General features: G+C 38.3%; 1 protein-coding gene across 1 annotated transcript; it reads right to left on the bottom strand.

The window, feature by feature from the left end:
• Positions 1-46,408: 46,408 nt before the first annotated feature.
• PIP4K2A (phosphatidylinositol-5-phosphate 4-kinase type 2 alpha) lies at positions 46,409-125,476 on the bottom strand. Its single transcript, XM_058181162.1, has 10 exons — positions 124,998-125,476; positions 100,004-100,101; positions 92,174-92,270; positions 75,895-76,047; positions 66,442-66,588; positions 63,194-63,232; positions 60,852-60,965; positions 57,308-57,548; positions 54,040-54,143; positions 46,409-52,813 (listed from the first exon to the last, which is right to left on the bottom strand). The coding sequence occupies exons 1-10, from the start codon at positions 125,136-125,138 to the stop codon at positions 52,733-52,735; spliced, it is 1,215 nt and encodes a 404-aa protein (XP_058037145.1). The 5' UTR covers positions 125,139-125,476; the 3' UTR covers positions 46,409-52,732.
• Between the last annotated feature and the right edge of the window lie 18,703 nt (positions 125,477-144,179).

The following is a 144,179-nucleotide window of genomic DNA, read 5'->3' as shown; positions in this document are numbered from 1 at the left end:
TCTTGTGAGTTAGGTAGACTTGTGTCACTCTATGTGACATTTTCCATCTGTCCATTGCTGGCAGGGCTTAGAGGGGTGTCAAACTAGCGGAGTCACGTTGCCATCATGTGATGTATCACAACTTTTTCCCCTTTGCTAAAATGGGGGTGGTGTGGCCAGTATGTTATGCATCCGGCCTGCGGCCCAAGAGTTTGATACCCCTGGTTTAGAGCATATCACCACATCTATTTTATAAAGTGGGCCCAGTAGAAGGAATCATGATTAGTCAGTTGACTTCCAAGATAATTAGTGTGGGACAACAATGACAAAACTAAATGATTTTCCTGTAAAGGTGTAAAAAAATCCTCCATGCTTCTGATCGAGTGTCTTGGTGCTGGAAATATTAACATGTGGAATTTTTGTTACAGTTTCTTTTGAGCTGCCAGATTACTTGATGTTTTCTATAAACAAAGAATTGAACATGTGCTTCTGATTTGTATGTCCATTTAGGATACACTGGGGAAATTATAAATATCTCCACTGTCCCACCCTCCCTGCTCTCACTTTTCAAAGCAGGCAAGCCTGCAGACAGATTGCATTTCAAACTGAAGAACTCTTTTAAAAAAATCAGGGAAAAATAAGCCTCTTTCCTTTGGTTATTTGCGCCTGCAGAAAGAGGGGAAGGAGCTGTGGAAGGACCAGCAAACTACACACAATATGTGGGTGTGGGTATTGGTTGACTAACCATTTACAGCTTTATTCACAACTCCTCCACAGTTTCTAATGTTTCATAAATGACAGTAATGACTCAGAACTATTTTAGTTTCCAAGTTTGGATATCTGCTGGATTCAGTCACTCTTTTAGGCATATTAAAAAGGTTCAGCTCAATACTTCATCAATCTCATGTCCTTGAGATCTGCTGGACCCACTATCCCATAGCCCACAATAATAATAGGAAATATAATATGAAGGATACCCAGTAGGAATGAATTATTTATTGTCTCAGCTCTACTGGAGGCAAACAGCTTGACTGGAAGGGAGTGGAGGACAAAATGCAATTACATACTTCTATGATCATGGGTGGAATTCACCTGAAATGTAGATTTCTAGCCTTGTGGTCAGTCACTTGCAATTCCTCAACTATCAGTGGAGTAGTTCCAATGAAATCCATTACGGTGTTGTGACCCAGGTTCCCGGACTCGGACTCTTGGAGGAGGATGATTCAGAGAGTGAGGAGGAGGAGCTGGCAAGGCCTGCTTCCCCTGGGCCCTTTCCCTCCCTGGCACCGACCCAGGAGGAGGAGGAGGGGCTGGCAAGGCCTGATTCCTCCAGGCCTTCTTCTGATTTGGCAATGCCCCAACAATCTTGGCTCGATGCGAGACTGCGCAGATGTGACCGGCGCACGCAGCAGAGGAAGCTTTGGGACAGGCTCAGGGAATGATGAGTCACGGAGCGACACCCACAGGGTATAAAAGCAGGAGGCGGAGCTTCTTGGCTTTTTGTGTTGACAAAGCAGTGAATTTGTGCGGGCAAACTGTTTCATGGATGGAAGAATCTGTTCGTGAGTGACTCTTGCTTTATCTATAATTTTCTAGTTTTCTCCAGAGATTTTGGCAGGCGCGTGGGGAGACGTGGCCAGAACATCTCTGTGCCAGAAGGAATCCAGCCAAGTGTAAATAAACTTGAAGGAGGCCTTTGACTGACTTTTTGTTGGGAGTTTTGGGAGGGGGAAACAGAACATTTTGTCCAACACCCCGACTAAACCATCTTCCACCAAAGATGGACCAGCAGCAGGTACAGCAGCAGTTACAGCAGCTACAAGCGGCTACAGCAGCAAGTGGCTCACTTGGCAGGCCAACTTGCTGCCTGGAATGTGCCTGAAGCCCCCCCCCATCCTCCCACTCCTCCTCCTCGTCGCAAGTGCCCAATAACCATGCCAGATAAGTTTTCTGGGCAGCCTGAGATGTTCCCGACCTTCTTGGGACAGTGCCAGCTCTACATGGCTATGCAGCTGGAGGATTTCCCAGACGACTGGGCTAAGATGGCCTTCGTGATTAACCTTCTTTCCAGCTCGGCTGCCCGATGGGTCATGCCCCTCTTGCTCCAGGACAGCCCCCTGCTGGTGGACCACCAGCATTTTTGGCAGCACCTGCGCATCATGTATGAGGACCCCATTCAGACTCTGATGCCAACCAGGCGCCTTAAGGAACTCTGTCAAGGGAAGCTCCTCCTGCAGGAGTACTTTGCCGAATTTCATCTTTTGTGCCAGGACTCTGACTGGAATGACGCAGCGCTGGTGGACGCGTCCCAGGAGGGCCTCTCAGAGGAGCTGCAGGACGAACTGGCCCGGGTGGAGGTGCCGTGGACCCTCAATGACTTGGTGCCCCTTTGTCTCCGCCTCGACGCCCGTCTGCAACAGCAACCACCCCATCGCGCCCCTGGCACCCGCCGTCAATGTCTGCACCCCTGCTTCCTGCGCCACCAGTGCCCTGGGTCACCCCACGTTTTGTAATCGCTGCAGAGGAGCCCATGGAGTTGGGGGCAGCCAGACTTTGCCTGACAGCCCAGGAGCGGAACCAGAGGCGCCAAGGGGGATTGTGCCTGTACTACGGGGAGCCTGGCCACTTCGCTGCTTTTTGCCCCAGAAAGCGAAGTGGGGCACGCATGCTGGTCCCCGAATCACAGCGTGACCTATCGGGAAATGGAGCAGGCCCGACCTTGGGGAAACCCTAGGTCGGGCACATACCAAGCCCCCACTGGACATTGCAGAAGTAGACTCTGGGCCCCCTCGGCATCTGATTCTGGACACGTGGGTGTGGTTGGGAAACCGGTCAGACGGGCTCCAGGTGCATGCGCTGGTGGACTCAGGGGCCACAACAAACTTTATGGACCAGGCCTTTGTGACCCAGTTTGTGGTCCCCGTGATTCCAGTGGACCCTCCGATGTGGGTAGAGACAATTGATAGACGAGAACTGGTGGCCGGCCCCATTAAATTCGCCACCCAGCCTTTGCACCTGGCCATTGGGGACCATGAGGAGGCGATCCAGTTTTATGTCACGGTGGACCTTCATTTTCCCTTGGTCCTTGGGTTGGCCTGGCTTCGGACCCACGATCCTCAGGTGGCCTGTTTGTGGAACAACATCTCTTTCCCGAGTCTGTAGTACGTCGACCACATCCGCCACACCTGTGCCGGCCAGGACGTCCCCACCCCTGCCATCTCCTTGCCTCCTGAGCTGACGGACTTTGCCAATGTGTTCAGCGAGAAGGAGGTGGACCAATTACCCTCGCATCGGCCCTATGATTGCCTTGGGGACCTTCTGCCCAACACACCGCTGCCTGTGGGACACCTGTATTCCGTGTCGGAGCCCGAATTGGCTGCCCTCAGGGACTTCCTGGACAAAAACCTGGCCCAAGGGTTCATCCGGCCTTCGAAGTCCCCTCTCTCAGCCCCAGTCCTCTTCGTGAAGAAGAAGACGGGGGACTTGCACCTGTGCTGCGATTAGCACCGGCTAAACACCATTACAGTGCGGAATCGCTACCCCCAGCCGCTCATCCCAGAGCTGCTGGAGAGGTTGCGGGAGGCCACGATCTTCACCAAGCTCGATCTCCGGGGGGGCTACAACCTAGTGCAGATGCGAGAGGGAGACGAATGGAAGATGGCATTCAGCACGCGATACGGACACTACGAATACACTGTCATGCCGTTCAGGTTGACCAACGCACTTATGAATGACGTGTTCCGAGACATGTTGGATCGGTTCGTGGTGATCTACCTGAACGACATCCTGGTCTACTCCCGGTCCAGGGAAAGCCACCTTCGGCACGTCCGTCTGGTTCTGCAACATTTGCAGGAGCAACAACTCAATGCGAAGCTGGAGAAATGTGTCTTCTTCCGGACTTCCATAGAGTTCCTCGGGCATATCATCTTGCCCGAGGGTATAGCCATGGACCCGCGCAATGTAGAGGCTTTGTGTAGCTGGGAAACCCCTCGTCAAGTGAAGGATGTTCAGCGCCTGCTGGGTTTCGCCAACTACTACCAGACCTTCATCCCGGGCTTCGCCACAGTGATATTTATATTTATATTTTATATTTATATTTTATTAAATTTCTATACCGCCCTTCTCCCGAAGGACTCAGGGTGGTGTACAGCCAAAATAAAACACAGAATATGTACAATTAAAAGAATTTAAAATGAACTATTACTATGCGGCCGATAATTAAAACATTTAAAAATTTAAAATATTATTAAAACCCCAATTTAAAAGCAACTATTTATGCCAGTCCTGCTTGAATGAATAAATATGTTTTAAGCTCACGACGAAAGGTCCGAAGATCAGGCACTTGACGTAAGCCAGGGGGGAGTTCGTTCCAGAGTGTTGGTGCTCCCACAGAGAAGGCCCTACTCCTGGGGGCCGCCAGCCGACATTGTTTGGCGGACGGCACCCTGAGAAGGCCCTCTCTGTGAGAGCGTACGGGTCGGTGGGAGGCATAAGGTAGCAGCAGGCGGTCTCGTAAGTACCCAGGTCCTAAGCCATGGAGTGCTTTAAAGGTGGTAACCAGAATCTTGAAGCGCACCCGAAAGACTACAGGAAGCCAGTGCAGACTACGGAGCAGTGGTGTTACATGGGAGCCACAAACGGCTCCCATTACCACTCGCGCAGCTGCATTCTGGACCAACTGCAGCCTCCGGGTGCACCTCAAGGGCAGCCCCATGTAGAGAGCATTGCAATAATCCAGCCGAGACGTAACCAGAGCGTGAGTGACCGTGCATAAGGCATCCCGGTCAAGGAAGGGACGCAACTGGTGAACCAAGCGAACTTGGTAAAAGGCCCTCCTGGTGACGGCCGCCAGATGTTCATCAAAGGACAGCCAACCATCCAGGAGGACGCCCAAGTTGCGAACCACCTCCTTTGGGGCCACTAACTGCTTCAACAGTCAGCTGCGGATGCAGCTGACTGTACCGGGGTGCCGGCATCCACAGCCACTCCGTCTTGGAGGGATTGAGCTTGAGTCTGTTTCTCCCCATCCAGACCCGTACTGCTTCCAGGCACCGGGACAGCACTTCGACCGCTTCGTTGGGGTGGTCTGGGGTGGAAAAGTACAGCTGAGTATCATCAGCGTACAGATGATAACTCACCCCGAAACCACTGATGACCTCACCCAGCGGCTTCATATAGATGTTGAACAGGGTAGGCGAGAGAATCGACCCCTGCAGTACCCCACAAGTGAGGCACCTCGAGGACGACCTCTGCCTCCCTGTCAACACCGTCTGCGACCGGTCGGAGAGATAGGAGGAGAACCACCGATAAACGGTGCCTCCCACTCCCAACCCCTCCAACCGGCGCAGCAAGATACCATGGTCGATGGTATCAAAAGCCGCTGAGAGGTCTAATAGGACCAAGGCAGAGGAACAACCCCTGTCCCTGACCCTCCAGAGGTCATCCACCAACGCGACCAAAGCCGTCTCCGTGCTGTAACCAGGTCGGAAGCCGGACTGGAATGGGTCTAGATAGACAGCTTCCTCCAGGTGCCGGGGAAGCTGCCATGCAACCACACTCTCTACAACCTTCGCTAAAAAGCGAAGGTTGGAGACTGGACGATAATTACCCAAAATAGCTGGGTCCAGGGAAGGCTTCTTCAGGAGAGGTCTCACCACCGCCTCCTTCAAGCGGTGGGGAAAGCCCCTTCAACCAAAGAAGCATTTATAATCCCCTGGAGCCAGCCTCGTGTCACTTCCTGAGCAGCCAGTACTAACCAGGAAGGGCACAGGTCCAGTAAACACGTAGTTGCATTCAACCTCCCCAGCAACCTGTCCATGTCCTCGAGAGCCACAGACTCAAACTCATCCCAAATAACCTCAACAAGACGAGTCTCTGCCGCCTCGGCTGAATCATCGCAATCATGATCCAAGCCATCACGAAGCTGAACGATTTTATCGTGATGGCTCCATTTACCCAGCTCCTCAGGAAGAAGGTCCTGTTCCGGTGGGGTCCCCCACAGCAAGAAGCATTCACAGCCCTCAAGAAGGTGTGCAGGTGTGTCTGTCATCATCGCACCAACCGAAGACTGAAGGGGGTACAGAGAAGGTCATCAGTATCCTGGAACGGTATCTCCGTTGCTTCGTCAACCAACAGCAGGACAACTGGGCCGATTACCTGTCCCTGGTGGAGTTTGCCTTTAACAACTCCCAGCACACCTCCACCCAGATGACCCCATTCTTTGCCAACGTAGTGTACCATCTGCGGCTCTTCCCTCTGGCACCACCAGACTCTCCTGTTCCCTAAACGCAGACCTTCCTGATGGAATTGCATGTGGTCCAACAGTTGGTACGTCGGCAGCTGGATCAGGCGAAGGAGGACTACAAACGGTTCGCCAACCGCTCCTGACAGGCGATGCCCCCGCTGGCGGTCGGAGACCAGGTGTGGCTCTCCACCAAACACCTCCCGTCTGATCGCCCGGTAAAGAAGTTGGACCACCGATTCATTGGCCCGTTCCCCGTCAAGGTGGTCATCAACCCGGTAGCCTACTGGCTGATCCTGCCACGATCCATGCGGATCCACCCTGTCTTTCACCAGTCCCTTCTGGTCCCTGAGGTCACACCGCGTCCCCTTTGGTGCCCAACAGCGCCCGTCACTGTTGCCGAGGACAGGTCGGAGGAATACGAAGTTCACAGCATATGAGACTCCCGCTGGCTGAAGGGTCGTTTCCAATATTTGATCGCATGGAAGGGATACAGGACTGATTTCTCCTGGGTAGATGCCTCTGATGTTCATGCCCCTGACCTGGTGCAGGCCTTCCATAAGCAGAACCCAGCCTGACCACATCCCGACCGTCAGCCCCGGGGGAAGGGCCCTGCAGTGAGGGATAGTGTTGTGACCAGGTTCCCAGACTCGGACTCCTGGAGGAGGATGATTCAGAGAGTGAGGAGGAGGAGCTGGCGAGGCCTGCTTCCCCTGGGCCCTCTCCCTCCCTGGCACCGACCCAGGAGGAGGAGGAGGGGCTGGCAAGGCCTGATTCCCCCAGGCCTTCTTCTGATTTGGCAATGCCCCAAGAACAATCTTGGCCTGATGCGAGACTGTACAGACGTGACCGGCGCGCACAGCAGAGGAAGCTTTGGGACAGGCTCAGGGAATGATAAGTCACGGAGCGACACCCACAGGGGATAAAAGCAGGAGGCGGAGCTTCTTGGCTTTTTGTGTTGACAGAGCAGTGAATTTGCGTGGGCAAATTGTTTCATGGATGGAAGAATCTGTTCGTGAGTAACTCTTGCTTTATCTATAATTTTCTAGTTATCTCCAGAGATTTTGGCAGGCGCGTGAGGAGACGTGGCCAGAACATCTCTGTGCCAGAAGGAATCCAGCCAAGTGCAAATAAACTAGAAGGCGGCCTTTGACTGACTTTTTGTTGGGAGTGTTGGGAGGGGGAAACAGAACACACGATTTTCCTTTCCCCATTGTACCTCATCAGCTGTTCTCTCCTTTATGATCACACACCTCCTCCACCCACTGTGCTCCCTCACTCCCCTGATAGTTTATTTTAAGGGATCGTTTGCTGAATAATGGACACAAATATCTGCTGGGGCTTATCAAGGATGGAGGACTAAGAAAACCAACTTTCATTTTCCATTAAATTTCAAATATCTCTCTCCCCCCCCCAAGTTAGAATATTGCTCCGTTGTTGCCTCTCTCCCAAATTGCACTGCAAAAAGTAAAGAAATGAATGAATGAATGAATGAATGCTTACAAGTAACTGTCACCACAAAGTGACTACCTATGATGCCTTCTCTTTACAAGCCACATTTCCTTTTTCCAACTCCAGATTTTGTCCCAATTTTAGAAAAGATGGAGTGGAGAAATCAGAGAAAATACCAAGATTTTGGATAGTAAGAAACCTCACTAGTTGTTTCTGTATAGTCATCATTAGCACACTGTAGTTAAGACCATGGATCTTCTGTGCAATAGAAGACTGATGATAGTTCTGTTCTTTAAAACACAGGTGTAGTGTTCTTTAAAAAGGAAAGTCTAGTCCTATATATTCTGTGCCACAGATGCCAATGGGGAAGCCAAGTCTGTCCAATCTCTTCTGCATCCAAGCCAAAATAGCCATGGACACCTCATTAGGTCATGCTTGCAGCAGCTTTAAAATGCTGGTAGGAACTAGGAAGATCCCAGTAACTATAGCATCAATCACGTAGTGTATAAATGTGTTAGATTATTTTCATGGCCAAAATTTGCTGAAGAAGAGAAACACGGATTCTATATCCTGTCTCCCTCATGCACAGGCTGTGCTTTACAGTATATTTTGTATTCTGAAAACATCTGGTCATAAAACAGGTAAACAAGGGACACATTATGACAATAAATTGTCTAGTAGTTCTTTTCTCATCCAAGAATTAGATTCTGCTAAGAATGGTGTAGTAAAGAAAGGCTCCTAGTGGACTTTCTTTCAAATAAAGCTGGAAAGCTAAAACCGTCTTAATTTAGTGAACTGTCCTTCCTTTTTTTTTGCCTTTCTTCCACATGTAACCAGTTGAGGAAACAATCGTTAACAATTCTAAGAACAAAAATTTCTAACAGATACTGTCTTGATTTTCTCTGCCCAAAGAGGCTCTCAAAGTCCGACAAAATGTCCATGCATGAAAGGTGGTAACAGGAGAAAATGAGAGATTTCTAGGAGTGGGTGAACTATGACATGGCCTTGTGCCACAGGACTGTTATGGCAGCCATGAAGGCCATCCTGGGTCACCCTGAAACAGCCTGACTAAAGGGACATGGGTGAACTTGCAAGCTTGAAATTAATAATATACTGCTATAGAAATTACAGCAGATACAAATGGATTGAGCCAAAGGGAAAGGACCATGGCAATGCTAAAGGACAAAGAGACAGAGCAGCAAAGTACAAAATAGGAACCTTGAACATAATCATCTTGAGAAATAATCCAGAAGAAATTTTAGTAATAATGGAAAAATGAGAGATCAAAATAATTTAAGAGGTAAAGGGTATTAAGAAAGTTCACAAAGGATAGTTGTTTATTTACTGAGGAGGGGACACAACAAAGAATGGAATTGACTTTTTCATATATCCAGACCAGTAGTGGGATCCACTTACCTTTACTACTGGTTTGGAATTGGGAACGTGCCTGCGCAAGCTCACTTCACTCATATGTGGTGCTTCTGCACATGCACAGAACCTTCTGTGCAGAGCGTCTGTGATGACGTCTGGGTGGGTGGGCGAAGCCTCCCACTGCCGCCACTACCGGTTTGCCCAAACTTGGGCAAACCGGTAGAAACCCACCACTGATCCAGACATAGAAGAAAGTACACTAGGTATCAACAACTATTCTGACAAAATGATAACATTGAGATTATTTTTTTTATTTTTAAATTTTTTTCAACAAACAAAAAAGAAAATACATTATTACACCCTTGTGCTATACATAAAAGGAAGATTTGGGTCTTCGGATATATCCTCATGATTGCCAAAATCCACGTTCTCGAGGTACAGGTACTGAAGCGTCCAATTTTCCAAGCGCATAGTCCACAAATGGTTTCCAAGTCTTCCAGAAAATATCTTCTTTATACACACCACTTCTAATTTTAATATCACATGTCAGTTTATCATTTAAGGCTAATTTCCACATTTCAGAATTCCACTCTTCTATTCTAAAAATCACATCTAATTTCCAATATCTAGCTATTATAATTCTACCTATTATAATCATAATTCTAATCAATTCTTTTTCATATTTTGTTAATTCTATTTCCTTAATTACCAACAATAATATAGTTTCCACTCGCAATATTATTATTTTCCCCATCATTTCAAATATCATTTTCTCCAATTGTTGCCAAAACTTTTTAACCTTATCACATTTATACCACATATGTTCATAAATCCCCAATTCCATCTCACATCTCCAACATTTTTTACTAATTTTTTTATCCATTTGTGACAATTTTACTGGAGTTAAATACCATTTCCAAACAACTTTATAATTATGCTCTTTAATCCTTATAGATAAAGTTCTCATAATTCTACTATTCCAATTCACATTCCAATCTGACTCTGGTATTTCAATATTAAGATCTTTTTCCCAATTTGCCCTCATCACTCTTTGTAATTTTTCATCAAAGTTTATAATCTTATAAACCCTACTAACGAGTCCCTTTAGCCCAATTTCATCTTTCATAATCCGAGATACTAAATATTCAAATTCAGTTTCACATCTATTTATCAAATAGTTTTCCCTTAATTTTTTTATCCATTTTCTATCTGTATTTTTCAAACCAACTTAACCCTAATTTTTCAATAATTTCTTTATTCCTCCTTTCATTTTCCATAACTTTTATCCAATCTCTAATAATTTCTATATTTTCCTCTTTAATCACTTCATTACGTTTTATATTATTTTTAATCGCCAATTTCCAATTGTCTTCCCCAAAAAGATTATATCCGGAATTAAAATTTTAACAAATTTATTCCACATTTTACTTAATCCCTTTAACCAATAACTTCTAATTACACATTTTGAATTTGCTTTATCTAAAAACCACCTTGATCCAAATTTCTATATCCCTTAACTCTAAGTCTCTCCAATAGTTATCTTCACCTTTAAATATTTTTACCACTATCCGGATACCATACGCACAGTAATAATTAAATAATTTGGGGATTCCCAATCCACCTTCCTTTTGATTTTGATACCACATTTTCTTCACTAATCTAGGTCTCTTCCCACCATTACAAAATTTATCCAATTTTTTCTGATATCCTTCAATATCTTTCTCTGTCAGATTTAACGGAAGCATCTCGAATAAAAAGTTAAACTTGGGCAGCAACATCATCTTACACATTGCAATTCTACCGAACCAAGACAACTTTAACATTTTATATTTGTCTATCTTCTTCTCAATTTCATTAATCACCACATCATAATTAAGTTTTTTCAATTCTTTAACCTTGAGTGAAAGCACTATACCCAAATATTTCAATGTATTTTTAATCCTTATCCCAAATTGCTCTTGCATATTCTCGCACTCATTTCCATTACTATCCATCAATAATTCTGACTTTGACCAATTTACTTTCAGACCTGTCATTTCCTCAAATTCTTTCAAATGCTTATATATCTTTTTCAGGTCTTTCTCTACATTTTTCAAAATAATTAAAGTATCATCCGCATACAAATTTATCTTATACCCCTTATATCCTTCTAATTCTTCATCTTTTTCTATCATTTTTGTCAAAATTTCCATAGCCAATAAAAATAATGTTGGGGACAAGGGACATCCTTGTCTCGTACCTGCTTCTAATTTTATCTCTTCAGTTAATATTCCATTCACCTTCACTCTTGCACTGCTTTTTTGATACAATTTTGAAATAACATGTATAAACTTATTACCGAAGCCTAAAGCCTCCACAATTACTTTAATAGTTTCCCATTGTACGGAATCAAAAGCTTTAAAAATATCCAATGATATTATACCAATTTTACCGTTATGTTCAGCTACATCTATAATATTTAATACTCTTCTAACAATATCACTCATATATCTACCCTTCATGAAACCTACTTGGTTGTAACTTATATATCTATCTATAAATCTATTTAATCTATTACTTATAATAGCAGTAAATATCTTTGCATCCTGATTAATTAAAGAAATGGGCCGATAGGACTCAATCCTTTCTAAATCTTTATCTGGCTTAGGAATTAGGGATATCACCGTTCTATTCCATGACGAAGGTACTTCTCCACCATGTAATATTCCATTAAATAATTTTTGCAATCTTGGTATTATTAATTCTTTAAATTCTTTATAGAACTCAGCAGGTAATCCATCCTCACCTGGAGCTTTCCCTAATTTTATTTTTTGTATAACTCCATTAATCTCATCTTGTGTTATGTCTTCTTCCATCAATTCCTTATATGTTTGATCGATTTTCACCGCATATTTTTCTAAATAGCTTTGCAATTTTCCCCGATTAACTGATTTCTTTGAATATAGATTCTGAAAAAAATTTCTAACCACTTCACATTTCTCTAATTTTTTATAACATCTTATACCTCTGTCATCTATCAAAACTCCAATTTCTCTCTTCTCTCTTTTATTTTTCGCCATCTTTGCCAATAACTTAGAATTTCTGTTACTAAATTCAAAAAAATTCCTATTTAAATATCTCAAATTTCTTTTTACCAACTCTGTATCCTCTTCTATCATTTTATTTCTTAACATATTAAGCTCCTGAAGAATTTTTTTTTCTTTAGTAAGCAAAAATTGATTTTCCAATTCTTTAATCTGGTTTTTATCTCTTTCCATTTTAATTTTATAATTTTTATATTTCCTACTTGATAATTTAATACTCTCCCCTCTAAACACCGCTTTCATCGCGTCCCAAACAATTTCAAATTTAACCTCCCCGTTATCATTTAATCTCCAACTTTCCTCCAATTTTTTAAGTATCCATTTTTTATCCTTTTCATTTTTATACAATTTCTCCTCATATCTCCAATAGCTTCTTTTTTTCTCAAAATTAAAATCTAAATCCACCATAACTTCTGCATGATCAGAATCTTTAAAAATTCCCACATCTACCTTGTCCACATTATTCAACAAATCTTTAGAAAGAAAAATATAATCAATTCTAGAATATGTATTATATATCTTAGAGAAAAAAGTATATACTCTTTCAATTCCTTTGACCTCTCTCCACACATCCACCACGCCGTTTCGAAGCATCCACGTATTTAAAATCCCCATTTTATTTGCTCCTCCACAGCGGTTGGGGTTAGTACTGTCTATTTTATCTCTGATTAAATTAAAATCCCCAGCCACAATTACTTTCCCTACACTTTCCTTCTCCAAAATTTTTGTTATTTTTTCAAGAAATTCTCTTTGTTTTTCATTCGGTAAATATAAATTAACAAGTGTCACTTTTTCCTCATTAAGATTTCCAACAATTATTACATATCTTCCATCCTCATCCAAAATTACCTGATGTTTTTCAAAATACACCCTATCTGATATCAGTGTTGCAACTCCTCTGGCTTTTGAAGTTCCAAATGCTTTTTCATATATTTGCATACCTTTTATATACATTCTATTTGAATCTTCAGATTTCTGATGGGTTTCTTGTAGAAATAAAATATCTGGTAAATCTCTTTTAATCTTAAGTTCCAATCTTCTTCTTTTAATCTGATTCCCTGTACCCTTCACATTCCATGACATTATCTTTATAACTCCCATTCAAAATATAAATCTTTCAATCCTATCCCCGCATCTTCCTTTCTATTGGAGGGCAAGACCCCAAAGGGTTAAAGAGGAAAGAAATATCACTTGTGTTGGTTGAACAGAAGAAAAGTCGTGAGAATACAGTAGGAGAAGAAGCAGATAAGAGTCTTGGAAAATATGAAGTTGAATGCGGGAGAGAGCCATCATTATCTTTTTTTTTTAGTGATGAATTTAAATAGACAGCCCGAAAGAAGTGGCCCGGACATTGGCACGTCCCCTCTCCCCCATTCTCTTTATGGAGGCGAAATCGATGAGGATGTGGGGGAAGAAGATTGTTTGTATTTTGTTGTTTGTCTTGTTTTTTTTTTTTTTTGTTTTCTTGTTGTTTTTTATATGTTAAATGTTGGTTATGTGGGAGTTTGGTGTTGGGTTTTGGATAACATTGAGATTAAAGAGAGGAGAGCAAATGGAAACATGTATAATTATATGCCCATGCAATCATAACTAAACAAAAGAGCAAAAAGATGAGTTCTTCAACAAACTACAGAACAGATAGAGAAGTAAGAGACGAGTTATCGCAGTAGTTAGAGTGCAGTACTACAGGCTACTTCAGCTGACTGGTAGCTGCAGTTTGGCAGTTCAAATCTCACCAGACTCGAAGTTGACTCAGCCTTCCATCTTCCAAGGTGGGTAAAATGAGGACCCAGATTCTTGGGGGCAATGTGCTGGCTCTGTGAAACAGCTTAGAGGGGGCTGTAAAAGCACTATGAAGCAGTATATAAGTGTAAGTGCTACTGCTAGCTAAGTGGAAGTTAATAGTATGCTGTACGTAATGGGAGATTACAACAGTAGAGTGGGTAGTAACAGAAGAGGGAAGTTTATTAGTCCACATGCCACTAAAAATGGTGAAAGGAACAAGAATGGGCAGAGGATACTGAATTTATATAGCCAACACTATCTTTTTATCACTAAAGCATTTTTGAACACACAATGCTATACATAATATAAATGAAATTATACCACCATTAAAAGTCAACTTCGTTTCATGCTAATAAGAATAAAAAGATGATTCAGCAAAAGCAATCCCAAATGGACTAGGCTTCACCGACCATAAGAATGTAGAGTTAGCAGCAAGGCATGACAAATCTAACATTAACAGAAAAAGACCAAATAAAAACGAGGAATCAAGATAGCAACAAGCAGAAGAAGTAAAAGAACAGTTGAAACAAAAGGTGGAGGCAGCATTCAAACAACTATCAGCACATGTGGGAAATGTGGAAGACAAATGGAAAAATATATAGAACTACTCTGCTTAACTTTGCAGAAGAATTTTGCAGAGAAAAGAAGAGTAGGGGAAAAAATCAGAATGGGACCAAACACACTGCATGGAAGTGTGAAGAGGTTAAAGAAGAGATAAAGTTGAAAAAATAATTATACAAATGTTGGATTAAATCAGGGAAAGAAGACTATATAACCTACAGATTGCAATACAGAGATACCAACAATCAAAAAAGTAAAACTAGAATCCTGGGGTTATTCTGGAAAATCATTAGCGGATAATGAGAAAACAGCCTGCAGAACATTTTTCAAAATAGTCAAAAGTATAGGGAAAAGAGAGGAGAATTATAACCCTACAAAAATAATCAATGCCAAGGAAAGAAGACCACTTATAGCACCATCAGAAGTTATAGAAAGGTGGAAACATTTTTAAAAAGTCTTCAACCCTCTAGGAGAGTGTCACAAGGCAATTGGGCAAGACTACAAAATAACAGTGTTAGAACCAGAAATAATGATTGAAGAAGTAGCAAGAGTTGATAAAAGGCACCTGAGCACAAAGCACCAGGAATAGATGGGCTACCACCAAAAATAATTAAGCAGCAGGGGGAAGAACACAGAATCTTTAATGCTGCATGGACACAGCTAACAGTACCAACTGACTGGCAACAGGCAATAATAATTCCACTATGAAAAAACAAAGGGAGTGGACAAGAATGCACACCATATTGAGCATCTCACTTTTGAGCCATGTAGGGAAAATATATGCCAAGATAATAGAAACAAGAATAAGACTAGTTATAGAACCACAATTAACAGAAGAACAAATGGGTTTTAGAAAAAAATAGAAGCTGTAGAGATGCAATTTTTATGCTTGAGCAACTAACAGAAAAGCATATGGTTTAGAATAAGAATATCCATGTAGTTTTTATAGGCCAAGAAGAAAGCATTTGACAGACAGGAAAATACCATGGCAAACAATGGCCGAAGTAAACATCTTATTGGATTATATAAAACCTTATACAATGTTTGCAGAAGTGTTTAGAACATCAGAACTCTTCATTGTACCATACAATGAGTAAAACAGGGAGGTTATTATTACCACCATTATTTATCACCTAAATTGACACCAAAAGCAAAGCACTGAAGCCCCTAATATCAATGAATTATTCTTTGCTGACGATCAGGCACTGATATCACATAAAGCTAAGGAACTGCAACATACATCTTCTGTCCATGAACCAAGAATGCAAGATAAAGAATGTAGTATCAAAAAAGAGAAAACAGAAGTAAGGCAATTGGTAAAAAATAATAATACACTAAATATAGTAATAGAGAGGACAAGTATAAAGTAAGTATTAGATTCAAATATCTAGGAATGACATTCACTGAAGATGGGAAAATGGACAAATAGATTAACATATGATGCAGTTGGCTAACCAAGTATTGGGACAGCTAACTCTAGTTCTATAACACAAGACAGTACCAATCAGAAGAAGCATCTCACGCAAAGCATCTCATGCAAAGCATCTCCACCTTATGTTACCAGTCCAAACATGGACATTTGCAATAAAACATAGGAAAAAGTTAGTCACCATGGAAGTGAGATGTTTGAGGTAAGCTCCTAGAGTGACCCGAAGGGATAGAATTAAAAATGAAAACATAAGAAAAAGAATTGGAATAGAACCAATCTTACACTACATAAAAAACCAGCAAGTTAAGTGGTTTGCTAACCTGGAGAGAATGTCTTGGGATTCTATATCATACAAGGCAACAAAAAGAGAACAAGGCCAAAGAAAGTATACCTAGAAGTAGATGGCAAGGCAACATTGAAGACACACCAGAACAGCATCAAATGACAATGGTTGAGGCCTCCAGAAGTACAAGAACCAGAACTTTGTATTTCCCATGACACCCAAAGTGGTAAAAGAGGAAGTTAAAGAAGGAGGAGGAGAAGGATTCAGGGGATTACAATTCTGTAAAGAGTTTACAGATTATTAATATAGATCTTGTAAAAATGATATAGACAATCTTGAGTTGAGTTCAACTCTTGCTGGCTCATTTTGGAATTTTCTTGGAGCATTTTGGGGGATTGACATTGCTTGCTTGTAGGATACTATTTGATTTCCCAATCAGCCTTGGGAATCCCATATAATCTCCCATCTAAGTACTAACCAGGACTATCCTTGTTTAGTTTTGAAAAACTATCTGCTGAGGCCTCCTACAATCCCAGGTCAGCTCTACTCCTTTTGATAGTATCACTGCTACTCCCTCACAGCTTTGAAGACTTTTTCACAAATAAACTCAAAAAGCAGCAATCAAGCAATCAAAAATAAAATAAAATAAATAAAAATAAAAATTGTCCTCCATTTTTCTAAAATGCTGTGACATTCTGTTGTGTTCTCTACAACAGGCAAGGAGGGTATCCCAAGCTGTTATCAGTAAGAGTGGCTGCCTGCAATTCAATGAACCAAACTATTTTCTTCATTATGTTGAGCGTTTAATTTCAGATTGAGGTCATCTCAGGGCAGCACTAGAGAAGCAAGGTGAAGGAAGGAAAACCTCATTGATATTTTGTTATTTTTAAAAAACACTGCTCATTAATGTATCAGATTTTAGTTGAAATTCTTTATCTTGTTTTATTTTGGGAATCTATTTTATACTGCCCAGAATTGCAATATTTAGATTATGCAGCCATATAAATGAAATAAATAAAAAACCACCATTTCCTTCAAAGGATAATGCAAGAATAACGCTGGCCTGAATTGCTGTCTATCATGTGTTTTGGTAAACTAATCTGCTGTCCTATCTTATACAAAATACCATTCTAGCTTAATACATTCAGTTTAAAGGGTAAAAATCACAAGGAAGGGAGACTATAATTACCCAACAATAATTAATATATAAATACTATACATTAGAATCCTAAATACCAAATAACTTCACTGTATTTTTATTTAAATCAACTAAAATTATAATAATGATTTCTGAATTGGTATGCATGAATATGTAGGTCTTTATAGGTGCCATGAATGTTCTATAGAACTCTGACTTTGGGAAATACATATCTCCATTGATGTCCGAGCAACTAGTCTTGGTTTTTTTTTTTTTTATTTATTTATCAAACTTCTATACCGCCCTTCTCCTGAAGGACTCAGGGCGGTGTACAGCCTTCATTTAAAACAATTAATATACATATTAAAATAACAATTAAAAAACTTATTCAATAAAAGGCCAAATTAAAACCGTCGATTGACCATAAAAATACCCAATAAAATTATGGTTGTAGAATGTTACAGTGGAATTCACCAATATATGTTGCATGTCAATATTTTCATGCTGCCTGTGCCTCCATGGGCAAATTAGAATTCATTGTAGTGGATGAAAGACATGTGCCTGCTAGCTCTGGGGACCAGTCCACCTTTCATGCTACCATCCTACCCAAGGAATCAGTTTTGTAGAACTAGTTCCTGTTAATTACAAAACTGAGTCATTGCTGAAGTGAGCTATGTTTGCTTTTCAGTCTTGCCATTGCCCTATCTTCATTAATTTCTGCATCTGACCAGGATTAATATGAAAAAGCAGCACAGCCTTCTGAACTGTGAAATGCAAGCAAGACTGAAAATTAAAATATGCAAATCTAAAATGACATGCAAATCTCCTAGCTTAGGAACACAAAAGGCAGAGAGGGCAGTGCAATGGCTGAAAGGCTAGAAAAAGAAGAGAGTCTGTGCGGTTGCCCCATTATTTTGACAGGAGAGAATCAGGTTTCCTTGAAGAGATTTCTGAATATATATTCCTACTGCATGCCGTTTGATTTTGATAATGAATTCAGGAATTCAGTCATAATATCCTTCACCGTAGTGTTCGGGAGAGGTTTATTAGTTCTTAAAAATGCATTATGCCATGACAGTAGTGTGTCATTAAAATTGTCAGCTTTTGCAATAATGCCAACACTGGAAGCAGAATGGAATGTTTTTTCCCCAGATCTTCTCTGTCCTCTTGATCAGTATTAGCACAGCATGGGTGCTTATGCATATGTGTGAATGTGGCCATACCTACTTAGATATTTGCATGTATCTTTGGATGTCCACGCAAGTCTGTCTTATCCATCTGCCTCATATCTATTTATCTGCTCCCTCTTCCCTTTTATATATTCACAATCATACCAGAAATGCATTTGAGATGGAGAGACTATGAGATACTATAAGGAATAAGCAAAATTGGTCCAGCTTGCATATAAGCACTGACCAAATGGATATCAGATTGTCTCCCACAGGCCTCTCTTGCTCTATGTGTTTGTGAGATCCCTGAAGGAATGTCAGCCACAGCCAATTAAAACAAACAGCACTCATGTGAGGGGCAGATCAAAGCTAAAACTCCAAGGACAATAGAAGTGTTCCTTACAGGTGGCACAAGCAATTAATGGTCATTCCCTCTGAAAGAGAAGTGCTTTTCACACATATGTGCTGTTTGTCACTGACAAATTATTTGGGCAGAGACAGAGTCCCCAGAAATAAACAAAAAACATAATTGAGAACAGGCTGGCAGACAGTACTTTTTTGTTTTTAAAGACCCAACACAAAAAGAGTAGAATAGACAAATGGATGGATAGATGGACGGACGGATGGATGAATGGATGGATAGGAGGGAGGAAGGGAAGGAAGAGGGGGGAGAGGGAGGGAGGAAAAAGCAGAAGATTTCTTGTGATATTTTAGAAATGTAATGTAGATTCACAACTTGTGCTAGAGACTGAGAGCACCCTGGTAAATTTGCTAACAAAACCTTGATATCTTTAGGAGTTTGTTTGCATTATAGCATGCTGACAGGAAAGATGTATCTATACAGGCTTAGTTAAAAGCTGCACAACTGGGCTTTTTCGGTCACTGCTTTAAATCTTTCCCGGCCTTAATGCAAGGTCACATATACATGGCCATATTTTTTTAGAGTAATTATAACACTGTTGATGTTTTCCCAGTGTTATTAGCTACTGCCAGAAAAAGGTCAGGTCTGTTTATATGGGCAGGAGTTATTAACAGTAGTAGCTGAAGTAGAGAAGCATGTTTTTGCCAACTGAGTTCAGGGTAAAAGAACATCAGTCTTGATAACTTCACATACACAACCCGTGCCACTGATGTTTTGTGTAAACTTTCTGACAGCTTGATCCTACTTCTGATTTGGCAAACTAGTACTTAACATTTCAATTGACTTAACATTGGAAAGCAAAAGGATCTTAAAATACAATGGAGTTCCATGTTCCTGTTGTGGTCTGCCAGCAGCCTATGGACCTGGCAGAGACTCGGACAGTGAGGAGGCTGGGGAGGACAATGGGCCAGTCCTGGAGTTAGGGGAAGGCCCAGACGAGGGCTCTGCGTCGGAGGCAGAGATGGGGCCAGGGCTGTTTGAGAGTGATGCATGGACTCCGGAGCTTCCAGAGGCACACAGCAGAGAGGCAGAGGAACAGGAGGAGCCTGTTCCTAGTGCACGTATGAGAAGGCAAGAGCAGCTGAAGCAAAAAGGATGATTCAGGAATAAGGCCAGAAGATGATTGGCCACTCCCATAAGGCTTAAAAGAGTAGCAATGAGCCGTTGGGTTCTTTGTGCAAAAGCAACATTGAATCCATTGCTTCTTGTCAGCATTTCTTGAACTTTGTTGGGTTTTTGCCAAGAAAAGCCTTTGGCAGGTTGTCAAAGAAAACAAAAGTTGGTGATAAGGCCGAAGGACTGTTTATAAAGAATTTGTTTTGGACTAAGCTGAGAATGAATTAATTCTCAGCTGTTTTAATAAGATAAATTGCCTGCAGAAGTTGTGAATGCTCCAATACTAGAAATTTTTAAGAAAATGTTGGATAACCATCTGACTGAGATGGTGTAGAGTTTCCTGCCTGGGCAGGGGGTTGGACTAGAAGGCCTCCAAGGTCCCTTCCAACTCTGTTGTTATATTATATTATATTAAATTTGTTCAGGAGTGAATTGTGTTTGGTAATCACTACTTGGTCCTTGGTTATAACAATTCCTCCATGTCTCAAGTTTATTTAACAGAGTTACAACATTCTCAGAAGAACACTTTTCTGAGGTTCTTTCTACAATAGCTCCTATATTATATTATCTACAAATCTTACGTGTGTACACACACACACACACACACACACACACACACACGTAAGATATGTGGACAATACAATATAGGAGATAATATATTAAATTAGGATAAAACCGTAATAAAATCACTCTAATATTAGAATTGCAATGGGATAGATATTATAATTTGATAAGGAAGCTAACTATCTAATTACTTCTGATGTCATCCCAGGTATCTTGAAATTTCATGAGGGACATTCTTGAACTACCTTGTTTTCCCGAAAATAAGACCCAACCAGAAAATAAGTCCTAGCATGATTTTTCAGGATGCTTTTAATATAAGCCCTACCCCCAAAATAAGCCCTGTTTAAGATTGTCAGCCAGATGGATGCATTTAGTACTGTATTTCCCCCAAAATAAGACCTAACCAGAAAATAAGCCCTAATGCATCTTTTGGAGCAAACATTAATATAAGACCTGGTCTTATTTTTGGGGAAACATGGTATATGTGTTATAATTTGTTCCAGTGCACTACAGTGGCATTGCAGGCTCTCAGCCATTCCCGACTTGAAAATAGCTCTGCTAATTGTGGCATGGCCTGTCCTGATTCTATTCACGTGGCTCCATATTATTTGGGGCCATTGCATTACCGGAAGTGGTTTTGTTGGATCTATGTGATCTGTTTGGCCGTGGTTATTAAAAATCACCCATCTTAATCACCATTCTTTACCTCCTAGATTATAATACTGTGGTATGTTATTCTAAATTGGTTTCCTGGACTTAAGCCTGGTGAGAGGTAGAGTCTATTTTATGTATTGGAAAAATCACTAGAGTTGATGGCAGAGTATACTAATGATTGGGCCACTATATGCAATGTTTAGTTTGTGCTTCCAACCCTTTTCCATACTTTGGTTGTATTTGGGTTACGGCCAATGATGGGTTGCCCCTGGTTCACACTGGTTCTTTAGAACCAGTAGTAAAACTGGTGGGAGGCTCTGCCCACTGACCCAAACATCATCAAAACTCTTCTGTGCATGTGCAGAAGAGCACGCACATGCCAGGGAACGATGCAAACCGGTAGTAAAGGTAAGTAGAACTCACCCCTGGTTACTGCATAGCCTCCACTTCTCATAATATTGGCTTGGTGACCTCAGATCCTTAGTTATAATGCAGAGGTTCCCAATCTTTTTCGCCCGCGGCTCCCCGGAAATCCGACCTGCAACTGCGCATGCGCACCAGACGCGCCCGCGGCTCCCCCGGAAATCCGACCTGCAACTGCGCATGCGCACCAGACGCCCCAGAAATGGCGCATCAGCGCCGGACCCAGCGGGCGCAGATATTCCGCGGCGCCCCCATGACGATAGCGCGGCTCCCTGGGGAGCCGCGGCTCACAGTTTGGGAATCACTGGTTATAATGTATTCTGCTTCCTCACAATCCTTGGTTTGGTTAGCTATTACCATGTTGTTGGCAAATTTTTAGAATTGGTTTGTGGTAAATCTAATAAATTTCTAATCACATACTGATGGTTATCTTCCAGTATGCAGAGCACACATGCCATATATAGAGGATCTGTTGGCCTGTAAAAAGGCGTTTAGATACAGTGACTTAATCTGTGAATCAGGTAACTTTCTTTAGGTGTTTGTGCATGTTTTCACTATTGGAAATATTACCCCCACATTGTGGCCTGGTTTACATATGAAGCCAAGATATGATATCCTGAAACAAGCTTTATCGAACAGCCCATGACTGGCTCATTTATATCAGCTTTGCTGGCTGAGGAACTCTGGGAGTTGAAGTCCACAAACCTTAAAGTTACTAAGGTTGGAGACCCCTGATTTATACAACATAGTTAAGTCATAATCCATGGTTAGCCAGTGTTACACTTAGCCATAATATGGCCTGTTTGGCTTTGGCTTAGTGTGAGATTAACTTTATATGAAGCATCACTGAGAACAATTTAAAAGCAATATTGACTTGTGGTCTGTCTTGAATGCATTGCTTCAGATTAGGTAAGAGTTAGATTTAGGGCCTTATCAAGAAATTAAGAGTACTTGGCAAGTTATGATTTATCTGTGAAAACTCCTTGTTCTCTATATATCATATTAAACTATTGGAAGAATAGAAGAACTAATTAAATATAAAAAGTAGTGATGTGGTCTTTTTATTTCTATAATGGTATGCTAGGGCAGCTTTCTCTGAAATTTGTACTTCCAGGTTGTGTTGGCCTATCATTCCCATAATTCTGCTGCTAGTATCATCATGCGTTTAGATAGTAATTCTATTAATCTCCTATAAAACATACAGAATATGTATAGAACATGTTCACTGACAGCAACTTTAGCTGAAACCAATAGAGGGAGCTGTGCACAATAATTAGGAAAAAGAAAAGAAAAAAGAAATGTTGAAAAAACAGAAAAAAAAGTGTATTGGGATGAAAAAATAAATCTAATCTTTTCATACACATGCTCCTGATGTTAGTGAATGGGATATCATATTTTCCTCCCCTCTTTTCTGTTTTGAATTTAGTTTTTTTTATAAATGAATTCTAGATACTTTTATAAATTCATTTATAAAAAAAACCTAAATTATTGAAAACTAAATTATTGAAATTATTGAGTATTGAAAGTGGGCCAGCTCCAGAAGGGAGTTGGCTGTAGGCTTTGAAAATTTTCTAAATTGGAACAATATTGGTCTGTTACTCCATTTTGTCAAATATTATTCTATTTAACTGCTTAGGTAAGCTTCAACAGTTTCTTTGTACAAAACAGTCTTTGTTTTCAGTATTCCCCGTGAATTAGTTTTTGCAATATTGGATAAATTGGGCTCTGTGTGTACAAGTGTGTATATATGAGAATTTGAACATTTATGTTTTCTAAAAAAGTAGAATATAAGAGGTATAGTCAGATACTAAGACAGGTATGGTTCCTTAAAAAAGGGGGTTGCACCCATTAAATAAGCTCCCTCTTTGGGGAAACTACTAGGTTGAAAATAATCTTTATTTTATTTTATTTTTTTTAATTCAAAAAGTTTTTTTTTTTTAAATTCCCCCCCACTTTCCCCCCAACCCCCCTCCCTTTACTAATCCCTCCCCCCTCTCCCCTGACTTCCCGGAAGAAGCACAAGGTATAGTTAAAAATAAAACAAACATATGCTAAGAAAATTTCCCCCCAAAACTATTATACCAATTTTCCCTCTCTAGCTCTGACTTCCTCCTAACATAACGAAAATCCTTCAGGAGAAAAAAATAAAATTAAATTAACAATTAACAGTAACAAAATATATAAATCAATAGAACAAATTAATCCTAAAGTATTTAAAACCAACTAAAGCATAAAAATCCAATCCAATTCAAAGAATATCTCCCTTATAGCTTCTGTAACCATATAATTTTCCCCTCAGGTCTTTCTTACATAAACTCTTTCAAAAATATTCTATTTAAAATACAATACAACACCTTATAAGATTTCAATACCGAAAATTACAGTAGCTATTCAAATTTAGTCCTTCCTCGTCAAAATCCAGTATAAATCCAGTATAAATCCAAATACCTAGTTTTTTATGATAGATATAAAACATATAATCAACCCATTTCTTCCAGATCTTCCTCACATAGTGTCTTTCAGGGACAGCAATATTTTTGTCTGTTAATAATTCAAAACAACCTCGTTTCAAGGATAATACTTTTGTCTCTTGCCATTTTTTTTGATGCATTAATCTCTGTCTTTCCTTCATTACTCCTTTTGAAGTCAGTCACAATATTGCCTAATAGTTCCTTATGTCCAAAAATCCACAAATTACTACCATATATTCCATCAGTCCAAAGAGAAAATTCTTGAAAAGCATTAAGCCTGTAAATTTTTTCGTTTCGGGAGAGAGCCTCCTGTAACACAAATTCTAACATTTCATCCAAACTATTTAAAGGAAACTTCTTTATTTTTATTTTTATCTCTTTCTTGCAAGCAGTTTGTGGGTTTCAAAGCCTTACTGTGAGAAGAAGGAAAATGTGGTACAGGCAAAATATGTCTGGCTCAGATCCAAACTCCAGTAGCTTCTCTCACAAGAGTATTCATGAAATGGTTTGGATCAAGACAATATCCAGATTGATTGTTATCTAAAGAGAACATGGAGGCATGTAATGCCAAAGATAGGGTTGCATTTTTTTGCTCCTTCCTTTTGCATACCTGAGTGAGTTACCTTCTAATGCCAACATGTGAGGCTTCACCTTCTGACCTTGTAATTAAACAAAGCAATTTCAGAGATCTGAAAGAATGAGGGAAAAAGCAGATAGTTTTGGTCATCTTTGCGATCTTTTATTTTTATTTTTTATTTTTTTTTAAACTCTTTACTTGTGAGCCATCCAGAGTCATTGGTAGTTGGATAAACAAACAAACAATTTTCGATCAGCATCAGCCATTAGTTGTTTCATTCGGAAAGTCTTTTGAAATATACTGTACTATGATTAATATTGTTTTAACTTGATAGGCACCCATTCCAAAACAATGACACCAAAATGCTGAGATGCATGAATTCATGCTCCATCAATAAATGCATGAATACATTTGCACTCAAATATGTAAGAGGTTCTGAATAGATATTTTGTGTATGGCACTCATATTTAGCTGTAGTGTTTTATTCTCCGGTTCTGGTCTCAATTTTAAAACAATTGTCTTGATTTTAAAGTTATATTATTGTCATTTAATTGCATTCAATGTTATTACATGTTTTAATTGTGTTACTTTATAGGCAGAATGCTGCTTAGGAAAGAAATTTTTGTAGAGTAATTTATCATTCAAATTCAGCAAAAATCTATCTAGATTTGCTCAAAAATAACACCTAACGGTTCAGTAAGATCTGCTGCCAGCTACATTTGTAGTTTCAATAAGTAAAATTAATAGCGAAATATGCCAAATTGTTTTAAAAAATAGTTTTTATCTAATTAATTTGCTTAGGGCATAATTTTCAATTTTAAGGCATGCTAATGAAGAAACAAAAAAGAAGTTACCATCAAAATATTATGTGCAAAATCTTTTTCATATGGTAACTATCATATATAACTTATAAAGTTCAAGAAAAAAATGGCTTCATTTAAAGTTAACACAAGAAATGCATTACATTCTTAATAGAACTGGGAGATAAATTAACACTTCTTTTCTATCAAAAATGAGAAAGAATTTAATTAAGTTAAATAGGGAATGTTTCTTTGTTTCAAAGCAAAACAAGAAAAGACAGCAAAAGACAGCTTTTTGATTCAGAAAACTGAGATACCCAAACCCATATTGGGAAAAAAATCTATTAAGAGGTACAAAGGAAGAAATACACTTTAGCCAATTCTGTCAAAGCTGTGGCAGGAACCTTGTGATGTATGTGTAGAGGTAATATTCCACTTTGTGCTATAGTGTAGCAAAACCATTTAGGAAGCATCTATTCCTGAATATTACCTATGATAAATTAAAAGCCTTAATAACTCTGGTGGACCAAAGGAGGCAAAATCCATAAAATTCAATTATATAGCAAAATAACTTTAGACTGGCTACCACAAAGACAAATAGCTGGGACCATCATTTGTTGTCATATATTTTATTACAAATGTAATAGTTTGTAAATGTATATGCATTTGGAGAGCACCAGATTAGAGAATGGAATATACATATTGAATCCTGGGGATGCCAAAATGCCTGCAGGTACCTCTATCATTTCCACAGCTCTATGATTCTGATTTTGACCAATTTATGGCAGCCTAAAATTTTAGCTTGTCTACTTCTATGTTTGGGCCTTTGAGCTCAATGGGATTGATTCACTGTTAAGTATGGTAGGATCTCTTTTGTTGGCAGCACTTTTGAACCGTGATTTCAAAAAGTTAAGCAGGGTTAAAAGACCACTAGGAAATTTAAGATTAAAAAAGAATACTTTTAATAAAATTATTTTTATTTAAATAATTGTTTAGATCACCCCACTTATAAGTTGGGACTCTATAGGCTGCATTTGGAAGTAAAAAAAAAATCTAGAAAAAAAAAGTAGTAACACTCTTTGATATATTCCGTATGCCATAAAAATGTCAAGAGATGGTGACCAGGACTTTGAATTGTATTTGCATTGTTGGAAGTAAAATCTGATTCAGTTCCAAGCTGGGAGAAAGACACAGGAAATAAAATGGAGGCTGGAGGCTGATTGGAAAGAAGGTCCATTTATTGATGAACAAAACCACCAGGGTTTGCGGTTCTGGGTCAGCTGAACAAATGGTTGAATAATGGATGGATCTTTATAGGTTTCTGTGACTTTGAAGTTTGGACTGTTCTGAGGGTGGTGCAATGAAGGGGCTTGTGTTCTGAAAGGGTGTTGGGCAATTCCTATTGTGGCTAATGGCTTTCTTCCTGTGTTGGATCTTGGGTGAGTGGCTACTTTCTAATCCTACCATTCTGCCTTTGATATCTGTCAAACTTTGCTGCAAAGAGTTTCGAAATATCCTGCCTTGAATGTGCTTCTGCTGGTAGTATTTGCTTTGTTTATGAATAGAGCCATCTAGATAGTTGTCTTTCTCTTTCAATAAGCTCTTCATCTCTGGTATCTGCTGTGAGCTATTAAGAAAGTCTGGGAGCTGCTTTCTGCCTCTAAAAATATGTTTCTCCATTTTTCTTTTAGGGAAATATAATATTCTGCCTTTTTAAATATTTCCCAAAAGAGTTCATTCTACAGGGGTGGGGTGGGCTTCCCACAGCATACTATGATGAGTTCATCATGCAAACACTGCAACATTCTGAATCTGCTCTAACATGCAAGTGGACTTCTGATCTTCAGGAGAAGCTCCAGATACAGGGCTTTACAGTTACAGTATCTGCATGTGAATGGCTGAAGTTCATCCCAGTCCAGGAACAGGAGGATTTCTATGAAGTCACGTTGATTCTTTCTTGGGCTCAAAGGAAGCTTTCCTTTTAAATGCTTTAGGATTTAAGTAGAAATAGAATAGAATTTTTTATTGGCCAAGTGTGATTGGACACCCAAGGAATTTGTCTTGGTGCATATGCTTTCAGTGTACATAAAAGAAAAGATACCTTCATCAAGGTACAACACTTAAAATATTTAATGACAGTCACAGGGTACAAATTCAACACTTAATGATATAACACTTAATGATAGTCATAGGCTACAAATAAGCAATTAGGAATCAATCAATATCAGTATAAATCGTAAGGATACAAGCAACAAGATTACAGTCATAAGTGGAAGGAGATGGGTGATGGGGAAGATGAGAAGATTAATAGTAGTGCAGATTTAGTAAATAGTTTGACAGTGTTGAGGGAATTATTTGTTTAGCAGAGTGATGGCCTTCGGAGAAAAACTGTTCTTGTGTCTAGTTGATTTAAGTAGAAATTCTGTCTCACTGTATCTATGAACAAATTAACACTGAACTTTGTAGGATTTACTTGACAAGTACAGAGTTGCATAGCTTATTTTTCTTCCTAATTAATTCTGAAGTCCTAAAGTTGACATAAGCCAGACAATATAATGCACTGTACTACATCATGACAAGTAGTTTTTTTTAAATGGGATAGGTTTCAAAGAAGCATCGTGTTTCAGTATTGAGAAATCTGCTGTTCAGAGAGAAATGATGGTATGTGCAATTTTGGGAGTATTTCTGAATTGCATTTATGCTGGGTGGGGAGTGGGAGGGGAGGGACTTGGAGAAACGCTGCACATTGCTTGCATGAAAATAATCTGACAGATCTACATTACTTGGTATTCTAGCTACTCAGTGATTTTTTTGTGCTAGAAGAAAAAAGGAAAATACGTTATTTTTGTTTTACTGACTCTAAAAATACCTTGTTGGAATTCACAGTCAGTACTAAATTGGTAGTTTAACTTCCATCTCTCTCTCTTTTTTTTTTACTTTCCAGGCCAATAAATCATTACATTAATTGGTATATTTGATAAATATCTTTTAAGTCATAGATTTTATTCAATGAATTAAACACACTGATTTGTCTTCTTGCATGATATACAAGCAGAAATACAAGTCCAGGGGGATTACAGCCATGACTGCATGACTGAAACCTGCCCTTTTGAAAACACATTTTACAGTCACTGTAGCCATCTGGACCAGGGGTGAAATTCAGCTGGTTCTATCCGGCTCAAGTGAACTGGTAGTGGTGGCTGCGGGAGGCTCTGCCCACCCATGCAGACATCATGATGTCACTTTTTTTCAACAATTTTAAGCCTCTGTGCATGCACAGAAAGCTTTGCGCATGCGCAGATGCCGCCACACGCAAGCAAAGTGAGCGTGCACATGGCACACACACATCTGCAAACTGGTAGGGAAGGTAAGTGAATTTCACCCCTGCTCTGGACTCTTTCCTCAGACACCTTTGTATACAAATTACCTCTGTATGTGTTACAAATTCCATCCACAGCTGAGAAGGAATATTATAATTTGCAGTATGTCACAGATGAATCAATTCTTTAAAGTATAAATAAAATAAAGCAGATCTTCAAATATTACTAAAAGGGAGCATATTTTCAAATATTAAAAGCACTTCTAAGCTGCTAATATATCATAGAAATGTCTTAATGTAAACCAGAAAGTGAAGAAATAGTTTCTAACTGAGTTTGCACTATACTCTAAATCATAATCTGATTGGTTTTTATCTTAGTACCATATGTAAATTCAATTTTTGTGATTTGTATGAAATAATTTGTAATTCAACACAGTGTGGGAGTAGAGGTTCAATGGTTTATCCAACAAGCTATGTATAAAAACCATGGTTTATTGTTTGTAAATCTAGCCATTCTAATAAGTTATAAATCTGAAAATTATAGCTTTGTTTTCAAAATCTGGCACTGAATCTGGCCAAGGACCACTTAATAAATAAATTCATGGCTGAGTGGGGATGCACATATATATTTTATTTATTTATCACTCTCTGCCAAAATTTCATATGCATCTATCTTCTAATATGAGACATACTGTGTCTCTGAAAAATAATTCTAATTACAACTTCGCTTGGAACATTAAAATCATGAGGTATTTGGCATTTTTGTCATAATGCAAGCATCAATTCCTTTTCTCTTTTCTTTTCAGCACCAGCCTAATGCTTCTGAAAATTTATAATGAATTAAATATATTTAAGATTACCAGGTTCTCTTCTTTTAGTGTTAGGTCAATAAAGATATAGTGCTTTCAAATACGGCAAATCCATTTGGTATTAATACTAGCTACTTGGCAAACTTAGAAATAATTTATCTTTGGATCATCCTATTTTATGCACTTCTTTCACATTGGAAATTTTGTACCTGGGGTCTTAAAGGAGTATGGTCATTATCAATATATGTTTCTTTATTTGGAATGACTTTAGATACTTATTTGGATACAAGGTATATAGGGCAAGGATAAAGAGGGAAGTATTAAACCAGTCAATTTGTTACATTCTTGAATAGGAAAAAATACCGAATTGCAAGACAAGGGGGTATCAAAGGTCAGTCTAACTTCCTCTAAAATCAATACAAGTGCTATATTGATTCCTCTAATGGGAATTAAGATTGGCCCAAAATCATTAAAAACACTCTGAAAAGCAAGGAGATAATGTTGGTCAAAGCTGGCTGCAATATTAACCAGAACAAAGCAAGGATGATGGACATAAGTATTTCCTATACTACATAGGCATTTTTTATCCATTTGATTCACACCTGATCCCATTAATAAATGTAAAATAAAGATAAGTAAGAATAATGTTAATATTATTAGTATTAAAAGAAAACAGTTTCTCTATAGCCCTCTCTAATATTTTTATTGTTTTACAGTATGTTATGTCTTCCCTCTATAAGTACATAGAAAGATAAAATATCTTAATAAATTTAATGGTTGAAATTATGGAGAAATTTAATAAAGAATTTTCTAAAGACTCAGAGTAGTTTTAAACAGTAAACAGCAATGCTTACAATAAATATTGATTATTGATCTCAATTATATAAGCATCTAGATATTTAAATGTAAGGAGTTAGTCTTCTGAAGTGAATAAAAATTTGTCCATGGACAAGATGTACATATTTATCAACATTCTGATAAAGAGAACTTTGAAAAATAAAGCTAGCAATATTAGTCTCCTGAAAAGTTCATATACTGTTTTATTATTTTCCCTTCATTTGCTAGGAATGTTTTCAATTCTATATTCCAGAGCAGAGAAACAGTATTTATTTTGTTTATATCCCACCTTTATTATGTTCAAGGCAGTGAGAACATATCCACCAACCACCTATTTTCCCCATAGCAACCATCCTGTGAGGAGAATTGGAAGACTGACTGGACCAAATTGGTTTTCATGTCAGGGTATGTGTGTATACAAAAATATAATGGATATTTTACTATTCAGCTCAAGACTGAAATCTTTAATGTACAAAAACATTTCAATGTAATTTGCTGCAGCGTTTCTCTCTCTAATGTTATTCTCAGTTCTGGATGAAAAAGCCAAATAATCTTGTTATGCTTGTAATAATGACCATGCTAAATTATAGTTAATATTGATATTGGAAAATCAGGTTAGGTCAGTTAAGGTTAGTTGACCCTAAGGACAAAGATATAAGCTGTTGATTTCAAGAGATCTGAGATGATCTCCAGTTCTTGATACATAAATCATACCTAAATTCAGTCATAATTGGTCTGAACATTTTCCCGCATCGCAGCAAATCCATAAAGGAGCAGGAGAGGGTGAGAGCGCGCACCAAGTAAAGCGCGGATTCGGGGTTCCCTAGAGCAGGGGTCTCCAACCTTGGCAACTTTAAGCCTGGAAGACTTCAACTCCCAGAATTCCGCTGGGAGTTGAAGTCCTCCAAACTTAAAGTTGCCAAGGTTGGAGACCGCTGCCCTAGAGGCAGCCCGACCAGTTTCAGCAATCCCCTTCCTTACCCTCCCTCAAGGGACTCATCCGGCGACCAGGAGCCCCTCGGCCTGGACTCTCAGAGTCAGCGGTGGCTTTTCAGCCAAGGAAAGGAGCCATCCCCACCCCAGTTCTTTCTTCCTTTCACGTGCCATTGGAACACGTGGCGGCAACTCCCGTAGAGGTTGCTCCTTTGCTCCCAGCGGTCGCCAGCAGCCAGCCCAAAGCCTACAAAAGTGGCTTTGGGGGCGGGGAGGAGGATAATGCGTGCTTGGTAGGCCATCCCTCTGTTGCCCTCGTGCGGAACAGGAACGAAGGAAAGGGCGCGGCTAGATAGGCTTCGGGGAGTCGTGTTTGAAAATCCAGAAACGTCAAAGGGGGAAGGACAGTCGGTCAGCGGCGGTCTTGATATAAAATAGCCCTTTCCTGATATTTCTTTCCATTTGTGGTAAAATCATAAACACCCAAGCTGAACTGAGAGCTCAAAAAAAGTTTAGCATACTGAAAGATTTCTATGTACTTGTGGTAAAAATAAAGCTACCTTAAGCTGTACTGAATTGGCTGATAAGGGACATAGTTGTAGTTTTCTTGGCAATATTACAGTAGTGAAGAAATGTTATTTTCTCCCTCCCTCCCTCTCTCCCTCCCCTCCCTTTCTCTAATCATCTATCATCATCTATCTATTTATCGAAGCTATAAGGCCGTCCATCTCAACGGGTGACTGAGTGGCAAACAGAATTAAATTAAAATAAAAACAAATATAAATTACAGCAATTAAAATACATACTGGCTGAGCAACATTAACCCAAATCACTAGCACAACTAAAAATTGCTTTCTTTCAGCTATTTTTTTAAAAAGTTGCTTAATTATATAGCCGTGAGATGTCCTCTGAATGCTATCCAGATTTGACAGGCCAAACTTTCACAGAAGTTAGCCGAAATCAAGGAGCAGCTGCTAATGGCATAGTTATAAATTTTAATTAAAACTATGATAGTCGATGCTCTCTATTACCAAGATGCAAAACAAGTAATGGGCAATACTAAAAACTGATAATCCACAGGTAAAAATGGACAGAGGGGAAGAATCCCTCACTCTTGTCTTGCAATATGCCTATATGCTTATGTCCAACATACTTCAGAAACCTCAGAATGATTTTAGGAAGGATCTTGGCGAATTAGAATATGTCTAGAGCAGAATACACAAAATGATAAGAGAAAAACTATGGAGGAACATCAAGACTGCAAAAAAGACTTGATAAATTTATTTATTTATTTTATTTCATCAAGCATGTATTTTATGACAGATACAAGTGTAAATATGATTATAAATACATGTAAAGGATATGAATAAAATAAAACATTAGGACAGGGACGGTAGACACACTGTTGTTCTTATGCCCTTACAGACTTCTTAGGAATGGGGTGAGGTCTACAGTAGACAGTCTAAGGTTAAAGTTTTGGGGATTTGTGGAAGAAACCACAGTCAGGTAGTGCATTCCAGGTGTTGGCAACTCTGTTACTGAAGTCATATTTTCTGCAGTCTAGTTGGGATCGGTTTACCATGAGTAAACCATCTATTGTGTGTTTGTGTATTGTTTTGGTTGAAACTGAAGTATTCATTGGCTGGTAGGACATTGTTGCAGATGATTTTATGTATTTTGCTTAGGTCAGACAGAAGACTGCGAAGTTCTAAGTTGTCTAAGCTCAAAATTTCGAGTCTGGTGGCATAAAGTAAAGTAAAGTAAGGGGCGTGCATAAGAGCACAAGTGTGCCTTCTGTTCCTGTCCTATTGTTTCCTTTCATTATATCTAATTAATATAGTTATTACATACTTATTCTTATATATATGCTTATATATTTTATAGTTATTTCATCCTTATGCTTATATATACTGTGTGACAAAATAAATAAATAAATAAAATAAAGTATTTTGTTGTGAGCAGAGGAGTGGAGGACTCTTCTTGTGAAATATCTCTGGACCTGTTCAATTGTATTAATGTCCAATATGCAGTGTGAGTTCCAGACAGATGAGCTGTATTCAAGAATTGGTCTGGCAAAAGTTTTGTATGCCCTAGTTTGCCGTTCAATATTACTGGAGAAGAAGCTACACAAGATTAAGTTAACAACTCTTAATGCTTTTTTAGCAATGCTGTTACAGTGAGCTCTGGCACTGAAATCATTAGATCAAGTATCTGAAGGGCTGGCTTATAGAATTGCCCAGAATTATTCCACAAGATAAGACAAGTGTTAGTAGGTTAAATTTCAAGGAAATTGAAATTGGGGAAAAATATCCTAATAGTAAGAGCTCTGGAAAAGTGGATCAGACTCCAGTGAGATAGTGGAGTTTCGTTCACTGGAGAAGTCTAAACAGATGTTGGAAGGCCATCTCTTCTGGATGGTGTGATAGTAGACATCTGCTCTGGTGGGGAATTTGGTTCAATAATCTCTAAGATCCAAAGTTTATATTTAATAATTAAATCTTTCTACAATTCCCAGGATTCCCAATCACAGAACTTTTATCTGACTGGAATAATGCACTGTGTATGTTTCTTTTGTTAAGTGGTTATTGTAGTTTACAGAGGGCAACACACCATCTTCTTCTCGGTGTGGTGGTAGGATTCAGATCAGTCCCTTTAAGTCTGCAATATGGGTGTTAGCACATTTGCTGAACTACCTCCTAGTTTGGTTAGATGCTGAACTAACTATAGTAGTTGCATCAAAGAGCACTTTTTTGCTCTACATATATTATCAATTTAATTAAAGTCTTATTTAGGAAGAGTTACTTAAAATAGTGTTCAATCTGAACAACTTCAGTCCAATTCTATTATTAATATTAATATTATTATTATTACTACTACTACTTACCCAGATGTTCGGCCAGGTTGATGCACCGGTTTCTTCTCAGCTATAAAGCTCCCAGTTTATTTCACAACAATATTCAGTTAATTCAAAGAATAAATTTGAGATATTTGAAGCACCTGTATGCCCTGTTGTTAACACAACTTGTTAGAAAATGACTCCTACCTCCCCGGGGATATGTTCATCTGCAAGCAATGTCTCTTACTTGGCAGCTGTAATACTTAGATTTAGAGATTACAAGTGGTTTCCCTTAAAGCTCAGCTGATAATATTCAGGGATGATGAATATAAAGTAGAAAATAACCAGATGTGCAGGAAAAGTGTGTTCTATTTTTGGGCCTAGGTTCAGCTTTTAGTTTATTTAGTAATGACTAGATCCATCTGGAAGCAATGGAATGAATTACAGTAGAGAACTTCAATATGAAGACTTTGCACCAGTTCAGAATTAGTGCCAGATGTTTGATTGGACAATGTTAGTTGTTTTGGGGAACTTATTTTGTTTCTGGTGCATTGAAACCAATGCAATTACAATGAGATGTAATTCAATTGGCAAGGAAGTACAGTTCTGCCATCAGGAAAATGAGTTAGTCCCCACACATTGCCAGCTGTGCCCAGATACCTAATCCTTGATGTATGATTTTCTAAAGTATGTTTTACTTATTGCATCATGCTGATTACATGCTGAATTAATGCGTATTGTATTAAGTTTGGTGTAGGAAAAAATGTACAAAGCTAGAAAGTTTTCAGTTTTTTTTCACCTTGCATTTTAAAATCAAAGATTTTGTGCAAACTATGAGCTGTAAACTCTAAGTTCTTTTCAAACTTGGCAACTTTAAGATGTGTGAATTTCAGCATGCTGGCTGGAGAATTCTAGCAGTTGAAGTCCACACAACTTAAAGTTGCCAAGTTTAAAAAATACAGCTTTAAACCAAATAGGGTAAGCTTGCAGCACAATGCTTCTGGTGTTCTCTCCAATAGTTTTTTTTTTTTGAGGCACTACTTTGGAAGATGGGTGGATTTAAGAATGGGAAAGTCGGCAGTATTCTGATTTGCTGCCTGACTTGCCTCTTCCAAAGCAATGAATTTTTTCCTCTGTAGTCCTTAGCTAAGTCTGGTCATTTTCTTTTCTTTTCTTTTCTCTTGCTTTGTCTTATCCTATTTCTTCTTCACAGTAAATGTCCCGTTCAGTTTTGAGAGCATTATCCTGCTAATGGACAGACATCTAGTTCCTGCCCAAATGGTTTTGTAGTTATTATTTATTTATTAAATTTATACCCATGGTCATGTGATTAAAATTCTGGTGCTTGGCAACTGACATGAATTTACATTCATCATTCAGGTGTCTATGTTTATTAGAACAGCAATTCCCAACCTTTCCAGCTTGGCAGCTTGGCCTGTGTGTGTGCATGCAAGACGCTCCAAGCTATTTTATGCCCTCCACTTGTGTAAGTGAAGCTGCACGCATAGGCACTTGCCCATCTCTTCCTCAGACCAGTTTCGAAGAGGTGAAATACAATACATACAATTCACCCTTAGCATCTTTTATGTAAACTAAAGAAACTCACTCTCATTAATTTTTCCTCCAAGACTCTTCACTATCTTGGTAGACCTTCTTTGAACTTGTCCCAGTCTATGACATGCCTTTTCAACCGAGGTAACCAGAATGGACACAGTACCATATTGCAAGTGAAGCCTGATCAAGTCAGAGTAGAGAAGAATCAAAGTTATGCAAATCATTATTAAGTGATATATATCTTGCCTCTGAAATTGTAATGTACAGAGAGATTAAATTACATTACAAAGTCTTAGTTAGGCAACACAGTGCCTTTTCAAGCTTGTAAGGATAACTCTATATCAGTGATGGTGCATCTTTTTGGCACCGAATGCCCAAACTGGAACGTGTGTGCGTGCGCATACATGCGTGCGCGCCGGAGGATTGGAAACCCAAAGACCCGAAAAATGGCCTGAAAACAATCTGAAAATGGTGCAAAAAACAGCCTGATTTTTGGCCATTTTCCAGGCCATTTTCTGGTTCTCCGGCACTCACGAACACCAGCCGGCTGGCATGCAGAAACTAGAAGAGCAGCTGGCAATGGCGCATGTGCCACAAAGAGGGCTATGCATGCCACCTCTGGCACACGTGCCATAGCTCCGCCATCATGGCTCTATATCATAATCTGCTCTGCTGAACTCACTTTAGAGAGCAAGGCATTTCCTTGGAAATCGAGGACATTTATTACACACTGATGTAAGACAAATACGATTTCTTCTATTTTCAATGGATATAATTGCATTGATTTTGGTTGTGATTAAAAAAATTTGATGACAGAGTATATCTCTCAATATAGCCTCCTGTGTTCTTGACACTAGAGATTCTCTGTGACTGATCATAGTTTTCTAAAATATGCTTTGCTGGCTGGGGCATTCTGGAAGTTGAAGTCCTCCAGGCTTAAAATTGCCAAGGTTGGAGACCCCTGCTTTAAATTAATGTCTTTATGTTGACAAGGAAATAATAATCGGGCTTTGCTCCAGAACATGCTGTGATTCAGGTTATGGCTCCTTGCCAATGTTCTGTCAAAAATTACTTCCTACTCCTCTCCCAGAAGCGATTTGATCTCTTCAGAACTCATTTATTGTCAGTGTAAATGTGGGTGTACAATGTTTGATAAGAACCTGGCCTGTGGTCTTAATTCTGATCACAGACATCTTTCACATACTGACTTTACAGCTTTTTTCCCAAAATAAAAATCAATATGTCATTCTGGTTGTAAATCTCTTGCAATTCTTTTTTCTCCCAGAGTGTGTTTTAATTAAAGTCTTTCTTTTTTATTTCTCTATCTGGAATATTTCCAGAGCAGAAGAGGGGAATCTGTGGCCCAAACATATTTGGGGTTTGACAAAAGCACACCATCCAAATTCACATGCATTCCAAAATTGATCTCCTTCCAAACCAACAAACCCATATTTTCAGTTATTTCTTCAATGATGTCACTGCTGTGAAGCCACAAAGCCCTCTCAGAATTAAACATTTATTAATAGTACCATTTATTACGTAACAGCCATCTTAGAATAGCGGATTTTGTAATCTAGACAGTAATACCTTCTATTTATAATCCTTCTGTGCTTTTGCACTACTTCTTTCTATACTATTTATTTATTTATTTATTTATTTATTTATTTATTTATTTATTTATTTATTTATTTATTTATTTATTTTTCATATTTATATACCGCCCTATCTCCCTAAGGACTCAGGGCGGTTCACAGGCAGTTAAAATACATATAAATACAGATTAAAACGACGATTAAAAAACTTATTCTATAGCCAAATTATTAAAAACAGTATAAATAGTAAAAACCCATTAAAACCAGTAAATTTAAAATCTAATCCAGTCCCGCGCAGATGAATAAGTGTGTTTTAAGCTCGCGATGAAAGGTTCGGAGGTCCGGAAGTTGACGAAGTCCTGGAGGGAGTTCGTTCCAGAGGGTGGGAGCCCCCACAGAGAAGGCCCTTCCCCTGGGTGTCGCCAGACGGCACTGCCTAGCTGACGGCACCCTGAGGAGTCCCTCTCTGTGAGAGCGCGCGGGTCGGTGAGAGGTATTTGGTAGCAGTAGGCGGTCCCGTAAATAGCCCGGCCCTATGCCATGGAGCGCTTTAAAGATTGTCACCAACACCAATACTATCACAAAATATGGTAAGAAACATACCATTAAGGAGGCCCAGAGAAATTACCTATTGGTGGCTGACTAATGATGCTAAGAGTCCTTCATTAGAAGCATCCCTGTTATTTTCATCTACTAAAAAGGTTTATTGGCTTGAATAGTTTGGCAGAAAGTGGGGCAGAAAGAAATAAAACATGGTAGGAGAATAGAAATATAAAATCCAGCTGTTAAAATAAAAATGGTTTCCATCTTGGGTAAGGTCCTTTTTTATTCCTTAAATTGGTCCAGTAAAGTTTATCTTACTATATGGATTTACTTCCTGTGTATACACTTTGAAGGCTGAGGTGAGGCTATGATGCAAAATAGGTAATATATCATATATCAGATATGGCCAGATTCCCCTCTCTTTTTTTGCATGGCCAAAAAAAAGGGGGGAGTATAGAGGAAACCTCTTTTTGGCTTTACATTACAAAACTATCATTTTTAGCTTTTGATAACCAAAAAATGAGGAATACAGGTAGACCTCAGTCTGTACCCATATTCTAAAACTCTCAGAAGTGATGGGAAAAGGCATTTACTCATTAACCTGTAGTCTCAGCATTGATTCATGGGGCTGAAAAGCAGAGATTCACATTGCTGATGGAGGCAGGTGTTTGCGCTCATTTAAAATAACAATGTTTTGTGTTGTTGAACATTTCTGCTGTTTAATGCACGGATGCTGCATCACAGTACATTGCACATTGGATTTCTAAATGTGACAACACACATCACTAGGTCTCTTCCAACATGACTGAGAAGCAACAATATGCTATGCTGTCCTCCAGGCAAACGAGATCCAATGGTGGGCTCTGAGCAACACACAAGATTGACGTTATTATCTTGAAGCATGAACAAAATCCAAGGAGCAGAAAGATGTCCACATGTTCACAAACATGTTGACAATCTAACACGAGGTTAGGTTGATTGATCCATAATAGCTAGTGGCCAACTCGACCCAAAGTCAGTCTGTACGGTCAGACTGAGAGCATCTCACCATTCAGAGAATGATACTTCCCTTGTACAATAATTAGATTATTCCCATATTTCATTTTTTCTTTAAAATTAGGATATTTATTTCAAAAGAAGCAGCAAACTGTTGGAATACTTTCATCAAATTAACCTGCATGGATTTTAATTGATTAATTTTTTTATTGATTTGGAGGTTGTGTTTCATGACTGTTTTGTGTTTGTGCGTGCATATATGTAAACACACTGACACCCACAATGCTCTGCTAAATTGTTATAAATTTATAACCTCAGATGAAACATTAACGAGAGACTTAACATTTCAAAACAAAAATTACCAGCTTGATCTGAGTAACATCATTGCTTCTTACTCTTCTTTGCTCTTCTAAATTGTTATAACATTTCAGCTCATTTTGAACAAGAGGAACCTGATTACATATGTAAATATCTAATTTTAGGGTGGAACAATCAGAATTTGGAGGGAGAAAAAACAAGACATTCTCCCCTTCTCTCTACCTCCATTTTCTCCAAATTATTTTATTAAGTTCTTGCTCCCTGAAGCGTTTAAAGTTTTTCATAGGAGGGAAAGGCCAGCAAGGGGCTAATAAACAACTTTGTCAAGCATGCTTCCAGTGTTGTTTGTCCTTTCTCTGTACAATACTAAAAGGAGTTTTAAAATGAACATACGTGCAGTCTAACTTCGTACAACTATGATCTATTTTCTCAAACCCAACAGTGTTCTGACATTTTCCTAGAAGGAAAAAATAGCTTTAAAAATCCTGCAATCTTTTGGTTAGCTTTTTTTAAACATTTTTAAAAGACATTGTTAAGGTTGAAATTTTGAAATTTCAGGAATGTATCCTTAAATGTTTTATTTTGCGCTTGATATCAAATAAGAATGTAGAATTTCTGATAAGTTACCTGATTTTTTTTAACTATGACAAAGAATTGTATTTGCATTTTCAAGAGCTATTCCACTGAAATGAATTTGGAACCATTTGCACGTCAATACTTTAAAATGCTTTCTTGCCAGGAGAACTCATGTTAACAGCTGTGTTTTTTAACCCAAGTTTTGTTTATCTCCAGCACAGATTTTAAAACAACATTGTACACATTATAAAGTATTCCACGCCCAGAATCATGTAAATAGCTTGGCCCTGCTTCATTGGTTCAATGTTTGCATGATATTTTCCTATTTTCTACTGAAGACCTACTGTTGAATTCAACTCAATCCTTTTATCTGATTGATTACTTTTTTTTAAAAAGCCATTCATTTGCTGTAAAACCACCATTCTGCAATTAAGCAAAATGATTTGTATGTCCCTGTATCATCTTTGTTCAGATGCATGATTCAATTCAATAAAGAATCAAAGCAATGGTGAAATGCAGCCAGTTCTACCTGGTAGCGCCAGAGGTGGAAGGCTCCGCCCACCTGCCTGGACGTCATCACGTCCGTTTTTGACCTTCTGTGCATGCATGGAGGAGGTGCATGCACTCACATTTGTGAACCGGTAGTGAAGGTAAGTAGATTTCACCCCTGGATCAAAGTTTTGTTTTGTTACAAATAGAAGTCCAAGTAGCTAGAATGACTTTAAAAAAAGGGATTTATCACTTGAGCCTTAACAGCAGAGGCCATATTTCAGTAAAAAGAATACAGTAGGACTTCTCATATTACACACAACAATATAGCAAAGCTAAAAGGGATGTTTATGATTAGTAGAATAATGTTTTTCTGGAAAAATAGTATCATATATTGATTATGAAGTTCAAATAGCAATATAAGAAGCTTTTTTATAGCAAGCTATTGATGTGTATAGCCAAGTGTATGTCCAAGATGCAAGCACAGATGTTAATTCCCATCATTGTTTAATTTGAGAGGGCAGACATTGAATCTGAGACCTATACATTTTTACTATTTTTCTGGTTTTTTTCTTGCTTTTATGCCATATAGATAATAGGTGGGAAGCCAAGCAGCTTTAAAATCAAATCAATGGACAAATATAATAATTTTGACTCATTTGTTTAAAACCGGTTTTTCTTAATTTAGTTTTAAAACTCGCGTGGAGAACAGATTATGATTTAGGTCCTATTTATATAGAAATACTGGTAGTTTAAAAGTGTTCACAAACTTTTAAGTACACTATAGATGGAAGGTTTCTTCACCTGTAATGGCTTTTTCCTTCAACAGTCACCATAATTTCTATCATCACTGGGATCAACTATATCATCGTAATACAGGAAGATATGGCTTCTTGGTAAGTCATTGCTGACTGAAGACATTTCTGCAAACATGAAAATTAAAGGTAGACTGGTCTTTCAGAACGTCTCCTGAAAAAGATAAGATATTGCCCACAAGTACTATAAACATGACAGCTCTTCATAAGGGGGAGAAGCTTAAAATAGCTGTTGCAAAATCTCGTCGCAATATGGGTGTTTTGCAGCCAACTTACACTTAACATCTTATTATGGTAGCTTTTGTTGGAGAATTTTTCTTTCTCTTGCATGTTTTTAAGTTTCTTATTTTTAACTTTTAGATAAGTTTGTATTTGTTTTTAGTAAATCTATTAAAAATGTCAATAAATACATTATTAAAAAAGTTAACACATGAAGATGTAAAAACTTTTTTTCAAATAGATAAAAGATGGCGAGATCAGGGCCACATCTCAAGTAATGCATGCTCATTTTGTCTTAAACAATGAATTGGCTTGTCTTGCTTAGTACTTTCCACATATTCTTTGCCCATCCTGGATACTCTCCAGATGTATGGACTTCAGCTCCCAGAATCCTTAGCAATGACTGTCCTGGCTCTGAAATTCTAAGAATTTAAGGTTGTACAGCAGCATGGTGCCGAGGCTGGATAGGGCTCTTCATTGAGAATATCATTTCAAGAAATAGGTAGGATCCCTCTGAATCATTTGTAAGCAACAGTGGATGAACTAGGAACTAGAAACATTCACAGAGCAAGGATAGATTGTACTGTCTGGGTACCTCTGGTGGCTCAGACTGCTAAGACAGTCTGTTATTAACACAGCTGCTTGCAATTACTGCAGGTTCAAGTCCCACTAGGCCCAAGGTTGACTCAGCCTTCCATCCTTTATAAGATAGGTAAAATGAGGACCCAGATTGTTGGGGGCAATAAGTTGACTTTGTATATAATATACAAATGGATGAAGACTATTGCTTAACATAGTGTAAGCCGCCCTGAGTCTTCGGAGAAGGGCGGGATATAAATGCAAATAAAAAAAAAATCCAAATTATTTTACTTGCAAATAGTTAATGCTCGCATTCAGTCAGTCATGGTTTGCTTGTGTTTTGTGTATAATGGCTTTAGACATCAAGCCAGAAGCTTAATTAACCTTATAATAAATATACTAGACAACCTGTGATCCCTTTTGTCATAGTTTCAGAGACATTTCCTTACCAGATTCCTCAATGCCTCAATGGTGACAGAACTTTTTAAAGTACTTCCTTTGCTGGAAAAGCTGAAATATATTCAGAGATGCCTTGAAAATAGCCCAGGTTAAACTGTACAGCAAACAGCAGTACAGGAAGTGTTTTACATTTTTATTGTATTTTAGGATACTTATGTCACAAAATGTTTTATAAAAGTTGTGAAATTTCAATTCCATAATAGTCATGGCTTCCAGATTTTGTACACATTCTGTAAGTTAGCCCATCTGAGCTACTTCGATTCAATAACTGTTGTCCATTGATGTCGTTTTGCCCAATTAAATGTTAGTGAGAACTTTAGTAGTATGTATGTCTGTTTGTACGCATCACTGAGCCACAGCCCTTCTGTAATCACTGTGTTAATTTATATTGTAGTGTATATGTTCATATAAAGCTACTTTCGTTATCAATTTGATCAGTTAAAGTCGGTGATTGCTAAATCAACTATTTCAAAATATTTGTCAAAGATATGGTCAGATGAGACCCTTCAAGCTTGAGTTATCGGGAACTGTCAGTTCTTCCAATGAGCATTGGACCTTCCTTTAAAATAGCCTTAATCTACTCAATTGGGCAATTAGATTCTGCTTTATAATAAATTCTATTTAAAGGGGAATATTTTTCTCCCATATTCTGTGATTTATGAGAAAGTACTGGCTCCTAGAATGAAGGAGAGTTGCCTTTTAGCAATTCATAAGCTGAAAAGCGCAGCAATCTGTGGGCAATTTGTTGCAACTCTGACAGGATCTGTTTTATGTCATATCAGCCTGTTGGAGCATCTCACTTGTGTGGCAGAAACAAATATGTTACCAAACCAACTCTGCATTTCATAGGCTTCAGAACATGTATTTCCCAAGAAGAGATTGTAAATATTTTATTCCTCTAGGATTTAAAGGTTTAGGATTATACTATTTTAAACCTGCTTTTAATCGCCATTTTACTTTACTTCATGTATGAATGTTTGCTTTTAGTTTAGTTTATTTTGTTGTTGGTTGATTTAAGCATGAACACCTTGGAAATCATTTCCTGATAAATGCATAGAAAGAAATAACAGGTTCTTGGATTTAGATGTTATAGAAATTCAATAACTAAACACATACTGAAACTTTCTTGGCATCTATTAAGAAACCAAGCTATTTTTAGACTTTTCTTTGCCTTGGACTACTCCGCCAAAATTTCTTTCTAAATAAAAGAAACAAACAAAAAAGGAGTCCATGGAGTTTTCCTGTTTGCAATTCTTTTCTAGAGAAAAAACAGGGAATTGTAGCACAAGAACTGCTGAATCTTCCAGCACCATGGTCAAAAGCATGAATGTTATATAGTTAATAACATCTATTGAGCCTCATTCTTCATTGCTGTTCTGTTGCAGGTAGCTAACACTGGTGTTCAGAGTTATATTGCTACCAACCCTCAAAATTCCATCCAATCCTTAGATTCTCATTTAGAACTATTTTACCCATTTTGAAAGCCACGTAAGCTACTGCTAAATACCAGATTTATCCAGTACTGTATGCATTGTAGGAAATAGCATTTTCTTCTAAACTATTACTGATCTTTCTTGACTATTTAAAGACATTCTCAGATAATATATTTTTCTTAACCAAATGGAGAAAATGGTGTTTTAAAATCAATTCAAAGAAAATCATGAATGCAGAGGAACTACATTTTTTAAACTTAAACTTATGTTACTTAAACATAATTAAATTATAGGCATGTGGTAATTATAATGAATTTCTGACTTTTAAGTGGCAAATTCAGTCCCTTCATAACACGTGGGCTAATTTGAAAAGTCAGAGATAGAATACCTGATACTTTGGTCATAGTCATAGTGACAAAGTCTCAGTGCTCTGAGCTGCAGGTCTTTAGCTGCACCACACACACAAGAAGGGATCGATACTTGGAATGTAATTCATCAGTATTTTTTTTTAGATGACCATATAGCAGAATTATTGGCAAGTGTTTCCTGGAGTTACCCATATCACCTGGCTGCAAATCAAGAACATGTTAACTTCTATCATTTCTTGTTCTGATGATATTCCTGAGGAATATAGGAAAAGCAAAACAGTTTCTCCTATGGAGTCAGCAGCAACTATTAGGAAAATGCAAAGACTATAAATATGGGGACAACTTATTGACTAGTCATTGTAGAATGAAACCAGTACTAATGGAATTATTCTGTTCCATCCCCATTTTTCTTGGTCTGTTGTTCTTGATCTGTGAAATAAGCTTTAAATGAAGGAGGAAATATGAGAGACAAAGAAAAATGAATAAAAATAGGAGTAAAAAACCAAGCATCCAAGTGGGACTAACATTTTATGCAAATGTATGGCATTGTATGGCATCTTTTGGACTGTGATCCAAAAGAAAAATGGAATGAGTTACATGTGGGTTTTATATACAGATTTACTGTTAAGAGCCTTGATCAGGATTTCATTTTCTGCTTTGGGGCAGACTTTGGTTTTATACCATGTATTTAGAATGGAGACTGCTTTAGACATCTTATCAATACCCCTCTCTGATGTGTATATGTCAACTTGGGGAATTTTAATAATGTATTCCTAGTATTTTTTTAAACAACCTTTTTCAATCTAGCTGTACATATTTATTATGCTTTATAAGCTCATTTGAACCAACTCAGCTATTTTAACAGAATTGCATAGTGCAATTAAACCTTTATATCAGGGGTGAAATGCTCCTGGTTCGGATTGGCTCGGGTGAGTAGGTAGCGGAGATTGGGGCTGGTTTGCCGAACTGGGAGTACTGTCTGGCTGGCCACACCCCCAAACTGGTCCACGGCCCGCAGTCCTGCCATGCCTGCCTGCCTTCCACACTGCATTCCACGCTGCCTTCCTGGTGTCCAGCTTGTGAAGGCAGGCAAGCGGAAGCCCACATGGAAGGCAGCTAAGCACGGCAGGGCTGCGGGAAAGGAGCTAGCAGCTTACTTGCCCCCCCCTCAAGCAGAGGCTTCCCTGCTCAGCCCCAACAAGCTATGCAGCCATGGTGCCCGCACCAGCATCTGGAGAGAAGCAGAGAAGAAATGCCACTGCTTGAGGGGGAGGTGAGGGCAAGGAGAACGGCGAGACTCAGGGAATAGGTCAGGTGGAGCTGGCTGACTCAGGGCTGCTCAGTAGCTACCTCTGCTGCTGCCAGAAGTTTGGGTGGCGAGGCTTCAGATCGCTCCCTCCGTCCCTCAGACAAATGCACAAAAACAGGTTGGAGAGCTTTCTTGCTCATTTGCTCTCCAAGCCCCCCATGCACAGCCCATTTGAGGAAAGGGCACGCATGGCTGGGTGTGTTTGGCTGCAGGAAGAGGCACAGAGCAATGGGGTTGTTTTATTCGCCACAGTGGTACTTTGGGAGGTCAAGTGGACATTCATTATAGTTGTCAGCTGCAGACATCTGCCTGCCATGCACAGCCCTCCGGGATGAAGAGGAGGGCAAGAGAAGGCTCCAAAGTTTACTTGGGCACTTGAAATGGAAACTCAAAGTGTTGGGGGCTTCAGAAAGGCAGAATGTGCTTTGGTGCAGCTCCTGGCTTCTATGACATTCTGTGAAAGACAGAATGTGGAGCTCCTGGTTCTAATAGTGAGTAACGTGAGTGACGTCAAGTTGGCCACGCCCGCCCAGTCACATGAACATCAAGCCACACGCACCAAGCCACACCCACAGAACCGGTAGCAAAAAAAATTAGATTTCACCCCTACTTTATATGCACATTTTCATAATGATACATAATTCCATTTCCACAGAAAACTATTTCCCCTTCTTCATAGTAAGTTACCTTCAAGTTCCATTCTCCAACAAAGTGGAGGGCCTTAAAGATCTTCTCTCAATTTGCCATCATGAACTTTGAGTAGTCCTCACTTTCAAGTTGGCATAAATATTATGGTGTACCATAAAATACATTTAATATCAAAGCTTAGGAAAGATATTCCATCAACTGTAAATCAATGAGAATTTGAGCTATTATGGATTTGCTACATAAATGTCCGAAGGATACAAATACAAGGAGAGACAGGGTTTCCTAGCAAATCAAAAGTGCTTTATTTTATAAAGCCTTATTCATATCTAGAGTGTATTTTTTAGAGATAGGTGATACAATGTGAAACTTCCTCACCTCTCCAAACAGTTTAACAGATAATGAATGGCAAAGACAATTACAGACAGAAAAGGGTGCTGAACTTATTTCATTAAAACACACATGGTAATTGGCTATAATGGAATTGTTACTCTTTAATGTAACATGGTCTCCCAGAAATATTCTTGTAGTCTCATTAAACTTAGAAGCCATTATGTATTGTAAGAAATATAACATTCATATGATATTGGAGATCAGGAGTTTTCCATGTATGAAAGAAGGAATAAAAAATGAAGCCAGTTATCAACTTAATACAGAAAAATACAGAGATGTACACACACATTACAATACTATTTAACATCACCAGGAGGATCAAACGGTGGTACAATTTAGAACCAATCTGGATTCTAGAAGGAGACTAAATGGACATCTAGAGGCAGGCATACTGAGATCATAAGAAAAATCTAGGTATGCCTAATGTACAGTGGTATTCCTAGCATATTCTATTATCCAAATATATCTCATTCCTGTCTTCTAATAATCGTGCTACATTGAATAAATGTTAAAAGTAATAGTAAACCTGGCTCACATATTTTCACGGTTGCTAAAATAAAATATCCTAGGGTCTACCATTCAGTTAGATCTATTGTAGAACATATCACTCAAGTTTTAAATTTCAGATTCCTTTTCAGAATTGTTTGTTAAACTTAAAAATACATGGAATCAAGTCAGAATGATATATTCTCCTGTAAATGGCCCATCTGGTGAACTAAAAATTTGTGTCAATTATGTAATTAATAATACACATATCAATATATGGATTCCATGATGGTTGAATATTAATTAACAAAATGTTTTAAAAGAACTGTCTTAAGAGTCCCAATAAATTATGAACTTCAAACCCAGTAACCTTTATAACTTGAATCTAAATTTTAAAGAGTGGTGAGATTTGCAATGAGCTGTTTGATAGTAATGGTATATTAACATCTGCTAGCTTAGGTTTCTATATAAGGTATATTACTACAGCGAAAATAATTCTCTTTAATTGAACAAACTATGACCAAAAGCTCATCTTTGTAAATAGTCACCATTTGACAATTTGTAAATAGTAACATGTGAAACCAACCTAATTCACAATAAATCGGCCCATAAGAGAAAATAAAATAAATAGCAGACAACACTAAAAATGGAAGTGGTTGCTCTGTCACGGATAGACACGGCTCTCAATAAATCAGAATGCAGAAGCTTGAATTCAAACACACACATATTTTTCCATATTGTATTCAGAATAGGAAAGTGGACTGCAATTTATTGACTCATTAGACATCTCTAACATAATTGAAGGTTGCGCTTAAATTTGGATGGATATTGCCAGTGTCAATTCCAAGATTAGAGCTTAAACTGCAGTAGCCAATATGGGATGGAGTAATTTACTGGTTGAATCCACCCAAATATTAAGCCATAAAATATGTTTTACAAACATTAAAGTGGGTTCATAAAGTCAAACAATTACATTTTGTTTTAGCATAATGCATAAACCAAGTTTTTTGCAATCAGACAAAGGCAATATTAAAGCTGTCTACCAGGAGTCTGTTTAGATCCAAAGAAATATTGTAACCATGCTGTAGCACAAACTCTCTGTGGCAGCTCTTTAAAACAGCCATGCATTTTCCTGGGATCAAATGGCAGATACAGAATGATGCTACTTTCATTCTCCGAAGTACTTTTGCTGATTTCCAAATTACATAGGACACATTGTCCATTCTATCTACAGAATAATTATTGTTTAAAGAACACCAAGACTTATTCAAAAATAAATAAACACTGGGATTGTTAGCAAAAATAATTGAAATATTAAATGGGGACCTGCAGTTATGACTGATGAAGTTTAGAACAAAGAAACTGAGAGAGAAGAATACAGGTGAGAATAGAAAAACTATCAATAGTAATAGGCACTTAACATACTGAGTTATTTTGGGAGTGTCTAGTTAATAGTATCTCCAAAGAAGCGCTATTGCAATTTGCAGCCATGAGGTATTCAAGAGGATCTAATCTGAAACACTTTCAAACTAGGTCCTCTGACATTCCATATGATGTTTTGAGGATGGAGACTTCATTAAACAAAGAACTGAGTTGAAAATTAAATGAAACAGTATTCAATTAGAAAAACAAAGGATTAACCATTTTGGAATTCACCTGATGGACGACCCATAGTGTTAAACCATTAATTGGTTCAAACATACCTGAACATCTGTAAGAAATCATTAAGAAAATAGAGCTCAATCAAGAACAATAGGATTCCTGAAATAGGTTAACCAAACTAAGCAACGCAAAAGGAAAAAGGCTACATTTCTTTGTAACAACAATAGGGAAAAAGATAAGAAATCCATTATAGATGGCATTCTGAGTGAAAAACACACTGGAACTTGGAAGAAATTAGAAAAAGAAGGGTTAAGTGCCCTGGTTATAAAATGACAAAGCAATATAATAGATAAATATACCCAAATGTTTAAAAAAGAGAAAGAGATTGTGGCAAAAGCTAAAATATAAGCTCCCAAGAAACAATGTGACCTATGGCTATCAGCTTATAGGAACTATTGAGAATGTCATGCATTTAAAAAAGAGCAATAACCATGTTTATAGGTTATATACATATTTAAACCTTTAATATAGTTTTGCCAGTTATGAAGGACATTGTTTTATCTTACTGATAAAAGGAGATACTCAACTACAGAATTGGGGATAAGTATAATAATTAACCAGTCAGGTACAAATTGGCCTGGAGAAACGCTGGCTACATAACAAATGAAGCAGAACGAACATTCTTTTTTGGGGGGGAATGATGCTTTCACAAAATCAAGGGTGGAAAACTGAAAGACATACCATGTTTGTTATGGAGAGAGATAAGAAACAAAATGAAGGTAATATTTGGAAATATGAACTATGGTTCTTGGAGAACCATATTCTCTAAGAGCTGCATCACACTTTATGCGGCATATTAGGAGCTAGACTGTGAGTTGAGATCCAGTTGGGCATTCAGAATTCTTAAAGGATGAAATGGATACCTTAAACCTTGCAGATTCCCCTCGAAACTGCAAAATTGGACAAAAAAATGCAATTAAATAAAAGGATCCAATATTTTTGGCTCTACTTTTTGTACATTGACCTTAAGAAAATGTGCAGATCTTATTTTTGTATATTAATTTAAGAGGGAATATGAAAAGGAACTAGTAGTGGGAGCATTTGTCATTAGAGAACTACATCTATCATTTTAGTCTACACTGAAGCACAAAGCAGCATATAAACCCATAATGTCAGAGAGCCTTATTCGAGGAGCCTAGGATTATAAAAACTAATATAAATGAGAAAATACAATCTGTAATGCAATAAAAATTAGTTAAATTTATTAATAATCCTGAAAAGTCACCCATGGTAGTAGCATTTATGGTGACTGTCCACCCAATTACATTACATATCCAATTGAACCAGTAGAAATTCAGCTAAGAAGAGAGGTATCGCTTCATTTAGTGGCCATGTATCAATTGGGAAGTAGCTGGTCTATAAAACAGCAACAATATCTTCCCTGTGGAAATTTGGAGTTCATTTATAAAGAATAAAATGTTTAAAGGCATGAATGTTATAAAAACAAATTGGAGCCCAAGCAATATGTTCAAAGGATTTTCTAAAATAGATGTGATATTTAGGAATAATACATGTGTACATTCTATCCCTTCAAATCAATTATTAACCACTGTTCATTTTATCCTAACTCAAAACTTTTGCCATGTTATCTAAAATGAAGGATGCGATTTTGAATATCATGTGCATGAATGGATTATTAAAACCTAAAACAGCACTTTATATTTTGAAACATCAAATAAAACTAGAATTGCTAAGGAAATGCATATATTATTCAGATGTGCCACAGCTGTCATACATTAAAATATTGAAAGCAGAAGCATTATGCAACAAAAATCAACCAATCGTAGACATTTATATCAAAGGAAAAGAACAACATAGCTGGTGTGAAGCAAATATAAACTATGCCTCTTTCCTCATGCAGTTACTGATAGTTTATATGGCTTGTTGGGAAGTATCCCGAGCAGTGAGATGAGATAGCAGGATTTTTGTTGGTATTTTAAATTAAAAAAATGCTTTATGCCCAAATATACAATGAATCCTGGAGCAGTTGAATGTTGTCTACACTGGCAGATCCCAGTGATCTTCAAAGGATCAGCCAGGAATCTCTTCCAGGTGTCTTTACAGATTCTAGCAAGATATTCCAACACTTTTAGCATATATATTATGTACATTAATACAAGGTTCCCCCCAATTCTAATCAGCTCCTTATTTAATAAATTCCCATTGGATGGTTTGGAAGGCCTGTGTAATTTGCTTTTGCATCAACACACAAACGCACATCTAGCTTTGAAATGTCCTCAACTCTTTTCTAGACCAAATACAAGGTGTCAGGAGGAAGAATAAGATTAGTTATTTTAAAAAAAACTATCAATTTTTGAAGCATTATTATGGGGAAAAAAAGAAAACCTAGTGAGAGATATTTTAAAAAGGTAATAAGACCTTTAAAAAAAATAACCCCCAGTTATTAGCAGAGATGATATTGCTCCTGACCACACAAGATTGCAAGACCAGTTGTTATTTTACCAGAATTTTCTAGTTAACGTTACGTGAACTGAAATTGTAGCTGTACTGTCATTATATTAATAGAGAAGGCAATCTGGCACTCCAGGAATAAAATTATAAATTGCAGGGTGTTATTTCTTCTTAAAAATTGCCTATGAATGTCTACTTAAACAAAGAATTTTAAAAGGCACATTGTTTTTGCACAGGTCATACATACAGAATATAATTAAGCATCTCTAATTCTGTCCTTTTCAAAACCTCCAAAAATAAAAACCAGCAGATTGTAGGGAACAGCAGAGTTTTAGGCAATCATTTAAACAATATAATTTAGAGAGACACAAAGCTAAATTAATATAATTAAAATAGCATTTAAAATACTTCAAAACAGCCTGTCACTGTTGTAAAAAAAAGATTCTATCATAAGGGTGAATAAAATATATGCTCTGATACATTACTGCATGTTACAATTCAAGAAATTACTTTATCTGTCCTGCAAAGTAACTTTACATGTAAACTTCAGATTATCTAACAAACTCAAGAGCATCCCTGTTTTCCTTTCAATGTAAACAATAAAATATAGGGCTTAGAAAACAATATTTTAATAAAATATTTTAAAAACAGCACATGTAAGCATTTAATGTCTTCTTTTGATCTCTTACAGATGAGCACACCTTTCTACATCTTTGTTCATGTGGGAAAAATGCCATTATTGCCCCTCAAAATTAATTTTTCTAAAAAGCATATTTGATTTTCTTTATACTATACTCAGTTTCTATATGATAAACATACAATGAAAATCTCCATGTTACAAGACAATTAAACAGTCTATATTTTTCCCACCCTTATCCCTCAAAATGAGCTTTGCCCTTGGCAAATACACAGAATGATTATGGCATCAGAATTTAATAAAACAAGAGCCAAACTTCTGTGTTGCTGGAAGACTCTTTCCTGTTGCAATGGGCTTACTTAGTAATATAGGTTTAAAAAAACTGCCAAGAGGAAAAGCTTCCAGCAAATGGGGATTATTCTTAAGGAGTGCAAACATGCAGGGTTGTTAAGTGTAACATTCACAATAAGATCAGAGTCATAATTACCACCAATATTATCTTGCCTCTTTTAGTTCAAATTTTAAACTGATCCACAGTTTACAGCTTTGATTCCAATATTGTAGGTCCCAACATGCACATAGATTTTTCTTCCCTTTCCACAATATCTTTTTTCCATTCATTCTATTTCAGCTAATATCCACAGAGAGGTGTTGTTGCAATGCACATTGAGTAGGAGCTGATCTATTTTAGTTATTATTAGTTAGTTTATATCCATTTTTGCACACTCATACACACATACAATCTCACACACACATACATGTCAGAAATAGCTAAAACTATGCTGGGCATAATCAGGCAGCTGTAAAAGCAAATATTTCACCCCAGTAAGTCATCTTTGCCAGCAGATGTAAATGGGTGGGGTGGGGTGGGGTGGGGGCTGCCTTCTGCAAGATAGAACAAGTTCCTTTTAAAAGAAGCTTTCTTAAAGACCCCTTACACACTTGTAGCAATTTGCTGCTTCTTCCAGACCTTATACTGTCCAAAAGAGCATTAGGTTACGTTAAGATGTTGGCAATAAAGTCCAAGAACCGTTTTGAATACTGTTCAGGATTAACTGTTGAAATCTCTGCACCAGCCTGTAAAACCAGAAGATGATGATGATGAGACACAAATTAAAGTTAAAAGTTTAGGGTATCTTACATTTGTATTTCCCAATCTGGTGTTCATTTATGCTCAGCTATTCTAATTCCAGGTTAGGATAGGAGAAGATTGTCTAAATATACTTTCCTTTGTGCCCGAAGGCTCCACAATCTACCCAATTTTATTTTTCAGTCTATTTTTTTAAAAAATGAAAAATTAGTATGCATCTCAAACATACTCTTTATTGCAAAGAATGCTTTGAATGCCATGAACCTTAAGACATTCATTGAACATAAAAATAATAAGGAATAGCAAATAGCAAATAGTTGATTTGTTAGGAAGAGTGTTTATCCAGGGGAGAGGAAAGGTAGGTGGGGAGGGGAGGAGGGAAGGGAAGGGAGGGGAGAAGAGAGGAGAGATGAAGGGAGGACGCTGAGGTAGAACCTCCTAAGATACTCTTATTAGATAAATACCAGAGAAATTGAAAGAAGCAAACATTCATTCAAGATCTATCTATTGTAATCTGTTATCTTATTCTATTGTAATTGCACTTTTATGTGAATAAGTGTTGACTGTCATATAATAAGGCATACCATTTACAATATACTGACTTTTAAAAGTTTGATTTGGTACTGGATTACAAAAAGTATATTCTGGTGACCTGAAGAAGGCAGGATGAAAATAGTATCAATAAACTTTGTGGGGACTTAAATTACTTAATTTACCTTTTAATAAAACCCAAACCTCCACACTCTCCATATGGATCATAGCCCTCCCTTTGACAGAAGTTTGAGAGAAATCTTCAACAAGTTTTCAAAAGTTGGGGTGATTCTTGAACCAATGAAAACTGCATTCTCTATTCTGCAAGGAAGATTCTACTTTACAGGTTTTCAAACTATTTCCAGAAATTATTTAGGGTTTATAATAGCCTAGTTATAGGAGTCTCATTAGTAAAAGACAAAATCTCTTCAGAAGGAAATGTAATTTGAAAATGGTTCATTGTCACTCAATAACAAATTTCCAAAGTTAACTGAGCTATATTTGCATGACTGCTTTGTGAGACAAAGTGATAATTTCTCTCACATGTGATTTCTCCTCATTGTAGATAGGCCTTCAGATATAGAGAGCCAAGGGAATGTAAGCATCTTTATTTGAAAACCCTTTAATAGTCCAACCCCTGAAAATCCTTGACAGGACACTGTCGGAGTGGAGGCCTACTCACCCCATGTTTCACAGTTTTTGCAGCATGGGCAGCTTTCTTTTTGGCGTCGTAATGAGTAAGAATGTCAATAATAGCCATGAAGTATACCTCTTTTCTAGCTGCATCTGTGGGGAAGGGGGTGGGGAAGAGATGGGGAAATAAAATTAAACCGTACCTAGGGAGATTGTTAAATAAACAAATATAAATTGGGATAATTGCTTCAACAAATTCACACTTTGAATTTGAACCCACATAATCAGTCTGAACAAAAGTACCTCAAGTCTGACAATAGAGAGTATTGTAATGATATGTTAGTGGGTGGAGGGATGAGTTCAAATATAATACATTTTATTAAACCTCTTAAAATCAGCTGTACCTGGCTATAAAAGGCAGGTAGAAGTCAGCACTTTTTATTCTATTCTATTTATTTGATTTATATAGCCACACATCTCACATATGTGATTCTAGGTGGTATATAAGATTAAAATTTAACCTTAAACTGCAAGAAAATCTGTGCACATTCCACCAATAAATGTTTAGATTGCACTGGTTTGATAGAAGACAGCTAAGATAGGAGTTCCTAAAAATAAGAGAAGATAATCCTGACTGCAAAGTATACCAAGATGATAAGGTACCAGAAGGAAAAACCTGAGAAACATTTGGAGGGGTTAGGTATGTTTAGTCTGAAGAAAAGACTGCAGGGATATAGGACAGCTGTCTTCATCTATCTGAAGGGCTGTCATGTACAAGACGGAAGAATTGTTTAGAGCTGTTCCAGAAGAAGGAAAAGAAACAGTGGATTTTAATGTTAGCTGGATATCTGGAGGAATTTCCTAACATGAAAAGATGTTCAACATGGAGAAGACTATTCAGGATGTAGGGAACTCCCCTTGGCTAGAGATGCTTAAACAGAAGCTGGATGGCCATCTTTACAGATGCTGCAATAATGGATTCATACATTGGGTGGATGTTATTCTAGATAATTTTGTAGATCTAGCATGCATTTTGAACAATGTAACTCAATGAATTACTAATATCACATATATATTGTATCTTACAGAGCTGACATAAATAAAAATATGTATTTATGTGTTGATTTGAGCCAATGTTCTTCTCCAAGAAACAATCCCCTGATGCTTTCTTGGCAAGATTTTGGAAGTGACTTGCCCTTACTTGCTTTCTAGGGCTGAGAAAGACTGGGTGGCACTGCATTACTCTGGATATATGCCTAAAGTAGGACTAAAACTCACAATCTTCTGGTTTCTAATCTGGTGCCTTATCTACTACTCCAAACTGGCTCCTAAGTTAATGCATATATAATGGTTTCAATATTTGAAATGCTAAACACTATGGAGCCAACTTTTTTTAAAAAAAGGCAATTCTTCAAAGAGAGTTCTTTTGTTAATCAACTTCCTTTAAAAGATGGTTTGAAATTTTTTATTTTGTTAAAAATTATCACATTTATGAGGGCTTCAGTTCTGACCCATCTGCTAAAGAAAATGATTGGGACTGAAAGAAGTTGGAGCACACATCTACATGTTTAAGCAATGTCAAGGACTAAGAATGTGAAGATTGGGTTTACATATGATGTACCATACTTCTGACTCCTGTCTTAATTTGCAGTACTCTTTTGAATTCTACATTAATCTGTAATCATAATTGGAAGAAAGCTTCAACAAAGTTAAATAGATTGCTCCCAATTAGACTTACATGACTGTCACAAATACACTGACAATGGAACAAAGATTTAACGAAAAACAGAAAGATGCTATTTATTTTGCTTTAATATACCTCACTTGGATTAAATCTGCCAATTTTGAAATGCTATATGAACACAGATCAAGACAGCAACACAAACCCATTTACATTATTATTATTTAGAACAATTTTTTAAAAGAAAAAATTTCTAAAGAAAAGAAAATAGAAAAAATTGTTCTAAACAATGATAATAGAAATAGGTTTGTGTTAATATAGAATATGGAACTGAGCTTCTTTTCTGCTGAAAAGACTGAAAATTTTGGGAAATATGCCAAAGCAATGAGTTGTTTTTTTATTCTATCCTCCCACACTAATAGCTGTGGTTTATTTGACAATATTGAAAACAGTATTCTTTAGTAAATAAATTTTCTAAGTAAAATAAAAGTACTTCTTCTGGAGTACTAACTAAGCATTTCTTAACTTTTCCACTTCCTTTAGCTGCAGAAAATAATTCTATTTGCCTTCAAATATGGAGGTTTAGGATGGAATAACTAAATCACATTATTATGGTCATGAACTGTAGATTTTTCTTTTTCTTTTCTTTTATTGTGTTTTATAGTTTTATTATATTTATTATTTTATTGATTTGTCCAGTCAGTCAGATATTCAGACTGGATTTGGCATTTTTGTCCATCTATTGATGGATAGGCAGATGTGGATATTTGATGGTATTAGAGGTATTGTTGCAGAAAGTAAGCTATTCTGTATAAAGCTGCCTTTTGAAATTGACTGATGATGAATTTGTCAATGCTGATGGTGTTCAAGTGTTGCTCTACATCAGCAGTCCCCAACTTTTTTGACACCAGGGTCCGATTTTGTAGAAGACAATTTTTCCACGGACCAGTGAGGACAGTTTTGGTTTTGCTCACTCGTCCTCTGCACACCTCCATCTGTATGGTCCAGTCTGTAGTCCGGAGATTGGGGACCTTGTTCTTAGAAATTGCACCTAAGGTTCCAATTACTATTGATGCTATCTTTACTTTCTTTTGCCCCAGTGATTCTACTCTATTTGCAGATCTTTGCATTTTCTGATTTTCTTCAGTTTTTTTCTCTTCTCTTTTGTTTCATCCAGGTACCACCCCATTCACTACCCAGACTTTTTTGTCTTTCTTATTGATAATTGTTAAGTCTGGGATATTATGTGGCAAGTGCCTGTTTGTTTGAATTCTAAAGTTCCAAAGCACTTTAGCTGCTTTATTTTCTGTCTATAAATTTGTTATTATTATTATTATTTATACATTTTATTGTACTTTAATGTATTAATTCTGTTCTCACTTGGAGATACCCTGTGAGATAAGTATATATAATTGAAATATATAAATACAAAGCTAAATTGCTGTACTCTATGCTGCAGAATTTCCATAATTTTGTATACTATTAACTTAGTTTCAACTTAGTTAACTTAGTGTTTAACTACTAGGGTGAAGGAGAAACTCCATAAAGCATATTTTTGATCCATTTTTAAAACTCAGAGATTCCACAGGAACCTTAATGCCCTTCATCTCTAAGAATTTACAGCAAAGCCACTTACTTTCATGGCATTTTATACCATAAACATCAATGGTTGGATCAAATTCTCCTGGGGCTAAAGGCTGCAAACTGTTCAGTGTATTTCCTGGGCTATCTGGAGGTGTTCCAACTGGGTGAGTCCCATCACTTTCTCCTTCCTCTTCCTCATTCTCTTCACATTCTACTTCCTCTTGCTCGGCTCGTTCAACATCATGAATTCCAACCAGCAAGCTGTAATCCATGAGTTTTAATTGAGCAAGGAACTACATAGCAATAACAGGAAAAAAAGGAATCCATTATCGATCAGAAAACAATAACTTTACTACATTAAATGTTAGTTTGTACTAGCATAGATTTGTTCAAGTGAAAATTAAAAAGTGGGGTTTAATGAAAGACGCAAAAATTATTTCAAGAATGTAACGGGTAAAGTTAAAGCAGTTGAATATGATGTCTGCTCAGACCTGTAGGATTTCTGTTCCCACAATCCATAATTGGCAATGTTGATGTCTCCACCACAGGTAGTCCTCAAGATTATGTCCATAATGGATCTGCCCATTATGGTCGCATGTCACAATGATTGTTAGGTGAAATATCTCATCTAATGACCCACCATAAACGAATGCCTGGGCCATTAAGTAAAGAATCAGATGACTCAGGGGTGCAAGAGGCCCTTGGAAGCCTAGTACAGACACAGGTCCACATGCCCTGGCCCTCTCAAGGCCTCTTTCACCCCCTACCCTGTGCTCTACTCTCTTGGGTCTCCACAGGTCTTTTCACACTCCCATCAGGTCAGGTGGGCTTTAGGCCTAATTCCCTGACCAGGACCTGACCAGGACAAACACCCTCCTCCTCACTTATCCTTTGAAGAGTTCTGAGGCTTCCTGAATATTGGAATAGATTGCTTCTTTGTGTGACTTTGTGGTACAGTTCTGGAAGTGGCCAACATTTTGTCCCAGCTACAAAACTAAGTTCGGATCATTGCCATGCAGTCTGGAAACAAACGGCTTCATTTTGTTGTCTTAATGAGAGCTGCACAGTGCTGCAGAAGCTTTCTATAGCCTTCAGAAGCTTCTGTACAGTTCTCGTTAAGGCAACAAAATGAAACAGTTTGTCTGGGGGGATACAATTTTTTCACTGCCTACAAGTTGATAGGACAAAATGGCAGCTGCCTTTGGGTCACCTCTGCACAGCCCAGGGACATGTGGCCAGCCCTCTTTCCCCAACATGAGGTCTGGAGAGATCCAAAAGATAAGTGCAATGGGTGATAGGCCCAAGCACTGTGGAGTTATGGCAGGGTGGGATGGGGGACAGAGACAGAGGGCACAGCAGCATCCCTGTGGTCAGTTTTAATGATGAATAACCATAGAAGCACTGCAACCTTTGTAACTTTGAAATAAAGATTATGTAATTTGGGGATGTCTTTTGTAACTGAACATTCATTAAGTAATCTGTCATATCTGAAGAACTGCTGGTATACCAAGGCCCCATGTTTCAGTTCATTTTGGTAGCAGGTGCAAGTGAAGTAAATTGGATATGTGACAAACTCAATTCTTTGCTATAGCCCTAATCTGATTTTAATTCCTTCCCGTCCATATCAGCTACCTGTTAAAAGTACCAGCCACAGAAGGTCACAGGAAAAAATATCAGGCTTACTTGGGCCCTGAAAGTCAATCCTGAAAGAAAGACTGGAACAGTATCATATTTAGTTCCTCCCCTGCTTTCTAAGAGAAATGTTGATATACAAGCTATTTATACATTAAGGAAATGAAAGCATATTGATTAGTTAGAGCACATCAGAATGCAAACAGAAAACTAAATGAATAATCAGACAGCTCCAGAAAATGCATCTGCTCCCATAAAAAGAAACAACACTATGATTTTGAGATTTATTGCTCAACTCAGACTTCCCATAATTTCCAGCTTTCATCACAAATTGGCAAGGCATTATAGAAACTGAAGTCTAACACACCAGGACCATACCAGACTGAGGAAAATCTCTAAAAAATAAAATATATAGTCAGTGTGAAAAATAAAATGCATTTAAACTGAAATTTAATTGATGGGAAAAAACAATCTTTTGCAGGAGCAAAGTTACTAATCTATCTAATTCTCAGCAAACATTTTTTAAAAAAAATATGGTGAATCTAAAATAAATTATATGATGCATTCCTAACCTTTATCAACTTGAGAATCTAAACTTACAGTAATTGCTTACATACAAATATAATATTTCTATAGGGATTTTAAGGAATAGCAACAGTACTTAGACATACATACAGCTTCCCAGTGCTTTACAGCCCTCTCTAAGTGGTTTACAGAGTTAGCACATTGCCTCCAACAATCTGGGTCCTCATTTTACCGACCTCGGAAGGATGGAAGGCTGAGTCAACCTTGAGCTGCTCAGAATCGAACACCTGAAATGAATAGTGAGTTAGCCTGCAGGACATGGTGGCTCAGTGGCTAAGACACTGAGTTTGTCGATCGAAAGGTTGGCAGTTCAGCGGTTAGAATCCCTAATGCTGCGTAATGGGGTGAGTTCCCGTTACTTGTCCCAGCTCCTGCCAACCTAGCAGTTCAAAAGTACGTAAAAAATCAAGAAGAAAAATAGGAACCACCTTTGGTGGGAAGGTAACAGTGTTTCCTGTGCCTTTGGCATTTAATCATGCCGGCCACATGACCAAGGAGACGTCTTCGGATAGTGCTGGCTCTTCGGCTTTGAAACGGAGATGAGCACCGCCCCCTAGAGTTGGGAACAACTAGCACATATGTGCGAGGGGAACCTTTACCTTTACTACATTCTAACCACTGTGCCATCAAAGCTCTTGTATGCTTGAATGCTGCACTAATCACCAAAAGACTAATTATATGGCTGATCATTTAAGAACCCACTAGATTTAAACAGTGGAAAGACAATTTGATCCATATTTCACAGGCACATCACCAAATATTCATAGTGCAGATTAACAATCCAAAGTAAAATACCGGGAATATTCAGGTATTTAAGAATAGAGGCAGAGTTATTATTTCATAGCGATAACAGAACTTTACATCTTTTCATAAGGGAGGAATCATTTTATATTTCAGGGAACAAAGCAGGATTTAAACCAAAATGATCAATCTCAGTTTGAGATCTGAAGCTTTTGACCAAAGGCGGGGATTTACTGTTTATTACCAGCTTGTTTAAATCAATACGATGAATCCTAGACAGTGCAGACAGCAAAGGTCCTTCAGCTTCATTCCTGTCACTCACGGTCATGAGCGATGTGCCAACTTTTTGGTATCAATTCTGTCTTCCCTGATTCGTTGCATAGTTTTAATATTCATGAAAGGAGTCTGCCTTTTTCTTGTTTTCATTAACTCACAATATTGTGGCTGCTTTTAATGAACACCAGAGAGAGATGCTGTCCGCAAAGCAGGTCCAAAGCAATTTTTCAAGGAATATACATATATTGAATGTATCTTTACAGGAACATATTGAAATATTTCAGTTAACAGCCATATCAGTTAGGTGGTACAACTGTATAAGTGTTTCCGGCAAAGATAGTGCCTTTGTTTAGAATTCTTACCTCAACATCCTTTTTAAGCTTTTCAAGGAACATCTTTTTGTTGGCTTCATTAATGTAAATTTTTTGACCATCATTAATGAAGTCATTGTCTTTAAATGTTGGCAGTTCTTTGGCCTAAGACAAACAAATAAGCAAAAGTCATTTCAAAACAATGAAGGCCACAGAATAATGAAATGTCAATAACTAATCATGCAGACATCAAAATGCAAAATAACAGCCACCAGGGGGCATTATAGAGCCAGAGCACCAGACTATAGTGTACCTTTTTCAAACATAAGATAAAAAACAAATACATTAGCATATTATTTTCTTCTTTTGTTAACAGAGCCCTTGTGTGTTTTCATTTGCTTACATTACTAAGCTACAAAACATTATGATCTATAAAATCAATGTTTGATACATTTCTCTATTCATTAATTAAAACATAGCTGACAGTTTAAACATCAAATCATATTTTGCATGGCAGGAACTAGCAAAAAAATGTTCCAAATACATAACTCATAAAATATTCTGCAAGTAACAAACCAGGCAATCCTGTTCAGATGCTCTGCTAAAATGTGTGCTATCCCAGAAGTTCTGATCTGAGGCTTAAGTTGCCCACAATTTATCATGATAAGAAGATGCAACAAAGATTAATGAAAGATTCAAAGTGTGGAGTTGTTAAACTGATTTTATGCCTTGCTTAGGGATCATAAAATATGACCCCTAAGCAGGACAATATTATTTATTTTATAATTATTAATAAAATAATTGTATTATTTTCTTGTACATAGTTTTGTGGAAAAAAGCTGCACTGTAGGCAAAGAAAATTAAAAATAAGAGTGATATAATTATGAAAAAAAACATTAAGGGAATATTGTGAATGATAAATTACCATAAAATATTTCTTTTTGAATTATTTATGACATCTTATCAAAAGACGGCCACAATGCTAAACCCAACCTGACCAAACTACTGATTATGAAGAATCAATAACAAAAAGCTATTGTCATCAAAACTTTAATCTGAATTTTTACCTAAGAAAAGACTTGCACTTGATGGCCTAACTGCTTGTTCTAATTCTATGACTGCATTAAACATATTTTAATATATACTAGTGTACATTTCATGCAATACAAGAAGCAAAGTATAGGGGAAAAAGCTGTGGAAATATATCCTTTAAGTAAGAGCTAATATTTGGTACAACAGAAAAGATAAAAGGACCCAAGACGCAGCTGTATATATTGGAGCACAAGTCCCTCACTAGCAAGAAATTCAATCATCAATCATAAATAACTGTACACTATAACTATAGTCATCTATGTCACACTATAGAACTCCTAGGAGAGAAAGAGAACCACAAAATGCTCCAGATTACTCATTACTCATTTTACACTACTATAAAAATGACCTAAGCAAAATCAAAGCATTGGCTGTCAGAATCTGATGATTGTGGAAGCCTATCACTCTTCTCCAAACCAAGATGTGGGTTATGTTCAAATATATGTTTTGATAAAGTTAATATTATCACTGTCAAACTGTCACAATGAAAAGAAAACCCCCATTATGTTCAGAAGTAACTCAGTTAGTAATGATTACCCACAATCATTTGCACAATAGTCTGGACAGCCTCACAATAGGAAATTGATTTGGGGTTTCTATTTTAACAAGCAGGTGATCACTTTTGGATTCAGTTTAACTGGTTCTTCACAATACTCAACTCAGCCTTCTCCAAGGTATAGTCTAAGAACCACAATCCAGGTTATATTAGATGAGAATTCAAAAAATTGTGATCTGGAGGCAATCAGATTGAAGAAGACTATTCTAGGTCAATATAAATGAAGAATTCAGAAAATTTAAACTCTTGACAAGCATTACTATAAAAACGGGACCTCCTCATATTAAATTGAAATGTGTGTTTTTTAATCTATAGCTTCTGAATTCTAGTACTTTTGCCGAAACAATTGAGGCGTTTTATATCTATAAATAGTTTTAAGTATTTTTTTTTCCATTCTCAACATTTTCATGACTGCTTTCATTGACAATAGCTGGAATAATTTATTTACACTTCATTTTTCAGGAAGTTTCTAGTACGGCTTAGAAAAAAAAATTAAAGTTATAATCTCACAAAATACATAAGATTTGATTAAAGTAAAATCATACTGGATGCAGTCTGCCACCAAGAAAAAGCCTCACATGGGTTTGGTTTTAATTTGAGATCAGTGTGTCTTATACTAGTTAAGTAGGTATAGAATTGCACCTAAGAAAGTTGCCAAGAATAATACTCCACAACTAACATAAATTTGTCCTTTCTTACAACTTGAAGGCAGATGACTAAGTATATAAATATAACTTTGCCACACCTTTTCTTTGTCACTAGCTTCTCTTGCAACTGTTGAGCCCTGAAAGAAAAATACAGCACATTTTGTCACTAGAACAATATTGAATAACAAACTTAAAGAAATGTTTTCACCATCAACTCATTCTAGTCCCTCAAACTTACTGTATTGTATTATGAAGAAATATAAAATTCAAACATACTACATTAAAACATAATAAGAAAAGAAATTTATCTTCATGGAGATTTGGATTTTCCTGGTCCTTATACTATTTTCTTCTACTAACTCTAAGCATCTGGAGTCTATTAGCTACTAGCATGTCAACCATAACCATTCTTCAACAGAGGAAGTGTTCCCTCGTTAGTAATGCTCTGGTAAAAGTCACACATAATTATTATAAACTATTACATGCATTAATCTGTTTCTATAGATATATCTTAAACGTCAGCCTGTTCAAACATGAGAGTTTTAGTGGTTTTCCTTACACCTCTGGAAGGAATTTAAAGTACTGGTATTAATAAAAGGGTTGTCACCTTGTTTTACAATCAGTACAGATATGTCCATTGTATAAGCATGTATCTACCCCCCCCAACTATCCCACTTCCTAGATTGTAATTCACTTGCAAAATGATATACAGTAGAGTTTGTTATTAAAAAAAGATTAAGCATACATTTTATAAAATGAATCCAACATGTTAGAGATCAATTAACCAGTCAAATATGTGTCAAATATTTTAAAATGTTGATATTAAGAGGATAGTGCAATTTAATATTTTATATTAATTCAAAATAAAGAATTATAGGTGTGAAAATTAAAATAGCAACAGTTACCAAAAGTTATACCATTGTATTTGACTCTTATACCAGCTACCAAAAGCAGATGTGTGTGTGTGTGTGTGGGGGGGCACCTATCTCTCATTTAATATTGTCACAAGTAGCATCATAATAAAGTTCAAAAGGTAAACTGCCATTTTCCTGCTAGCATTTTTGGAGTACAGGTAGTCCTTAGTTAACAATAGCAATCAGGACGAGAACTTCCGCTAATAACCAATGCAGTCATGAAGCATGATCTCAAGCCTTTCCAAAGCACCTCAAGGCCCATGTGATTTGGAGAATTTGGAGATTTGGTGATTTGGAGAATAGCATACACTGCCTTGGGAAGAGAGCCTAGTGTGCCCAGTCTAGGGACAGACTGATTGTGCCTTGCCAGCTGTGGGAGGAAGATGGTGAAAGCATGTGGGTACCACAGAGGCTCTGTACTATGGCTAGCCATGGCTTAATCCCATGGGAATTGAGAAAAAACACATGGTGGCAGTGCCGACAGTGTCAGGGCTGAAGTGGAAGCCCAGAGGTGGCGGCTGTCAGCTTATACCACTAAAGACCCGGGCCTCTACTTCAGTCCCACTACTGCCACAACAGCCAAAAGGGCAGAGCTGGGAGGGAGATTGGCAGATGGGATGAACTGAAGTGCTCCACTAGTCATAAGTGCAGACTGACTAACAAGCACCTGAATTTTGATTATGTGATTGCAGGGTCTCTGCAATGGATGTAACTTTGGAGACTGGGCCTAAGAATCATTTGTTCAGTGCAGCCATAACTTCAAAGAGTTTCTGAATGAACAGTCATTACTCAAGGAACAACTGTGGTCAAATAATCAAGAGCATGAGGGTATGCAGAAAAGATGCAGGTAAGGAAGGAAGAGTGTGTGGGCGCTGAGGTTGGGGAAAGTGAGCAATGGCGTGAAAGTGGTTGGGGAAAGTGAGCAATGGTGTGAAAGTGGCTGGTGTGGCACGAGTGGAAAAGGGCTGGAAAAGAGTGTGTGGGTGGGGGACACTTACCCCTTCCCTGCTGGCTTCCCCACTGACATTCTAGGTAAGTAATAGGGAGAGATACAAATGGTGACCATATGATCTCAGGTACTACAATTGGTAGTAAGTGTAAGGGCAAACCAGTTGCTAAGCACCCAGATAGCAATCATGACCACAGGGGTGCTGGGACAGCTGGAACTCTTGAGGACTGATCGTAACCAACATTTGTTCAATGCCATTGTAACTTTGAACGGTTGCTGAATAAATTGTTGTGGGATATCCTAGTTTTCCTCTGGGAACTTTCACTAGTAAATTCTAGGCCACATCTAATGAAATGGCTTTGATTTCCACTTGAATAATATTTATACGTCCAAGAGCTAAAATCTTAAGACTGTTATTCATGGTTGATGGAGGGACAGAAATTTTTACTGAAGTGAGAAAATGGCACACTTTCACATCCAAGGATGTGAAATAAACTTGATAGTGACTTTTTGAACACCCAGCTAAATTGTTAATTATGATATTTCTAAAAGAACATTGACAAATAAAACATTGATAATTTACATTCTAGAAACTGAGCTATCACATTCTATAGCCTGCAGTTATACCAGTCTCTCTTAGCAAATCTGAGAATCTTTAAAAAAAATTATATGGGAAAATACAATATTTTCTTTTGCTAGTACAGCATGTATCAACTGCTTCAAATAAAATACTGTGAAGTCAATCAATCTCATGTGTAAGGGTTTTTTTTTTCTTAGCCATCTCACTTCCTAACCCTAAGCCTAAGGAAATGAAGCAGGATATGGTAAACCAATTTGAACCAATCAGACTTCAAACAACAACTGCATAATCACCTCTTTATCCACTCAGAGGAAGTAAGATCAATGGGGCTTACTTCCCAGTAAATGGATATAGGACTGCCATTTAAAATATATTTTAGAGGTGACAAAAATAGAAATGGCTTAGTATGGCTTTTTAGTCATTTGCTAAAATAGTTTAAATATTAAATGATGCAGGATACTGCTTTAATCTATTGAAGTACTTCTATTCATTACTGGGGGGAAAAAATCTGTGTGCAGAACACAGCTGCCTACAAAATGCATTAAGGATGAAATAGCCTCTTCAGCTATTTTTTTTAACCTTTCAAATGGCTTTGATTGAAAGCATTAGCACAGCTACTTTAGCTAGCATTTCTCTGCCTAGTCACCACAACACACATTATGTTATTTTCATAAAAGGTTTTGTTGGATAAGCTGCAAATGTTATTTTAATAAACACATCTCAAAAATATCATTTGTTGAAATGTTTTAATGCACTGTAATTACTAGCTTTAAAATATCTAATAGAATTGTCCCTCCCGCCCCTCCCTCCCTTCCTTCCTTCCTTCCTTCCTTTTTTCCTTCCTTCCTTCCTTCCTTGACTATTTACAGAATTACTGTAATGCCATAGAAAAAAAGTGCTTACCTTTAAATCGTATTTTCTATAAACAGATAAACGATGGCTGAATACATTTCTTGTAACAATCATGTACACTTCAATTCCATCAACAGTAAGCCGGTACATGCCCAAAAATTGTGGAAGTAGTGTGTTCCCATGACATTCCACTATAAACTACAATGACATTTTTTAAAAAAAGGAATATTAGATGTTATTACATATTTTTCTTACAGATACTTAAAGTGATATCAAACCAGACAAGTAAATTACAAATGAAAAATTGTATTATCAAGAAATAGTTAAAATAAGCGTTTTTGAAATATCTACGTCCTTTAATTACTGATGGCATTTGCATGATGTAAATTGCACAGAATTAAACATTCAATAAGGCTGTGACAGGTGAACTTGCAAAATCTTTAATTTTATTTCAATGTGTTTGATTTCTATAAGCATTTGGAATCCACACAACATATCAATTTTCTTATTTTATTTATTTATTTTGTCACAACAATATATGTAACTATCATACAGATAGGTTATATAGTATATAAAGGTATAAGCATATATATATATATATATATATATATATATATATATATATATACATATATATATATATATATATATATATATATATATGTTTAGGTCTTTGGTTATTCGGGTTTTCTCCCGCGTAAAATTGGAAGTGTCTTGGAGACGTTTCGACGAAGTCTCATTTGTCATCTTCAGGCTTCAGCTTCGTGCTTCTGGGAGCAATGTGTGATTGCAGCTGTTTCTTCCTTTTTAACTGCTAGTGGGGGTTTGAACTGTTTGGGTGGGAGCTTGGCTGTGCTCTGATTGGATGGGGGTTTTTTTGTGCTCTAATTGGCTGGGGGTGTGTCCTGTTTGGGTGAGGGCTTGGTTGTGCTCAGATTAGTCTGAGTTGCAGGGGAATCAGAAAACAAATATATATATAGGAAGAAGAAAAGAAAAACAATAGGACAGGAACGGTAGGCATGTTTGTGCGCTTATGCACGCCCCTTATGGTCCTCTTAGGAATGGGGTGAGGTCAATAGTAGAAAGTTTTGGTTAAAGCTTTTAGGATTATGAGAAGAGACCACAGAGTCAGGTAAAGTATTCCAAGCACTGATGATTCTGTTACAGAAGTCATATTTTCTGCAATCTAGATTAAAGCGGTTGACATTAAGTTTAAATCTATTGGTTGCTCTTGTATTATTGCAATTAAAGCTGAAGTAGTCTTTGACAGGAAGGACATTACAATAGATGATTCTATGAGTTAAACTTAGGTCTTGTCGAAGGCGACAGAGTTCCAAGTTTTCCAAGCCCAGGATTTCAAGTCTAGTGGGATAAGGTATTTTGTTGTTTACAGAGGAATGGAGAACTCTTCTTGTAAAATATTTCTGGACACGTTCAATTGTATTGATGTCAGAGATATGGTGAGGGTTCCAAACAGGTGAGCTGTATTCTAGAATTGGTCTAGCAAATGTTTTATATGCTCTGGTTAGTAGTGTAGTGTTTTTGGAAAAGAAGCTACGCAAGATTAGGTTTACAACTCTTAGAGCCTTTTTTGCTATGTATTTGCAGTGGGCTTTGGCACTTAGATCATTTGACATGAAAACTCCAAGGTCTTTAACGGGATGGGGTCATCTGTAAGGTAATGTCCACCAAGCGAGTACTTAGTGTTTGGGTTCTTTTTTCCTATATGTAAGACTGAGCATTTGCTGGTTGAGATTTGGAGTTGCCAAGTTTTAGACCAAGCGGTTAGATGATCAAGGTCTTTTTGAATGATAGATGTATTATCAGTGGTGTTAAATAGTTTGACATCGTCAGCAAAGAGAACACAATTACTTGAGATATGGTCACAAAGATCATTAATGTATAGTATGAAGAGTGTTGGTCCAAGGACGCTGCCTTGAGGAACGCCACTCTTGACAGGAACAGGATTTGATAGAGCATTGCCAATTTTGACCACTTGTTGTCTGTTAGACAGAAAAGCAGATATCCATTTGTGAAGGGGTCCTGAAATGCCGTAGGATTTTAGTTTTAGAATAAGTTTATCGTATACTACTGAGTCAAAAGCTTTGCAGAAGTCTATATAGATTGCATCTATTGTTTTGCCTTGATCGAGATTTGTAGTCCATATGTTTTTACAGTGGAGAAGTTGTAAGTTGCATGATAATTTTTTCCTGAAACCAAATTGTTTATTGGAGAGTAGGTTGTTTGCTTCTAAGTGTGAGGTAATGGATTGGTTGATGATTGATTCCATGACTTTGTAGGTGACGCAGCATAGAGAGATTGGTCTATAGTTTTTGACTGAGCTGGGGTCTCCTTTTTTGAAGATAGGGATGACTGTGGCCAGTGACCAAAGTTTGGGAAGGGAACTGGTAGTGAAAACTTTATCAAAGATTATGCTTAGGGGTTCTGCTATATTAGTGGAAAGTTTTTTTAAGAAGTAGGCACATAGTCCATCGGGTCCAATAGATAGCGATGGTTTTATGTTATGAAGAGCTTTTCCAACATTTTCTTCTGTGAAGTCTATATGAGTTAAGTCATCATGTTCATTGCTGGTACGATTGTGGAATGTCAGATATGTGTCATCGCTCTTAACAAAAACTGAGCCAAAGAATATGTTGAAGAGGTTGGCTTTAACTGTTTCGTCATTGCATTCTTTGTTGTTAGAATCTTTTAGTGGTGGGATGGATCTTATGTCCTTAAGTTTATTGTTAACAAAATTATAAAAGGCACGATTGGAATTTGTGCGCAGAAGGTCCTCTTCTTGTTTGGTGTGGTAATTTGTGCATTCAGTTTTTATTTGGTTGCATATATTTCTGTAGCGGTTTTTGAAATTTGCTACAAAGCCTTTTTTGTTTCTTTTCCAGAGGGATTTTTTTTTGATTGAAGCTTTTTTATTGATACGGGTAGTTTGCTTTTCCTGATCATGGTTGTCATTTGTGGTACATATAGTTTAATGACTCTATTGATTTCAAGTAGGAAAACTCTATAGTGGTCTTCAGCAGTTATGCAGTTTGCAAACAGATTTTGCAAATCTACTACTAGTTCTCACCCCAAATCTGTACCTCTTGATTAAACAGTTCACTTGAAGCAGTAGAAACTATGTACTTTCATTTCTAAGATTTCAGCATTCTCTCACAAAAAAGAGGTCCTCCTTGGAGCCTGCCACTTGCAGATATATGAGAGCTCTATACATACATACATACATTCATACTATATGTGTGTGTGTGTGTATAAAGATAATAAATCAGTGGCGGGTTGCTACCGGGTGAACCGGTAGCGATGGCAGCAGGAGGCTCTGCCCACCTGCCCAGACGCTTCTGCGCATGCTCAGAAGCATTGCGCGCATGTGTGAGCATGTGAGTGCACCCAAGAGCGAAATGGTCGCGATGGGATATGAAACCCACTACTGCTATAGATATACAGCAATTTTAGTGCTACGGAAATGTACTAAATATATGAATTATTTGGTTTTCGGTTATTCAAGATTAGTTTTCAAAAAATTTATAAAGCTAATATTTTATTTTCAGGAGAACATATTCTTAAAATGAAATTACTGAAGTACAGTACAGAAAAACACCTAGTTCTGCATTAACTATAAAATGTGGATGCCTTGACATTATATGAATTAATTTTTCAAAAATAATTATCATAATAAATACAATGTATCTGAAGGCAATCCCAGTTCTGAATCATTGTCTTCTTAATTCAGGATAATCACAAAATATGAATGGAAGCATACAGAGGAACAAGCTTCGGGAGGTATAAAAAAATTGAAGTATACCCAACATAATAAAATGTTTGATGTAATACATTAAGTAAGGTTTGTCAGGTGCAAGGAACCAAAACCATTAGTTGCATTGACCAAAGCAGCTTCTTTAATGTTGATCACCAATTTACAAGAATCTCAATTTCTTTGGAAATAGCAGATAAAGGCATCAAGTCTCGCTTCTTTTATTTCTTCCCACAGAGTAATTCCATGCTGGAATGACATTTTACTGCCCTATCTCCTTTAGTCTGTGATTTCAACATATCTTAGGGCTCACATAAAACTACACTGCTGCTAATAAATTGTTGCTTTTGATTAATTTCATAAGCATGAGAATGACGCTAAATAAATTTGGCCTGATGCCATTTTCCGTGGTTTGTAAATGCATTATAAACAGATCTATCTATCAGCAATAAAAGTACATATGCACATTTTAATTCAGTAGATTAATTTGCGCTCCTGATTATCTCATGAGACTAAGACTAGTAGGCAAGGGCACTTAAACACCAATTCTTTCTTCTTGTAATGAATTTAGTAGCAGTGATTAAGTAGTGAATAATCCTTTCTATTATACCCAAATGAAGCTTCCATTTTGTATTCTTATGCAGCAGTAAGACTCTAAGACAACTGAACTTTATAGTTCAATGAATATAACAACTTTTAAATAAGACATTTTTCAGATTAGCTTTCACATTTTTAATATTCGTCCTTTTTTTCTAACCAAGGCTACACTTTGAAATTACTGAAATGTTAAATTCTCAACTGTGAAACTATTGTGTACTCTTTCACCAATACTTTGAGCAAGAACATAAATGTGATTTAGAACATGAACTGAGAATCAACTGAAATTGGCCTAATTAAACTAAAGCTAGGTTGCAAGCATAGGTTACAATACTGCTTATTTTAGTTCATCTTATCAAATATATCAATTATAATACAATCTGGTGGCCATTTCTTATATGTAATGTGTTTTTTTTTGTGGGGAGAATCTTATCAGCTTATTAGAGAAGCTTACGTTCTTCTTCATTTATTCTATACAGAGCTCTCAATTTGTCACCTTTTGGTTAATTTTGATTTCTTTAGATAAGATTGCAATTATTTTAATTAGAAAACATGTAATCAACTTAGAAAACAGCACGTGTTACGGTATTATCAAGAGATAATGTCAAAATCTGTTTTACACTAATGGAAGAAAAGTAAACTTGATGTGGCTGTTGAAAATGAGTAAATTTTGCCAAATTGATTACTTTAGCCAAAGTATCCCTCCTATGTTCACTGTGGACAATGTAAAAAATATAAAGCATTCTAGTATGATGCTTTATGTTTATATTCTAATAAATATTATTAGGTGTGGTAATACCAGTACAGCGCTATTGCTGCTGGACAAAAAGGCTGTTTTCACAAAAAGTTGTCACTATCCCAAGATCATTTCATAGTAGTGAAATCCATCACTATCATCTGAAATTGTACTAAAAGCCACTTGAAACGTCTTTGTAATGAAAAAAACAGGCTTTATCTGCATTAGCTTTTAATTTATAACATCACTGTTTTTATATTATTTGTATCACTATTGATAAAGTCCAATAACTTATCATCTTGCCAGCCAGCTTGTCACTGCTGATCAAATCTTTACTTTATAACAATAATTGTCTCCACTGACTTTGTTCTCTGGGATTTTGATCACTTCAATAAATTCCAATTTAATTATGAACAGAGTATCCAGCTATAGTTTTGTCAAAAGAAATGAATTTTTCATTTGGATTTGAAATTTTAAGTATATTCTAAAATTTTACAAGTTCATACAGAGTGAATAAAAATTGAATTATATAAAACTGAAATGCATATCTGAATTTTTATTCCCACAGTATAAAATCCTAACCTATAATGCTTTATGTGAGAATAACACTTAAAAAATAGAACAGATTCTGTCAGTTTTAGAAGAGGATTCTACAGCAAGGGCCTGGAGCAGTTCTTTCACATTCATATTAATCATTGGTACAGTTTAATTAGACCATTTTCTAACTAGCTTTGAGAAAACTTTTTCACAAAACTTTTAGACTAGACTATCAACTATGAAGGTATTTAAAGGTGCTATTATTCAGAAGATGTAGAAATGTGAATTATTTTGGTTCTGTCATAGGATAAATTAAAATAAACATGCAATTTCATTATCTAGTCCAGGGGTGTCAAACTTGATTTCATCAGGGTTTAGTGGTGGGTTGCTCCCAGTTCGCTCCAGTTCTGGAGAGCCGGTAGTAAGAATCTGCTGGCATTCGGAGAACCGGTACTAATGGCTGGCTGGCCACGCCCCCGAACCGGTTCCCCGATCATCAGAGGTTTGTTTTTTTTTACTTTTAAAAGCATCTTTTCTTCAGCCGAAAAAAGGCTTTTAAAAGTACAAAAAAAACCTCTGATGATCGCGCGGCTGAGCAGGGATCATCAGAACCCTTTAAAAGTTTTTTTTTTTTAACAACCTCTTTGGCTGAACAGGTTGTTAAAAAAAAGGTTTTAAAAGACTCCTCTGGCAATCCCGAGTTAAGAGGTTTTGGGCTGCTATTAGGCAACTTCAGCTGGGATCTTCAGAGGAGCCTTTTAAAATCTTTTTTTCCTCTGGCCCACCCAATCCCCCCTCCCCACTTACATAAGATCCTTTCGGGCTCACTTTCCTTCGGCTTCTCCAATCAGTTGCATCAGCTGCAACTGAATTTGCCTGCCTGCCTGCCTGCAATCCATCTCCTCAGTGCCTTTGCTGGCTGAAGAACTCTGGGAGTTGAAGTCCACAAACCTTAAAGTTACTTAGGTTGGAGACCCCTGATCTAAAAAATATAAATAAAATAAAATAATAAAATATTTGTGCAGCTTTCTGAGATTTGGTGTGTTTCTGTAGTGTTTCACTCTAACTACATAAACACACAGAACCTCACAAAGCTATATGTGGCATTTTGTATGTGTGTGTGTGAGTCAGTTGTGTTGTTATGTGTGTGTAAAGTGTGAAAGTTGGTATTTGAGCTTTTTGTGGCTGCGTGAAGTTCCTGCTTGTTGCAGGGGCCATTTTGGGTGAAATGCAGCTGCTTTTACATTGTGTGTGAGTCTGTTGTGGTGTATGTGTGTGTGTGTCCCTTCGCAAGGACTTAGAGGCAGCTCCTCTGAGGAAAAGAGGAGGTGGCGAAGCTCTGGCTGTCCCCCAGGAGAAATCGCCCTGTCACTGCAGCATTGATCATGTGACTGTGTGGGCGTGGCCAGCTTGATGTTATTCACAGCAAGGTGTCGCCCCACCTTGCCCTGAGTGACTTCAAGTTGGCTACGCCCACTCAGTCACATGACCATCAAACTATGCCCACATAATTAGCCATGCCCACAGAACTGGTAGTAAAAAATTTTGGAACCCACCCCTGTCAGGGTTATGTTTGACTTTGGAGGGGCTGGGGGGGGCATGGCCAGCTTGACAACACTCCTGTCAGGGGCACCTGTGGTGGCTTGGGAGGGGTTGGGGGGGATCCCCCTGCAGTCCTCTGTCAGTGAAAACAGAGCTCGGGAGGGGTACGCATGGCCCTCCTAAGCTCTGTTTTCACTAGCAGAGGCACTGCGAGCCAGTCCTTCGCTGTTTCCCGGGCATCCCACGTGGGCCAGATCTAAGCACCCCACGGGGAAGCCAGATCTGGCTCACAGGCCCTGAATTTGACACACCTGATCTAGACCAGGGTCCCCAATCCCCGGCCCCACTACAGGGGCCCAGGGATTGTGATGTGTTCAAAACCAGGCTGCAGGGGAAATGAGCATGGGTGTATGCATGAAGCTCCAATTGCATGAGCGGAAGGAAGGCAGTTCTGCTAATGGAGCTTCAGAAGCGAGCACAAGCATCCACAAGTGCCCTGTTCGCGCAAGTGGAGCTTTGCGCATGAGCTCAAATACCCTCCGCTCGTGTGTAAAGTTCTATTTGTGCATTTGGAAGACATACATGCACGCCACTCGCACAAATAAAGCTATGTATGCATGCATGCTCCTGCCACTCACACACACCCTGCACCAGGCCAGGCTGCCAAGCTGAAAAGATTGGGACCACTGATCTAGACAGTGGTAGCCAGGTCTTTTGTCATCTGAGTCAATAGATGGCATCAGACTTATGATGTGCAAAATTGGCTGTTTTAGGAAAATCCAAACTTAACATGATACAAAGAGAAAATATTTGTTTATTTCTTTTTTTATCCTTAATTAGAAACATATCCTTCACAATCATGGCTAATATGGCTCTCTGCATTACTTCTTTTTGGATATGCATATAGATAGTCACTTTCTTACAACTAGTCGCTTAAAACCATTTGAATTTGCCATAGACTTAAAAAATGTTTCTTGAAAACATTCTCAAAGTCCCCTCTCAAATTACATAAGCACATTTTGACACTTGGCAACCAGCTTGCATTTATGACAGGTTGCAGCATTAACCGCAATTTGCCATTTTTTTTGCCAATTTCTAACACACTAAATATAGTCAGCTAAAATGCAGAGATCTGTAAATCTAATTTCCACTACAGGTTTGAACCCAATACAATAACAGCTGACTGACTGCATGTGAAAAATCCTGATGAAGGATGAAATACAGCAGTGGTGTCAAACTCAGTTTCATTAAGGGCCACATCAGGGTTTGTTTTTCACTTTTGGAGGCCAGGTGGGCATGGTTGGGGTGGACATGGCCAGCTCGATATCACTCATTCCCCCAGCCCTACCACAGGTGCCCCTGACATGAGTGACATTGAGCTGGCCACATGATGACCCAGGGTGGGGGACCCCTGGTGTAGATGAGAGGTATCAAATTCAAGGCCCGCAGGCTGGATCCCGCCATGGGATGCTTTGATTTGGTCCATGGAGCTGTCCTGGAAACAGTAAAAGGACCGACTAGCAGTGCCTCTGCCAGCAAAAACAGACCTAGGGAGGATTGCACATGGCCTTCCTGAGCTCCATTTTTGCTGGCAGAGGATGCAGGGGGCCATTATGGGCAAAAACAGCCCAGGAGAGCCACACGCGGCCCTCCTGACCTCCATTTTTGCTGGCAGAAGCACTGCGGACCACTCTTTCGTTTTTTCAAGACTGGCCCTGAGGGCCAGATCTAAGCACCCCGCGGACTGGATGTGGTCCAAGGGCCTTGAGTTTGACACCCCTGAAATACAATGTCACCTGATGTTCACTGTATCTTCTCCTAAGCCTAATTCCATTTGCAAGTTTTGGAATGCACTTCACATCCTCACCCAGCCTGCCCAAAGTCAATATGTGAAGATTTTATTCTTGCGTCTGATCAGATAATTGTCAATATAATTTTTCCTCCTTCTAAACCTTTAATCATTGTAATAACAGAAGAATGTATAATTTCTATTTTAATGGGGTAATTTTAACAAATGCTTGCTAAGAAACACTCAGTATATCTTTTCAACTACTATACAAGAAGCCAACATCAGTAAATAAATGCATAACAGTTATTCAGCATAGATTCATTTTAATACAGAATAAGGGTAAAATTTTAACAAAACTTCTAGAGGATTTTAAAGGATTTTTTAAAAACCATGGGTGTTACAACATGCAACAAATGACAAATTCAAGAAAAATAAATCTAAGTTGCAATGCCCATTTTTTAAGACATTACACAAAAATTTAATCAATGAAGTGTAATTACAACTATCTCATTCTCAAAGCAAATAATGAATTACCTGGTGGTATTTCTTCAGTATATTGTGCATTTCTGCCACATCTTCACTTGTTATAGTTTTGATGACATATCTTTTGTCATAAGAGCTGTGGAATCGGGCACCACTCCGAGCTGGAGAATCATTAGCAAGTGGACAACTTCTTGTCAGAGAATTCTGTCATATTAATTAAAAATAGTATCAGAACTAGAAATTAATATAATTAATCAATAAAATGTCTAACTGGACTTGCGATACTCAAACATTACTTGGATTCTATAAGAAACTTGCAAAAAGATCAGAGTCGAAAATCAATTAATAGTTTTGTGACTTTTGTAAATAGATTTATGACGCTTTTAAAGAAAACAGGGTAATTAAACAGTACGAGAAACAAAAAGAAAACATTTCATTAACTGTAACTTGAGGGTATATTGTTGCTGAAAGAGAAAGTTTTCAGTAGAAAAAAGCTTAGAGAGGGAAGGAAAGTTTCCAAAAGCATAAAGTTTCCAATATCTGTCTCATATTTTGATACTTTTGCAGGTTCATTTTGAAAAGGAATATGTTGGAGCCATCTAATTTAATTTAATTTAATTTAAATTGACCGTGCTTTGTCTTGATCTTCATGCTTAAAAGTTAGGAGAAGAGAAGCAGTTTATGTTTGTAATTGGAACTAAAATCAAACTTCATTTTCTGAATTGTTTTTCAATTTCATACCACATATACAATTTAATACAAAGAATTAATACCTATTTGAGAAAAAAGAGGAATACACATGAAACATGCTAGTCTGCCATCCAGTAGGCTGCTAACAATAATAAGAAGCCTATCCCTCTTCACACATACAATACAAACTGAAATTTAACATTTATTCTTCTGTAAACAGAAAAAGCAATTGATAGATGAATAAATGCAGGCTTTCTATAAGACAAAAGTTTCCATATAAATATAATATGTTCTAGGCACTTAAATTGCTTGATTAAAGTGCCCCTGAAATGGTGCTTAGCTCAGTTCTCATCTTAGTGTAAATTACTGAAAATTACTATGAAATTAGAGCAAACTGGATTAAGATATCCATCCTTCCTTCCATCCATCCATCCATCCATTCATCCATCCATCATCGATCTCCAAGATATAATGTCATTTTGAAGGAATAAAGGTGCATAAAAAGCTTTCTTGCATTACAACATTGATCCAAGGATGTCAGTTCAGGTTTCTGAGTAGAATATAAAATGCAGGTCATTTCATTAAAGCTGATATCTTCATCAAAGGTTACATTAGCTTATATTTGAGTAAATATTCAAAATGGCATGGCTGAGTAAAGCTACAAAAATATACCATAGACCAGAGGTCACCAACCAGTGGTCTGCAGACCGCTGGTGGTCCGCAAGAAAATTTTGGTGGTCCGCAGTGTACCCAAGCTGCTCCAAGATGATCAATGGCCAATTGTGACTAGAGCTCTGGAATATGGGACCAGCCAGGCAGCTCATGGTGGGGCTGGAAATCTCCGTTGTAGAGGGAGCTACGTGCAACTTGCAACTTTGCAGGAGGTGCAACGTGCAAGGAGTAGTGCAGCCTTCACTCGCCAGAATGAGGTAATGGTGCAAGGGTGGTGGTGGTGGCACAGGCGGGCTGAAGCAACAAGTGTCAGCAACTCGAGGCTCTTTCTTCCCCCTGCTGTGGTTTCCTGTTGGCTGAACCTATCACTGGGTGTCCCGTCCCTCACCCTCCCAGTCACTCCTCACGTGGCCTGAGAAGGGAAGGGTGGGGATGGAGATTCACTCCATGTTTCAGACTGGGAACAAAGCTTCATTTGTTGCTGGGTCTTGCAGGTGTTTCTTCTGACCCTTGTTGGTGCTCCGTGCAGCTCGGGCTCTTGACTTCCTCTCAGCTCCGAGACACTGGTCCAGCCATTTCTCTCTGCCGCTGCTATTGGCACCTCCATGGCCTGCCTGCTGCTCTTGCAGCACAGTTAAATTTAGTGTGCTTCACAATGGGGGGGGGGCAGAGAGAAGGTCGTGCATACAGCACCAACAAAGGCTGAAGAAGCACCCGCAAGATCCAGAGAGTGCCGGAGAATCAGAATGAGAGAGAGAGAGAGAAAGAAAGAAAGAGAGAGAGAGATAGACAGACAGAGAGGGTGGGGACAGTGAGAGAAAAAGAGGGGAGAAATGAGAGAGAGAAAGAGAGGGGAGAGACGAGAGAGAAAGAGAGGGGAGATATAGAGAGAGAGAGAAAGAGGGGGAGAGAGATGAGATTGATGAGAGAGAGGAAGACAAAGAGAGGGGGAAGAGAGAGAAAGATGAGAGAAAGAGAGAGAAGGAGAGATGAGACAGAAAGAGGGGGGAGAGAGAAAGAGAGGGAGAAAGAGAGGAGGGAGATAAATGAGAAAGGGGGGGGAGAGAAAGAAAGAGGGAGAGAGAGAGAAAGAAAGAGAGAGGGGAAGAAAAAGAGTGCCTGAAAGACCCCATGCCATCACTGGGAGTCCAGGCGCTTCAGCAAGCGGCACACTGGATTCATATTAGTGATCCACAGGATTTAAAACGATGAATTTAGTGGTCCCTGAGGTCCGAAAGGTTGGTGACCCCTATCATAGACAATGAATTGTAAAAAAAAATTCTTTAGAAACACATGTATAATATATTCACCACATCAGCAGAATTTTAAATAGAAGAACCATTCACTAGAAACTGTAGCAGAATAGAAATTTACGTAATCTTTTAAGGCAGACAGCATATTTGGGATTTTAAGAACATATCACAAAAATTTTCACAAAATTCCAGTGAGTTTGTTCTTCACTCTCTAAAACTTATAAAGTGTTCTCTTCTATTCCAAAGTAATTCTATCTTTTATTCTAGGGATATGGCCATACTTTCAAATAATTCTGAACCCTGGCCATTCACTAATTTTATTTTCTAAAAATGCTCATGGATTTATATACAGCCCAAAGATAGTTTTTTTAAATAAACATGAAACTTGCTTTGCACTCCATCCATTTCTTTTTTTAAAAAAATGATATCTAGTAGGAAGGTAAGTCCTATGGTTGCCAAGGCAGTATTTGTAGAAGATTTTATGGGAACTATGTTGTTTGGTAAATATTATTGATCTAAAACCCAAAATATCTTGGCTTCAATCGCATCTATTGCCAATCAACCTTTTTGAACATTAAGATAATATTCCAGTTTCCAATTCACTTTTTAATAGCAGAGTCAAAACAACTTGGCTTTCAGTTTTTTGTTAAAGCCATTTAATTTCTTCTTGAAGTTCTAAAGCAGAGGTCTTCAAACTTGGCAGCTTTAAGACTTGTGGATTTCAACTCCCAGCTGGCTGGAGAATTCTGGGAGTTGAAGTCCACAAGTCTTAAAGCTGCCAACTTTGAAGACCTCTGTTCTAAAAGCATTGAGCAATGTCCTATACAACCTCTGGTCTCTAAGATCTGATGTTTTGGTGTTTTAATTTTTGGATTTAATGCAGCTTTTAAAAACTATTGTACTCTAATTTTTATATAAACTGATCTGGATTTTTAAAATGTGGAATATATTTCATGTATCCACAACATTTTTATAAAAAATAACTTCCCAAAGCTCACTTCAGCTTTTGTTGATCTATACTGGAACTGAAGAAGATGAACACTCTTTTAAAACAGAGCTGGGGCACTTATCCAATTCTATGATCTGGCTCAGAAGGCCAGAAAATCTCAGAAAGAAGTTTTGGGAAGATTTTCTCTCCTTGAGGCAGCAGTTCTTCCATGTACTGTATAGAAGGAAGCAGCTGCTTTCTTGTTTCCTCTTGCTATTGTGCAGGGAAGCAGTTTTCTTTTACCTCTTTCCTCATTTATGGAAAACAGAACTGAGATGAGGATTGGCTTTCAGGAAGAAAGATTTTTTGTAGATTAAGAAAATCCAGCTGAATCCAAAATTGCATTCTTAACAACAATTCCATTTTCTAGGTCTAAAAAAAAACAACCCTAGGAAACCATTTTCTTGTCTAAAAGTCTGTATTTCTGCCTCCAAAATAGCAGAGGATAACCCTAAACAACATCAGCAAGAGCATATATCATTAAATCATGCTCATCAAAGTGTGATTATATCAACATTAACCATTAACTTAATGTAACGGTCCCCAACATTTCTAGCTCGGCATCCGGGCCTGGCCTGGCGTGCACACAGCTCCATTTTTGCACGTGGTGCACACACATACCCTCTACTTGTGCAAATGGAGCTTCACACACACGTAGGGAGGTACTTTATGTATGTTTGCGAAGCTTCACTTATATGAGCGGCAGATACTTGTGCTTGCACGCAGGCTCAACTCGCGTGAGTGGAAAGCGCTTGTGCTCACACACAAAGTTCTACTTGTGTGGAGGATACTCATATGTGTAGCTCTATTCATGCAAATGGAGCTTCGCACATGAATGCAAGCTCTCTTCACTCACGCAAATGGAGCTTTGTGTATGAGCCCAAGCTCCCTCTTCTTGACAAGTGGAGTTTCACATGCAAGCCCAAGCTTGCACAAGTGAAGCTTCGCACACATGCACGTACTTGCCCACCACTTGTGCAAGTGGAGCTTTGCGTGTGCAATAGCTTGCCTATTTCTCCCATGGTCCAGTTTCAAACAGGCCGCAGCCTAAATATCGAGTAAAACAATATTTAATATTTGAGCTGATTAACCTGCCAAATAATTGAATTAAGCAGTATTTTATCTTGAGAATTCCAAACAATTTTTAATCAGAAGTTTATTATTTTTGCTAGTATTTTAACTTCTGTAATCTATCTTTAAAGTAGTAAGTTCTTTTGTCTCCAATTAATCTATTCAAAAATTTATTGTCTGGATTGCTGGTATCTTTCTGTTTTAATATGTTCCATTTTATTCAGTATAAAATTACTGTTCAATCATGGTCTTTCAGATCTGCTTTCTTCCACCTGCATATTATTGACTAGGTTGCTGGAAGTTGCTGCAAGACCCATGTGACAATCTCCACATTGGAGAAATCCTATTTTAGTTAATACATAAATAGACACACATGATTTAAAGTCCATCTATCAATAAACATTTGCTACACCAGCTGTCAAAAGGAGTCATTCAGAGGTTCTCTTCACCTTGTGAGGAACATTACTTAAATGGGAAAAAAACATTCTGTATTAAGCAATTTCAAACTGAAAGATAAAATGTGTGCAAAGTTTTTAAAAAAATATATAATTGTTTCTGCTGCAGAGTTTGTCATTTAGAGTCAACAAATATCATCTTTAGTAACTTCTAAGACTTGTTAAATATATTATGTATTTTGAGGCTTAGATATCTGAATGACATACTTGATTTAAATGTCCTATTGTGGCAAAAATCTAAAGGCCGTCCACTTTGCCTGATTCCTCAAGTGTTTTCTTGTCAGTCTGAAAATCCAGAATAGACACATAAATGTTCATTGCTAGTTAAAACCTCAGTTTTTCCAGATAAATAAAACTACCTTTATTCTTTTGGTAAAATCCTCCAATGCTTGGTATATGAGTGCTGCTGGTTACATGACTGGAATATAGTTCAAGAGGGCTGAGATTTTAGGTGTGTAAGATAAAAGATGCAATTAAAAGGAAATGCATGAATAGATTTGAGACATTCTGTCATGGTACCCAAGACTGATAAATTATTTTGGCACTTCAGAAATCCCCACAGGTAATATTCCCTCGGTATAAAAATACAATTAAAAAATTAACTAACAGTTTGCTACTCTTCTGAGACATCCCAAACCAGCTGGCTAAGGAGCTATCACATGTAGCCAAAGGCATATGGAATTTTCACCAGAACAGGACAAATCAGAATCTGGCAGCAGGTTTGGTAAGTCTCAGAGTATGTAAAATGGGATGAGACTTATTATAATTAACGTTTCTGTAAGTTCTGTATTAAAAGCTGCAGATGCCTTCCACTTTCTTTTATGTACACTGAGAGCATATGCACAAAGACAAATTCCTTGTGTGTCCAATCACACTTGGCCAATAAATTCTATTCTTCTATTGCCTACAATATATTTGCTAGGAAATAGGATTAACAAGAAGGAAAGTATTTCTCCCCACTCCCTTTTCAGGAAGTTTACCAGGAGCCAAATTAAAAAACTGTTATTACTGTAAAATCTGGGATCCTAACTCTTGAATAGAAAGAGCAAGAATTATTGTTTGCAAAATTTCTCAAGTTAGGAAGCCATCACACAAATGCACATTAGTTTGGCTGTATCCTGAAATTAAACAGAAATGTCCCAAAGGAACTGTTTACTAATCTTAATGATAAAAAGCTTATTCTGATTTAAAAAATAATTAGGAAGGAAATTTAAATTACTGATATATTTTTAATGATGTTGAACAGTGGACTTGGAAATCAACCTGGGTCCTATGCTCCAAGCAGATCCTGCTTGTCTTTTAATGAGTTTGGCTCCAAGGCTACTTTATTGCATTTATAGAGCTCCATTACATTTCTTTTCTCTTTGTGAGCTTATATATTTCTTTATTTCTGCACTGGAATTAGACTTTTTGGAATATAATATACAAACATAACAGAGTTCCTTCAATATCAATATAATGGCAAAAGCAAAGCAACTCAGAAGTTGAAATTTGGACCATATTAATTTGGTATGAGGGTTAAACTGGTGGGTTAAATCTGAGGAGATACATGGTCAAGCCAAACATCGACTCCTTGGGTGACCCTGGAACCTAAACTCATAGGATTGTTGTGGAAAATTTGTTGGAGAAGAAGTCCTGTCCTGTCCTTTTGAACTAATTGTGTATAACTAGATGAGAAATCTAACACATGAAGAAGTAAGGATGGGATAATGTCAGTGCACATAATGATTCTAATAATGGTTCTTTCATGTTTCAGAGCAATAAATAGAAAACATGTCAATCATTGTTTCATACTTCAGTGAAATGGTATCCTTTTCTTCACATTAAGTAAGTACCAACTTTTTTATAATAAAGTAGAGTTAAAAACCAGCAATCCCAGGCATCATTTCTGACACCAAGGCTATATCATAAGGGACCATCTTAACCTAAATTAACTTAAGTTTTTAAAAAATTATACATCGTATCTTTTTTGTACATTTTTAATGTATAGAAAACAAAGTTATCTTGACCATTCAAAAGGGAAAATTATTACTGATATGAAAAAAATTGTTTAAAAAAGTTATCTTTTATGTTAAAGGAAATTACCAATATGTTATGGTATGGGGTAGGGGGATTGATGAAATCCGTAAGCCTTTTCCTGATTAGGTAGTTGGACCACCGTAAAACAACACATAAGCTTAAGAGACAAGACAGAAGAAACAAGTAGTACTATTTTAGTACTGCTGTAACCTAGGAGCCAATCTACTTATACCGTAGGCATGGAATAAAATTCTGAAGGTTTCCAGAATTTTAAACAAACAAATATCGTATCTGCCTCTGATCATTTAACTATCCAATATATGTATTTTAAGCAAACTTTGGTTGCAATTGTCACAATATATTTACATTGGTTAATAAAAAGATTACTCTTAGTCTGTGGTGGGATTCAAATAATTTAACAACCGGTTCTATGGGCATGGCTAGGCGGGTGTGGCTAAGTGGTCATGTGACTGGTGGGCGTGGTCAACTTGATATAACTCATGGCAAGGTGGGTGGTCACGCCCAGTCACATGACCACATAGCCACGCCCATAGAACTGGTTGTTAAATTATTTGAATATGTTCCTAACCAGGGGGGAGAGAGTGCTCTACCAGTTATCATGGCCCCACTGGTAGGACACTTGCCCCACTGGTCAGGAGGCTGCTCACCTGCCTAGCCAGTGTCAGAAGAGAGGGAGGCAGAAAAGTTCAGCCAAGTCTTCTCCTTCTCGGCCTCAAGCAAACAGGCACACGCACCTTATGGCGCCGGGATCTTCTGTGAGGAGATGGTGCATGCCCACGCACCGTCTCCTCGCAGAAGATCCTGGTGCTGTGAGATGTGTGCATGCTCTCTGTGTGTTTCAGGTTGAGAAGGAGACAACTTGCCTGAACTTTTCCTGCCTTAGAAGCAGCTCTTAAGTAGTAAGGACAGGTTGTGGCAGCTGCCTTCCAAGCAGCTTTGACCGGCCCGAAAAACAGGGCAGTGACGGCGGCGATGGCCCAAGAGAATGGCAGGACACGTCAGAACAGTGCTGGCCTGAAGCTCATCAGCAGGCTGTCCTCCTGGCCAGGTTTGGCCGCAAGTGGCACTTGCACCAGCACCGGCAAGCAATGGGGTGGGCGGCCGCCAGAAGTCCCATCCTGATCTTCACCCCATTGCTTGTCTATGAAAGTAAAGCTATTGTTATGCTTACGGTATATGACTCAAGCTCTGTGTTGACTGAATAGATAGGACTTAATCCAACTAGAAAGAGAGACGTGGCGGCTCAATGGCTAAGACACTGAGCTTGTCGATCAAAAGGTTGGCAGTTCAGTGGTTCGAATCCCTAGTGCCGCATAACCAGGTGAGTTCCTGTTACTTGTCCCAGGTTCTGCCAACCTAGCAGTTCGAAAAAAGCAAGTAGAAAAAATAGGGACCATCTTTGGAGGGAAGGTAACAGCATTCCGTGCATCTTTGGTACTAGGTATTTGGTATTAGGATTAATATTGGTGATTATATTAGTTGAATAAGAGGGAATAGAACTGATAAAAAATGAAGCAATAATGGAATTTAACTAAAGCACCTGAAATTATAGAATGTTTTCAATGGTAATTATGGAACTCACCTAAAGCATTTGAAATTATATTATATTATGAAGATTAAATTAGTTTTTGACTATGGCTTAATTTGAAGAGATATAGACAAATATATATATATTTGCAAAACCAATGAAAAATTGAGTTTATTTAAAAAATAATAATGGGAAACGAGAAATAGAAATGCATGACTTTAATGTTATATGTGTTAAATTGTATGAACATTTAATATTTGTGATTGGAACAAGAAAATTACTTAGAATTATAAAAGAATTGAAGTAAGATCTATAAGTATAAATATAGTAAATGCAATATATGAGATTGTAATATTTGAAATGTCTTTAATTTCAAATATGGAACAGCTAAAGCATTTGAAATTGCATTATATTGTGAAGATTAATTTAGTTTAAAAAGCAATGGAAAAATGGGGTTTAATGTTAAATAATTAAGTGAATTGTAATAAGATATTTGATTGTAGTATTTGGATAAGTTGTATATGTAAAATGGTATGAATATTAATTTTTGTGATTGGAATAATGGAATTTAGGGAAAATGTTTGAACCTATATTATGTTGTGAAAAGGGAATAATGGGAAAATATTTGAATAGGATGATTTAGAGTTAGGGTTAAATATTAGAAAAATGATGGATTTGAAATTAAAGGGTTTTAACTTGGAGGAAATAACAAGAGGAGGGGAAAAAAGAAAAAAGAAAAATTGATTAATGATTAGAGATTAGAGATTGGGCAAAAGGTAAGATTTGTTAAACAACAGAAAAAAGGAAAATAAAATAAAAATTAGAGCGAAAGAACACTGGCAAAAAGTAAAATATATAAATTATGTTTGGAGAAAACTAAAAATTGTACAAATTTGTGACTCAGCCAATACTCTGTTCAGAAAAAATGCATTGTTTGTTTGTGTGTTTGTTAAAAAATCAAAAACTTTTATAAAAAAAATTGGCTGAATTTAAACATTATTACTGGTGAAATGTTGTCCAGAACTCTCAGTGCTTTGCTTCCATTTACAATAACATGGAAGAGGGATGGATCAATCTTAACAAGGATACTGGGATGATGCAACAAGGGCAAAGAAGTAATATTTGCCACTTTGATCATCATATTATAAGCACAAATATGAGTCTGTTTCCAGCTATTTATAAGACATAACCAATAGAGTGGCTTGTTATGTGAATTATTATCTAAACTTCCAAGGCATCAACACTCCTGAACTCAACTACTTATTTTCTTGGGCTTGTGAGATTTGTGCTTGAGATTAACAAAAGGTCTTTTGTTAATCTCAGTCTTTAAAACAGGTCCTGTTTTAAAAAAACAGGAATAAAACATACTAAAGTATTTAGGGCAGCTTCTATGGCAGTGATGGCTAACCTTTTCCGGACCAAGTGCCCAAAGCGTGCACAATGCGCGCGAATGCAAGTGTCTGTGCCCAAACCCAAAAATGCAATGTGTGTGTTGCCCCCATGCATGTGCACTGCCCCCTGCACATGCATGTGCGGCCCCCCAATGCACATGCTGCACCATGCCTGCAAATGCCACCTCCCGCATACGCCCCACCCCCACACATGAGCAGCAGAGACATGATGACCTGGTGGGAGGTGTGTGTGTGCATGCACGGTGGAGCTGAACTGCGCACAGTGTATGGACTTCAGAGCTGGTAAGGAAGGTAGGTCGATTTCACCCCTGGCCAACTGTCAGGATAAGACACTGAAAAGCAGTTAAAATTATGAGAAAAATAATCCTGATGGCTCCAGTCTACGAAATTTGAATGTGAAATAATAACTCCAGATAGCAATATAGTAAGTTAGCTAAAATTCAAAATCACTTTTTAAAAATAACATCATATATTCCTCATTAATTTGCATAAATCCTGCTTATTCTGGTTTTTCAGACAGATAGAATAAATGTCCTCCTACGTAATGGAGAATATGTGCTATGTTAATACATTCTCAGTAAAAAAATTGGATAAACGAAAGCAATGGCAACTTTTCTCCTTTGAAAGCTATCTGCACCATAGGTGTTTAGGGATTAGCATTAAACTCCAAGGGAGCAGGAAGGATTTAAAGGTCAATTTAATTAGCTTCTTCTAATCTCCAATCTTTTCTACTTTTCACTGGTATATTAATATCATTAAATTATAATTCTTAATTTTCAGAAAATGAAAATATTTTTATGCACGCATGTAACCTATTTAATCTATGTGCTGGCTTGATGTTAACAGTTGATACTAAAAAGGCTTTCAAAAAAACTAAAGTTTTTTTTAAAAAACAGAGGTCAAATGTATAAAAGTAGGAATGAATAAAATTTTAAGCTGAAATTATTAAGCCAAAAAATATCTGAAGGGGAGAGGGTAATTTGAAATGAAACTGCCATGGTATAGGCAATGGAAAATATATATATATATATTTTCCTGAGGTTTTCACGGGTGTTTGTATGTAGGTCTTTGGTTATTCGGGTTTTCTCCCGCGTAAAATTGGAAGTGTCTTGGAGACGTTTCGACGAAGTCTCATTCGTCATCTTCAGGCTTCAGCTTCGTGCTTCTGGGAGCAATGTGTGATCGCAGCTGTTTCTTCCTTTTTAATTGCTAGTGGGGGTTTGAACTGATTCGGTGGGAGCTTGGCTGTGCTCTGATTGGATGGGGTTTTTTTGTGCTCTGATTGGCTGGGGGTGTGTCCTGTTTGGGTGGGGGCTTGATTGTGCTCAGATTAGTCTGAGTTGCAGGGGATTTGAGCTGGTGAGCTGCATTGCTGTTGTTTGACTTCGTGTTTGTGGTCGTGCTACATCTTCATAGTGGGTGTTTGTCTGCTGCATGTATGTATTGGAGGGGTTTGAAATGGATAATGTTGCAGCTGCGGTCTGGCTTCTGGTCCTTGGTCGTGCTTCATGATCTGCTTTCTGGGTGGATGTGTGGTGGTGACATCCTGTGTGGACCTCATGAGTGTGGGTCTGGTGTCGTTTCTCGTGTTAGGGACTCGTTTGTCAATAAGGGCAGGTTTCAAATGGCTGGTAGGCGGAGGTATCATCTCGCTTGTTCATGCTGTGCGGTCTGGCTTCTGGTCCTTGGTCGTGCTTCATGATCTGCTTTCTGGGTGGATGTGTGGTGGTGACATCCTGTGTGGACCTCATGAGTGTGGGTCTGGTGTCGTTTCTCGTGTTAGGGACTCGTTTGTCAATAAGGGCAGGTTTCCAAATGGCTGGTAGGCGGGAGGTATCATCTCGTTTGTTCATGCTGTGCGGTCTGGCTTCTGGTCCTTGGTCGTGCTTCAGTCTGGCTTCTGGTCCTTGGTCGTGTGGGTTTGGGTCTGCCAAAACTGAACACTTTATCAACAGAATAATCAGAGAAGCCATCGAGATAGAAGGATGGAAGGCTGAGTCAATTTTAAATGTGAAAACCAATTGTAAGTCACTTTTTCAGTGCCATTGTAACTTTGAATGGTCACTAAATGAATGGTTCTGAATGGTTCTACCTATATAATACTAACCTTTTCAATTTGCTTCTTTTCTGATATTTCCCATCACTGCCATCATCCCTAAGGAATGGCAGTTGAAGAAATTAAGTGGCACTGTAATCCTGAAAAACTGCAGGGAGCCAGATTCGGGGGTTCGTGGCTAGGAAAGGGATAATATAATAAAACTGGAATTGATCCTGGGTTGTTGTTTTTTTCCTGGAAGATTTAAAAATGCTAAAAGACGTCAGTCAATTGTCTGCTTTCACAAAGATATAATAAGATGCCGAGAAGCAGTTTAGCACACTTGACTTGCAAAATATGCTGAGAATGTGGCCTTTTTAACCCTTTCCTCCCATGAACAAATTTGTTGTTCAGGACTTGAAAGGGAATTGCATTCTTGACTTTGAGAGATTAAAAAAATATAATAAAAAATCCAGAAGGTAGAATTGTCAATACTATGAAAAAAGGATGCAGAATGACTCTAAATACTGAGACTACAAATGCAAATTGCCGGGCAAAGCAACTTGTTTCCAATGATACTGATTACATCCAGGAAGCCTTTTGCTTGAGAAAGGTCAAAGTTTTCTGCTAATGACTGTCCTAGTTTTATGACAGTGCTCTGACAGCTATTGATTAGGTCCCTCAGTAGTCTGAAAATACATTAATCAGCTCAAATAAAAATCACTTAGTCTTTTCAGTTCAGGTAAACATTTGAATAATTAACAGTTTGCAACACCTTCAGAAAATATATGGAGAGAAAACTCAAGAATGCTACTTCAAGTATTTGTGATTTAAAAATGAACAGAGTAAGTCTAGGCATGACCTACTTAGAATATATGTCCTTATACAGAAATTAAATGTGACAATTTGCAGAATTTAAACTATTAAAAGGAAGTATGTTAAAAATATCAGTAACAGCACTATTCTGCATTTTGTCACTATAAAGTTTTAAGTATTTCAACAAAATGAATTTCCAGTTGAGGGCAATGGCCACATATTATTATCCACAGACTATCCATGAACTGAAATTTAGGAATCCATCATGTCTGGATTCCATCATGTCCATCCGACTTATCAAGAATTATGTATTGATATTCCAAAGACATCTGGGGAATGCAGTTGTTTTAATTACCGTACACTGACATGGATTATTAAGCAACCTGGGAAATCTGCCATTTTGCTCATGTTTGCCTTGCACTGTTCTGGGCTAAAAGCATAGCTGACAATTAAATTAGGTTTGGTATTCCCAAGCCACAGTTACTCAAGTAGTTAAAATCAGAGTTACTATAAAAAATAGGTATAGAGCAGTGGTGAAATCTAAATTTTTTTACTACTGGTTCTGTGGGTGTGGCTTGGTGGGCGTGGCGTGGCTTGGTGGGGGTGGCAGGGGAAGGATACTGCAAAATCTCCATCCCTATCCCACTCCAGGGGAGGATATTGTAAAATCCCCATTCCCTCCCCACTCCCGAGGTGGTATTTGCCAGTTCTCCAAACTACTCAAAATTTCTGCTACCGGTTCTCCAAACTGCTTAAAATTTCCACTATCTGTTCTCCAGAACCTGTCAGAACCTGTCAGAACCTGCTGGATTTCACCCCTGGTATAAAGAAAACCTGAGTGGGAAACCCACTTAGCTCAAAGGTAAAAAGTTCTGGGGGTCTCTCTTTGAAAAGGGCAGGAGCAGCTGGTGATCAGAAAGGCTAATACTGGGTCAAATTGAACAGCAGTAAAGATATAAAGAAAACATCATAAATTAATTCACTACATTTGTATAGAAAAAAGTTACCCTAGATTGTATTTTGTTGGAGATTTCATAGAGATAATTATTGATACCACTCACTCACTAACTGAGTGACAGACAAAAGTCCACTCCTGTTCTGTCCATGCTCTTGCTTTTAATCTTTAACTGTTAATTTTTAATGTTTTTGTATTTATGCTTTTATACTATTATAAGCTGCCCAGAGTCACTCAAAAAAAGGAGATGGGCAGCATCTAAACAAACGAATAAAACAAACAATGCTTCTTTAAAACACATGCTTTTACAATGTCCTATATACTTATTGTACTACATTTTGGAAGAAAATAGGCTATAGGTAGTTCCACAATGTATGACCACAATTGAGAGTGGAATTTTGGTGGTTGAGCAATGTGGTCATTAAAGAAATCGTCAACCATTTTTATCATAGTCGTTAAGCAAATCATATGATTGTTAAATGAATCTGGCTGCCGCCACCAACTTGTTGGAAACTGGACGGGAGATTGCAAATTGCAATTATGTAACTGGATGGCACTGCAGCTGGTTGTAAACGTAAGTCAACTGTCAAGCCCCCAAATCACAATCATGTGATCAGATGGGTTGTGCGAGGGTCATAATTTCAAAGACAGTTTTTAAGTCACTTTTTTCAGTGCCATTGTAATGGAACCATTGTTATATTAATGGTGATAAGTGGAGGACTGCCTGTATACAAATGTGACTATGTGACAAAAGGTAAAATTTTCAGAGGATAGTATTCTCTCTAATTCCATGGTACATGGAATAATTCCCAATGTCCTTACTATGGGAAAAAAAGACTGATACTGCAACATTGAAAAGATAAATGCATGCCCCTGTTCATTCAATGAATCGAAGTCTCATACTGGCCATCTACGTACAGATTGCCTATAGACATAGACTTTGTATGGATTATAATGAATTATAATTAACCTTATTTACAAAATAAGGTTGAAAAAGCATGATAGTTACATAAATGTATTAGCAATATATACATTTTTGCATAATATTTGCATTTGCTATATAGAAATGAAATTGTTTACTACTATAACAAAGTATTTCATACTTTGTTTTTTTTTCTGCTGCATTTTTGTCACTGCATTTTTTATTTGCATTTTTCTTTGATGTATGCCTAGCATAAATATTTCATGTTTTCTTTTTCCCTTTTCTGTTATTATTTTAAAATTAATATAAATAAATATTTAATTTTTTTAAAAAAAGATTTATTATAAAATCAACATTGTAAATTCAGTTCACAATAATTACCTTCTCTTTCAGATTACAACTGAAATCTCCTTTGTCTACAACAAAAGACACTGTGTATATCAAATGAAATCTCACTATTCTATCTCCTCCAGAAAGATTTTCCAACCACGAGATTTGAGGATGAAAGAAAAGTCCAGAGGTAAACATTGTAAACCAATGTTTACAATGTTGCATAGATTAAATGTACACAGAATTGCAACCTTTTCTTTAATGATCCAATCTGAACTATGTGCAGACACTCAATCAGACTTCGAAGATACTTAAGAATCAAGTTTAAGCAAAAGGACTGCAAAAGGAAATGCAAAACTAGGTGGGTTATTTGCATTTATCTTTAGATAACATCTCTGAAAGGATACTATGACCACATATTTTTTATAGCCACAAGTCCCAATTTATTTGTAAAGGCAATTATAAACACAATATGACAAAACCATAGTGATTATCAGATGATATTAGCTAACAATGAAACTAGAGTAAGGGGCAATTCCACTGGTAATTTAAGAAGAATTGCAGAGCAAAAGGAGACAGAGTCTTCTCTGCAACGAAAATAGATAAAGAAGAAAGAAAGAAAGAAAGAAGGAAAGAGAGGGAGGGAGGGAAGGAAGGAAGGAAGGAAGGAAGGAAGGAAGGAAGGGAGGGAGGGAGGGAGGGAGGGAGGGAAAGAAAGTGTAAATCATCACATTTTAGTTTCATATACCAAAACTTCACTTCTAATGTATTTGAGAATACTCTGAAATTTACTTTGAAATTCTACGTTTTAATCATACCACTTCCACAATTGAGAGGGACAGAATGCCTGCAAATGCTTGAGCCCAATATACTGCACAGCAGAGCTGGCTTCTTACCCATGACTTGTTATATACACTACTTACCTATGACTTGTTATATGCACTTCTCATTAGAACCATAACGGCTTAGTGAAATACAGAAAGGAAATTTAGAAAACAAACACACCCATTAAATAATCTTATATGTCTCACAATTACCAGCTAAATTTACACCTGGAAGTTTGCAGAGATTTACCATTCATTCCACCTACCTTTCTTCCAGCAGAGTACCTAATCAGACATTGCCCAAATATCAAGACTTATTTAATATGATAACCAGCTTACCTGAAAGTCCTGATCATCAATTCCAAACCTCTCTCGCAAATTACGAAAAACCATTGGACAATATTCTTTGAATTTGAAATGGCTTGGCATGTTTTCTCTGAAAAAGAGATTTGATACTCAGTAAGGAATTGTATATAGTAGTAGTCCTTAACTTGCAACTATTTGTTTATCGGCCATTTGAAAATATGATGTGTGCTCAAAGAATTATTTACAATTGGTTCTCGCACTTGTGACTGTCACAGCATTCCTGGGGTCACATCATCAAAATCCTGATCCTGCCAATTGACATGTATTTAGGATGGTTGCAGTGTCTCAGGGACATATGGTTACCAATTTCAACTTTTGCTACATGATTGTAGCAAAAAAGTTGGCAAAATTAGGCAGGACTCAGTTGATTTAATGATGAAAGCCCTATTCATCTGTGTGTACCCCTAATCAAATCAATGTTTATTTTTTATACACCAATCTCCAAAGCATGGCTTGATTCGTTTATTGAAAACTAATTTAAAGTTAACAATGTTTCATATCATTCTTTTAGAAGATCACATAACACAATTAGGGGTGGGCTGCTGGGGATTTGGGAGAACCTCTAGCTAAGATTCTGTGCAGTTCGGAGAACCCCCAAATCCCACTCCTGGCTGGCTCCGCCCAACCTGCCCCTCCATTCCCAGGAGTCCCCACGTGGCCTGTTTTGGATGCAGGTAAGTGCAGGGCGCGTGCAGAGGCTTAGGGAGGGCAAAAAACAGGCCAACTAGAAGTTCAGGAAGGCTGGAAATGGGCATGTTTCTGGCCTCCAGAGCCTGGGGAGGCTGTTTTCACTCTCCCGGAGGATCAACAAAAGCCTTCGGAGTCCAGAGAGGGCAAAAACACCCCACCCCTATGGTGCAGGAAGCTGATTAGGCCATGCCCACCATGGCCACGCCCACCCAGCAACCCTTGCTAAAAATTTTGAAGCCTACCCCTGGACACAATTCAATAATCAACTAATCCTTCTTGTTCCCCCCAAAACTTGGTATTCTGCCAACTGATCCCCTTCCACAGAGCCTTTAAAAATATACAGCTCCAGGCAACGGTCATCTGTCTGCCTTATAAACTTGCCTAATTAAATTTTGAATACTTAGATTCTCTTGTGTACAAAGGTTCCTCTAAGGCAGGGTCCCCACTTCCAGGCCACGGTTCACTACCAGGCCTCTCTCCCTCTGCACCACCAAACTGGAAATGTTTGGGATTGTTGCTCTAAGGCCGTGATGGTGAACCTATGGCACGCGTGCCGGAAGTTGGATTCAGACCCATCTCTTTGGGCATTTGAGCCATTGCCTGTTGCTCTTCTGGGTTCCAGCGCGCTGGCCAGCTGGTCTTCATACATGCAGAAGTGCCAGAAACCGGAAGAGCAACTGTCCGGTGTGGATGTGCCCACTGGGAAGACGATCTTCTGGTTTCTGGCACACAAATGCGCACCAGCTAGCTGGTCTTTGCACATGCATGTGCGCCAGAAACTGCAAGACCAGGTGCCTGGAAACCAGAAGATCATCTTCCCGGTGGGCACATGCGCACCGGTGGCTGCTGGGGATTTGGGAGAACCTCTAGCTAAGATTCTGTGCAGTTCGGAGAACCCCAAATCCCACTCCTGGCTGGCTCCGCCCAACCTGCCCCTCCATTCCCAGGAGTCCCCACGTGGCCTGTTTTGGATGCAGGTAAGTGCAGGCGCGTGCAGAGGCTTAGGAGGGCAAAACAGGCCAACTAGAAGTTCAGGAAGGCTGGAAATGGGCATGTTTCTGGCCTCCAGAGCCTGGGGAGGCTGTTTTCACTCTCCCGGAGGATCAACAAAAGCCTTCGGAGTCCAGAGAGGGCAAAAACACCCCACCCCTATGGTGCAGGAAGCTGATTAGGCCATGCCCACCATGGCCACGCCCACCCAGCAACCCTTGCTAAAAATTTTGAAGCCTACCCCTGGACACAATTCAATAATCAACTAATCCTTCTTGTTCCCCCCAAAACTTGGTATTCTGCCAACTGATCCCCTTCCACAGAGCCTTTAAAAATATACAGCTCCAGGCAACGGTCATCTGTCTGCCTTATAAACTTGCCTAATTAAATTTTGAATACTTAGATTCTCTTGTGTACAAAGGTTCCTCTAAGGCAGGGTCCCCACTTCCAGGCCACGGTTCACTACCAGGCCTCTCTCCCTCTGCACCACCAAACTGGAAATGTTTGGGATTGTTGCTCTAAGGCCGTGATGGTGAACCTATGGCACGCGTGCCGGAAGTTGGATTCAGACCCATCTCTTTGGGCATTTGAGCCATTGCCTGTTGCTCTTCTGGGTTCCAGCGCGCTGGCCAGCTGGTCTTCATACATGCAGAAGTGCCAGAAACCGGAAGAGCAACTGTCCGGTGTGGATGTGCCCACTGGGAAGACGATCTTCTGGTTTCTGGCACACAAATGCGCACCAGCTAGCTGGTCTTTGCACATGCATGTGCGCCAGAAACTGCAAGACCAGGTGCCTGGAAACCAGAAGATCATCTTCCCGGTGGGCACATGCGCACCGGGTGGCTGCTTTTCCGGCTTCCAGCACACACACATATGCTCTTGTTTTGGCACGGTGCTCTAAGATATTCTCCTCATCCTTGAGTTTAAATCCCCACTAATTATTATTGATACTGCTAGCCAATTATCTAAAACAAGTGAGAATAAAATTCTCTGAATGTGTGTTTTAAAAGGAAGAATGTAAATGTTAAAAAACAAAATTTCACCTTGATTGGGAGAAAGCAGAGACCAGTATCATGGTTTCAAGTAAGACACACTTAAGTTGCAAAGCTGTGCTGACTAAAGTCATAATACACCCCTGGGTCTCCCTCCTGCATTACTTGGGGTGGCAAAATAGAGTTGACCCAGTAGCTATCCGGTTCCACCTCTGATATAGCCCAAGATTCTTAAAGAAAAAGGATATAAAATTGTGACAGATAATCAAAGAAGGCTTGGTCTTTTGATGGTGCAAACCAGCCAGCAATATTCCAAGTTAACAAGGAAATTGCATCATCACTCAAGAATAGTCAAATGGCTTGATTTTTATTTGGAAGGCCAATGACCTGAGATTGTTGTGTGTTGAACTGAAGAACGAGTGGGAAACATCCAGGCTTCTCCTAAACATTGGCTTGTCTCCTGCAAATTCTGTAACTATTCCAGGGAATCTTGCTCTGAGAAAATGAAATTAGTATAGTCCAATAGATTTTATGTTGTAGGGTCTTCAGCAATACTGGGTGGAGGATTGGTAAGTTCTTGCTGTATTCTGCTCTGTACAATTGAATTGGCAAGAGATTTGTCTCTAGCCCCTTGCTTGTTACTTATAGACCAAATTGCATGTCTCAGTTTGTTTGAGAACTCCTCCTCAGCTAAAATGGAGCCCAAGAATCCCTACTAGTTCATAAGGATCTGTGTAGCTATGGATCAGGGGATAATATCCAGCCATTCCATTCTCCACTGAGGGGAGACAATAGCCACAGTTAGAGAAACAAGGTCTATCACAGGCTTAGCTGTGACCATAGTATCCAACAGACTGTTTTCCTCAGATTTTCCGACTTGTGTAGTATATTATTTTATTGGTCCCTTGCTAAGGGGCCAAAAATATTGATAAGGCCAGCTTCAGTTATATCTGGAGAGTGTTTATTTAGTAAATCTGACTCCCATGGTCTTGCATTCTCAAATATGAGGGTGGTGCAGTAGCTGCCTCGGAGGCATCCGGGAACTGACGTGAGATGAATGTTTGATATGGATGATACAGAATTGAATAGAGATTAATCTTTTTGTCACAAAGGACTCCATGGATAAGATTTGAATGTGCTTTCATCTTAAATAACATCAGTGGGATGGTAGATTCTTTGAAACATTGAAGAATCCACTTATGGTTTAAGTCACTTGGGAGTTATTCAGCAGCGGACAGATCTATCTGGATGTTTTGGCTGCGAAGAAGTTGGCTAGAGAAATTACTATTGCTCTCTTAGAATTCCAGGTCTGCTATTTTAGCTATAAAAAATATGCTAAGAATGATTTATCATGTCCGCTATAAACAGTTTGAACTAGAAATATTCTTCTGTTGCAGCTGGGAAGCGTCAACATGTGTGAAGCCCATCCTCTTCCATTTTGTCAAGTTTACAGTGATATTAAACATTTGGGTACTGTAACATTTTATCAGATTATTTTATGTTTCATTGCTTGTTCTTTAATATGCCTTGGATAACAAGGTTAGATGGACCAACTGTATCAGCTTTGATAGGGCATGAAAAGTCCAGTTTCATGCTTTTGAATATAAGCCTTGACATTATATTTCAGCATTTTCTGTCCACGTTTTATAGCTGAGAGATGCTCGAATATTAAGAACACAATTCGAGTTGTGAACAGGTATTGAACTCTACCAAATTTTCTCAGGGAGCCTCATTTTGGTTTTTATTTTTAAGCTTGTTTTATTTCTCCTGAGACTAGTCACAATGAGAGTCCATGAGGGAGTCTTGATTCCCATTTAGTTCTTCCCTAACAGATAAGGAATGCTGTTGTCTGACAGCTGTTGTTTTTCTATTTCTGTTTGAAGATCCCATTCTAAGGCATCAGATTTGTTTGAAGTAAAAGGAACATTTGTTTACTTAAAAGATCCTTTTCTTGCAAAATGGTCTTTTATCTATGGTTGTTTGGTTGATTTCTGTAAAAGGAGGGAGCTGGGCTCTCATATTATTTCTTTTTCCTATATCATTCAAGTCCACAATAAGTCCTTTATCTGTGCCTTTGCCTTCACATTCATAACATAACATAACATAACATAACATAACATAACATAACATAACATAACATAACATAACATAACATAACATAACATAACATAACATAACATAACATAACATAACATAACATAACATAACATAACATAACAACAGAGTTGGAAGGGACCTTGGAGGCCTTCTAGTCCAACCCCCTGCCCAGGCAGGAAACCCTACACCATTTCAGTCAGATGGTTATCCAACATTTTCTTAAAAATTTCCAGTGTTGGAGCATTCACAACTTCTGCAGGCAAGTCGTTCCACTTATTAATTGTTCTAACTGTCAGGAAATTTCTCCTTAGTTCTAAGTTGCTTCTTTCTTTGATCAGTTTCCACCCATTGCTTCTTGTTCTACCCTCAGGTGCTTTGGAGAACAGCCCGACTTCCTCTTCTTTGTGGCAACCCCTGAGATATTGGAACACAGCTATCATGTCTCCCCTAGTCCTTCTTTTTATTAAACTAGACATACCCAGTTCCTGCAACCGTTCTTCATATGTTTTAGCCTCCAGTCCCCTAATCATCTTTGTTGCTCTTCTCTGCACTCTTTCTAGAGTCTCAACATCTTTTTTACATCGTGGCGACCAAAACTGGATGCAATATTCCAAGTGTGGCCTTACCAAGGCATTATAAAGTGGTACTAACACTTCACGTGATCTTGATTCTATCCCTCTGTTTATGCAGCCCAGAACTGTGTTGGCTTTTTTCGCAGCTGCTGCACACTGCTGGCTCATATCTAAATGGTTATCCACTAGGACTCCAAGATCCCTCTCACAGGTACTACTATTGAGCAAGGTACCACATATACGGTACCGGTGCATTTTGTTTTTTTGGCCTAAATGTAGAACCTTACTTTCATCTCATCTCATTCATCTCATACGAACAGTGTAACTTGAATTAAAGAGAAAGTACCATTAAAAATTACTAAAAACTAATAACAAACAGGAAGGGGCTACAAGAAAGCATGTTAAGCATGCTGATAACTCTACCCCCCACCCCGGTCCCAATTATGGTTGTAAGTTGAAGACTATCTATAGCAGTGTTGGTGAACCTTTCTGGCACTGAGTGCATACGTGCGCCGGGATCTTCTGCTTTCCGGTGTGCGCATGAAACCTGGCCAGCTGGTCTTTGTGTGTGCATGCACACCAGAAACCGGAAGATCATCTTCCCAGAGCATATATCCGTGCCAGACTCTTTGCTTTCCAGCACTCCTGCATGCGTGAAGACCAGCTGGCCGGTGCGTCGGAATCCGAAAGAGCAACAGGCAACAGCTCACGTGCACAGACAGATGGCTCTGCGTGCCGCTTTCGGCACGCGTGCCATAGGTTCAGCATCACAGCTCTATAGTGATTAACCTATAGCCATATTCTTTCATACAGTATCTTTCGGATCAAGGATACACAACAAACATAATTGTAATTATTATTACTTAGAAGCTTGCAAAATTGTTGTATCCTAAAGACCTTTGCACTACAATTCCAAATGTCACATTTTGCTCAATTTGATGCCAATTTTTAGCCAGGCAAAGATGGACTATTCTCAGAGATCTGTACAAAGGAGTCTCAGGTGATATGGAGACATTACTGGAAGAATTGGAATAAATCGTTATGCAGGTGGAGCTCTCTTCTTTACAAGAGTCAATATAGTTAGACAAAATGAATTCTAGATATTCAGTGGCACAAATTAGCACAAAATTTCAAAACTTTAAGGGCACAAAGAACTGGAATACAGAATACTCAGAACGATTCGCAATCCAGTTATTAAAGCAAACATCTCTTTTTTAAAGCTTACATGAGAATCTGTTTCAAAAAGGTCCAGTGCTCACACTGTAGTATGTTCCAAAACATTTATTTGGAATTATTCTTGAAGTATGCATAGTCCTATTATGCATTTCTACTCTGCTAGTCAACCAATTTTCCATAAATGGCAGTATCTGCATCTAACTTCAGAAAAATATTTCTTTCCATTCCATGGATATAAGTCTCTGATATAACTTGCAGGATTCGGCTCTAATCAGTCTTTCAGCTTTTATTACTGCAACACTAGTAATATATACAACACTGATTTGTTCTTAATAGAATATTCCACTTGTACAATTCCGATTCTAATGGTTGTGTGCATATGGAATACATCATCCTTGTGTTTGTATTTCCTAAATACTTCCAGAAGTAACTTGTATTTGATTTAGCAAATCCTCAATAGCATTTTTGTTAAGTAATAGATAAGTAATTTGACTTAGCAAATCTTCAATAGGTATAACAATCGATTTTTACATTAGCCAGAACTTTTCAAACTACAGAATTCCCAAGCATTAGCAGCAGTTTACCTTTACCTCTTAGAATATTTTAAAATGAATTAATAGCACCCTTTTAAAGTCATGTAAACATCGAGTCCAAACTGTAGAACTATACTGAGAAGCACTGAGAAGCACAGTGCATACTAATGGAGACTCTCTTAGATCAGAGCTGAAATTCTGTGGAAATTTAGCTTGGAAGCAACCTTTTGGAGAAATGATAACTTTCTAGGACAGTGATGGCTAACCTTTTCCGGACCGAGTGTCCAAAGCGTGCACCCGAACCTCCAAAATGCAATATGTGTGCAGCCCCTGAGTATGCGCCCCGCACCCTGCATGCATGCATGGGCCCTCCATGCATACACAGCAGAGATCAGATGACCAGCTGGCCGATAGGAGGCACCCACACATGCGCGGCAGAGCTGAACTGGGGTGAGGGCTCGCATGCCCACAGAGAGGGTGCTGCATGCCACCATCATGGTTCTAGGACATCAGGCCTACAAGGGAGGGTAGGCACATTGCTTCCTTCACCCCTTTGGAATTCCTCCTCTTCCACCTTTCAATTTCTTTTGGGATTCAAGTAGAAAAAAATATAATGAAAAACCAACTCCACAATAGAGCTGCTGATATTCTTAGCATATTTTTAAAAACCTAGCTCAGAGAATCAAAATTAAGTAAAAATGTATTTATTTCAACTGAAAAATATAAAACAAAACAGAAGTTGGCCTAACTTACTTATTGAAAAGGTGGTTGTCCACTTTTATCTTTGAGTATGCTTTGAAGTCATCTGGCATCAGCATAATAGGGATTTGAACATGGCTCAGTTCATTGATCTACAAAGAATACAAAAAGGAAATTAAAAAAAAATTGAAATATGAGAAGAAATTAATTTCTTCCTGCCTCAGTTAGGAAGCATGAAGACCTCCAGATGTTGACTTTCTAACCATCATGAATACTGGTCATATTTTACAGAACACACAATTCATGAAATCTTTCAGTTTAAAACAAACCAATTACACTGAATATGTGAAAACTACTTTATAGTTGATGTGCTAGAACTATAAACTGTAAAATAGATTTATCTCAATTTAGAAATTAGATTTTCCAAAAAATTATTGCAGAAGAAGTTTAAACACAAAGAAAATATGGAGTATTAGTATATTTTTTCATGTCTGAATTAAATTTGAATTTGTTGTGTTCATCTATGGTTGTTTAATATACCATTTAGTATTTTCTTGCTAATAATAAAATTCCCTCCACATACACAACACTTTTTTCATTAATTACTAAATTACAGATAGCATTACTTACTACAGGGAGACAACATAGAATTTAAAACAATGGAGACAGGCACAGCAAGGCAATCTCTTGAATTGTCTTTGTTCTTAGGCAATGTTCAAAAGCAATGCCTCTTTAATTTAAGAATATCAAACAGAAAATAGAAAAAGAATCAATTGTTTCCAGATTTTGGTGACTGGCTTCAAGGAATTAGCCACTATTGAGGCTTTCTGTGCCAAAAGGAAAAAATGGTTTAGCATCATCTGCTACTCACAGAATCAAATAGCATGAAAACAATAGTTAACTTGTATAATAACAGTGACACAAATTTAAATTAATGATTTCATCAGAAAGAAAACCCTTACAGTTTTGCAAGAAAAAGGCTTATAAAGGTAAAGGTAAAGGTTCCTCTCATACATCTGTGCTAATCGTTTATACAATATAACAAAACAAAATTGATGCTTTTCCTAGTGGAAAGTTGTTTTATAAAAGCATAAAGAAGAACCATTGTTCAAGTTAAAAAACACAACATCTAGAGCTCACAACATGCAGTTAGTCCCTATGATCTTGAAATTAAACCATCAGGTTGCATCTGAAAGGCTTTTGCTAGATAGCTGCCAATGACTCACACCATATAAAGCAATTTAAAGCTGTCTAAAATCTGGTCAGTAATATCTTGGATGTATCTGAATGATTACAAGTCTTGTGATAGATAAACTTTTTGCTAGTTAGCTAACTAAGTTATGTAGGAAACACATCACAATAATAATGGGGGATTGTAACTATCCTGACATCACCTAGAGACAAACTCTGCACCAGGTGGAAGATCCAATAGGCTCCTAACAAACCTAACAGACAACTTTGTTTCCCAAAAAGTAGAGAAGAGAACAAGGTAATCAGCCATATTGGACTTAATTCTCACTAACAGAGATGAAATGATAGAAGGTGTTGAAGCTACAGGAACCTTGGGGGCAAGTGATCACGCAATATTGGAATTCAACATTATGCAAGCACAAGTAATAGAACAAAATTTTTGGAAATTTTTAAGAAAATGTTGGATAACCATCTGTCTGAGATGGTGTAGGGTTTCCTGCCTGGGCAGGGGGTTGGACTAGAAGGCCTCCAAGGTCCCTTCCAACTCTGTTGTTATATTATATTATAAAATGAAACTAGAGTTTTGGACTTTAAGACAGCTAATTTCAATAAACATAGAGAGAGCTTGGGAAGGATCCCATGGATGAGAATATTCAAGGGGAAAACAACGCAAGCTTGGGAAATTTTGAAAAGTGAGATTATAAAAGCCCAGGCTAGCACAATACCAATGAAGAAGAAAAATAACAGCTCTCAAAAGAAACCAGCATGGCTGCATAAAGAACTCTCTGACAAATTGAAAGACAAAAAGGACAAGTATAAAAAGTGGAAAGAGAAGCACATAACTAAGGCAGAATATCAGCAAATAGCTGACCCTGCAAAGCTGAAGTGAGGAAAGCTAAGGCTCACAATGAACAAAGGCTTGTGACAAAAGTAAAAAATAACAAAAAAAGCTTCTTCCAACATGTTAAAAATGAGAAAAAAGTCAAGGAAACAATTGGTCCATTGCTGGGAGAAAGTGGCAAGAAGGTGACAAACAACAGGGAGAAAGCAGAACTACTTAACTCATTTTTTGCATCTGTCTTTACACAAAGCGAAAAAACTGTTCAACCTATCAAAAACAGCACCCCAAAAAACAAGATTAGGAACATAAGTTAAAATAGGGAAGAAAATGGTAAATTAATACCTGTCTACTCTAGACGAGTTCAAATCACCAAGACCAGATGGATTATACCCCAAGGTTCTGAAGGAACTGGCAGAAGAGATCTCAGAACCACTGAACTATATCTTTTAAAGATCTTAAAGAAACAGGGAACTGCCAGAGGACTGGAAAAGAGCTGATATAGTTTCCAACTTCAAAAAAGGAAAAAAAAATAGATTCAGGAAACTATAGACCTATCAGCCTGACCTCAATACCAAGGAAGATTCTGGAAAAGATAATCAAGCAATGAATCAGTGAACACCTAGAAGCAAACAAAGTAATAACCAAAAGCTAACATGGGTTTCTCAAAAACAGATCATGCCGGACTAAGCTTATTGCATTCCTTGACAAAATTAGTGGACCAGAGGAATGCTGATATAATTTACTTGGACTTCAGTAAGGCATTTGACAAAGTAGACCATAACCTACTACTATATAAAGTAAAAAAATGTGGGTTAGACAAATGGTCACCAACCGGTGGTCCGTGAGAAAATTTTGGTGGTTTGCAGAAATATTATCTGCATTTTTTATATTGCACTAAATACTATTCATCTTTTTTAAAAATTCATATTAGTGGTCTGCGGTATTTAAAATTAGGAATTAAGTGGTCCCTGAGGTCCGAAAGGTTGATGATCTCTGGGTTAGACAGCATCACCACCAGATGGATTTGTAACTGGCTGACCAACCGCACTCAATATGTAGTCTTCAATGGAACGGCATCTACATGGAAGGAAGTATGCAGTGGAGTACCTTAAGGCTCTGTTTTAGGCCCAGTACTCTTCAACATCTTCATCAATGATTTAGGTGGGGACCTCATCAAATTTGCAATGGCACTAAGCTGGCAGGAATAGACAACACTCCAGAAGATAGGTTTAAGATACAGAAGGATCTTGACAGACTTGAACATTGGGTGCTACCTAACAAAATGAAATTCAATGGTGGACAAAGTAAGGTTCTTCATTTAGGCAAGAAATACAAAATGCACACGTACAGTATGTGTGGTACTTTGCACAATAGTAGTAACTGTGAGAGGGATCTTGGAGTCCTAGTGGACAAACATTTAGATATGAGCCAGCAGTGTGCAGCAGCTGCCAAAAAAGCCAACACAGTTCTAGGCTGCATAAACAGAGGGATAGAATCAAGATCATGTGAAGTGTTAATACCACTTTATAATGCCTTGGTAAGGCCACACTTGGAATACTGCATCCAGTTTTGATCACCACAATATAATAAAGATGTTGAAACTCTACAAAGAGCGCAGAGAATAGCAACAAAGAGGATTAGGGGTCTGGAGGCTAAAACATATGGAGAATGGTTGCAGGAACTCGGTATGTCTAGTTTAATGAAAAGAAGGACTAGGGGAGACATAATAGCAGTGTTCCAATATCTCAGGGGTTGCCACAAAGAAGAGGGAGTCAAACTATTCTCCAAAGCACCTGAGGGAAGAACAAGAAGCAATGGGTGGAAACTAATCAAAGAGAGAAGCAACTTAGAACTAAGGAGAAATTTCCTGACAGTTAGAATCAGTGGAACAACTTGCTTCCAGAAGTGAATGCTCCAACACTGGAAGTTTTTAAGAAGAGACTGGATAACCACTTGTCTGAAGTGGTGTAGGGTTTTCTGCCAAAACAGGGGGTTGGACTAAAAGACCTCCAAGGTCCCTTCCAATTCTGCTAGTCTATTCTATTCTGTTCTATACTTTAAATTTTTTTTAAAGATTCCTTTGCTTAATCCCAAAATTATTAAATGGTATATTTTTAGAATAATAATTTTTTGTGGCGACAATCTGCTATGACATGTATGCTTATCTTCTAGAACACCGTGTTTCCCTGAAAATAAGACCCTGTCTTTTATTTTTTTGAACCCTGAAATAAGGGGTTGGCCTTATTATCGGGGGGGGGGGTCTTATTATTTGGGGAGTGTAGGAGGTGGAAAAAATAGCCACCCCATGGCTGCAGCTGTGCTACGCTGCTTTTGCAGCTGTTCACTGGGGCAGCCAAAGGTGAGAATCTCCCCAGCGTTCTTGGTACTCGCCCACCTCCCATCCATCCATCTATCTATCAATTTCCCTCACCTGTAACTCCCACCCCGCTCCTGCTTCTCCGCCGGGTGACCCCTGGCAGCCCCAGACACCCAAAGCCCGGCTCCCTTTTCCACAGCACCCAGATCAAATAAGAAGTTTGATTGAACTTGCGAGGTTTTTTTTACCCTACAATGTGTTTGCCTGCAGACAACAGCGAGACACACGACAGAGCTGCAAGGCAGGTAAAACGCACATCTCGTGTCTCCCCAGCCCCACCCCTCCCCACCTGCCACCCCCAAATTGCATCCAATTTGGGCAGGGGAAGGAAGCCTCGCCATGCCCGGCGAGAGGGGGAGAAGAGACAGCAACAGGAGCCCTGTCATGCTCCATGCTTCTCGCTTCTCCCCCACCCTACCTGCCACTCTCTCAACAAAGAGATGGCGGGGAAGGGCAGTAGCCAGGCTGCTGTTACGGTACCATTGGGGCATGTGGAGACATCTCCCAACTGACCCATGGCTCACAGATAATAAAGATATCTTGACCATGAGGGATGGGCTAGCTTGGAAGGGATCCAAACTATATGTTCCTGCCAGCTTGAGGCTGGAAGTACTACAGTGCAGCCACGACTCATGACTGGCCAGCCATTTTAGGTTCTTGAACTCTGTACCTGGCCAGGAGACAGTTTTGGTGGCCAAAGATGAAAGCTGATGTGGAAGATTATGTTAAAAGTCGTGCCACCTGTGCAGCTATGAAGATGAGACAAGGGAAACCTCCTAGGCTCCTTCGGCAAGTAACTAGCCCCAGGCAACCTTGGGAGGAAATCACAATGGACTTTATAGTCTAACTCCCAGAGAGTGGGGAAAATACAGTGATTTGGACAATGATCGACTTATTTTCCAAGCAAGCCCACTTCACTGCTTACTTGGGATTGCTCTCAGCCAAGAAGCTGGCGAAGATGTTTATTAAACAGATTTACTGGTTGCCCGGGATACCTCGCTGGGCAATCCCAGATCGAAGGGTCCTATTCATTGCTAAGTTTTGGAGTGAGTTCCTGAGATAGATCAGATCCACATAAGGAGTTAGCTCGGCCTTTCATCTAAGTATGAATGGAGATGCAGAACGAGTGAACGCAATGGTGGAGCAATATATAAGATATTATGTGGATTGCCAACAAGAGAACTGGGAGGACCTGTTGCCATTTGCAGAAGTGGCTTACAACAATGCCATGCATAGCAGCACTGGCTTGTCCTCTGGTGGTGACTTCTGCGGCTTGTTGTGAGAGAGGATGATGGCGTGGACGACTTCTTCTCTGCAGCTATCAAATTGTGGTTTTCTCTATAAGGCGTCGGCTAGTATATTTTTCCCCACTGGGACATCCTTCAATTCAAAATTAAATCACCTAAAGTATTGTGCCCAATGGATTTGTTTGGTAAATAGTTTTCTGGGTTTTTTTAGGGCTTTGAGGTTTTTTGTGATCAGTCCAGACCTTGAAAGGCACTTTACTCCCTTCAAGAAAATGTCTCCAGGAAAGTCTCCCAGCGGACTCTGTAGGCTACCTTCTCCCAAATAGCCCACCTCCTCTTGGTGTCAGTGAGTTTCTGGACATATAGGCACAGGGCAGAGCTGTCCTTGTGGGTCCTACTGTAGGATCACAGCTACCACTGCTACATTACTACCATCTGCTAGGACAATGAACTGTCTCTCTGGGTCTGGGTGTTGGGAGGATCGGCTCTTTGGCAAAGAGCTGCTTTAATTTTTCTTTCTTTTCTTTCTTTTAATTTTTTTAAAAATAAAAATGTCAAATCAATGTCGTGTCCCACTCCTCCGCTGACGGCCGGGTCAGGGAAATCCGAATCAGGCGTGCCTCTGCAGCTGTGCCAAAGTCCTAGCGAAGTCCTCAGTGCAGGCAGGAGACCAGAAAGTGACTTCAGCAAGATATGTTAGACTTTCCCTGACTCAGAGAATGCCAGAAAGCAGATCCTTTATATAGGCCATAGGGTGTGGCTCCATGACTCAGCACTTATCCAGGTCTGCCCCTCCCTTCCTTCTGTCGCCGCCTATCAATTTTTCTGAAGCGAGGGTCACTCCAGTCGGCAGCTGTTGGTAATTGACCTCCCTCAGGCTCACATGCTGTGGGGGAGGGGGAGGGGTCTAGTTGCTCCGTTTGCCTGGGCATGGAGCCAGAGCTGGGGGCTGGAGGTGCTTCCTCCTCCTCAGCCTGTCTGGGCATGGAGCCAGGGCTGGGGCCGGGAGGCATACTAGGACATTCCTCAGCGTTCGGAAGCAGATAAGAAGGCACCGGCTGTGGTGAGAGCGGGCAAGACACAACAATCAATGAGTGAACAGTGTGGCACCTAGGTGTGATATATTCTAATACAAATAAAACTAATCAAGTCAATCATAATCCTTACATTCAATCCGCTTATATATTTCTAATAATACATACTTATATATGTATGTATCATTTTCATTTATTCTGCATTTTCTCTTATTACTTTCATTTTATGATATATAAATGTATACACTAATATTCCCCCTTTTCTTATTTCTATCACTTAATCTAGCTTTTAATTGTATCACCCTTTGTTAAGAGATTTTTTCTTCCTTTCTTATCTAACTTCTAATTATGTCACCTACTTAAAAAAAGAAAAGAAGAAAAAGAAAGAGAGAGAGAGAAAAGGAAAAGCAACTCAGAACAACAACAGAAAGGAAAAAAATCCATCTATTATCTCTTGCCTGCTTCAGTACTTTAATTGCTATACTTTAAAAGATATGGGAAAAAAGACAAAACAATCATATAAAAACAATGAATCAAAACAGTAATATAAAAAGAGAAAGAATCATCTATTCACGGTCCCTTACCTGCTTCAATACTTTAATTGTTGTGCTTTTCTTTTTTTACTTGCTTCCCAAATTCCTCTCTTAAATCTTTACCTGCTTCTTGGATGTTTAATCTACGTATTCCTCCCACCTCTACCCTCTTCCACTGCCTAATTTCTAACATTTCTATCCAGGCCCCTGTCTTCCTTTCAAACGTATCTTCCCCACTCTCTTAATATATTTTCCCCCTGGTTTAAATCATCAATCATTATTATTTTCATTGTTGCCTCCTCTTTGTGTCTTCTTCCTTCTTCATTCCTTCTGTTGACTCCTCTTTTTCCTGGGCATCTTGGTCTTTACTCATCATCCCTCATATGGTATTTTCCATTTTTTCTTCAATTAGATCACAGTTAATGCTGACTCCATGATTACGACTATGATAATTTTCATGGCAGTAGTACAGAATTTTTTCCTTTTCTGCTTACCAGTTATATACTTCTGATTTTTCCTGGTTTTCACTATCTAAGTACTAAACAGGGCCAACTCTGTTTAAGGGTAATTAACATTAACCCTTAACTAGAAATCCACACCAAGCCAATTAACAGCATTAAAAAAGCATCTAGACACATCTTATTCCTATTGTTTTCTGCCTTAGTGAACCTACAACACTGAGGCAGCTTCAAGATGTCATTATCATTTTGCTATGCCTTCCTCAGTGAAATGTATTTCCAGAAATACTCCAATCTCATTGTGTGACTTCTCTAACTATCATAAAATGGACATACTGCTGCTATGGCAAAATAACCCAACATTATTTATACTGGCACACTTAACTGTACTTTTTCCTTTTTTGAGGGGAAAGTTTATCCATCAGGTAAAAACCAAGATGTACGGCATCAATCTTGTCACATATAATTGAGATTTTTTTTTCCTGCCTAAGAGAAGATATGCTACCTCTCCTTTTTACATACATACAGATTCTCTTCATGTCTACATCATCACTGATTAACTGTTCCCCTCATTCCCATCATGCATTATAATAGTACTGTGGGGACTGTTTTCAGAAAATGCCTAACTTGACTTTACTGGCCTATCACCTCCCACCAAGAGAAACAATTTTCCATCTCCCCTTATCTAAGCCACTCAGAACAGCAACACTTGGTGGCAGCTCTAAGGCTGAGCCAGAAGTAGAGGCCTGGGTTTCAACTTCAATTTCACCACTGCCATTGCCTGGTCCTTGGGAAATATCACAAATGCCCTCATGGCCCAGCACTCCCCAAGATCTATCACACACTGCTTACCTTCAGGCAGTGTTCTGTTTGTGTTGACAGGCTCCTAAAGCCTACCTGAGGCTTCTCTGGGTCACATAAGGCCTTTGTTTTTGAAGTAGCTTTGGAGAATGCTTTTTCTGAGAGCTCTAAAGCCTCCAAAAACTGCATGAGAATGTAGCCCTCTTTGCAACTTCTAGAGGCCCTGCAAAAGCACATCCCATTATCACACAGCCTCCACAGCTTTTGGAAATCTTGTAAGATCAGGGTCTACTTTCAATAGTTGTCGGGTGTTGGTGAACACTAATGTGTTACCCCAAAATGTCATGTGGTGTCATGGATTCACCATTACTGTGTTATGGTAATTAGAACCAGTTAAGAAAACTTTGCTCTGAAACTTTTTGATATGAAGCAATGTTGATTAATCAGTTGTAATTGTTTGTGGTGTGTATATGTGTGCCTTCGAGTCAATGTTTATGACTGCCTGGGCTAGTCACTGCAGTTTACTTGGCAAGGTTTTTCAGATGCAGTTTGCCATTTTTTTCTTCTTCCTAGGATTGAGAGTTCAATGTCACCTTATTGGCTTTGTGGCTATGGCAGGATTAGACTCACTCTCCCAATTTCTAATCTGGTACATTAACCACTACACCAAACTGGTTCTTGCTTTTGCAGCTAGACTTTAAAAAAGGCTAGCATTAGAATAGTTAAAAAGGGAGAAAGGGGAAGACAAGATTACAATTTAATCTGATACGAGGAAAAAAATCTATAATGCTGCCGAATGATATAAAACAGAATAGTACTCTACGTCCTGTGAATTTCAAAATTTGTTCTAGGAATTATTTCGCAATAATTGTCATAGCTCTAGAGAAGTATTTTTTAAACTCAACAACTTTAAGATGCCTGGACTTTAACTCTCAGATTTCCTCAGTCCACACAATTTAAGAGTCACCAAGTTTAAAAAACCCTACTCTATAACAACCCAAAATTTGCTGCATATGAGTACTCATCTTATATTTCCTTCTGCTTACTAAAAATAATCATTATTTTTATATATGGCAAGAAAAATTGAAAAGATTTCAGACATCAAATAGATCTTTTCACATTATTATACTAAAAATAATGTTTATGTGGTTTCAATTACCAAATGAAACAACTAGTATAGGAACTGACATATCATTTTAAAAAGAAGTAAGAGTATTCCAATCTTAAAAAGAATAACAGAGTTGGAAGGGACCTTGGAGATCGTCTTGGAGAATGGTTGCTGGAATTGCGTATGTCTAGTTTACTGAAAAGAAGAACAAGGAGTGACGTGATAGCAATATCTCAGGGCTACAAAGAAGAGAGTCAAGCTATTCTCTAAATCTTAGTCTAAACATTACAACGGGAAAAAAGGAAGAAACCAAAATGATCCATAAGAAAGATGATAACTACAAAATGTTATGTCTGGATAACTGATAAACTACATCATAGAGTTTCTTCATCTACAACATTTAATCTATGCAGTCATTTGAACTAGTCATTGGGGTTTTTTGGTGTGTGTGTTTTTTTGTAACATACTCTTCCAGATTTTAAAAGCTGGGTCCTAGTATAAATATTGTCTGATCAACATTTTTTATATGAAGAATGGTGGCTGGAATTGCGTATGTCTAGTTTAATGAAAAGAAGGACTAGGGTGACAGGATAGCAGTGTTCCAATATCTCAGGGGCTGCCACAAAGAAGAGGGAATCAAGTATTCTCCAAAGCACCTGAGGGTAGAACAAGAAGCAATGGGTGGAAACTAATCAAGGAGAGAACTAAGAAGAGAACTTAGAATTAAGGAGAAATTTCCTGATATTTAGAACACTTAAATCAGTGGAACAATTTGCCTCCAGAAGTTGTGAATGCTCCAACACTGGAAGTTTTTAAGAAGAGACTGGATAACCACTTGTTTGAAATGGTGTAGGGTTTCCTGCTTGGGCAGGGGGTTGGACTAGAAGGACCCTTCCAACTCTGTTATTCTGTTCTGTTCTATTTCTATTCGATTCAATAAGTGAGAAAAGAAGTTTTTCTATTTCATCTCAGCTTTTATGAAGTAGTTAAAACCCTCTTTAGAAAGGCAAGTTTAATTATCATGAAACTAGAATGCAAAATTAAATAAACAGAGCAATTTTACATCTCATTTCCTTCTTTTATGAGCTACAAGGTTTGTACACTACTTTTGCCATAATCAGTCATAACATTTTCAACTCATTCCACAAAAGAACTCAGGCGTCTGAAAATTCCATTTTTATTCCAACTAAATATTTTTATCTTCCAAATGGATCAATGTCAGTAGAACAAGAGAATTAAACATTCTAAGATAGTTTCCCATCTGTTGAGACCGCAGTATCAAATCTTGATACTTATAGTCTATTCCTGTGATGGTGAACCTATGTCACACATGCCACAGGTGGCATGCAGCACTCTCCCTATAGGCACATGAGCCATCACCCCAGTTCAGTTCCACCACGCATGCGTGTGTGCCTCCCACCAGCCAGCTGGTCATCAGGTCTCTGCCGTGCATGCACATGGGGCAGGGGCATGCAGAGGGGCTGCAAAATGGAAGTGATGATAATATGGAAAGCCCAGGATTCCATGCTTTTAAAAAATGGATAGCCTTAATTAGAAGCTGCTTTCAGACACAAATCAGTTTGTCTTGAACTGGAAATACCACTGCATATAAAGAACTATGTGGAAAGTTGTACAATGGGAGAATTTTTCCGTATCTATTGGTGATAAATCAGTTTCAGAACAGACGAAGGTCAGTATAAAAGATCACTAAATGATGTCTTTTATCCTTAAAAATAAATTCAGTTTAGAACAAAACTGTGTTATTACCCTACCCTCAAAAATTTCCTACGAGAAGATATTCAGAAATTTCTCTGCATCTAATATTTCATACTCCCCACTTCATTAAATATCAACCCAAATTAAAATATGAAGGTCTTGGCACTAAAAGTGTTTAAACCAAAATATTTAACATTTCAAGAACGTCTAGTAAACATTTCTTGCTTTGATGTTTATTATTACCCCAGAGAACAGATTAAGTGTTCCACTGAGAGCTGTCATAGTAGCATGCAAGCATGAAGACACAAATGCTGTTTATCTAATTGTTGGAAACTCTTTAGGGTGCCTAACTAAAAGTGGCGAATTCCTGTATTTCGCTTCAATGCTTATTCTTTCCATCAAGTTTTGAGGTGGACTGGAATTCTCTTGCCCCTGACAAACAGCTTGTGCCTAAACAATTTAACTGTCACTAAAAGCTCAAGAATGGGCAATGGATGACAAATAAAGACCCCATTTACTATTTTATAGCTCCTCAAGCTATCCCAAAGTGCGAATTGAATGTTCAGTATCATTCCTATTGGAAATGAAACTGAGAGAGCAGCTCTCAATCCACTCATTTTTTTAAAAAAAACAAAAACTACATCAAAATTGATTTCAATTAAAAACCCACTTCCAGAAACATAAAAGTACAAAGTATATGAAGTTGAGGATACACAAAGAACTTTAAAAGATAAGGAAACTAGAGGAATTTCCTGAGTTAACAGTTGCTTGATTTCCATGCCAAATCATAAGGAACAATTATAACGGAGAAAGTACAATGTATTTATGCAAAAGAAACGACGTTTGCTCAACTTTAACATGACATTTTTGAGTATCAGTTTACTCTTTACTCTGACAAGACAAGCTTTTACCAAACAGCTGTTATAGCTAACTACTCAGAGTTAATGGAACAGATCCAAATATTATTGAGTCTTTGAAAAAGATTCAAAGCTGTAACTTTTGAAAGCTGAAATTCTATATTTAAATAAATTTACCTTCAAAGTAATAACCCAGCTTTTCCCTATTGATTTTCGTACTGGAAAATCAGGCAGATGGGATGCATCCGTGGTGGCACAGTGGTTAGAGTGCAGCACTGCAGGCTACTTCTGCTGACTGCCTGCAATTTGGCAGTTGAAATCCCACCAGCTCAAGGTTGACTCAGCCTTCCATCCTTCCGAGGTGGGTAAAATGAGGACCCAGATTGTTGGGGGCAATATACTGACCCTCTAAACCGCTTAGAGAGGGCTGTAAAGCACTGTAAAGCAGTATATAAGTAAGTGCTATTACTATTGCTATCCAAGACCAAGAAACCTAATTTGCATAGCACACAGGATAAAATATTAATTATATGCTTAATTTAGCAAATTGCATGAACCTAATAATTATGGCTTGTAAACTTCCATTGATAGCTTAGCATTTTATATGAATGCAGGAAACTATTTTTACTTAAAAATCATGATTAACTAAACCAGGGGTCTCCAACCTTGGTCCCTTCAAGACTTGTGGACTTCAACTCCCAGAGTCCCTCAGCCAGCTTTTTGGAGACCCCTGAACTAAACCATCAACCTAGTCTCATTTTTAGGTTTAATATGTTATATGAAGCTTGTCTAAATAGCACGTTCCCAGGAAGTGCACATTTCTATTAAAACTATCTATATAATTTGTAATCTACAAAATCCAACACAATGTTATTTAGAAGTATAGTGGGATTCTTAAAAGAAAGCTAATTAAGGCACCAGGTTAGAAACTGGGAGACTATAAATTGTAGTCCACTCTTAGGCACAAACCCAGCTGGGTAATGTTGGACCAGTCCTTCTCCCTCAGCCTTAGAAAGCAGCAAGGCCAAACCATTTCTGAAATTTTCCCAAGAAAACTGCAGGGACCTGTCCACCTGTCCTACACTGATCGAAGGCACCAAAAACAAACAAACAAACCCAACGATTTATTCTGTTGGTCATGTATGCATTCATCTCTTTTTTTAATAAATTTGGTTTCTGGCTGTAAATAAAATAAAATAGAATAAATTAAACTAACCTAAAATTATTTTATTTTATTTTATTTATAGCCAGAAACCATATTTATTAAAAAAGAGATGAATGAATATATAGCCAGCGGAATAAATTTAAACTATGTGGAATCAAATAAGGTATATTGTATGATAATACAATATGTGATAAGCAAGGTGGCTGATATTAGAAAATGACCATTTTAGTCCCCCAAAGAATGGCCTGGTAATCCATCTGGAATAAGTTTAAAGCTGATTGACTTCTGATGACAATTATAATGGAGCAGAACCTAGGAATGCCTGTAGTGGTTTATGTGGAAATATTTCCTGGCAAGAATTATATATTCTTGAAGTAGGTCAAGTCCCCACATCTAGTAAAAAATAGGTGCAGTAAAGATTTAATCTGCCTAGGTAGTACCACAGGAGATGAGCTATTACAGATAGTTCTTTTATAGTTGTTTTTTTTTATTATGACAAAAGTGTGGTCTACATACTGGATCCATATGTCTTCTGTAGAACAACTAAAGAAGACATATAAAACAATCAACATTTTCAGAGGGATAAAGTTCACAAAGGAAGAAGAAAACAACCACACATATCCTTCCTAGCTATCCTTATCAGCAGAGGAAATGATGGCAAATAAGAAACATCTATAGAAAAACAATGCATATTAACCAAGGGTTCCATAACCAAAGTAATAACCCAACCTCAAACAACATTATTCAGATGCCCTTTTACAACCCAGAAAACCCCTAAAAGGAAAAAGACCACTTATATAACATCTTTGAACAAAATGGATATCTATGGAACTTTATCAAAAAGGGCCTGACCATTTAATCCACTTTAGTAAAATCAATGTATGAAAAAGATAACACATTCATACATCAAAAACATTTTAGAAATAACCTATAGACTATTGCAATCACACAGCATCGCCATAGCACACAAACCAGCCAAAGCCCTCAAAACATCTTAAGTAAATCAAAAGACAGATAGCCCAAGAAAAAACAGGACGCATCTACAACATGCAGTCTAAGAACTGTAATAAACACTATGTAGGATAAACAGGGAAAAGATTTGCATAGTGCACCCATGAACATCAACTAGTAATTAAAAACATTAATCCTACCACACAAGCAAAGATTCAGCCATTGTTTCAACTGGGAAACTGTGAACATCCTATACCAAGCTAGATTTAAAAAGAAAAAAAAAAGCTAAGGAATTCCTAGAGGCTTGGCATTCAGACAAATCAGCCATCAATAAGACAGACACATAGAGATAAACTAAATTTATATACCATTCAAAAGAGACCAAAAAAAACACACCCTAAAAATGACCTTCCTTTCCATCTTTTAATGATAAATGGTTTGTTGCAAGGTCAGCCAGATGTTCAGACTGGAGTTGGCATTTTTATCCACTTATTGAGTCCTTCCCAAGGATAGGATGGGATAAAAAGATGAGATTTGATGGTGTTATAGGCATGGCCACAGGATGTAAGCTGTTCCAAGTAAAGCTGCCTTTTACAACTGACTGATAATGAATTTGTCAATGCTGATGGTATTCAAATGTTTGTGGGATGCGCCCAAGGCATCTATGACTATTACTACTAGCTTTGCTTTCTTTTGCCACCGTTGTCCTATTTCTGTTTTCAGGTCTTCGTATTTTATTATCTTCTCTAGTTCTTTCTATTCTATTCTGCTGTTTCCAGGTACCATGTACACTACCCAGACCTTTTGCTTTTTGCTTTTCTTAGCAACAATGGATAAGTCTGGGGTGTTAGCAATAGCAATAGCACTCAGACATAGCAACAGCACTTACATACTGCTTTACAATGCTTTGCAGCCCTCTCTAAGTTTACAATCAGCATATTGCTCCCAACAATCTGGGTCCCCATTTTATCAACCTCAGAACGATGGAAGGCTGAATCAACCTTGAGCCGGTCAGAATCAAATTCCTGGCAGTGAGCAGTGAGTTAGCCTGCAATACTACATTCTAACTATTGCGCCACCATGGCTCCTTGTTATGTTGTGTGTTATGTGGTGATATGTGGCAGGTGCCTGTCTGTCCCAAAGCATTTTAGCTTCTTAATTTTCTATTACTTTTTCTATGTTATGGTCCCACCAGTTCTTGATTGCAGGCAAATGATATTTCTTGCAGATCTTCCAATGCACCCTTGTTGCTATTTTGTCATGCTGTGGTTTACAGTCAGTCTGTGCAATCTTCTTGCAGCAGATAACCAGGTGGTTCAATGTTTCTTCAGCTTCTTTGCAGGGGCAACAGTTGCTGTCTGTTGCTGTTTTCTCAATTCTGGCTTTGTATGTGTTTGTTCTTAGGGGTTGCTCTTATGCAGCCAGAATTAGCTTTTGTCTCTTTTTCAACTTTCCTGCTCTTAGGCATTGCCAAGTCTTGTTATTATCTATTTCCCCCACTATTTTTTAAATGCACTGGCCATGCCAGAGCTTTGTCTTTCATGCCTCTTTTTTATTGTTCATTTGGTCTTTCTCGCAGGCCAAGTTTGATCTCTCCAGTACACAATAAGCTTTTCTGGTATATTAGCTTTAGTGCATCTTCTTCACTATCCTTCAGATATTCTTCCAATGCCTTTTCTTCTTCTTCAATTGCCTGACTTGCAACATAATGCCCACATATTTTCTTTGGTAAATAGAGTCGGTCAACACTGTTGCACAGTGTTCATTGTCATTATTTTTCTGGTGTTCCTATCTGTAGTTTTTAATTCTACTTTTTGGCCAGTCTGCAGTTTCTCCATAAAAAAAATAATAAACAAACAAACAAATAAATCTGACTATGATTATCTTGAACAAGCTAATCTTTGGGATATCCCCTTAAGCTTTGGGATATCACTGTGATACATCATGTCTATTAAGTTTCCAGACTTTAATTTTTCCTGCAATGCAATTTTTTATACATACAGGAGATGCACAATTCTAGAAAATTTTTATATTTCCTTCACAATTCTCTTTAATATTTTATGATTTAATATTTGAAAATGGTATTTCTGTAGCTCAGTTTTGCCCTACTTTTAAGATATTGTACAGATAGCTCTCAACTTACAATCACAATTGAACGCCAAATTTCTTTTCTGAGAGACATTTGTTAAGTGAGTTTTGCTCCATTTTATGACTTTTGTTGCCACACTTGTTAAGTGAACCATTGCAGTTGTTAAGTTAGTAACATGGTTGTTAAATGAAACTGGCTTCCCCATTGACTTTGCTTGTCAGAAGGCTACAAAAGGTGGTCACATGACCTCAGAACACTGCAAATGTCATAAATATGAGTCAGTTGCCAAGCATCTAAATTTTGATCATGTGACTATCAGGATGTCACAAAGATCATAAGTGTGAAAAACGATCATGTCACTTTTTTCAGTGCTGAAAACAGTCACTAAACAAATTGTTGTCATGGGCTACCTGTATGTGATTTACTTATATTGTTTCCAAAGATGTCTAGGGAGAGTCTCAGTCATCTAGGTCATGGTTGTCCCAAAGATCCTTTCTCAAGAGGCAACTGGGATTTTCTGATTTTTCTTTGAAGATATTTCGTTTCTCACCCAAAAAACTTCAGACTGAAGCTTTAGCTTCAGTCAGAGCTGAAGAAGCTTCTTGGATGAGAAGCAAAATGTCTTCAAAGAAAAATCAGAAAGTCCAGTTGCTTCTTGAAAAATCACCATTGGGTTTCCAAATGCATCAACATGAAACTTAACCAACATTTGCAACAATGACTAAGTAATTAGAATTCAATATATTTCAATTTAATCTATATGAATGACCAACCTTATAATCTATTTTGATGGATGTTGTAAGAGTTACATTTGCTTTCATATCTGAAAGGCACTGTATCAGAGAATTCTGAATTACAACTATTCCTGTAAGGATGAAATAGATGTTCTTCTCAAATAAGCTTGGCATTACACACAAAGGGAGAAAAGTTATCCCTCTGAAGTACCTGAAGACGCTTTTAATTTATCCTATACAACACAGAGGAAGTTATTGTATGATTTTACTGCCATCCATTCTGGACATCCTTTTCTTTTGTAGGAAAATTCATAGTTAAAAATCACCATTGGGTTTCCAAATGCATCAACATGAAACTTAACCAACATTTGCAACAATGACTAAGTAATTAGAATTCAATATATTTCAATTTAATCTATATGAATGACCAACCTTATAATCTATTTTGATGGATGTTGTAAGAGTTACATTTGCTTTCATATCTGAAAGGCACTGTATCAGAGAATTCTGAATTACAACTATTCCTGTAAGGATGAAATAGATGTTCTTCTCAAATAAGCTTGGCATTACACACAAAGGGAGAAAAGTTATCCCTCTGAAGTACCTGAAGACGCTTTTAATTTATCCTATACAACACAGAGGAAGTTATTGTATGATTTTACTGCCATCCATTCTGGACATCCTTTTCTTTTGTAGGAAAATTCATAGTTAAAAAATCAATACACTTATGCTTCAGGAATAAGGTTTATTGTTATAACATTACAGAATGGTTGACAGTTCTTGAAGAATCTTACTATGAAGAATGGGTCGGGTTTGTATGAAAGAATCAGGATTTAGAAACATTCCATTCAGACATGAGTCAAGACTGACAAAAGACATCTCAACGAACAAGCATAGACAACTTCCACTATGAATAATGAAAGTGTGGTCCTTTGACTGGTCCTTCAAAGATTTCTGAAAAAGCAAAGAACAGAAGATTGCCCACAAGTGCTGTGAATGGCAGCAGTCTTCTGTGGGTTTGAGCACCAAGAGCCAAGAGAGATACCTTTGTTCTCAGTAATCGTTGAGTCTTTATAAGGCACTAAACCAGACAAACTCATTTTCCAATCACATTCAGAAATGTTCAATGTAACCAATTTATTGATAATAGAGACCTTCAGAACAGTGGATTTAATTTTACATCTGGTGAGTTTTACTTAAATCATTGGATTTAACAAATTTTAAACAGATTTAAGAATTTAAAATTATATAATTGACAGAAGGCACACACGCACACGAATTTTGGTATAAGAAAGTTTTAAATGGAGCTGTAAGATTTGGAAAAAAATATAATTAAATAATATATTCATGGGAAATGACTGAAATGGAAGTCAATTCATATTAGAAACTGAGGCTTGAAAATGGAAAATGACACTAGATGGAACTAAAGGAGCAAGTAGAAATGGCTAAGCTAAAATATTTGGCTATAAATGACTGAATGACTATTTATTATTGTTTATTTATTTATTTATTGTTTATATTTATATACCGCCCTATCTCCCAAAGGACTCAGGGCGGTTTATAATTTTTTGTTATCTTATTATTGTATGCATTGTTGTTTTGTTTCTTATTATTGTATGCATTGTTCCCTTTGTATTTTATTTTGGCTGTTCACTGCCCTGAGTCCTTCGGGAGAAGGACGGTATACAAATTAAATAATAATAATAATAATAATAATAATAATAATAATAATAATAATAATAATAATTATTATTATTATTATTATTATTATTATTATTATTATTATTATTATTATTATTATTATCTTGGAAGAGTTTTTGAAAGATAGACTTAAATATTGATAATTAATATTGTAAAAGGTATACAAATTTCCATGAATAAATGTTTAGAAGATAAAAACAACTTTAAATTTTTTTTATCTGATATGGACATTAGAGTTCTTAAGCCATGAAAGACAAAAAATGAAATTACTAATACTAATAGGAATACAATGAACAAATCTAGAAAAGGATGTTTCATTTGTAACAGTAAATGAGAGTGAAAGTGTATGTCAGGCACAAGCAACCAGAGTTGCTTGTAAATAATTGAGGTAAAAATTTTATTGACTTCTATCTATGTTACAAGAATTTTCCTTGATTGCTTGCCTTCCCCTGGGAATGATCAAAATAATGGCTTCATGAATCTTGGGGGAAGTCAAGCTTATGTGTTTTGCAGCTGTCTAAGGACTCACTAGGTCTCACTCCTTCCAGCCTACCTGGTAGTTTCCAATGGTATATTAGCTTATTCTCATTGTGATGAAGCTTCGTTGCCTTATTCTGCTTTTTCTTTTTCCTGTACCTTCTGAACTTTTGTTTTTATAAACTAAGTTATCTTTATTATGTTTATTGATATCAGGCCAAAGAAACCAAGAAGAATATGAGTAGTTACTTTATTCATATCCCCCCACAGGCAGAAATCTTCCAGACTAAAGTATTTATCTGTATAAACTATGATATACTCTGCAAACTACTTGAGGGGAGGAATGGCTTTGCCCTTTTCCTGCCTATTAAAGGTTCCAAGCTATATTGTGCCTCTGCTCCTTGGAAATCATCCCCTCCATCTTGTGATTCCGGATTATATAACATCATACCTAAAAATTTCAATAAAATTATTTATAAAAAGGATTTAGAATATATATATATATCTGATGTCATGTAATTGCATTAATTATGGGAAATATTTAGTAAAAGCCAGGGATGAAATGCTTCCAGTTCAGATCAGATTGGCTGATCCGATAGCAATGGCAGCAGATGGTTTGGAGAACCAGTAGCAAAAATCGCTGCCCCCCCCCCACATGCCAGCTGAGCCACGCGATTGTCAGAGCCTTTTTTTTTTTTTACTTTTAAAAACATTTTTAGCAACCTCTTTGGCCAAAGAGGTTGTAAAAAAAAAGCTTTTAAAGGGTTAAAACAAGGCTCTGACAATCCCAGCTGAGGTGCTGGATCATCATAGGCTTTTTTTTTTTACTTTTAAAAGCATTTTTTAAAAGGTAAAAAAGCTAAAGCCTGCTAGGCAAAAAATGGGGGAGGGGTGTAAACAAAAAATGGAGGGTGGGGGTTTCGTTTGAGAGAGAAGAGGGAGGGAGGGAGGGAAAAGGAGAGGAAGGAAGGACTAAAACCTGGCACTAAATGCAGCTTCAGAGGATAATCCAGGGCTGGAAGGGACCTGGAGGTCATTTAGTCCAACCCTGCTCCAGCAGGACATCGTTAGTGAGTTTCTGTCTTTTGATTCCCCAGTCACATAGCCACGCCCACCAAGTCACATGACCCTCCTCCCACCAAGCCACACCCACAGAACCGGTAGGAAAGAAATTTAGATTTCACCACTGGTAAAAGCTATTAATCCAAGCTATATTATCAACTAAAAAATCAGACTGCTTAACCTGAAATAGTTTGTCTCTAAAGTCAAGAATTCTTATTTTATTAAAACCTGATCACAGAACTACAAAAATATTCTTAAATTTTGTGGCAGAATATTGACTAGTCTTTTGGGTTTCGTTTGAAGATCTAGTACTGATGTATTCAAAAGAATCTTTACCATTGCTTTTTTTTTCATGAACGCACATATAAACTTTTAAATTTTAGCTCGAGGAGGCATTTTTATTTATCATTGGACAACTGGATCTGAAATGCAAAAGTCCAGATGGCCACTAGATGGCAACTAAGAACTGTCACATGATGCTTATTGGATTTTCTTTTTCCCCAGCCCAAATGTGATTAGTAATTTTCTAGACAAGTAGAGCAATCTAATAAAGTATGTACACATAAAAGCTAATTTGTATTTAAAAAACTCAAAAACATTTAAATAGCCATTGAATGAGTCAGTATTAATTACTTTAGGATACTGTGTGTTTACTTATGTTAGCCCAGCAGCTGTTGTAGATTTTGTAACTGTAATTTTATACTAGACTGTATTATGTTACTTTATCTCAAATTGTTGTGAGTAGATATTGAAGATGCAGGAAATCAGCAGAAAATGTACTGTTATTTTTTAAGTAAATAATTCACTTGCCTTTTTTTTAGCCAACACCCACGATCAATATTCAGTTTTCAATCACTGACATAAAGTATTTTCCCTGTATTCAATACTTTAGGTGAATTCAGACACCAAATCAAATTACATAGAATGATATGCCTATAACTGACATTTAAATACCATACTTAATGCATTATGTGTCCTAGCTTGATGTGAATCCTCACACAAAAAACATAGGGAGGTGTATATACCTAATTATCCAGAAGCTAATGTATGCAATACCAAACAATTGTTGGCTTGATTTTGTAGAAGTCATGTTTAGAATTGTCAGCAAATTCACTTCTTGCCAACAAATATCTAAGAGCTCTGTCAAAAATCTCTCATCAAAAAGATATGGATACATTTAGTAATTCCACACGAAAAGGACAAGTCCTCTAAAAGGTAAGTAGAAAGTAAGAATAGATGGTCAATTCTCATACTGTTATGGAGGGGGAATCCCAAATACTTCAAATTCGCTTTTTCATTTGTTTATTTGAAGTGAGATGCAAATAATTTGACAGAGATGAAACATTTAGGATAACACAAAATAACTGGTGATTAGGACGGGCTTTCCAGCATGAGAAAATATGAATGATGAATAGGGTTGAAAAATCTATAATACCACATTAGGTATTGGTATCTACAATACCAAAAATCTCTACATCAATGAGCTATTGGTGGCAGAGGAAAAAGTAGAATTCAAGATTGTACAAAGCGGCAATATAAAAAGGAGTAATACACCAAACAAAAAAAAGAATAACACTGTCATAACCTTTGCGCAATTCTGTAATCAAATACGCAAGATGTTTAGGCTTTGGCTGCTATCAATTCTAGTTGGTGGCAAGGTTTACAGGAGCTGTTGTCTGAAAATGTAGAATTGTTGAGAAAATAATTACTTGCCAAATGAATAGACTATTTTGAACAGCTGAATTTAACTGAAGGTAAAATGAAAATTTAAATCTCACACCTCTTTTTCTCATTAAAGGTAATTATTGATAGTGAAACCAAGAAAATGTATCTTTCAAGGTTTATAGTTTTATTTTTACAATTCAACATATAATAAATATGTTTTAAAACTGTTTTCTGAATTATGAGTTAAGTTTCTTTTCATTTATTTAAATTCAAAACTGAAGATGCTGTATAAAATATATTTTTCCAAGATGTACCAGGTTCTCACCACTGTATTAACTTTCTGGAAACTTCTCAATAAAATTTTAATTCACCCATATCCTATAGCATGATAATCTACTGTAACAACTTTTTGTTCTTGTAGAATATTATTGTTACCACATTATAAGCAACTTATGACATTACTATTACAGACGTCTGTTTATACAATCAATTATCAGAAGCCACCCCCCAGATCTGCTCTCTTCTCTTGAAATTATAACAAATATAGACTTAATGAAAAGTTTTCATGCAGATTTCCTCCTTTTTCATAAAAAAAGAAGTCTTATTAGAAATTTCAGCAAAGCATAGTGCAAACTAATATTCATGTAACTTTGAGGGAAAATAAAATTCTGCTTATGCAATGAAAGGTTAATGTTATCCTTTTTATTTCTCTAAATCCTCCATTTGTAGTTCAAGAAGAAAGTAAGAAAATGTCTACTTTAGAATCAGAGGCTGAATTAGCTAACTTCCTCAAACCTCCATATTCATGTCTGGTATGAGCAAATATGTGCACATATACATTCATCTCTACTCAAGGAAGATCATCCATTGTATTTTACGTATAGCATGGTCAGATTAGTCACAAAACCACTAGTTGGCTACCAGTTTAGCCTATAGCAGTGTTTCTTAACCTTGGCCTTTTTATGAGGTGTGGACTTAACTTCCAGATTTCTCCAGCCAGCCATATTGGATGAGGAATTCTGGGAGTTAAGGTCCACATCTCTTGAAAAGACCAAGGTTGAGAAACAGTGGCCTAGAGTTTGTGAAGTCATAACTATATGTGATGTGAAAGTTGTCATTTTCCTCAAGTTAAGGAAGTTTTATGTTTTGAACAGCACTTTTGTATGAAAGTTAATCATGCCCAAGCATTTTCTATATAAGCATTCAATGGATTTATCTGTACTCATATTTACAGCAGGGCATGGGACCAGCTTTCCAGGAAAAAGACTGTGAATTAACCAGATTTTAGAATCATCATGCAAATCCCAAATATAGCTTCTGTTGAAAGATGTGGCAGCTAATATATGTGGATGTACGCATTACACAATAAAACAAATTCTCATTATATTAAAGTCAGACAATACTACTAGGGGGGGGGGAAGCACATGATTTGTGCTCTATTAGCTATTGCTTTAAGCAGCTTTTTTTTTCCTTTAATGAGATGTTAATTCTTGTGCTGAATAAAAAAGGAAGCAAATTTCAAAAGTTCACAAGAACTAGCCCGCCATAATCTTTAGAACCAATCTTCACTATCACTCTGAACAAACCCTGCATATTTGGTCTATGTGCACACACACACATGCACACACACACACATACATACACACACAGCTGCAGTATTACTTCCCCTAACCAGGTGAATATAATTCTCATACAATTACAATGAGATACTTTCTATACCATCAGCATTCTCTCGTTCCTAACATCTTAGATCACAAGAGTTTCATCATTATCAAACTCATGTTATCTTCAATACTATTTTTCTTCGGTCAAACTACATTTTACATTTCTTTTCTCTCTGGTCTGACTGGCATAATACTGCATAGTTAAATGAACTGTTATTCCCAGCTGAGAAACAGGACACTGCAGTAGTCCAAGGCAGCACATTGCCATCACCTTCTCTACCATAGCTACCCTACCATATTTTATCTCAGACACTGCTTACTGCACTGCTTTCAAGTACATGATCCACTGAATGTACTGGGGATTAGAATGAAAAAAAGTTTCCCAATTCCTCTGCACTGTTTTATTGACAACTTTTTAAACAATACTATGGAAAATATATTCAAATGTGGAGGGTACTAAAACCATTAGACAAATAGAGATTCAATTATGTTGCTGTCTATCAACAGTCACAACAAATATGCATACAGTGACATGTGCTCTGGATTTGCACCCCAGTGTTCTCTGGGTGAAGATGACACCAGGAAATTGCATAAAAATAGTTATTTGTCCAACCAAGCTAATGTATGTCTAGCATTATGAAGAGTCATCTTTGGGTGCTTATAGGCAAACACTGAAAGAAATATTCCAGCAGCTGATATTTAGCCCTTGCTTGAAGCAGAATGACTTATCTTGCCAAAATACTGACAGTATCATACGCACTGAAGGCTTTAAGATGCAGCCACACATAAGAACAGAAAAACAATGGGAAGCTGCACACCCACAGCTGTTGACATCCCAAAGGAAACATGGCACTGCATTAGTGGATCCAAGAGGTTATCTATCCTTCCTGCAGGAGAGCATCTCTTTCCCCGGAATGAAATTTTGTATCCTCTTTCAACCAGCTACACCGATCCAGTTATGGAGCACCGCTACTTCTGAATTCCTGCCGCTTAGTCTAAATCCGAGGTGTGAAAGAGCAAGATGGCCCTGCAAGATTGGGGGGAGGGAGTTGCAGTCACAGGGCAGCAGCAATTGATTAGAAGATGGGAGCTACATCAACCCCCATCACACCTTTCTTATGCCAGAAGGGAAATTGAGGCAGGCGACAACACACCTGCAAAACCGAGAGGAATCCTTCTCCCTACCTGCCGCTCTCCACAGGCGCGGTACTATAGTTACCATCGTGCTTAGCCGCCAGCTAGCAGGGGCTGATGGGCTGTCTGCAGCCCGTTGCGCCAGGAGGGCGCTGGGCTGGAGGGGAAACTACGAGCAGGCGAGCCTTTCCCGCCCCCCCCCCCCACTCCCGGAGTCGTCTGCGCGGCAGCGGCGTCTCTTACCGAATGGTTCACTCCCCACATGAGGACGCTGAGCAGGGGATCGCTGGCCCGGAAGAGCTTGACTTTCTGGGCCACGAAGTGCTTCTTCTTGGTCTTGGTCTTACTCGCCATAACGGACACGATATTACCCGGGGCCGCCATGGGAGCCGCCGAGGAGCAACCCAGGAGGAAGAGGAGAAAGAGGACGGCGAGGGTCAGTGCCCCGGAGCCGCCAACGGGCAGGGGAGGGAAAGGAAGAGACGGCGGGAAAGGAGGGGCCAGTAAAACCAGGCAGCCCTGCTGGCTGGCTGGTTCTCGGGCAGCACGTCGGGCGCTAGCGCGGCTGCGGCAGGAGCGAAGCGGCGGGTTAGTCCCTGGCACGGCTTCTGCTACTGCTGCAGCTGCTGCCCCCGCAGGGCGATACCAAGAGCATCCTAGCCCGGACGCTCGCGCCGCTCGCTGCAAGGGCCTGCGTTCTCTCCTCCCCTCGCAGGCCCCGCCTTCCAGCCTCTGGCGGGGAAGGAAGGAGGGAGGGAGGGAGGGGGGCGCTGTTCGTACCGCCCCCCCCTCTCTCTCCCGGCCTTCTCTGTATCTGAGCGCCCCGCCTCCCTCCCCCAAGAAGACGCATCGGTCTCAGCGAGGAGTTGTAAAGATAGGAGCCAGCCGACACGCGCGTCTCCTCCATGAGAGCATGCGCAGCGGTTCAGGGCGTGCGCGGCACGAAAAGTGAAGTCTTCGCTGCATTCTCTTTGCCCGACGTTGGGTCTTGCTTTCTCTTCCTTCTTTGGGGTAGTAGGGGGATGCAGGATAGCAGATGAGTGACGACTTTCATCATCACAGCCAGCAGTGAAGGGATTTGTCTTTTTTTTTTTGGTAGCCAGATAGTCAAGTAAACAATGGGTTGAGGCTTCAATCCTAAATCCAATTTATAGGAAGAAATATTATAAGAAATAGAGACTTCAGGTAATACTGCTAAACCGTAATAGAATTTTTTATTGTCGAAGTGTGATTGGACACACAAGGAATTTGTCTTGGTGCATATGCTCTAAGTGTACATAAAAGAAAAGTTATGTTCATCAAGAATCATAAGGTACAACACTTAATGATAGTCATAGGATACAAATAAGCGGTCAGGAAACAATATCAATATAAATTGTAAGGGTACAAGCAACTAAGTTACAGTCATACAGTCATAAGTGAAAGGAAATGGGTGATGGGAATGATGAGAAGATTAATAGCAGTGCAGACTTAGTACCTAGTTTGACAGTGTTGAGGGAATTATTTGTTTAGCAGAGTGATGGCAATCAGGAAAAAAACTTCTTGTGTCTAGTTGTTCGGTGTGAAGAGCTCTATAGCGTTGTTTTGAGGGTAGGAGTTGAAACAGTTTTTGTCCAGATGTAAGGGGTCTGTATATATTTTCAAAGCCCCCTTTTTGACTCGTGCAGTATATAGGTCCTCAATGGAAGGCAGGTTGGTAGTAATTGTTTTTTAATAGTTTGAAATTAGGGTACAGTGTGGAGCCAACAATTATGGTTCATGCAGTAATCTATAATTTATAATAGAGTTTTTCAACCTTGGCAACTTGAAAGTGTGGAGACTTCCAACTCCCGGAATTTTTCATCCAGCAGGCTACCCCCAATAATATTGATGTACAGCTTTGCAGTGCATTGCAAAAACTCAGTCATTTGGGATTAGTTCAATATACCATACTTAATCCAGATTTTAGCACAATTTCCAAACATAGGCCAAATAAATTCATACAGTGTATCATGCCTGGTCCACCTCAAAATCTCACTGCATTCTTCATCATGATGAGGGAGTGAACTACATGGAATGTAATACTATCCCGTGTAGACAAATTGCAGGCCTTAAAATTTGTGGAACAATTTACCTGGTAGCATCATGGACATAGATGCAGGAACAGAAGCAGATATAAAATGCTGAATAGATAAAGCAACTGCTGTCTTCCAACAAATGCACTCAATATGGACCACATCCATATAAACACAGTGACCAAGAGCAGATCAATTAATTCCATTGTCATAGTAACTGCCATCTATGTCAGTGAGACTTGAAAATTTAGAATAGAATAGAATAGAATTGAATTTATTGGCCAAGTGTGATTGGACACACAAGGAATTTGTCTTGGTGCATATGCTCTCAGTGTACATAAAAGAAAAGATACGTTCATCAAGGTACAACATTTACAACACAATTGATGATCAATCAATTACAAGAAGAATTCATAAGAGCAATGTCTTCCAATAATGTTGGCTCAGAAAGTTCTTCATATCTCATATCGGGCCCAAGTCACAAATGAGGAAAGCCTACAAACAAGCAATTCCTGAAGACTCTCTTGAAATAGTGATAGAATGCAGAACATGCTTTGCTGGACATGTACTCCACATGAGTGAGCAATGTCCAGCAAAGACTGCAGTCAATTGGATACCACCAGATGGTTGGAGAAAAAAAGGAAAGCTAAAGAAAATCTGATGCCAAACCTTTCAGGAAGATCTAAAAACATCAACTTTTAATGGAAGGATGGTAGTTGTAGTCTGATAATTATGGAATATGCTTATAGTCCAATGGGTTTGGCAAAGGATGCGATCATGATAATTATAACTGGTGTATAAATAAATGTAGACAGATTGCACCATTGTTATCTGATTCAACAAATACTGAACAACTAGCCTCGTGGTGCGACCAGAACAATCGAACTGAACACACTCAAAACCATAGAAATGGTGGTGGACTTTAGGAGAAACTTTCCCATACTATTACCACCTCTTACAATACTAGACAACACAGTATCAACAATAGAGACCTTCAAATTTCTAGGTTCTACCATATCTCAAGACCTAAAATGGACACCCAACATCAAAAAGTCATCAAAAAAGCACAACAAAGAATGTTCTTTCTGCGCAACTCAGAAAGCTCAAACTGCCCAAGGAGCTGCTGATACAGTTCTACAGAGGAATTATTGAGTCTGTCATCTGCACCTCTATAACTATCTGGTTTGGTTCTGCAACCCAACAAGATAGACACAGATTTCAGAGGATAATTAGAACTGCAGAAAAAACAATTACTACCAACCTGCCTTCCATTGAGGACCTGTATACTGCACAAGTCAAAAAGAGGGCTGTGAAAATATTTACAGACCCCTTGCATCCTGGACATAAACTGTTTCAACTCGTACCCTCAAAACGATGCTATAGAGCACTGCACATCAGAACAATTAGACAGAAGAACAGTCCTGAATGCCATCACTGCTAAACAAATAATTCCCTCCACATTGTCAAACTATTTACTAAGTCTGTATCACTATTAATCTTCTCATTGTTCCTATCACCCATGTCCTCCCACTTATGACTGTATGACTGTGACCTTGTTGCTGGTATCCTTAAGATTTATATTGACTGTTTCCCTATGACTATCATTAAGTGTTGTACCTTATGATTCTTTATAAATGTATCTTTTCTTTTATGTAACTGAGAGCATATGCACCAAGACAAATTCCTTGTGTGTCCAATCACACTTGGCCAATAAAGAATTTTATTCTATTCTTTTTGTACTACAGTATATGTGGATTGCAGTAGTTGGACACTGAACTTGTCAGCTGGAAAGTTGGCAGCTGAGGTTCTAGACTTGAGTTTTGCACAATGGGTGAGTTCCCTTTACTTGCCCCAACTTCTGCCCACTTAACAGTTCGAAAGCATGTACTTATATACATGAACTATGTATTGGTTCCAGAAAGCACCATGCTGCTCAAATAATAAATGTGGCATTTACTTAACTGCATTAACAATTTTCACTGCAGGCTATTGTGTCTCCCATTTTAGCACAATACTGCATTACTAAATCATTTTTATTGAATTAGTCTGCTTAATCCAGAACATTTTGGCTGTTCTGAATGGCCCCTGATATTATTATGTCTTGTTACAGCATACGTGCTTTTTACTAGCACCGTATTCAAGTCTGATCCAAATTAAACTAGTGGTGCTGGTATTAAGAACCAGTCAGTCATGCATGCACCAATATACTATTATGACATTGTTTTTAGGTAATTCTATGGAGGATCTTTTTCCATTTCTCACTTCAGAATGCCTTATTATGCTTGACCTCATCAATCTTGACAATTTCTAAATTGATACTTGTTTTAACTAAGGATATATAGTCTTCAATTTACAATCACAATTGGGACTGGAATTTCCACTGCTAAGTAAAGGAATTGTTAAGTGAGTTATGCTTGATTTTATAATTGTTTTTGCCACAGCTGTTAAGCAAATCACTGCAGTTGTTAAATGAATTATGTGGTCGTTAAGCGAATTTGGGTTCCCCCATTGACTTTACTTATTTGGAGCCAGCTGGGAAGGTCACAAACGCTGATCATGTGATCCAAGGATGCTGCAACCATCATAATTACATGCTGTTGGTTAGTGCCTGAATTTTGATCACATATGTGCGAGGATCTATTGTAAGTCATACTATTTTTGGTGTCTTTGTAACTTTGAACGGTTGCTAAGTATAAGATAAGCATTACTGCATGCACATGAAATGAATTGCAGATAATTATTTTAAATAGGCATGGTTATATTTGGTTTCTCTTAGTTGTTAATAAGTGTTTACTGATTTTATTGGATGGCTGTATTTATCTTGCTTGGACTTATATCTTGTCAAAATTAAAAAATAAATAGCCATTTATTATTATTATTATTATTATTATTATTATTATTATTATTATTATTATTATTATTATTATTATTATTATTATTATTATTATTTAATTTTTATACCGCCCTTCTCCCAAAAGACTCAGGGTGGTGAACAGGCAGATAAAATAATACAATATATTACAATAAAAACACTATTTAAAAAACTTATTCAATATGGCCTAAATTTAAAATACAATACAAAATATAAAATAAACCCCAATAAAATCCATGTTTAAAAACCCTATTTAAGCCAGTCCTGCTCGGAAGAATAGATATGTCTTCAGCTCATGCAAAAGGTCGGGAGGTCAGGAAGTTGTCGAAGTCCTGGGGGAAGCTCATTCCAGAGGGTAGGTGCCCCCACAGAGAAGGCTCTCCCCCTGGGGGTCGCCAGCCTACACTGTTTGGCTGACGGCACCCTGAGAAGACCCTCTCTATGGGAGCGTACCAGCCGGTGGGAGGCATGTGGTAACAGAAGGCGGTCCCGAAGATATCCCCGTCCTATGCCATGGAGCGCTTTAAAGGTGGTAACCAGCACCTTGAAGTGCACTCAGAAAACCACAGGTAGCCAGTGCAGCCTGCGCAGGAGCGGTGTTATATGGGAGCCACGAGTGGCTCCCTCTATCACCCACGCGGCTGCATTCTGAACCAACTGAAGTCTCCGGGTGCACCTCAAGGGGAGCCCCATGTAGAGCGCATTGCAGTAGTCCAGGTGAGAAGTGACGAGGGCGTGAGTGACCGTGCATAAGGCATCCCGGTCTAGAAAGGGGCGCAACTGGCGAACCAGGCGAACCTGGTAAAAAGCTCTCCTGGAGACGGTCGCCAAGTGATCTTCAAAAGACAACCGTCCATCCAGGAGAACACCCAGATTGCACACCCTCTCCATTGGGGCCAATGATTCGTCCCCAACAGTCAGCCGCGGTTGCAGCTGACTGTACTGGGATGCCGGCATCCACAGCCACTCAGTCTTGGAGGGGTTGAGCTTGAGCCTGTTTCTCCACATCCAGACCCATATGGCCTCCAAACACTGAGACAACACTTCGACAGCTACATTGGGGTGGTCAGGGGTGGAAATGTACAGCTGGGTGTCATCCGCGTACAGTTGATAACTCACCCCAAAACCACTGATGACCTCACCCAGCGGCTTCATGTAGATGTTGAACAGAAGAGGCGAGAGAACCGACCCCTGTGGCACCCCACAAAGGAGGCACCTCGAGGTCGATCTCTGCCCCCCTGCCAACACCGTCTGCGATCGGTCGGAGAGATAGGATGAGCACCACCAAAACACGGTGCCTCCCACTCCTAATCCCCCCAACCGCCGCAGCAGGATACCATGGTCAATGATATCAAAAGCCACTGAGAGATCTAGGAGAACCATTATTATTATTATAAACTTTTATTCATTAAACATGAAACTCAGTCAACTGAACATTTAAAAATGTATCACAAATATTATTGACTGGAGCTGATTGTTGATATGAGTTGCTGCGAGCATCCTAGGTATCTATTATTATTATTATTATTTATTCATTAAACATGAAACTCAGTCAGCTGAACATTTAAAAATTGTCACAAATACCATTGACTGCTACTAATGGTTGATAGGGGTTGCTGCCAGTGTCCTAGGTATCAACCAAGTATCTTAAAATATTTGATGTTCCAAGTAACACAGTTTTTTGCAGTTCCACTGGTGTTATTGCAGGAAGCTGCAATTTCTTGATGTGTTTTGTAAAAACTCCAAGTGCCTCCATGACAATGGATATCACTGTTACATGTTTCATCTATAGCTGTGTAGTTTCGATGACCAGGTTGCGATATTTCGTGATTTTTTCCAGTACTTTTTCTTCGACTCTGGTGTCTCCAGGTATAGTGAAATCAATAAACTGTACACTTTGGCCCTCGATAACCATGATATCTGGCTTGTTGTGTTCCAAATGACAATCTGTCTGTATTCGAAAGTCCCACAAGATGTTCACCATCTCATTTTTTGTAACTTTTTCCACTTTGTGCTCCCATGACTTTTTAGATATAGATGTATTGTATTTTTTACATAATGACCAGTGGACTAATTTAGCAACTCGATCATGTCTATTTGCTAAATAATAATAATAATAATAATAATAATAATAATAATAATAATAATAATAATAATAATAATAAAGATTTGAGAATCAAATTGCAGAGACTCTGGCATAAACCAGTGCAGGTGGTTCCAGTGGTACTCGGCACACTGGAAGATGTGCCTAAAGACCTAGGCAAGCACTTAAAAGCAATTGGCACTGACAAGATCACCATCAGTCAGCTGCAGAAGGCCACCTTACTGGGATCTGCTCACATAATTCGCTGATACATCACGCAATCCTAAATGCTTGGGAAGTGTTCAACTAGTGATCTGTGATATGAAATCCAGCATAGTTATCTCGTTTGCTGTGTATACTGTCATTTTGTGTAAATAAAATAATAATAATAATAAGGAATAGAATAGAATAGAATAGAATAGAATAGAATAGAATAGAATAGAATAGAATAGAATAGAATAGAATAGAATAGAATTCTTTATTAGCCAAGTGTGATTGGAAACACAAGGAATTTGTCTTTGGTGCATATGCTTTCAGTGTACATAAAAGGACAAGATACACTCATCAAGAATCACAAGGCACAATACCCAGTGACAGTCGTATGATACAATAAGCAATCAAATCATACTAAGAAACAATATCAATATAAATCGCAAGGATACAAGTTACAGTCATGCAGTCTCAAGTGGGAGAAGATGGGCGATAGGAATGATGAGAAGATTAATAATAGTGCAGATTTAGTAAATAGTTTGACAGTGTTGAGGGAATTATTTGTTTAGCAGAGTGATGGCATTCGGGAAAAAACTGTTCTTGTGTCTAGTTGTCTAGGTGTGCAGTATTCTATAGCGTACTTTTGAGGATAGGAGTTGAAACAATTTATGTCCAGGATGTGAGGAGTCTGTAAATATTTTCACAGCCCTCTTTTAGACTCGTGCAGTATACAGGTCTTCAGTGGAAGGCAGGTTGGTAGTAATTGTTTTTTCTGCAGTTCTAATTATCCTCTGAAGTCTGTGTCTGTCTTGCTGGGTTGCAGAACCAAACCAGATAGTTATAGAGGTGCAGATGACAGACTCAATAATTCCTCTGTAGAACTGGATCAGCAGCTTCTTGGCAGTTTGAGCTTTCTGAGTTGGCGCAAAAAGAACATTCTTTTTGTGCTTTTTTGATGACGTTTTTGATGTTGGGTGTCCATTTTAGGTCTTGAGATATGGTAGAACCTAGAAATTTGAAAGTCTCTACTGTTGATACCATGTTGTTTAGTATTGTAAGAGGTGGGAGTATGGGAGGGTTTGTCCTAAAGTCTACCATCATTTCTACGGTTTTGAGTGTGTTCAGTTCCAGATTGTTCTGCTCGCACCACAAGGCTAGTTGTTCAACTTTTCATCTGCATGTGGATTCATCGTTGTCTTGAATGAGACCAATCAATGTTGTATCATCTACAAACTTCAGTAGTTTAACAGATGGATCATTTGAGATGCAATCATTGGTATATAGAGAGAAGAGAAGTGGAGAGAACACACAGCCCTGGGGGGGGGCACCTGTGCTAATTGTACAGGTATCTGATGTGATTTTGCTTAGCTTCACCTGCTGCTTTCTGTCTGTTAGGAAGCTTGTGATCCCCTTACAAGTGTGTTCAGGTACTGCTAGCTGATTTAGTTTAGTTAGAAGAATGCTATGATGATATTGAATGCTGAACTAAAGTCTACAAACAGGACCCTTGCGTAGGTCTTTGGTGATTCAAGATGTTATAGGATGTAGTGCAGAGCCATATTAACAGCATCATCTGTTGATCTATTTGTTCGGTATGCAAATTGCAGGGGGTCTAACAGCGGATCTGTGATGGTTTTCAGGTGGGACAGCACTAGCCTTTCAAACGTTTTCATGACTACAGATGTTAGAGCAACTGGTCTGTAGTCATTCAGTTCCTTGATGGAGGGCTTATTTGACACTGGGATGATAATGGAGTGTTTGAAGCAAGAAGGAACATAGCACATCTCTAGTGATTTATTGAAGATTTGGGTGAAGATGGGGGCCAATTGGTCAGCACAGACTTTTAAGCAAGAAGGAGTTATCTTGTCTGGGCCTGTGCTTTTTCTGGCTTCTATCCATGAAATAGATCTTGCATTTCCTTTTCTGTGATCACCAGGATTGTGAACCCAATGGGATTGGATCAGTTGTAGGGGGTTTGGCTGTTGTTGGTATGTCTGGGATGAGGGTTGTGGAGGTTTCTGTAGTTTCCTTTCAAACCTGCAGTAGAAGATATTTGTTGATTGATTTTTGTTGATTTCCTTCAGCCTGGAAAGGAGGTTTGTTGTTGTTGTTGTTATTTATTTTACCATTGATTTCAGCTGCCAGGAAAGAATTGTGATCTTAAGGAGTTCTTTTAATACAGTACTTTCTACACTTATGAAATCCAGGCTTTAGTTACTAATATTCCTTCTTAATGAGTTCCTCAGAAGCTAAATTTAACAGTTTCTTCATTTTATTTCCCCACTTCCAAAAAGTTGGGTGGATACTATTATGAATCCTTTTTGACAAATAAGGCACCATTTCTGTAAGATAAAATGTCCACTATATCCCTAGGACTACTCTGATGCCTGCAAAGTGCAGAATGTATTGTATTTTTATGGAAATGGCTTGGGATTATTTGTATTCATATATGGAGCTAAACCATAGTTATCTTAGCCTATGTAGAATATAGGGCTAATGGAGTAATAGGCTAATGCAAACCATGGTTCACCATGCTGGTTGAGACAACATATTATTTGCCACTTTAAGTTATTTATAAAAATAATAAGGGCAGGATACAATTAAGTAAACAAACAAACAAGCAAATATAAGAACTAAGTCAAAATAAGAAGGAACATACCGTATTCATTCCTTTAGTCTTCTGTCAGTTATAAAGTTTGCCCTTTGTAGTCTACCATAGAAGAAAAGCCCATTCTGTACAGTTAACACTGGACTGAAATAACAAAGTTAAATTTGAAGATATTATTAGCCCTTATAACATTGTAATGGTTTCTGGAACTAAGAAGGACCAAATATATCTATATCTATATATATATGGGTGTGCTAAATGCTGCTACTATTTGCTTCTGCATATATATTTTTTTTGCGGTTTCCTCCATTCCATGCCTTCCTAGATTTGCAGATGAAGTTGCTGCCAACTTCCTCTGCAAGCCAGTAACAGGTCAGCTCTCAACATTTGCAAACTGCAGAGGAAGTACTGTACATTTTTGCTGTGGAAGGAACTGTGAGTCAATGCAATTAGCAGCTCTTTGATGTTATTTGTCCTGTACAGTTACCTGCTGACTTTGACAGGAGGGTAATAAATACCCAATTCCACGTGCACTTTTCCACAGTTAAGCCCAAATGAATTCAGTGAGATGTACACTGAGAATAATATGTATATTTACTAAGAATAATGTATATTTTCAACTCACTGGGCTAGTTAAGATCTAATCAAGATCTAATCTCTTATTATGGAAATAAGCTTCAATAAACATATTAATTCCATCCAAAGAAGTTACTTGTTTTTTTAAAAAAATCATTTTTTATCAAGAGTCTTCTGTATCTTAAGCCTATCTTCTGGAGCATTGGTTATTCTTGCCAGCTTGGTACCATCTGTAAATTTGCTGAATTCCCTCTCTACCCCCTCATTTAAATCACTGATGAAGGTATTGAAGAGTACTGGGCCCAAGACAGACCCTTGGTGTATCCCACTATATATTTCCTTGCATGTAGGGGCAGTTCCATTAAGGACTACAAATTGAGTGTGGTTGGTCAGCCAGTTAGGAATCCATCTGATGGTGATGCTGTCTAACCCACACTTTTCTATTTTGTTAAGCAGTAAGTTATGGTCTACTTTATCAAATGCCTTACTGAAATCCAAGTTATATCCACACATTTCTCTGGTCCACGACTTTTGCCACTTTATCAAAGAATGCAATGAGATTTGTCTGGCATTATCTGTTTCTGACAAACCCATGCTGGCTTTTAGTTATGACTTTGTTTGCCTCTGGGCGTTCACAGATTCATTACTTGAATTTTCCCAGGTATTGCTGTCTGTAGTTTCTTGGTTTCATTTTTTCCCTTTTTTGAAGATGGGCACTGCTTCAGCCCTTTTCCAGGCATCTGGTAGTTCCCCGGTGCTCCAGGATCTTTGAAAGATATGGTGAGACCATGTCTGCCAGTTCCTTCAGAACCCTATCCATCTAGTCCTGATGATTTAAATTCATCTAGGGTGGACAGGTGCTCTCTTACCATTTTCTTGCCTATTTTAACTTGTATCCCTAATCTGTTTTTATGGTACTGTTTTTGATAGATTGTCTTTTTTTCCCTTTTGTATAAAGACAGATGCAAAAGCTGAGTTAAGCAGTTCTGCTTTCTCCCTGTTGCTCATCACCTTCTTGCCATTTTCTCCTATTAATGGACCTATCTTTTCCTTGATCTTTTTCTTGTTTTTTACATGTTGAAAGAAGCTTCTTTTGTAATTTTTGACTTTGGTTGCAAGCCTTAGTTCATCTTGAGCCTTAGCTTTTTTGACTTTATCTTTTTAGACCTGGACTATTTGATATTCTGCCTTAGCTATCTACCCCTCTTTCCACTTTTTATACTTATCCTTTTTGTCTTTCAGTTTATCATAGAGTTGTTTATGCAGCCATGCTGGTTTCTTTTGAGAATTCTTATTTTTCTTCTTCATTGGAATTATGCTAGACTAGACTTTTATAATCTCACTTTTTGAAATTTTCTAAATTTCTTGGATTGTTTTCCCCATGAGCATTCTTGTCCATGGAATGCTTCCCAAGCTCTAAGTTTATTGAAATCAGTTCTCATAAAGTCCAAGATCCTAGTTCAAGTTTGTTCTATTGCTTGTGCTTGTATAATGTTGAATTCCAATATTGCATGACCACTTCACCCCAAAATTCCTGTAACTTCAACACCATCTCTCATCTCTGTTAGTGAGAATTAAGTCCAATATGACTAACACCTTGTTCCTTCTCTATTTTGGGGGAGAAATGAATAATTTCAATACCTTTAAAATATTAGTAATCAACATTAAAAATAATATTCATATATTCTTAGCTTAACTTTAACACATAATAACCTATCAATATAAATAATTCATAACATTTCACAATTTACAATATTTCTCGAATCAAATCAAACATAATTCCCAAAGCCCAGAGTCAAAACTTCATTTTTCTCCTTTTCTATAGGAACTCCTAACAATAGGGGCCGGTTTAGCTCAGGCTGGTAAAGCCTGTTATTAAGAACACAGAGCCTGCAATTACTGCAGCCCAAGCCCGGCCCAAGGTTGACTCAGCCTTCCATCCTTTATAAGGTAGGTAAAATGAGGACCCAGATTGTTGGGGGGGCAATAAGTTGACTTTGTAAAAAATATACAAATAGAATGAGACTATTGCCTTATACACTGTAAGCCGCCCTGAGTCTTCGGAGAAGGGCGGGGTATAAATGTAAACAAACAAAAAAAAATGATCTCCAAGCTACAAGGAATGTACTGAAACTCATATCTAATCAAAGCAATCAATTTTGCCATTTCAACTAGCTCCATTAGTTTCAAAATCTGTTCCTTCGTTGTAGGTATATTCTCCTTTCCATCTTTGTACATATCATAGCCTTCTATCCAAAGAACTTCGAAAGTTTTGTTTCAACTGGGTTCAGAAATTACTATCCCATAATAGCTTCCTATTTAGGGTTTATGAATAAACTGCAATTGGTTGGGCTCACCTAAAATATAACACCATAATTAATTATTTATAAATTGTAATTGTTGAGTTCATACAACAAAGCCAAGCCCAGATAAAAATGGTTTTGGCTTTTGAATCATCCTGCTGAAGTAGATAATAAAAATAAAAAAAATGCTTGTTATGGTATATAAACCAGAATGACTATGCTTGCAAGGCAAAGTAAACCAAAGCAAAATAAACCCTATTATCAGTGGTGGGATTCAGGTAGTTCGCACCACTTTAGTTGTTAACTTTCTGAGCAGTTTGGCAAACTGGTTGTTGGAAGAAATCATTAAGACAGAGAACCGGTTTTTAAATTACTTGAATCCCACCACTGCCTATTATCATCTAATGCAACATTTAGATCCAACCTCAGAACATATTTTGTGTAATATGTAAACCTAACCAATTGTGTCTTATGCTACAAATTATGGCTTAGAATAGAGGTGATCCTCAATTTACAACCATTTGTTCAGTGCAGGGGTCTCCAACCTTAGCAACTTTAAGACTTGTGAACTTCAATTCTGGGAGTTGAAGTTTACAAGTCTTAAAGTTGCCAAGGTTGGAGACTCCTGGTTTAGTAACCATTTGAAGTTACAATAGCACTGAATAAAATGACTTATGACCAGTTTTCACACTTATGACAGTTGCGGCATTCGCATGGTCATGTGATCAGAATTTGGGTGCTTGGCAAATGGCATGTAACAACCATGTTACTAGCTTAACAGCTGCAATGATTCACTTAATACCTATGACAAGAATGGTTAACAAATGGGGCAAAACACAATTAACAACTGTCTTACTTAGCAAAAGAAATTTTGGTCTCAATTCCAGTCATAGGTTAAGGACTACCTGCATTATGTGAACTTACTTTTAATCTCTATTAATTTTTTTTTGATCCCTTGAAATGCTGAAAATTTGTAATGTGGCTTGTTCCTTCAACAGATTATCCCTGGCTGGGATAATTAACATTCCTATATTATATCTACATGTGTTATATATTAAAAATATTGAAATAGCTAAAGTTTCTTTTATTATTTTTAAGGTTCATTTCCAATTTCCAAGCGCAGGCTTTTCCCAAATATTATGTGTGCCATTTATTTGATAGAAAAGGTTGATTAACTGGGAGATTTAATATCCTGGACATAATTTTATTTATTTATTTTTTACCTTTAAGTTAGTGTTGTCTCTTAGTGTCTGCCTGGAGAAGTCACTGCAGTTTTCTTGTACTGTCTTTTTCCTAAGACAGAAAGAGAAAGACTGGCCAAAGGTCACTTAGTTGGCTTCATGCCTAAGGCAGAATTTATAGTTTCACAGTTTCTGTCCTGATGCTTTAACCACTGCACCAAACTGGATGTCAGACACACTGTAACTTTAAGATCTAGGGGGAAAAAATCTTCACTTTTTTACTATTCTTTTTCAATTCATTGAGAAACAAGTTGTTTTTATTTTTTCCCCAAAAGAGAAAGTATATTTCAACAGAATTCTCATAGGCTGCCTGTAGGTGTCTTGCATTTACTTAAATTTTGAAGTGGCCCAAGCTTTGTGAAAGTATTTTTTCTTTCTTTATACACAAAGAAGAGGGAGTCGGGCTGTTCTCCAAAGCACCTGAGAGTAGAACAAGAAGCAATGGGTGGAAACTGATCAAGGAAAGAAGCAACTTAGAAATTAGGAGAAATTTCCTGACAGTTAGAACAATTAATAAGTGGAACGACTTGCCTGCAGAAGTTGTGAATGCTCCAACACTGGAAATTTTTAAGAAAATGTTGGATAACCATCTGACTGAGATGGTGTAGGGTTTCCTGCCTGGGCAGGGGGTTGGACTAGAAGGCCTCCAAGGTCCCTTCCAACTCTGTTGTTATATTGTTATATTGTTTTCTCTTTTGGGTCGCAATGGTCCTGGATTGTCTATGGTACAACTATGGTACAAGTACATTTAAGACCAGCATATTGTGTAAGTCCAATTATGTGGTTAGTTTACAATTCCATGTGTTATGTGTGAATTTAGAAGAGTAGACTGTGAAAATCCTGGGTACACGGTGAACTTTTCAGATGTAACAGTCTGTCTGGTCTGCTCTGGTACAGAGCATGGGGAAGAGGAAGTACTCAGAATATTTTGACCAGTTAGAAGATGGCAAGATAAGAATTGGAAGGAGGCACCAGGAACAGTGAAAAATAGACCCAGAACTGGAAGCCGTAAAAGAAGAAATTGAGATTGAAAAGGCTGCATGGGAAAATAGTAAAGCAAGGGTGTTTTGTTCACTTCTTTACACCTACTGTGTATCAAAGAAACTGCCAGCAGAGTTGCACATTCTGTGAACACAAAGAGGCACCATCAGCCAAAACATATGAGTCATTTCACAAAAATACCTATAATAGCATGTACTCCAGCAAATCCTCAAGTGCTTAACGCATCCATTCAGTTCTCCACTTGGCTAAGTTCTGAGTAATATTTTAAAGCAAAAAGAAAAACCAGAATTTTTGAAAAAGTGCTGCAGTTTACTGCTTTGGTAATTGACTATAAACCTTCCTGTGTAATCTGAAATAGTGGCTTTTTCTAGGAGAAATGCACTTTCCTTCCTTAGTTGTTGCATGTCATCTTTTATTTTTACCCAAAGGTAAGGTATCACTTACTGAAAGTGTTGTATTTTTGTTCTTTGAGGGATACGGGCGATTCAGAAATGTAAAATGTGAACTATTAATAAATAAAGTGTTGTATTCCGTTCAAATATAATTTGCTAGTTTTGAAGATTATCTTGACAGTTATTAGATGGCAGCCAGGATATAGAGCAAAACTTAATTTATTGTTGCCATCTGGTGGCCAGTAGGATATTTGCAGTCTAAATCTGATAGATTTATTACTGAAACAATCCAGTAATTTTCATCCTTAGCTGAGGTCATTATCTAATTATTATTAATTTTTATTATCAGGCAGAGGATTCTGATTCAATGATGTTGGGAATACCAGTTCATTATGATTTCTTTTGATTGAGTCCTCTCATTTTTATGCTTTTGAAAATAGGTCCCATATTTAAAAGTCATGACCCCAGCACAGTAATAATAAAAAAAAAGCCAAACAGATGAAGGGTGCTTTGACTCAATGAATAGCAAAGCAACATTGAGAGTTATATTGATCAAATGGCACAACAAAATAAGTAGAATTCCCAAAGATGGTTATAAAATGGATGGATGGATACACACACACACACACACACACACACACACACACACACACACACACACACACTTTTTAAATAAATAAATAAATCATGTTTATGATCTTGGAAGAAATAGCTATTTAGCTATTACAAAGATTTTTTTCTTCCACAAACAATAAAAATTTAATTACCTGGATATCCATTTAGTGGACTTTTTTTGAAGCAATCCAGATTAAAATAGATAATACTGGTAATGCAAACAAGAAAAATTGGAACCTAGATTTAATGGACATTCAAATTTAATGGGCACCGTACCCTCTAATGTGTTATATCAAGTTTTTTTCAGCGAAGTTTGCAGCTACTGATTGTTTTAAAATAAACTATCTAGATAAAGGTGCTCTGATGATGTCATAATAGTTATTACCAGACAAGTAAAAGAATTTGCAGAGAAGGGCAACTTTATTCATAATACAATGACCTCTATCCACAAACCCATGGAGAAGCAAAAAGTATAGTTCAGACTTCAAAAGATATTCTAGTACAAAAAGATCTATTATTAGCATTATTAATTTATAGAGCAACTCCTAACTATGCTGCTAAGAAGATCCTAACACAAGCCACAACTGCAGTAAACACACTTGTGTTCTAACTTGATTTCAAGTTTTAAAAGCAAAATAAATTTCTCTTTGATCATTAGTGTAGAATGCATGCTTTGCCACAACTGCACCTTGGATCACAAGTGCAAATTAGGTGACCAGAAAGAATAGCCAACAATTAAGCCAGAATAGGCACAGCAATCCTTTATTGCCAAGACCAAGAGAGGAATAATAAAGAAAAGAAAAAATCCCATGGGAATGTCTAGAGCCACCTGTAGTGGCAGTATGATGGTGAACTTTTTTGCTGCCAAAAACTGGGGAGCACAGGAGGGTCGCGCGCATGTGTGCCCACACTCATAATTCAATGCGCCCTGCCCCCCGTGCATGCATGTGCGCTCCCCCACATTTCCCATGCTTTTGGCATGCAATGAGATGGTGGACCTGTTAGGCCCATTTTTTGTCCTCCCCAGGCTCTCTTGGAGCCTGGGGAAGGCAAAAACGGCCTTCCCTACCCCTTCCCCCAGAGGCCGGAAACAGCCTGTTTCCCAACTTCCAGTGGGCCTGAAAGGCCCAAAAATCAGCTGGCTGGCATTCACATGCAGCTGGAACTGAACTAGGGCAATACTCACATGCCCATCTGTGGCATGCATGCCATAGGTTCGCCATCACGGGTCTAGTGGATAAGATACTAGGTGTTCTGTCTCCCTCGCCTCAGTCTAGGAGACACGAGCAATTACTTAATTAGCCAGCAACTATCAGCTCTGGCAGCAAACTAGCGAGCGTCTGCCAAGTGTCTCTGTTATCTCTCTCTTGATGCTGATGAGTCAGCCAGGAAACCAGGAACAAACAGGACTTCAGCTCTAATTCTCTCCTTCTAAGCAGTTGATTTGCTCGCCACGAGGTGGTATAGCAGCCCTTGCTTTTATATCCTGTGGGGTGTGGCTCCATGACTCAGCACTTCCTAGGCCTGCCCCCACCCCTGCTTCTGTTGTTCCCACCTCTCCTGCCTACGAAACCTAGGGTCCAGCCAGGCCTGATTGCCATCAGCCGGGTCTGGAGGTGTGGCCTGGGGGGAGAAAGAGTCAGGGGACGGAGGCCTCGTTATCTCCTCCACCTGGCCTGCCTCTGGCTCCTGGAGCTGAGCCAGGGAAGCCGGTGCTCCAGAGGTAAATCCTGTTGGCCCTTCCCCCTCACTTTCCGAGTCACTTTCTGGCAGGGGCCCCGGCTCGGGGGGCCGCAGACACAATACTAGGCTAGAAATTAGGAAACTGTGTGTTAGGTTTGGGCAATGAAGAGGCAGGAGACGATGCAAGTGACAACAGCTCTTTAGTTTATTGTGAATCCCAGCAAAAGCCAACAGGCAAAACCTCTCTTTATATAGTATTTTGGCTGAGGCATCAACCAATCAGCAACGTGCATTTTCCCATCCAATTTTCCCTCCTAAAGTTCAAATACATTACACTCCTCCCCTCCCAGAACACATTTAGCCATATTTACATAAAATTTGCATGTTATTTTTCCATGTAGTCACGCAGGTAGACAGGGCGTCTCCTAATTCTTTCTGACCTGCACAAATCATTCCCTGGGAGTGAGTCGAGCTGGTCGGAGGGACTGTTTGTTCCTCCCAGCTCCTCCTCTGGGCCCTCCGGCCCTGGATTATTGGCAGAGTCGTCCCTCCTGTCCTCTGGAGGAGCCGGTTGGCGTCGCTGGACTTCCTCTGAATCAGCTAAGTCCTCCGATCGCCTCGGGATTGAGCTAGCTGTTGGTTCAAATATTTGGTAGTCAGGGTCTGGCTGTTTGGTTTCTGGATCGTTTTGCATTCTTTTTCGTAATTGATCTATGTGGCGTCTCCACACTCGGCCATCCCCCAGGTCCACTAAGTATGACTTTGGGCCCGTCACTCCTACAATTGTTCCCCTTAGCCACGCTGGGCCCTCACTATAGTTATGTGCCCATACCGGGTCACCTGTTGTCATTGTTCTGGTTTTTCCTTTCGTGCTCTGGTACCCATCAGGGGAGTATGTTGGGTTTAACCGATCTAGGGGGCACCGGAGTCTTCTACCCATTAATAACTCCGATGGACTGCGGCTGGTGGCCACACAGGGTGTTCTATGTTGGACTGCCAGGAAGGTGTCAAATTTTGGATTGCCAATCTCCTGGGCTAATCCTAGATAGCGCTTCCTTGGCACTGCGTATGAAACGTTCTGCAAGTCCATTTGTCGCCGGGTGGAAGGGTGCCGAGAGGACATGTCGGATGCCCTCTCCGGCCAAGTACCCCTCAAACTGGGTGGCCGTGAATTGTGGGCCGTTATCGGACATTATAGTGTCGGGCAACCTGTGTGTCACAAATAAACGCCTCAAAACTGTGATTACAGCTTCAGCTGTTGTGGTTTTCATGAGTATAATTTCTAACCACTTCGAGTAGGCATCTACCACAATTAAGAAGGTCTGCCCATGGAACGGCCCGGCAAAATCTATGTGGATCCTGGACCAAGGACCCTGGGGTTTTTCCCAATTCCTTATGGGGCTGTTGGGGTAGTGGCCTTGATTCCTGGCAAGCTTGGCATTTCCTACCCGGTCGCTAATGTCTTTATCCATTTGTGGCCACCACACATAACTTCTCGCTAGGCTTTTCATCCTCACGATCCCTGGTAAAGAGGGCTGGGCCAGTCCCGGACAGCTAGGGATTTTCATTAGAGGACCTCTACCAGCCGACTGAGGGGTTTCTGGCCCCCGAGAAGATCTTGGCTGGTCTGGGAGGTCCGTCGCTCCAAGGGCTTGGGGCGGTCGGTACGGCGTTTCAACCGCTTTCCGTTCGGGCGGCAACTTGACAGCGTTTTTTAAATCTAGCGCCGTCAGTCGGAGCTCTGCTCCTTCATGGATTCCACCTTTTCTGCATGAAGACCTCCCCA

This window comes from Ahaetulla prasina, chromosome 4 (genome assembly GCF_028640845.1).
Source record: "Ahaetulla prasina isolate Xishuangbanna chromosome 4, ASM2864084v1, whole genome shotgun sequence".
Classification (NCBI taxonomy): domain Eukaryota; kingdom Metazoa; phylum Chordata; class Lepidosauria; order Squamata; family Colubridae; genus Ahaetulla; species Ahaetulla prasina.
This window is presented reverse-complemented; position numbering and strand designations above follow the sequence as displayed.

Coding starts and splice junctions, on each gene's coding strand:
- PIP4K2A (XM_058181162.1), bottom strand. CDS start 125,138: ATGGCGGCCCCGGGTAATATCGTGTCCGTTATGGCGAGTAAGACCAAG. Junction 92,271..100,003: donor GACAACCACCTTTTCAATAA/GTAAGTTAGGCC, acceptor TCTCTTTTTCAG/AGAAAACATGCCAAGCCATT. Junction 52,814..54,039: donor CAAAAACTGTGAAACATGGG/GTGAGTAGGCCT, acceptor CTGGTTTTACAG/GCTGGTGCAGAGATTTCAAC.